The sequence below is a fragment of the Pan paniscus genome, chromosome 20, assembly GCF_029289425.2.
Source record: "Pan paniscus chromosome 20, NHGRI_mPanPan1-v2.0_pri, whole genome shotgun sequence".
Lineage (NCBI taxonomy): Eukaryota > Metazoa > Chordata > Mammalia > Primates > Hominidae > Pan > Pan paniscus.
In genome coordinates this window covers 12,052,929-12,162,400 of record NC_073269.2, presented here as the reverse complement: position 1 = coordinate 12,162,400, position 109,472 = coordinate 12,052,929, and the positions used below count along the sequence as shown (strand labels likewise).

The 109,472-nt window shown below is 51.4% G+C and overlaps 2 protein-coding genes across 9 annotated transcripts; one reads left to right on the top strand and one right to left on the bottom strand.

Annotated features, from left to right (window-relative positions):
• The first annotated feature begins 1,874 nt into the window (after positions 1 to 1,874).
• On the top strand, positions 1,875 to 20,402 carry PEX11G (peroxisomal biogenesis factor 11 gamma). 3 transcript variants are annotated; one of them, XM_034945065.3, is made up of 5 exons: positions 1,875 to 1,974; positions 4,916 to 5,104; positions 8,730 to 8,908; positions 12,568 to 12,630; positions 17,707 to 20,402. In XM_034945065.3, exons 1-5 carry the CDS (start codon positions 1,915 to 1,917, stop codon positions 17,834 to 17,836), a joined length of 621 nt encoding a protein of 206 aa, XP_034800956.3. In that variant the 5' UTR covers positions 1,875 to 1,914; the 3' UTR covers positions 17,837 to 20,402. The 3 variants fall into 3 exon arrangements, with proteins under 3 accessions (XP_034800956.3, XP_008960628.4, XP_003810070.4); XM_003810022.4 differs by lacking the exon at positions 17,707 to 20,402 and adding an exon at positions 13,507 to 14,068 and having other exon boundaries at positions 1,876 to 1,974; XM_008962380.4 differs by lacking the exons at positions 12,568 to 12,630; positions 17,707 to 20,402 and adding an exon at positions 13,507 to 14,068.
• ARHGEF18 (Rho/Rac guanine nucleotide exchange factor 18) lies at positions 18,435 to 105,033 on the bottom strand. 6 transcript variants are annotated; one of them, XM_034946298.3, is made up of 21 exons: positions 104,849 to 105,022; positions 59,143 to 59,281; positions 57,860 to 57,972; positions 57,573 to 57,713; positions 55,201 to 55,451; positions 52,494 to 52,619; positions 39,624 to 39,741; positions 37,158 to 37,406; positions 34,447 to 34,523; positions 32,165 to 32,343; positions 30,858 to 30,949; positions 28,516 to 28,698; positions 26,901 to 27,038; positions 26,166 to 26,296; positions 23,897 to 23,953; positions 23,753 to 23,800; positions 23,187 to 23,657; positions 21,790 to 22,096; positions 20,892 to 21,017; positions 20,606 to 20,795; positions 18,435 to 20,379 (listed from the first exon to the last, which is right to left on the bottom strand). In XM_034946298.3, exons 2-20 carry the CDS (start codon positions 59,208 to 59,210, stop codon positions 20,623 to 20,625), a joined length of 3,048 nt encoding a protein of 1,015 aa, XP_034802189.1. In that variant the 5' UTR covers positions 59,211 to 59,281; positions 104,849 to 105,022; the 3' UTR covers positions 18,435 to 20,379; positions 20,606 to 20,622. The 6 variants fall into 6 exon arrangements, with proteins under 6 accessions (XP_034802189.1, XP_063455880.1, XP_034802188.1 ...); XM_063599810.1 differs by having other exon boundaries at positions 59,143 to 59,436; positions 104,849 to 104,997; XM_034946297.3 differs by having other exon boundaries at positions 18,435 to 20,795; positions 104,849 to 105,033.
• Positions 105,034 to 109,472: the final 4,439 nt, after the last annotated feature.

Sequence of the window (109,472 nt, the reverse complement as noted above, 5' to 3'; positions counted from 1 at the left end):
AGGCACCTGTGGTCCCACCTACTCAGGATGCTGAGGTGGCAGGATCGCTTGATCCCAGGAGTCCAAGGCTGCAGTGAGTTAAGATCGTGCCGCTGCACTCTACCCCTTTTTTGTGGGTAGTTGGTCAAGCTACCATGGGGCAGAATGTAGCAAGCTCTGGGCATCATCCTGGGTCCTCAGGCCCAGAGAGCACACATGTGGCGGCTTCACATCTACAAATTTGGTTCCTCCCAGAGCGAGGCCCTGTCTCAAAAAAAAAAAAAAAAAAAAAAAAATAGAGGCCAGGCGCGGTGGCTCACCCCTGTAATCCTAGCACATTGGGAGGCAGAGACGAGCGGATCACGAGGTCAGGAGATCAAGACCATCCTGGCTAACACGGTGAAACCCCATCTCTACTAAAAATACAAAAAAAAAAAAAAAAAAAAAAAATTACCCAGGCGTGGTGGCGGGCGCTTGTAGTAGTCCCAGCTACTCGGGAGGCTGAGGCAGGAGAATGGCGTGAACCCGCGAGGCGGAGCTTGCAGTGAGCCGAGATCGTGCCACTGCACTCCAGCCTGGGCGACAGAGCGAGGCTCCGTCTAAAAAAAAAAAAATTAACAAGGGAAAAACAAATTTATTAACATGTGTACCTTATGTGTACATGGGAGATGCCAAGAGAAATGAGGTGGCTTATATAGCTTATATAACTCCTGCTTATATAGCACCTTCAACATACAGCGGCAAATTTTTGGAGAAGTGACAAGACGAAGGAAAAGGACATTGAGGCCGGGTGCGGTGGCTCACGCTTGTAATCCCAGCACTTTGGGAGGCCGAGGCGGGCGGATCACTTGAGGCCAGGAATTTGAGAACAGCCTGGCCAACGTGGTGAAACCCCGACTCTACCAAAAATACAAAAATTAGCCGGGCACAGTGGTGCACAGCTGTGATCCCAGCTACTTGGGAAGCTGAGGCACGAGAATCGCTTGAACCAGGGAAGCGGAGGACGCAGTGAGCAGAGATGGCGCTACTGCACCCTAGCTTTGGGGACAGAGCAAGACTCCGTCTCAAAAAAAAAAAAAAAGAAAAAAAAAAAAAGACGTCTCCAGACAAGAGTCTAAAGGTGTCCCTGATGATCAACCTTTGTCCTTCCTGGTAGAGAGGGGAGGAGGGCACCTTTGTACCTTTAGGTCCTGCTTTGAGGCAAATCAGGGAAGAACAGAGAGCTTTTCCGGTATCAGTTTCATTGATCTCAGCTCAAAATAATCCTACACCGAGGTCGCATATTTCAGAGGGGCATATGCTGGTCTCCTACGGGGGTCTCTCTTGGGGGTGATAAAAATACCCCGAAACTAGCAAGGGGTGATGGTTGTCCAACATGTGCATGTACTAATGTCACTGAATTGTGCATTTTTATTTTTTATTTATGTATTCTAGAACAATTCTTAACGTCCAAAGATAACGTCTTTCCTTAACGTCGAAAGATGCCTTGTTGTGATATTACAGCAGTCATTCCTGCTCACTACGGGCAAGCAGACAGTGCAGAAAAGGTGAAGCACAAAAACTAAAAAGGAAAATCTCTCCTTGAACCACTGCGAACAGGTTGGTGGTTTTGCTTGGAATATTTTTGGAGCGTGTGGGTAGTTGGTTAAACTTAGAAATATATTTTTTTGTGCGTGGGTAGTTGGCCAAACCGCTGTGGGGCAGAATGCAGCAAACTCCGAGGATCATCCAGGGTCTGCAGGCCTGGAGAGCACACACGTGTCGGCCCCACCTCTGCAAACTCTGTCCCTCCCCTACAGCGGACAAAAAGCCGGTCAGGGGACAAAGGCCTGCGGCCGCGCCTGCGCGCAAGCCTTTGGGGCGCTCCCGGTACCCCGGCCTGGCCCCGCCCCCTGGCGCGGCGCGCCGACGTCGCGGTGACGTCACGGAGTTGCCATGGCGTCGCTGAGCGGCCTGGCGTCGGCGCTGGAGTCGTACAGGGGCCGGGACCGCCTGGTGAGGCAGGGGCGGACCGGGGCCGGAGGTCCTAGAGTTTGGCCCAAGCTCAGAGACTGGGAAACGGGCCAGAGAGGGGAAGGGGGTCGCCCAGGATACTCCGTCGCCGAGGCCCCGTCCGAGCTAGGCTCAAATGCGGTGCCCTAGCAGTGGACATTTATGTATTTATTTATTTTGGCTGGAGTGCAGTGGTGCGATCTCTGCTCACTGCAGCCTCCGCTTCCTGGGTTCAAGCGATTCTCCTGCCTCAGCACCCCCGAGTAGCTGGGACTACAGGCGCCCGCCACCACTCCCTGCTATTTTTTTGTATTTTTAGTAGAGACGGAGTTTCATCGTGTTAGCCAGGATGGTCTCGATCTCCTGGCCTCAAGCGATCCACCTGCCTCGGCCTCCCAAAGTGCCGGGATTACAGGCGTGAGCCACGGCGTCTGGCCAGCGTTGGACATTTAGATCGTTTCTGCCAACCCAACCTTTCTGGACATTGACACACTGGCCAGATTCCCGTGTTTGGACGTTTTGGATCCGACCAGGCCACTGAAGTTGTCCTGAACAATCTCGTGTTGGGATTTGGGATGTTGCAGGGCTCCCCTGTGGCTGGACATTCACTTCCAACCAGATTCCCTATAGTTGGGCATTTAGGTTGTTTCAGCCAACCTAGACCAAAGAACACACCATGGCCTGGGCCCTGCCATGCCTAAGCAGCGATGGGTTCCAACAAAACCCCAGTTGGTCATTTAGATCGTCTCTGCCAACCCAGCCTGGCTGGACGTTTACGTACCAAACAGATTCCCATGTTTGGACATTTAGGATCTGACCAGGCCACTGTAGTTGGTCCCTGGGTTGTCCCAAACAATCTCATGTGGGGATTTAGGATATTGGAAGACTCTCCCCTATGGCTGGACAGTTTTTAGTTCCAATCAAGTCCCATATGGTTGAACATTTAGGTTATGCCATCCATGCCCCTGAGTCTGGACTCTTAGCTTGTCCCCACCAGTCTCTTATAGGTACACATTTAGGTTGTACCAGGCGGTGTACTGGTGGCTAGGCATTTAGATTCCATTCAAATATCTTATGATTGCGGGGGTGGGTTAACAAATCTCCCCCGAGTTGAACATTCAGATTGCAGTGTTTTGCCATTATAATGGGGCTGGAAAGGAATTACAAGTAAAAATAAATAAAACAACAGGAACAAGCAATTTCTGAAAAGCAGGTAAAATAAAGTTATAAGGGAGGCCAGGCGTGGTGGCTCACGCCTGTAATCCTAGCACTTTGGGAGGCTGAGCTGGGTGGATTGTCTGAGCTCAGGAGTTTGAGACCAGCCTGGGCAAAGTGATGAAACCTTGTCTCTACTAAAATACAAAAATTAGCCGGGTGTGGTGGTGCATGCCTGTAGTCCCAGCTACTTGGAAGGCTGAGGCGGGAGAATTGCTTGAACCTGGGAGGCAGAGGTTGCAGTGAGCTCACACCTTTGCACTCGAGCCTGGGGAGCAGAGCGAGACTCTTGTCTCCAAAAGAAAAATGATATAAGAGTAGTGAAGATGACCTATTTCACAAGGCTCCACATCACCTACTGAGTAGGTTCTTTCTCTCTAAAGTAATTCTACCAAATTATCCTGTTGTTCACTGGGTTGAGGCCTGATCACCTGCGCCCACCATTCAGCACATCCAAAGGCTTTGGTCCAGGCAGGTAGATGTAAATATACACTTTAGCCGTGGCTTCCTGCCACCTGGGAAAAGAAGGACCTGGGAGGTGGGAAGTAAGGAGCTTTGTTTTCTTTGTTCCTGTCACATCTGTCCCCTAGGGCTGTGCCCTTCAGTTACATCAATGATGTCATGTTTCTTCCTTTTTCTCACCTCCAAGTATGTTTTTAAACTTTCAGCTTTTTTTTTTCTTTTTTTCTTTTTTTTTTTTTTTTTTAGACAGGGTCTCGCCCTGTTGCCCAGGCTGGAGTGTAGTAGCACGATTACAGCTCACTACAGTCTGGAACTCCTGGGCTCAAGTGATCCTCCAGCATCAGCCTCCCAAGTAACCACCATGCCCTGTTAACTTAAAAAAATTTTTGGTAGCCAGGCGCGGTGGCTTACGCCTGTAATCCCAGCACTTTGGGAGGCTGAGGCGGGTGGATCATAAGGTCAGGAGATCGAGACCATCCTGGCTAAAATGGTGAAACCCCGTCTCTACTAAAAATACAAAAAATTAGGTGGGCGTGGTGGCGGGTGCCTGTAGTCCCAGCTACTCGGGAGGCTGAGGCAGAAGAATGGCGTGAACCCGGGAGGTGGAGCTTGCAGTGAGCCGAGATCGCGCCACTGCACTCCAGCCTGGGTGACAGAGTAAGACTCTGTCTCAAAAAAAAAAAAAAAAAAAATTTTGGTAGAGACAGGGTCTTGCTATGTTGCCCAGGCTGGTCTCAAACTCCTGGTGTGAAGGCCTCCTCTCACCTCGGTTTCTCAAAGTGCTGGGGTTACAGGTGTGAGCCACTGTGCCCCACCTAAACTTTCAGCTTTTACTGTCACTTTGTAGATTTAGAATCTTCCAAACTCTTGGGTCAGGCACGGTGGCTCATGCCTGTAATCCCAGCACTTTGGGAGGCTAAGGCAGGTGGATCACTGAGGTTATGAGTTTGAGACCAGCCTAGCCAACCTGGTGAAACCCTGTCTCTACAAAAAATATAAAAATTAGTGGGTGTGGTGGTGGGCGCCTGTAATCCCAGCTACTGGGGAGGCTGAGGCACAAGAATTGCTTGAACATGGGAGATGGAGGCTGCGGTGAGCCGAGATCGTGCCACTGCACTCCAGTCTGGATGCCAGAGTGAGCCTCTTTCAAAAAAAAAAAGAATCTTCCACACTCTCAATCCAGAGGGGCCCGGGGCCAGGTATGGGGGGATGCAGCTCAGTTCTGCAGAACAGGAGGGCCACACTGACTGCTTCTGGTTTCCCACAGATCCGAGTGCTGGGGTACTGCTGCCAGCTGGTTGGTGGAGTTCTGGTTGAACAGTGTCCCACCAGGTCCAAAGTGGGGACACGTCTGTTGGTGGTGTCTACCCAACTCAGCCACTGCAGGACCATCTTGCGACTCTTTGATGACCTGGCCATGTTTGTCTACACTAAGCAATATGGCCTGGGGGCACAGGTAACAGGGTTTTTGGGGCTCTAGGGAGTAGGGTGCAGACCTGAGTGGACATTTTAAAAAAAATTTTTTGGCCCCTCACGGTGGCTCATGCTTGTAATCCCAGCACTTTGTGAGGCCAAGGCGGGCGGATCATGAGGTCAGGAGTTCGAGACCAGCCAGGCCAACATGGTAAAACCCTGTCTCGGCTGGGTGCAGTGGCTCATGCCTGTAATCCCAGCACTTTGGGAGGCTGAGGCGAGCGGATCACGAGGTCAGGAGATCGAGACCATCCTGGCTAACACAGTGAAACCCCGTCTCTACTAAAAATGCAAAAAATTAGCCAGGTGTGGTTGCAGGCGCCTGCAGTCCCAGCTACTCAGGAGGCTGAGGCAGGAGAATGGCCTGAACCCGGGAGGTGGAGCTTGCAGTGAGCCGAGATCGCGCCACTGCACTCCAGCCTGGACGACAGAGCGAGACTCCGTCTAAAAAAAAAAACCCTGTCTCTACTGATAATACAAAAATTAGCCTGGCATGGTGGCGTGTGCCTGTAGTTCCAGCTACTTGGGAGGCTGAGGCAGGAGAATCACTTGAACCTGGGAGGCGGAGGTTGCCATGAGCCGAGAATTGTGCCACTGCACTGGCAGCCTGGGCAATGGAGCGAGACTCCATCTCAAATAAAACAAACAAAAAAAAATTTTTTTTATAGACAGGGTCTTGCTTTGTCATACAGGCTGGAGTGCAGTGGAGTGATCATAGCTCACTGCAGCCTTGAACTCCTGGGCTCAGGTGGTCCTCCCGCCTTAGCCTCCCTGAGTGCTGGGATGACAGGCGTGAGCCACCATGAGCGTTTTATAGTCTTGTCCCAAAGTGCTCCCAGCGTGGGTAGTTTATTACTTTTAAAAATTTCACTTTCTTCTTTGAGAGGATCAGATGTTCTCATTTTGATTTAAATTTTTAAAAATAGCAAACGTTCACACATTCCAAAGGAGGGTATAATTTTAAAAAACCTCCCTCCTTCCTGATCTTCCAGGCCTCCGATTTTTCCCCACAGAGGCAGCCACTGTGGTCAGCTTCTTTTTTTTTTTTTGAGACAAGGTCTCACTCTGTCACTCAGGCTGGAGTGCAGTGGCGTGATCTCGGCTCACTGCAACCTCTGCCTCCGGGATTCAAATGATTTTTCTGCCTCAGCCCCTCACGTAGCTAGGATTATAGGCACCCCCCACCACGCCTGGCTAATTTTTGTATTTTTAGTAGAGACGGGGTTTTGTCATGTTGGCCAGGCTAGTCTCGAACTCCTGACCTCAAGTGATCCACCTGCCTCGGCCTCCCAAACTGCTGGGGTTACAGGTGTGTGCCACCGTGCCCAGCCGTGTGGTCAGCTTCTTGTGTCTCCTTTGTGAGATTTCCTGTACTCACATAGGCAAATACATATGGTTTACATAAACAGTGCTTTTTTCACTTAACAGTACAGCTTCGGCATCATTTCTTTATCTTTCTTTTTTTTGGAGACAGGGTCTCACTCTGTCACTCAGCCTGGAGTACAGTGGCGTGATCATGGCTCACTGCAGCCTTGACTTCCCGGGCTCAGGTGATCCTCCTACCTCAGCCTCCGGAATATCTGGGACTACAGGTGCACCACCACACCTGGTTAATTTTTTGTATCTTTTGTAGAGACAGGGTTTTGCCATGTTGCCCAGGCTGGCCTTGAACTCCTGGGCTCAAGTGATCCACCTGCCCCGCCTCCCAAAGTGCTAGGATGACAGGCGTGAGCCACCGCGCCTGGCCACAGATCATTTCTTATCAGTCTAGAAAGAGCTGCATTCTCAGGACCACATAGTGCTCTGCTATGCAGCTTCAGATTTGTTTAATCGGCCTCTGGTTGACGCACAGGGCAATGATTTCTAAGGTTTTGCTATTGCGACAGTGCTGCAGAGAGTAGCCTTGTCCCTGCGGCGTCCCACAGGCGTGCCAGCCTATCTAGAGAGCCATCTTGCCCCCCACGGGATGATCTCAGAGGCTGCGTGGGCCAGCCTCTCAGCGTCATGCCCCTCCTTGGGCTGCCCTGTCTGTTCTCTCTGTCCTCCCAGGGATCACCTCTCTGAGCCACTTGCTACTCAGATGCTCCCCGTCCCGAAATCCCAACCCCACCGTGTTCAGCACCACGTGTCCTTGGCCTGATCATCCTATATCACGAGTGTTGCTGTGGGCCGCCTTCCTGTTTTGACACCTATAGCATCCTCCTCCTCCTTGTCTGATTAGGACAACGCTCTGGTGCATCCCTGAGACCCCTCCTTCCTCTATGCCCTCTGTGGAAGAGCCCTCAGGCAAGGGGTGGAGGCCCTTGCACCTCGAGTGTCCCTTGGCCAGAACAAGAGCCCCGTTTGTTGGGTTCCTGGTTTGTATGTCTGCGTTCCTCCCTGCCCTGGTGAGCCTCTGCCCCTCCCCAGAGTCTAGCCTGGACCCTGCCGCTTCTCAGGAAATCCGGGCGGAATGAGCACATTGGGGCGGGGTCCGCCATCCTCAGGGAGGTGGGCAATGTGCCAGGACGCGCCAGGCAGATGAGGGAAGCTGGAGTGAGGTTCAGAGCCCGGAGGGAGGTGGGATCATGACTGGCCAGAAAGAAGGAGAGCAGCGTCTGGAATCAGCGGTGGGGGCGGGGAGCAGCTTCCTGGGAAGTCAGAGAGGAGGGGGAGGGTGTGGCAGGTAACAAGGAGGATAAAGGTAGAGGGGGCGGGGCTCCGATGGGGCGGGGTACCGATGGGCGGGGTCCCAAGGGGGTGGGGTCCCAAGGGGGCGGGTCCCCCGGTTGGCTGCGGGGCTCCAGTCCCAGAAACCAGGCTTCAGCGCTGGTTTCTACAGCCTCAACTGGTCCTGCCTCGCTGGCTCTAGGCGGTGTGATTAAGAACTTGGGGCAGAGGGTATGGGCACTGTGCAGGACCGAGAGCCCGCGTGTGCATTGCAATTCGAGGGCCTGGAGGCCCATCCCTGCCGGAACTGGGGGCCAGCGGCTTTCCCTGAGAGCCTCAGCGTGGCCGTCTGTAACTTGCTCGGGGTTGAGGGAGGCCATGAGCCTTGCCGCACTGTGCCTGGCGCGTGGTCAGCAGTGGGCGTGCGGTGGCCCAAGGGTTGGCACACCATCTCAGCCTGGTCATGGTTCCCTGCGGGCCACCTCATGCTCCCTGCATAGAGTCTGGCAACAGAGGTCCTCGCCTGTGCAGGAACTGGAAGCCTTTGGGAAGGAAGGCTCTGACACAGGGCTCCCAACTTGGCCTGGGAATCCCCTGGGAATGTGAAAATTCCCTGTGAAAATTCCCGGTGCTGGGGCCTGCCCCAGGCTGAGTGAGGCAGAATCCTCACGGCTGGCATTGGGCATGGGGTTTTTGAAGCTCCGCAGAGGATTGCACTGCACAGCTGCGTTGAGAGCCTCCCTCCAAGGGGCACTGAGCACCGTGCTGCCGAGACACGGAAATCAGGCCTGTGCGGGGACCCCAGCCCCAGAGCCTTTTTCCCGCGGGGCCTGCCGGGCCTGGACACGGCCCAGGGACTGGGGTCAGGAAATAGCTCTCTGCCACCTGGCATGGCTACGGTGCTAAAATGGGCAGTGGGTAAGTCTGACCCTAGGCCCCCTCTGCTCCTGGTCCTGCAGGAGGAGGACGCCTTTGTCCGCTGGGTCTCCGTCCTAGGGAACCTGGCGGACCAGCTCTACTACCCCTGTGAGCACGTCGCCTGGGCGGCTGATGCCCGGGTCCTCCACGTGGACTCTTCTCGGTGGTGGACGCTGAGTACAACCCTGTGGGCCCTCTCTCTGCTCCTGGGGGTTGCCAGGTAAGTGGCATGGGCCAGAAGGGAGCACTCAAGGTCCCTGGGCGGGGCCTCCTTAGCAAAGTGGCAGCGGCCCCAGCAACAGCACAGGCTTCAGACTGAGGTGGGTCTTTGCCTCTTAGAGTTTTCCTTGGAGGTTTTGTTGTTTCTTCCTTTTGTGGGTGTATTTGTTTAGAATAACTGTCAGAACAAATTAGCACAACTCTGTAGTGCTGGGCAACAGAAACTTCTTATCTTAGGATTCTGAAGGCTGGAAGTCAGAACACTCCCTGGGCTAGCGTCAGCAGGTGCTGATGCCTTCTGGAGGTCCCAGGGGGAGGTCCGTTTCCTTGGATTTTCCAGCTTCTGGAGGCCACCCACATTCCTTGGCTCATGGCCCCTTCCTTCATCTTCCAAGCATGACCTCTGCTTTCAGCGTCACACCTCCTTCCCTGACCCTCATCCTCCTTCCTCCCTCCTATAAGGACCCCTGTGATGACATGGGGACCACCTGGATGATCCAGGGTAATACCCCATCTCAAGATCCTTAGCTTAGGTTGGGCGTGGTGGCTCATGCCTGTAATCCCAGCACTTTGGGAGGCCAAGGCGGGTGGATCACTTGAGCCCAGGAGTTCTAGACCAGCCTGGCCAACATGGTGAAACCCTGTCTCTACTAAAAATACAAAAAATTAGCTGGGCTTGGTGGTGCACACTTGTAATCCCAGCTACTTGGGAGGCTGAGGCAGGAGGATTGCTTGAATTTGGGGAGGTGGAGGTTGCAGTGAGCCGAGATCACACCCCTGCACTCCAGCCTGGCGACAGAGCAAGATTCCATGTCAAAAAAAGAAAAAATCCTTAGCTTAATCCCATCGGCAAAGTCTCCTTTGCCTTGGAGGTGAACATGTTGACAGGTTCAGGACATGGACATTTTAGGAGGGGTCATGACTCTGCTGACCACACTCAGAAAGAAGAAGTAACCCCAGGGCCTGTGAGAAGCAGCCAGAGGAGTGGCCTTTACCCGGGTCCCTGAGTCTTGCTGGCGTTGCTGTCAGCCGACACCCCAGAGAAAACAGTCAGCAGTTTCCTGACTAGCTCTGTGCATCCAAAAAACCATACAGTTTCTAGAACTTTCCAGTAATGGTTTCCTCCCAAACATTTTCCTTTTTGCAAATGTGCTGAGTCAGAATCCCCTGTCCCTGAAAACACCAGCAGGAGCTGGGCCCCCTGGTCTCCATGTTTCAGTGGCTGTGAAGGGCTCTTAGATCGCTGGGGTGAGGTGCGGCTGCCCCCAGCCTCGGGGCAGGCTGTGTCCTTTTTCTGGGGGAAGCTTTGCTTGTCCCTGGTCGAGGCTCTGACTCTCAGTAGTTCTTGTTTTCCCCCCGACACAGATGTCCTAATTACATGCTTACCGTAGACAATCTGGAAAATAGATAAACCTCAGAGTAGAAGATTCGAATTACCCACAATCCAACCCAGAGACTCCCACTGTTCAAGCTTTGGTGGTTCTTTTCCAGCCTTTGACCTAATACCCTGCCTGTGCATTTTGGCTGTCTCAAAAGGGTCATGTTTCATGGCCATGGCCCCTGGAGGCAGCGGTGTCTGTGGTGCTGGCCTTCCCTGTGTGCTGGGAGACCCGGGGGAGGGTGCCTGGGCCCAGCCTGGATGTTCCTGGGGCTCCGGTCAGAGGGGGGCCTTGGCTCACAGCCTCTCTTCCTCCACCTTCCTCTGGGTGCCTCGTGACCTCTGGTTTGTATTTTAGGGGCAGCCTTGGTTCCTTTCTTTTTTGCTTAAATAAACTTTTTTTTTTTTTGAGACAGGCTGAAAAGCAGTGGCTCAATCTTGACCCACTGCAACCTCCGCCCCTTGGGCTCAAACAATGCTCCCACCTCAGCCTTCTGAGTGGCTGGGACCACAGGCTGTGCCACCATATCTGGCTAACTTTTGTAATTTTTTTTCTGTAGAGACACGGTTTTGCCATGTTGCCCAGACTGGTCTCCAACTCCTGGGCTCAGGTGATCCACTTGCCTTGGCCTCCCTAAGTGCTGGGATTATAGGCGTGAGCCACCACGCCTGGCCCAGACTTTATTTTTTTAGAGCAGTTTTAGGCTCATGGCAAAATTGAGCATAACGTTCAGAGAGCTCCCATATACCCCCACACACAGCCTCCCCGACTACTGGCAGCATCCGCATGGTGCATTTGTTACAACTGATGCCCCTCCATGGATCCGTCATCACCCCAAGTGAGTAGCTCACGTTAGGGTTCACGCTAGGTTTTGGGTATCCTATGGGTTTGGACACTGACACGTGTCCCCCCTTGCAGAATCAAATGGAATTGTTTCACGGCCATCAAAGTCCTGTGTGCCCCGCCTGCTGCGGCATTCTTGTTTCGGGCATGTGGTTTTTCATCATTTCTCTGGGTTTGCGGTGAGCAGGGGGAGTGGGTGGAGAGCATTCCATGTGTGCTCATCACGACCAGACATCTGCCCTAAGGCCCAGGGCTGCCAGAGCATCAGCCAGGAGGTTGCTAAATGGAGATGCCTGGGTCCGGCGCCCAGGGCTTCTGATTCTTTTCTTGAGACACAGTCTTCCTCTGTCGCCCAGGCTGGAGTGCAGTGGTGCGATCTTGGCTTACTGCAACCTCCACCTCCCGGGGGTCAAGTGATTCTCCTGCCTCAGCCTCCCGAGTAGCTGGGATTACAGGCGCCCGCCACCACCCCCAGCTAATTTTTGTATTTTTAGTAGAGACAGGGGTTCACCATGTTGGCCAGGCTAGTCTTGAACTCCTGACCTCAGGTGATCCACCTGCCTTGGCCTCCCAAAGTGCCGGGATTACAGGTGTGAGCCACCGCGCTTGGCCCAGAGCTTCTGATTCTGTGGGTCTGGGGAGCCCAGGAATCAGTGTTTTGCCCTAGCCCCCCAGGAGGCTCCCACCTGCTGTGCCACTGGCGCTATCCTGCATCCTGCACCCTGGGTACCCAGTGGCCAGAGGAGTTGTGACCAGGCCCTGCCCATTCTTTCACAGTCACAACCCGGCACACCCCACGGCCGAGGCTGGAGAGTGCAGGTGCCTGGTGGACCGGCCCGGGTGGGTGCCATGCACGGCTGCAGAGCCTGCTGGGAGCACAGAGGCTGCCCACTGAGTAGCGCCTTCCTCAGCCTGCAGATGCCAGCCCTGGGGGCCCAAGGGATCATCCAGACAGGTCCAGCCAATGGCCGGGGTGTGTGTGCAGGGGGTGCTGGCATGGCACTGATTTGGACCTTTCCACACAGAGCAGGCAAGGCAGCCGAGGCCCGGAGGGGAAACGGCGTCCCCACGCCTGTCCAACAGCGGGCCTCTTGGCATCCTTTTCTGTGTAGGACTCCCTGCCAGGCTGTGAACACCTCACAGGGCTTGATGTTCCTTTGAGCACTTTCCAGTGGTTTGCAGAGGCTGGGCCAGGCCCTGGATGGCCACGTCAGAAGTGCAGGACGATGTCCCGGGTGGGATGGGGCCATGTTAGAGATGAGTCCCCGGGAGCTTGAGGCACAGCCAGGAGGGTGTGGGACTGTGGGGGCAGGGAGAGGGCAGGCCGTTTATCCAAGATGCAGCACCTGTCCCAGACTGTATGTCCGGGGCCAGCGTTGTGGAGCTAACCCTCCTGCTCCCCCCCCGGGGCATCCTCCCTCGGGCTCTGGTGCCGCAGGTCCCTGTGGATGCTGCTGAAACTGAGACAGAGGCTGCGGAGCCCCACGGCGCCCTTCACCAGGTAGGAGCCCGTGATCACCCAGCAGGGAGGCCCACTCCCTCCAGCAGGCATGGGATCCCGGCTCGCAGCCACCCCTGTGCAGGCCCGTGCTGGGGTCTGTTGTGCTCAGGTCATGGGGGTGTCATCACAGCCTCTGGTGGGTGGCGGTACCTTTTACAGATGGAGAAACTGAGGCTTGCTTGAGTGGGGACTCCAGGGCTGAGCCTTCATGACTGCGCCCCCAGCAGGAGAGAATGATCAATTTCCCGAAGGCCATGGCCATTGTTACTGTTGCTTTTTCTTTTTGTTTTTTGAGACAGGGTCTTGCTCTGTTGCCCAGGCTGGAGCGCAGTGGTGCCATCTTGGCTCACTGCAGCCTCCGCCTCCTGGGCTCAACTGATCCTCCTGTTTCAGCTTCCCGAGTAGCTGGGACTACAGGCACGGGCCAGCACGCCTGGCTAATTTTGTTATTTATTTTTTGGTGGAGATGGGGTCTCACCATATTGGCCAGGCTTATCGTCACTGTGTCATCCTGATAAAGAAAGGCCGGGCAGGCACAGGCCACGCTCCTGGGGTTCCCCCTTCCCTCCACACCTCCCAAAGTGCATTTGTGCTTTCTGTTTTTCACAAGGAATCCCCATCTCCGGGTGTTCAGGACGAGGAGTGAGGTGTGGATTTGAGGACTTGGACCCGGGTCCCTGCCCTGTTCGTGCTTGGGTCGGGGGGGTGATGGGGACTCAGTCTCTGTGGATGGTCAGGGAGGCCACCTCAGTCCTGCCAGCTCCTCCCACTCACAGGCAGGGGCTCAGGGCTGCCAGGCCACACAGGGCATTCAGGGGCTTGGGAACGGCAGGCAGGTGTGAGCGTGAGTGTAAGTGGCCCCTCTCTGCCCCACAGCCCGCTGCCCCGGGGCAAGCGGAGGGCCATGGAGGCGCAGATGCAGTGGGAGGCGCTGTCACTTCTCAGCAACCTGGCCGACCTGGCCAACGCCGTGCACTGGCTGCCCCGGGGCGTGCTGTGGGCCGGCCGCTTCCCGCCATGGCTAGTGGGCCTCATGGGCACCATCTCCTCGATCCTCAGCATGTACCAGGCGGCCCGGGCCAGCAGCCAGGCCGAGGCCACTACCCCCTGACACTGCCGGAAGAGCACAGGGACACAGCCAGAGCCCACGGAGGGCCCTTCCCGCAAAGCAGAAGCCGCCAGGGCAGGGGCCGGGGCTCTCATGGAGCTTCCTGTGGTGAAACCCATGGGCAGGGTGGGTGGAGGGACTGATGCGAGGTCCCCCAGGCCTCAGCCTGGAGCTCCTGAGCCATGACAGTTTTCAGGGGCCGTGGAGGGCTTCAGCAGCACCTCCTGCCTGCCAGCTGGCGTCTTGTATCCAAATCAAGATGAGGAAGAGGGAGCCTGTCGTGCCTTGAGAAAGCTGGAACGGGAATCAATTAAACATTGTGGTGCTGGCGCCTGGCTCAGGGGTGAAGGTTATTACACTGGTGGCTCCTGGCCCCTTACCCTCCGCAGGATGGACCCAAACTTGGAAACCACACTACCCCAGCCCACCTTCAGGAATGCCCTCAGCCCGGTGGGTCCTCTCCATCTTTGAGCAAGCGTTGCCCACGGACCCCAAGTGGCCTCCAGCCATTGAGGGCTGTTCTCTACTCCCCAGAGTCCTGGGCACACAGGCCAGAGGCGCCACCTCTCGTCAGGCCACCCGAGGGCGTGGCCTCATGCCACTGTGCTGCCGACGCAGGGCCACTGTGAGCATTTTAAGGGCTCCAGGCTGAGACTGGGCAACACACACTGGCATCACTGAAGATACTTGGGGCTCCCACCTCAGCCAGTGTGTGGTGGGATGGGATGAAGGTACGTCTTAGTCTGCTGGCTGAGAACGACCCTTCAGAGTCCGTGCACATGTGGCCTCTGGCAGACATTGTTGCACAGCCTGGCCCAGGAACACACAACAGCCAGTGTGTGTGCGCCCTTGGGCCTCATGTGATATCAGTTGCACTGCCTTGATTTTTATCTTTTTGACCCAGGATCTCTGTCACCCAGGCTGGAGTGCAGTGGTGCGATCATAGCCTCACTGCAGCCTCGAACTCCTGGGCTCAAGGGATCCTCCTACCTCAGCCTCCCGAATAGCAGGAACTACAGGCGTTTATCACCAAATCCAGCTAATTTTTAAACTTCTTGTAGAGACAGGGTCTCACCACATTGCCCAGGCTGGTCTTGAACTCCTGGCTTCAAGTGAGCTGCCTGCCTCGGCCTCCCAGAGTACATTTGTGGTTTGTTTTGTTTTTTACAAGGAAGATACCAGGTGGCTCTGAGCAGCTGGGAGGCCGGGGACTGCTCAGGATCACACGGGTGCGGGAGAACCCATCTGTGGGGGCTCCTTCTGCCCAGGACTCACGAGTGGGCCAGGCTTGGTGGGTTTTCCCCTTCTTTCCCTTGTCGGGGGTGCAGGCCTGTCCTGGCCCTCAGCAGAGGCCTCCTTCCCAGCCCCTAGCAGCACCTGCATGATTAGGGCATCTCATTGTCTACCTGGAGACCCAACTACTTACCAGCTCATACCTGTGGGGCCCTTGGAGCAGCGCCTCTGTGTGGGGAAGCCACATGACCACCTGGTCACAGGTGCCAGGAGGAAAAGCAAGCCACCTTCAGGGATACAGCCTGGGCTGGGAAGGCCTTGGACACTGACCATGTGGAGCCCAGGCACAGAGCAGACAGGTTGGATGCTTCCAGAAAGGGAGGCCGCTCTCCCACGCTCTCAGCTGGTCCAGTGGTTGTGTGTGTGTGTGTGTGTGTGTGTTTAAACAGTTTTATGGAAATATAATTCACATATAAAATTTATCCACAGAAGGGGGACAGTTCAGTGGCTTTTAGTACATTCACAGTCGTGCAAGCAGAGCCACAATCAACCTTAGAACACTCCATCACCCCAGAGAGAAACCTCACACCCCTCAGCTGTTTCCCACCCGCAGCCCCCAGGCTTGGTGACCACTACTCTGTCCCTGCGTTGCCCATTCTGGTCCAGTGGTTCTCAACCTTTTAGGGGCTGGGAACAGACCCCTTTGTGAACCTTAAAGACTACGGGCCCTCTTTTTTGAGACAGAGTCACTCTGTCGCCTAGGCTGGAGTGCAGTGGCGCGATCTCGGCTCACTGCAACCTCCACCTCCTGGGTTCAAGCAATTCTCTGCCTCAGCCTCCCGAGTAGCTGGGACTACAGGCACGCCCAAGCATGCCTGGCTAATTTTGTATTTTTAGTAGAAACGGGGTTTCACCATGTTGCCCAGGCTGGTCTTGAACTCCTGTGCTCAAGTGATTCACCCACTTCGGCCTCCCAAAGTGCTGGGATTACAGGCGTGGGCCACCGTGCCCAGCCACTACAGGCCCTCTTTGCAGAACATCTCATTTTAGGGTGCCTCCAAGCCCCCCAGGGCCCATAAGGAGTGCTGAGGAAGGCTGGGGGCATCCCAGTGGAGGGGTCAGCTAGGCAGAGGTCAGAGGACGGCTGGGGTTGGGGTGGAGCAAATCAGAGGGTAGGGGGAGAGACACACACACACACACACACACACACACACGCAGATGTGTATGTTGTGTGCATTTGACCACAATGAAGAAAAAATAAAAAATAGACCAGGCACGGTGGCTCACGCCTGTAATCCCAGCACTTTGGGAGGCCGAGACAGGCAGATCACCTGAGGTCAGGAGTTCAAGACCAGCCTGGTCAACATGGTGAAACTCCATCTCTACAAAAATGCAGAAATTAGCCGGGCATGATGGTGGGCGCCTGTAATCCCAGCTACTCGAGAGGCTGAGGCAGGACAATCACTTGAACCCGGGAGGCGGCGGTTGCAGTGAGTCAAGATAGCGTGCCACTGCACTCCAGCCTGGGTGACAGAGCAAGACTCCATGTCAAAAAAATGAATAAAAATGTAATAAATTAATTACATCCTTTTTTTCTTTTTTTTTTGACGAAGTCTCACTGTTGTCCCCCAGGCTGGAGTGCAATGGTGCAATCTCGGCTCACTGCAACCTCCGCCTCCAGGTTCAACCGATTCTCTTGCCTCAGCCCCCAGAGTAGCTGGAATTACAGGTGTTTGCCACCACGCCCGGCTGATTTTTGTGTTTTTAGTAGAGATGGGGCTTCAACATGTTGGCTAGGCTGGTCTCAAACTCCTGACCTCAGGTGATCTGCCTGCCTCGGCCTTCCAAAGTGCTGGGATTACAGGCGTGAGCCACCGCGCCCAGCCCTTTTTCTTTTTCTTTTTTTTTAAATTTCATTTCTTTTTTCTATCCCCCAAATTTCCTTTTTTTTTTTTTAAGCTCTTAGAGACAGGGTCTCACCATGTTGCCCAGGCTGGAGTGCAGTGGCACAATCACAGCTCACTGCAACTTTGAACCCCTAGGCTCAAGCAATCCTCCTGCCTTGGCCTCCTGTGTAGCTGGGATTACAGGTGCACGCCACCATACCTGGCTTTTTTTTTTTTTTTTTTTTTTTGAGACAGAGTCTCGCTCTGTTGTCTAGGCTGAGTGCAGTGGCGCAATCTCGGCTCACTGCAAGCTCCGCCTCCTGGGTTCACGCCATTCTCCTGCTTCAGCCTCCTGAGTAGCTGGGACTACAGGCGCCCGCCACCACGCCCAGCTGATTTTTGTATTTTTAGTTGAGACGGGGTTTCACCTTGTTAGCCAGGATGGTCTCGATCTCCTGACCTCGTGATCTGCCCACCTTGGCTTCCCAAAGTGCTGGGATTACAGGCGTGAGCCACCGCGCCCGGCCAACCTGGCTAATTTTTAAATTTTTTTTGTGAAGGGGTTTCACTATGTTGCCCAGGCTGGCCTTGAACTCCTGGGCTCAAGCGATCCTCCTGCCTCAGCCCCCACCTCCCCAAAATGCTGGGATTACAGGGATGAGCCACTGTGCCCGGCCCTCCTTTTACTTTTTTAATATGGCTACTAAAAATGAAAAAGTCCACACGTGGCCTGCATCATCTTCCTGGTGGACAGTGCTGCCTGAGAGTTCCCTTTTTGCGCTTCCTAGTGACCTAGTGATCGACTTTACACCTAGTCCCCTCGTGATGGGAAACCCTCTGTTGAAACAGCAGGGTCCTCGCCTCACTGGACTGGGACTCAGACCAGGTGGAAATGATGATTTCACACTCACGGCCAAGCTGCCTCTCACCCCAGATGGACGAAGTGAAAGTTCCAGCCTTTGCGGTTATTGTGGATTAAAAGCAAAAAGATTTTTCTGGAGGCGCCACCAAAGCCTGAAGTGTACCCGGTGGGCAGGACCCTCCACAGGCACCTCCACGCCCCACTCCTGCCCTGTGCCCGTAATCCCAGCACTTTGGGAGGCTGAGGCGGGCAGATCACTTGAGGTCAGGAGTTCGAGACCAGCCTCGCCAACATGGTGAAACCCTGTGTCTACTAAAAAAATAGAAAAATTAGCCGGGCGTGGTGGTGGGCACCTGTAATCCCAGCTACTCAGGAGGCTGAGGCAGGAGAAGTGCTTGAACCCGGGAGGCAGAGGTTGCAGTGAGCTGAGATCCTGCCACTGGTCTCCGGCCTGGGCAACAGAGCAAGACTCTGTCTCAAAAAAACAAACCAAAATAAAACAGAAACAAAAACAAAAACAAAACCCCCAACAACTCCTGGGGACTGGACCTGAAGGGGTCTTCAGAGCGTTAAGCAGGACACGGAGGGCAGGGGGGCGAGCTGAGGGGCAGGAGCCATGGGGAGCCCCCACCAGAACCTGCTACTCCTGCAGCAACGTTTGGGCAGAAGAAAATCCTCAAACAAAACCTCCAAGAACGTGCACGCCAGTCACCGCTCATCTTGGACACGTTTATTGCTAGAATCAGGTCTTAAGTTCTAAAGCGGGTCAGAAATATCCCGCAGTGAGGAAATGTTGTAATCATTGTAAAAATAATTAGCAGGTGACTAAGATCATGACCACAACTGACAAAGACGTGTGCAGATCCCATGAAAATATGAACATTTGCTCGACTGTCAACTTTACAAATAAAATCGGGCTCCACCCCAGGAGTGGCCGAGGGGCACTGGCGAGGGAAGGGCTGTTGGCGCTGCCGCCCGATGCCTGGCACGACTGAGACCCCTCTGCCACATGGCGGGGACGCGGGGTTCCCACCGCGTGGCCGAGCAGAAATTCCTTGAACTTCTCCCCCATCCAAGGAATTGTGGCATCTCGGGGGCTGGACCGGCACATGCCGGCTCAGGAGGGTGCCAGGGTCTGGGAATGTTCTCGTCACAACAGAACAGGAATGTACAGTCAGCTTCTGTAAAGTGCTCCCATACTCAGTACAAAAATACAAAACACTGATGATAAACATGGCACACATGGGATCTGACGGGGGGCGGACAGCGTTGCTGATGGCCAGGGACCGGGCTGGGCAGAGTTGAGGTCGTCGGAGGGGCCAGGAGCCTGGGGACACCTGGCCACTCACCGTGTTCTCAGAACCTTGTCACCAATGGGCTGTATGGCTGGGGGCTCTGGTTCCCGGTTGGCACCAGCTCCTGCCCCGCCCCCTCCTGAGCCCACAGCACCCAGTGGGCGCCTCTGCCCAGGGGAGCACTTCCTGATGGAGTTTCCCCTCCCCTGTGCCCGTCTGTCCCCAAGTGGCAGGAATGTCCCTGTTCACTGTATGCAGCGTCACAGGAGTGCCTCTGCCAGCACAGTGGGAGAAGGGCTGAATCCCCCCAGGATCTGCAGTTCCCAGGACCCTGGGTTCGGGAGAAGGACTTGGCCCTGGCAGGGGCTCACATGTACCCCACGGGGAACAAGGACGATCAGCCAGGACCCAGTCCTGCCACCAATGCTTGGGGTGCAGAACAAGGCTTGACATGGGCCCTTTCTCCACCGGAGCCGGATCATGGATGGATCTCACCACCCTGGGATGTCCCAGCACCTTTGACGCTGCCCAACACCTCCTTCCTCCACCCCTCCAGGGGACGGACCGTGAGCTGCAACAACTCACTACAAGCGAGGGGCCCGCACAGCGGCCACTTGTCCACTTGCTGCAACGTCTCTAAGGTGCTTCCTCTGCATGCCCTGGGACATGGCGCTCTCGACAGTCTGTGATGTGCCAGCCCCCACCTGGAAGGTGGGACGCCAGCCCTGGGAGCTCATTTCCCGGGGGCTGAGGACCCTGTGCCCAGGGTGTGTACCCGCCCTGGCTGAAGCTAGAGGCCCGCTCCCCCAGACAGGCTGAGCGTGTGAACAGCAACGGTTGCCCTTGGGAAGCAGAGTTTGGGAAACAGCTGGTTTCAAAACCAATGCCAAGTAAAAAGGGGCAAAGGTCAGCCCCTTTCACGATGGGCTTCCAAACCCACAGAACCTGACTGGAGGGCCACTGATGTTCCCTCAGTGGGCCCTGCCCCGTGGCCCTCTCTGCCCATGCCCCCGTGCCTGGCTCATTCCCTGGCCCTGAGGTTCACGGTGAACCTGCGTGGGGCTCTGTTTGGGAAGTGGATTTTGCCTGATTCTGGGGACAGATGCTGCCGACGCCACCTGGCCCCTCCTGGTGCCCTAACCCTTGGCTCCACTGTCGCGCGGCGGCGGTGGAGTGTGGCCCCGGCCGGCAGCTCCTTCTCAAAGCAAGGTCTGTCCTGTCCTCAGCTCCGTGCAGAGCCGGCACCATTCCTCACTGCCTCGGAAAAACAGCTCGGAGTTGATCTCCCTGCCACCCGGATGGGGTGCTATGATTTCAGACAGCTCCCTGGTTTAGTTCTGGCTCAACTTTCCATTAAAAACTTTCCTTTTTGAGAAAAAAAAAAAAAAGAGAGATTCAGAAAGTGACCCCGGCACCACCGCTAACTCTACAGAAACAGCTGCGAGGCCCAGAGCACCGACAGGCCGGCCCCTGCCAGGCGGTCATCGGTGGTTTGCTAGGGAAGAGGAGGGGACAGCTGGGTGGGCATGGTGACCCCATGGGGGTCCCCAGAGAGCAGGAAGGGTGAGCAGGGCAGGGAGGGGCCTTGCACCTTGAGTCGCGGCCCTTTCAGAAGAAGATGATGTCGTCTTTGCTGGCGTCCTCCTTGGCGCTGAGTGGCGTGGCCGGCAGTGGCGAGGGGGCTGGCGGCCCGGGCAGAAGGGCTGTGCCCCCGGCCTTGAGAGAGAAGCCCTCGGAGGGGCTGTCAGCTGGCGGTGGGCTCGGGGCGGGGAAGCCAGGGTCTGGAACAGAGAGAGGGTTCAGACTGAGCAGTCGCCGGGTGGTGCCGCAGCCCCGCTGCCCTGGGACTGAGCTCGTGTCAGGGGGTGGGGGCTCACCTGGTGGGGGCGCAGGGCTGTGTCTGCCGGGCAGGATAGGGCTCAGTGAGCGGCGGTTCCGTGAGGTGCTCTCATCTTTCCCCATGAGCTTGTTGAGCAGCAGCTGCTGCTTCAGGTCGAAGGACGCTGGAAGAGAGAAGGTATTTGGGCCAGCTCCAGGCTGGCCAGCTGTCCCCACCCGCCAGGGCAGCCTCCGAGAGCAGAGGGGCCTGGCCACCCCCACCTGACACTTCCCACGGGCGGCCTGGATCCCGTGACCTGAGCTGCTCAGATGCTGAGCCCCAGAATCAGGGAGAACGGCCCCAACCTCGCTGCGGAAGGACCTGCAGAGTCACCCGGCATCTGGAGAGGAGGCTGAGCCTCCTGTGGAAATAGCACAGGCCCTAGTGACCACAGGACACACCCTTCATCTTCAGAGAACATCCCAGAACATCCCTGGTTGTCCCCCAGGGAGGTGTCCCCCAGAGGAGCTCCTGGGCATCCTCCGTGGAAACACCGGGGCTGCTCTGGGCTCCGTGTCCCGCTCTGTGGAACGGCTCTGTGGAACCGGGACAATGAGCAGAGGCGCCTGCACCTGTCCCTGTCCCGGCTGTGCTGATCCCACGTGGCCAGGGATCTCTGCCTTCTTGCCCGTGTCCCTTTCTAAGGCTCCTGGTCCCCATCCCACTGTTTTGAGGGTTGAGGTGGGGAAGACGCAGGGTGGATCATCTCAGTTTTGGGCCTGGAGACCAAACACGGCCCTGTGTGGGGTGGCCTCAGCCACGATGCCAGCTGTGCCTTCTGGTTTTCCTCTCCAGAGGATGGCACAGGTGTCCCGAATTTCCTGGCTCCCAGCGAGCCGCTAGAGCCTGACCAGTTGCACCTTCCAGGCCCAGGCGAAGGGGCGGGGCCGGCTCACCTGAGCTCTCCCAGCGCTGAGAGCCCCTGCTCTTGCCGCCCTTGTCCTTGCCACCCTTGGTGGAGGCCGCCAGCTTGGTGGGGATCTGCTGCTGCACGGCCGCCTGCCTCTGGAACTGGTTGGTGGCGCTGAGCAGCTGGATGGGCACATCGCTCTTGGCCAGCCGGCTCTCGGTGGGGGCGCTGTCCCGGCGAGCCACCTCGGGGCGCTCTGCGTACTCTGGCCCCACGCCGGACGGCAGCATGCTCACCCGAGGGCCCTCCAGCCCTTCCCCGTTGAAGCTGGGAGGGTGGCTTGGGGGCTGGGCCTGAGGGGACAACAGCAGATACATCCAATGTGAGGTTCCTGCTGTGCGGCCTCTGGAGAGCCCCCGAGGGTCCTGCACAGGAGACCCTTGACCTCTCCTGTTCTGGACAGAGCCAGGTGCAGCCTGAAGGAGCTGCTGGTCATTGCCCATCCCCAACCCCTGCTAAATGTGCAGACTTGTGGTGACACTCAGTGGCACCCATACTGTCACACACTCATATACAAACATCTCACACATCTGTGTCCACATCTGTTCACAGAACCCATGGTTTATAGATTTGTTTTCAGAGACACGGTCTTGCTCTGTCACCCAGGCTAGAGTGCAGTGGCACAATCATAGCTCTTGAGCCTCTTGGGCTCAAATGATCCCCCTGCCTCAGCCTCCCAAGTAGTTGGGATTACAGGTATGTGCCACCACGCCCTGCTAATTTTTGTATTTTTTTTTTAGAGACGAGGTCTCACTACGTGGCCCAGGCTGGTCTCAAATACCTAGCCTCAAGCAATCCTCTGGCCTCAGCCTCCCGAGTAGCTAGGGTGCACACCATGGCACCCAGCTTCATTTTTTTTTTTTGAGACGGGGTCTCACTCTGTTGCCCAGGCTGGAGTGCAGTGGCGTGATCACGGCTCATGGCAGCCTCATTCTCCCGGGCTCAAGTGATCCTCCCACCTCAGCATTCCAAGTAGCGGGGACCACAGGTGCATGCCACCATGCCTAGCTCATTTTTGTATTTTTTTTGTAGAGATGGAGTTTCGCCATGTTACCCAGGCTGGCCTGGAACTCCTGCGCTCAAGCAATCCGCCTGCCTCCACCGTCCAAAGTGCTGGGATTACAGGAGTGCATTTTTTTTTAAAGAAGTTTCTAACATTTATGGCATGTTTTGAGCAACAGCGTCCTGTTAAGCATTTAGCCAGCTCTGAGAAAGGTTCTGCACTGCGGCATGAGCTGTTAATGCAAGGGTATCTTGTGCCGTTTGCTCTTACACTTCTGCACGCATGCACCCGCGAACCCTGTGTCACCTGCATGCACTCGTGCAAATGCACGTGCAAACCGGTCACCCCCAACCTGCGCACACTGGCTGCTGCGCGCTCACCTCGGCCAGTGTGTCGGGTGGCAGCGCGCCTGGCGCGGTGTTCTGCTTCTTGAGGCGGCGCAGCAGCTCCAGGCGCTCCCGCTCACGCTCCACGGCACGCTGGGCCTCGCGCAGCCGCTCCAGGTCGTGCTGGTAGGCCTGGCGCTGGCGCTCCAGCTCGGCCCGCTCCTGCTCCAGCCGCTCGCGTAGCTGCCGCGCCTCGCCCTCGCGCTCCTGCAGCCGCGCGCCCGCAAGCTCCAGCTCTTGGTGCTGCCACTGGCGCTCGCGCTCCCAGCGCTGCTGCTCCTGCCGCAGCTGGCTCTGCAGCTTCTCCAGGGCCGCGCGCTCCTCCCGCTGCTTCTCGAAGTTGCGTTGCCGCTCCTGCTCCAGCAGCAGGTTCCCACGCGTCGACTGCAGCCGGAACTGCTTCTCCCGCTCCTGGATGGCAGCCCGCTGCGTCTCCACATAGCTGTCCTGGTGGGCGATTACCGCCTGCGGAGGGCCAGGGCCAGGCGAGTGAGAGCCGCACCTGCGCCCCAGCCAACCGGGAAAGGGCACGCGTGGCCGGCCCCACCCCGCCCCTGTACCTGAAGGTTCAGGAGCAGCTGGGACAGTGTCTGGATCCGCTGGACAAGCTGCGGAGAGGAGAGGGAGATTGATGCTAGTTATCGGGCTGAGGCCACACGCGCGTGCACAAGACCCTGGGGAGATGGAGACCCGTGGGCGCCTACCTCCGACTCCAGGACGGTGGACAGACGGGGATCGGATTCCGTGCCTGGCGCCTCCACCTGGGAAGAGGACACCGTCAAACCAGAGAGAGCGGCTCAAGACCCATCCGACTAGACTCAAGCCTGCTTCTTCTTCTTCATCTTCTTTTTTTTTTTTTTAACTTTTTTTTTTGAAACGGAATTCTGCTCTTGTTGCCCAAGCTGGAGTGCAGTGGCGCGATCTCGGCTCACTGCACCCTCCACCTCCCGGGTTCAAGCAATTCTTCTGCCTCAACCTCCCGAGTAATTGGGATTATAGGCTCGAGCCTCCACGCCTGGCTAATTTTGTGTATTTTTAGTAGAAACGGAGTTTCACCATGTTGGCCAGGCTGGTCTCAAACTCCTGACCTCAGGTGATCCGCCCGCCTCGGCCTCCCAAAGTGCTGGGATTACAGGCATGAGCCACCATGCCTGGCTTCTTTTTTTTTTTGAGACAGGGCCTTGCTCTAGAGTGTAGTGGCCTGATCCTCCCACCTCGGCCTCCTGAGTAGCTGGGACTACAGGTGTGCACCACCAGGATCAGCTATTTTTAATTTTTTTTTTTTTTGAGATGGAGTTTTGCTCATTGCCCAGGCTGGAGTGCAATGGCACGATCTCAGCTCACTGAAACCACCACCTTCCTGGTTCAAGTGATTCTCCTGCCTCAGCCTCCCAAATAGCTGGGATTACTCGAATGTGCCACCACGCCCGGCTAATTTTGTATATTTGGTAGAGGCGGGGTTTCACCATGTTGGTCAGGCTGGTCTCGAATTCCTGACCTCAGGTGATCCACCTGCCTTGGCTTCCCAAAGTGCTGGGATTACAGGCGTGAGCCACCACACCCAGCAGCTATTTTTAACTTTTTTGAAACAAAGTCTTGCTTGGTCGCCCAGGCTAGAGTGCAGTGGTGCAATCTCGGCTCACTGCAACCTCCACCTCCTAGGTTCAAGCGATTCTCCCACCTTAGCCTCCTGAGTAGCTGGGATTACAGGTATCCACCACCACGTCCAGCTAATTTTTATATTTTTAGTAGAGACAGGGTTTCACCATGTTAGCCAGGCTGGTCTCAAACCCTGGACTCAAGTGATCACCCGAGTCGGCCTCCTGAAGTGCTGGGATTACAGGCATGAGCCACCGCACCCAGCCAAAGGATCAGCTATTTTAAAAATATTTTGTCGACATGTGGTCTTGCTATGTTGCCCAGGCTGGTCTCAAACTCATGGCCTCAAGTGATCCTCCCAAGGCCAGGCATGGCGGCCTTGCCTGTAATCCCAACACTTTGGGAGGCCAAGGCAGGAGGATTGCTTGAGCCCAGGAGTTGGAAACCAGCCTGGGCAACATAGTGAGACCCTGTATCTACCAAACATTTAAAAAATTAGTCAGGTGTGGGGGCGTGCACCTGTAGTCTCAGCTACTTGGGAGGCTGAGGTGGGAGGATTGCTTGAGCCTAGGAGTTAGAGGCTGTGTGAGCTGTGATCACGCCACTGCCCTCAAGCCTGGGTGACAGAGTGAGACCTTGTCTCCAAAAAAAAAAAAAAAAAAAAAAAAAAAGTGATCCTCCCACCCCGGTCTCCCAAAACACTGGGATTATGGGTGTGAGGCACTGCACCCGGCCCCTGCTTATTATTGAAAATACATCCCTTAGTGTGGATAACAGGAAGGACCCAGGACCGGGTCATGACTGGGAACACAGGCCCTGCTGGTCATCTGACTTGTACAAATCTGGGTGTTTGGAAAATGAGGGGCTGGGGCCTCCTGGGAGGTAGAGTGGGCTTGGCTATGAGGCCTGCGTGCCAGCAAGTCCACGCCTCAGAGCTGATCAGAGGCAGCTGGCCTTGGCCTCTGACCCCCTAACCTGGGCAGGGCCGAGTAGGCACCTGGCCTTCTGATTCAAAGGCAAAGGAACAGCCGGGGAGATCTGGCATCTGGTAGGCACCACCACACCTGCCCCGGCTGAAAGCTGGTGGTCCCTGTAGGGGGTTCCTCGCCTGTTGATGAAGCCATGGTGAGTGCCCTGAGCCTGTCCCCTCCCCAGCCTTCCTCTTGGGGACCTCTTTGCTTTTCCCGGGAGGCTGCAGGAAGAAATCACCTGCCAGTGTGTTAATCTGGGCTGAGATACTGTTATTCACCACAAAACAAACAATGCTTGTCGATGCTAATAAGACTAAAACTGGACAACCCCAGCAGAAGCTGCTCACACACATGAATCCTTATGACGACTCAGACTGTACCAAGCAAATGGATATCCACGTACCACCTGCAGCGATTCCTCAGAGCTCCCAGGAATGTCACTGTCACTGAGCTTCAAGTCCGGGCTGTTTGGGGGGCCTCGCCAGTCTCGGGGCCTGGGGTCAGTGCTGCTGACTTTCTTCTTGAAACTGCCATCTGAGAACCCCAAGCCAGGGGCGTGAGGATGCTGCCATCCCGTGGGGAGGGGGAAGCTTCCCAGTCCACCCCCAGCCCCTGCCCAGGTAGGAAACCCAGGCTGGGCCCGAATGGTGGCGTCTGCAGCACAGATGCCTGCTGGAGAGGGGCAGGCTGGTCTGGGTGCTGCTGTCACAACACAACCAATGATGTCTGGAGGGTTTCAGAAGGTTCCAGACAATCGGCTGGGCGCGGTGGCTCACACCTGCAATCCCAGCACTTTGGGAGGCTGAGGTGGGCGGATCACCTGAAGTCAGGAGTTTGAGACCAGCCTGGCCAACATGGTGAAAACCCATTTCTACTAAAAATACAAAAAGTAGCCAGGCGTGGTGGCGTGTGCTTATAGTCCCAGCTACTTGGTAGGCTGAGGCAGGAGAATCACTTGAACCCAGGAGGCAGAGGTTGCAGAGAGCCGAGATTGCGCCACTGCACTCCAGCCTGGGTGACAGAGCAAGACTCTGTCTCAACAACAACAAAAAAGAAAGTTCTAGGAAACCCCATACAAGTTAATGTGCATCCTGAGGGGCGGCCCTGGAGGCAGGAGGGGAGACGGCCCCGCTCTTACTCTTGGTGGGGCTGTTTGTGCAGTCGTAGCCCGCGAAGGTCTCAGCCCTCCTGGGCGGGCCTGTGGAGCTGCCTCCGTCTTCCACCTGGCCATTGGCGCTGCCCAGCCGCCTGCAGATCAGGCTCTGGATGCCCTCGACTGTGGAAGGAAGGGGACAGGAGGCACGGGTCGCCCTGTGGAAGTGTGCTGGGGGAATATGGAACGCTGGGGCAGCGAGACCGGGGTGGACGGAGGGACTCACTGGGGTGGTGATCGCCTGCCCCCCTCTGTCTGCCATGGGATTTCAGCCCCACTGTCCCTGTGCACACCCTTACTTCAGGTACGGCCACCAGGACAGGCCAATCTGCGTCTGAGTGAGAGGACAGGGCTGTGGGGCAGCCATGGGGAGGGCGGGTACAGGCTCCTGCAGCTCCTTCCACCAGGCCGCCCTGGGCCAGGGGCTGGCGAATGCTGGATGTGGCCCTGCCCAGGGCCAGCAGGAAACACTTGGTGTGTTATATGACAATGACCATACACTGATTGTGTGACAATGGCCATATGGGAGAGTGACTTTGTGGGGAAGGGCTGTCTACAGAAAGCCCTCTAGGACCAACAGGCTGTGGCCAGGCACAGAGGTGGGGAGAAGAACATTCCAGGCCAAGGTGCAGGATATGAGAATGTCCCCAGGGGGCCAAGAAGAATGGCCGCTGGAGCCGGGTGGAAGGATGTCAGTGGGCCTGGAGGGAGAAAGACTGACCCCCGTCTCTGCCTTCTTATTCTGCGGAAAGGCTCTGGAAGGCAGGGGCTGAGTCGGCTTCCCTCACTGTTGAAAGAGCAGATTGAGGCAGGGCGCGGTGGCTCACGCCTATAATCCCAGCACCTTGGGAGGCAGAGGAGGGTGGATCATCTGAGGTCAGGAGTTCGAGACCAGCCTGGCCAACATGGTGAAACCCCATCTCTACTAAAAATACAAAAATTAGCCGGGCGTGGTGGTGGGTGCCTGTAATCCCAGCTACCCAGGAGGCTGAGGCAGAATTACTTAAACCCAGGAGGTGGAGGTTGCAGTGAGCCGCGATCACGCCACTGCACTCCAGCCTGGGTGACAAAGCGAGACTCCATCTCAAAAAAAAAAAAGAAAAAGAAAAAAAGAAAGAGCAGACTGGGCGCTGACTGACTGCCCAAGCGGCCAGCCCAGGGGCCTGGCGGCTGTGTTAGAGCTGTGCGTGGGGACCCACTGAAGGAGTGTGCGTGTGTTTTTCTGGGGATATCACCAGGACCCACCTCCCAGGAAGAAGAGGAACCTCTGGTGGGTAGGGAACCAGTCTCAGTCAACTTCAGATCCTCCCCACGGCCCGGCTTAGAGCCTCTGCATGCAGGGAGCATCGGAGCGGTTGTTGAAGGGGGAGAAAGTGCTTTATGTCTGCAAGGAGGGGCTTGGCCCAGATTATGTCTAAGGTCCTTCTGGCTCTCACAGGCACCGGGGGGCGGTCAGTGCTGCTCCTGGGCCCCCCCAGATAGAAGCCTGTCCTGGACAGGGTGCCGCGTCGGCCACAATGAGCCGTGAGCCTGGCCTGGGGTTCCCTGAGGAGCCCACCCAGGCAAGACTGCACCCTTGAGGTGTGGGCAGCCAACTTACTCTCGCTCATGGCCGACTTGAGAATTAGCTCCCCCTGCAGGGTCTCGGATGGGTCCCCTCCACGGAATAGGCCTCGGGGCTGGGGCAGGTCTTCGAGGCCGCCCATCTCGGCCATCTCCAGGTAGATCTGCTGTTTCTCTAGGAGGCTCTGTGCGATCAGCTGGTCTTTCATGCTCAACCGCTCTGCAGAGTGGTGGTGGAGGTGGCAGTCAGCCGGGTCGGCCTTCCCTGGAATTGTCTGAGCCCCGGGGACTGGCCTAAGGATGAGGACCCCCGCTGGCCCTGCCCTGAGGTAGGCTGCCCCCTTGTGTCCTGCATTCCTGGGAGGTAGGGGAGGGCATGGCCTTGTCCTCTGATTATTTTCCCCCTTGTTATAAAAATCAGGTTAGCTGTGGTGGCTCAGGCCTGCGATCCCAGTACTTAGGGAGGCCAAGGTAGGAGGCCTCTTGCAGCCTGGAGTTCGAGACCAGCCTGGACAACATAATGAGACTCTGTCTCTACAAATAAAAAATTAGCTGGTTGTGGTGGGGCATGCCTGGGAAATGAGGCAGGAGGATCGCTTGAGCCCAGGAGTTCAAGGCTGCAGTGAGCTATGACTGCACTACTGTACTCCAGCCTGGCCAAGAAAGCAAGATCCTGTCTCTAAAAGAAATAAAATAAAATCAAACACAGTAGGGTGTGAGTGAGGACTGTATCAGGCCCGTTTATTAGTCTGGGACCAACTTAGAGCCTTAGAAAACTGAATTTTCCGTCCTCCCTTTCTTTCTTTCCTTCCTTCTTCTTTTGAGAAGGAGTCTTGCTCTGTCGCCCAGGCTGGACTGCAGTGGCACAATCTCGGCTCACTGCAACCTCCACCTCCCGGGTTCAAGCGATTCTCCTGCCTCAGCCTCCCAAGTAGCTGGGACTATAGGCACGCACCACCATGCCTGGCTAATTTTTTGTATTTTTAGTAGAAACGGGGTTTTGCCATCTTGGCCAGGCTGGTCTCAAACTCCTGATCTCAAATGATCCACCTGCTTTGGCCTCCCAAAGTGCTGGGATTACAGGCGTGAGCCACCGCACCCAGCCTAATTTTTAAATTTTTTGTAGAGACAGGGTTTCGCCATGTTGTCCAGGCTGGTCTCAAACTGCTGGCTTCCAGTGATCCATCTGCCTCAGCCTCCCAAAGTGCAGGGATTACAGGCATGAGCCACCATACCAGGCCACTTATTGTTTTAGTATTATCCAATTTAGAAATGAATAATACAGGGCCGGGAGCGGTGGCTCACGCCTGTAATCCCAGCACTTTGGGAGGCCGAGGCAGGCAGATCACGAGGTCAAGAGATTGAGACCATCCTGGCCAACATGGTGAAACCCCATCTCTACTAAAAACACAAAAATTAGTGGGGCGTGGTGGCGGGTGCCTATAGTCCCAGCTACTTGGGAGGCTGAGGGAGGAGAATCTCTTGGACCTGATAGGCAGAGCTTGTAGTAAGCTGAGATCACGCCACTGCACTCCAGCCTGGTGACAGAGCGAGGCTCCGTTTAAAAAAAAAAAAAGATAAAATAAAAAAAAAATACAGACAGTGAAAGGGAAAAAGGGAGCTTGCTGCAGGCTACAGGGTACCAGGAATTGTTCTTGACAAAGTGCTCACTGAACGCGGATGAACCTTAACATCACACCCCAAGAGAAGCCAGACCCAAAAGGCCGCGCAGTGTGTGACTGCATTTATGTGGAATGTCCAGGACAGGCCAATCCACAGGGACAGGAAGTAGATTCCTATTGCCAGGGTTGGGGCGTGGGGTGGGGAGTGACTGTTAAGGGGGACGGGGCTTCTTTCTGGGGTGGTGGGATGTTCTAAAGTTAACATGATTCTGGCTGCATAATTGGAAATGCACTGAAATGCCACTGAACCCCACGCTTGGGAGGGTGAGTGGTGTGGTGTGTGAATTACATCTCAATAGTGTAATTAAACAGGGAGGAGGAAGCTCTGGAAGGAGGCTGTGGGGACCCTGTGCTATTCCTTCGTATGGGACTGGGATGCCCTGTTGAGCTCCTGGCTGCACGAGGATGGGGTGGTGGTGGCGTGTGTGGCTGTGCGGTCGGCTCTGGAAGGGGCTCAGGTCCCCTGGGCTCTCCTCCCTCCCTCTCCCACATACCCCCAAAGGGCTAAGTGACCTCTGGAGATCGCTATGTCATGGCACAGCCCCGTTCTAATGCTTCACAGAGCTGCAGGACATGGCACAGCTCACGGGAAAACACCGGGTCACCTGGGGGGCAGTTCACCCTCTGTGGCCAGTCCTGATGGAGGGCCCAGGGCTCACCACACAAGGGGTGTGCCCACACGCTGTCTCCCCCTCACCTTGAAAGCCCCGGAGTCTCGTGGCGCGGGCCTCGACCACCTTCCTTTCCTCTTCGGGCAGGCTGAAGGGCCCCTCCTCCTCGTCAGGGCAGCTGCAGGGAGAGGAGTCGGGTGGGTAACTGTGCTTCCCAGGCAGGCTGGCCTCCGGCACAGACGCTGGTTCTACAGAACCAGCCGCCACGACCGTCTCTGACTTTGGGAGTGATTTAGCTTGTTCGTGGTGCAGGAGGACGAGGAGGGGAAGAGAGAGAGCCACTGACATTCATCCCGCCCCAAAGCACCAGGGCATAACCAGGAAGAGGCTTTACATGGCCTGTGACTTAGAGGAGGAGTCCAGGGGACAGCGGGCTTGCAGAGGACCTGCCAGGTGCAGGTGGGTGGCTGCAAGCCCCGTAGAGCTACAGCTACTGTGGATGGGGGAGTCCGAACCAGACTAAGGCACCAGGAAGCCTCTGGGAATCAAGAGAGGGAGTGGACAGGCATGGTGGCTCACGCCTGTAATCCCAACACTTTGGGAGGCCAAGACAGGAGGATGGCTTGAGGCCAGGAGTTCAAGACCAGCCTGGGCAACACAGTGAGGCCCCATCTCTACAAAAATAAAAAATCTAGCTGGGTGTGGTGGTGTGTGCCTGTAGTTCCAGCTACTTGGGAGGCCGAGGGGGTAGGATGGCTTGAGCCCAGGAGTTTGGGTTGCAGTAAGCTATGATTGTGTCAGCGCACTCCAGCCTGGGTGATAGAGCAAGAGCCCGACTCTAAAAAACAAAACAAAACAAAACAAAACAAAATAGGCTGGGCACAGTGGCTCACGCCTGTAATCCCAGCTACTCGGGGAGGCTGAGGCAGGAGAATTGCTTGAACCTGGGAGGCGGAGGCTGCAGTGAGCCGAGATTGCATCACTGCACTCCAGCCTGGGCGACAGAGCAAGACTCTGTCTCAAAAAAATAAAAAATAAAGAGAGGGAGGGGAAGCCAGCTGGTTCTGGGCCCTGAGGGGTGCTCGGCCCAAGGAGGAAGGACAAGATGCCATGCCCTGCTCCAACAAATCTGGCCCTAGAATGCAGAGAGCCCACCATGGCAGGTGCAGTGGCCCACGCATGCAGAAAGGCCCAGGTTACAGCTGCCTTTCTGGGCCCGTTGGCCTCAACGTCCAACAGGTTGAGTCATCAGAAGGAGCTGGAATGGCGTCATGGGTCCCAAGCTGGGATGAGGGAGTTCAAGGTCACAGCTGATGGCCAACCGTCGAAGCCAAGGGTGGACCAATCGGCGGAAGGAACACAGCAGGTGGGGAGACACCCAGGCCCTCCTCACCTCTCCACAGCCCTTTGGATGTGGGCCATCCAGGCGTTCCTGTCCTCTTTGGAGCTCGTGTAGATTTCATACATCTCCGGCCCTTGCAAGGAGGCGCTGATCAGAAACATCGCTTTCTCCTCGTTGGCCACTTCCCTCACGATGAGCTTTTGTAACGAGATGACGGGTGGCTTTGAGTCCTGCATGGGTAGAGGGCATTGGGGAGGTCACCCTTTACCCCACCGCACCCAAACAGCAGGGAGGTCAAGGGCCTGGTGAGGGGAACTAAGAGTGGGGGTCACGCTCCTCATTTCTTTTCAAACAATTCAAAGCGGAAATATTTTGCCATCTGGGGGAAAAAAGATACTATTGCAACGAAATCCTAGAAACCTTTTTTTTTTTTTTTTTTTTTTTTTAAACTATCTTGGAGGCCAGGTCTTGCTCTGTCACCCAGGCTGTAGTGCAGTGGTGCAATCATTGTTCCCTGCAGCCTTGACCTCCCAGGCTCAAGTGATCCTCCCACCTCAGCCTCCTGAGTAGCTGGGATTATAGGCACGTGCCGCCAGGCCCAGCGAATTTTTGTATTTTTTGTAGAGATGGGATCTCACTATGTTGCCCAGGCTGGTATTGAACTCCTAGGCTCAAGTGATCCTCCTATCTCGGCCTCCCAAAGTGCTGAGATGACAGGAGTGAGCCATCTTGCCCCTTAGTATCCCAATAATGTGTCAATTTCATCAGCTTAAAAAAATTTTTTTAAATAGTCGGCAATGCACATACACACGAGAAAGCTCAAAAGATACAACAGTATGTAGTATATAACAACAGATAAACCCATCTCTGTCTTGTGCCTCAGGCCACCCAGAGCCACCGGTATTTCTAGTCTGTCACGCATCCTTCAAGAGACAATGCTTCCACAGACCAGCAAAATGCACATTTTAACTGGCTAGAGTGGGCTACACTGTGTTCCCCACAAATTCATATGAAGTCCTGACCCCTAGCACCTCAGAATGTGGCTGTCTTTGGAGATGGGGCCTTTAAAGAGGTGATTAAGGTGCGGGTGTGGCGGCTCACTCCTGTAATCCCAGCACTTTGGGAGGCTGAGGCAGGCAGATCACTTAAGGTCAGGAGTTCAAGACCAGCCTGGCCAACATGGTGAAACCCCGTCTCTACTAAAAATACAAAAAGTAGCCGGGTGTGGCGGCAGGTGCCTGTAATCCCAGCTACTCAGGAGGCTGAGGCAGGAGAATCACTTGAACTCGGGAGGTGGAGGTTGCAGTGAGTCGAGATTGTGTCATTGCACACTCCAGCCTGGGCGACAGAGTGAGACTCTGTCTCAAAAAAAAAAAAAAAAAAGAGAGATGATTATGGCAAAATGAGATCATATGGGCAGGCCCAAATCCAATCTGACTGGCATCCTTCTAACAAGAGGAGATTAGCACAGAGGCACACACAGAGGGATAGCCACTCGAGGACACAGAGAACAGATGAGCAGATGGCTGTCTACAAGCCAAGGGGCCTCAGAAGAAACCAACCCTGCTGATACCTTCATCTTGGACTTTCAGCCTGCAGAAACGTGAGACAATAAATTTATGTGGTCTAAACCACCCAGTCCATGGTACTTTGTTTACAGCAGCCTCAGCAAACAAATACACTGGTTAAGAACACACCAGCAGCTGGGCACGGTGGCGCACGACTGTAATCCCATCACTTTGGGAGGCCAAGGCGGGAGGATCACTTGAGGTTAGGAGATGGAGACCAGCCTGGCCAACATGGTGAAACCCCGTCTCTACTAAAAATACAAAAAATTAGCCAGGCGTGGTGTCGGGCGCCTGTAATCCCAGCTATGTGGGCCTGGAAAACTCACAGGTGCCCCTTCCATGGGCAGTTTCAGCCAACCTCCCAACAAGGTCACAGCAAGCAGGGCCCTTCGTCTGTTTTTTGTTTGTTTGTTTTGTTTTTTTGTTTTGAGATAGAGTCTCGCTCTGTTGCCCAGGCTGGAGAGCAGTGGCGCAGTCTTGCTGGAGAGCAGTGGCACAATCTCAGCTCACTGCAACCTTCACCTCCTGGGTTCAGGTGATTATCCTGCCTCAGCCTCCTGAGTAGCTGGGACTACAGACATGGGCCACCATGCCCGGCTAATTTTTGTATTTTTAGTAGAGGTGAGGTTTCACCATGTTGGCCAGGCTGGACTTCAACTCTTGAGCTCAAGTGATCTGCCCACCTCGGCCTCCCAAAGTGCTGGGATTATAGACGTGAGCCACAGCACCCAGCCGACCCTTCGTCTGAAGAGACAGAATACATACCACAGAAGCAAAGACGTATTTCTGATCTTTTTCTTGTAGCAGCAAAAGTACGTCGGTCAGCAGGATGGCCAGGACATCTGGGAAAACAGCATGGAAGGAGGCATCTTAAAAGTCCCATAGCCAGGAGGTCTTGCCGGCCACCCCCACGGATGCCACTTCCCAGGAAGGTGTAAGCAGCGTGATGCTTCTGCCTGGGCCTAGAAGTTTCCTTTCTGCCTTGCCTGCACCCCCCATCACCTTTCCAGGTCTCAACCTTCAGCACCAACGAGCAGCCGGAGCCTCCTCTAAGTCCCTTCCGTGTCCAGAGCTCAAACCAGGGCTCCCGCCCGTGTCAGGCCACTGTGCCCGGCAGTTCTCTTTGCTGTAACAACACCTGCTGGGTCTGACCTTTGAGAATCTGATACGGTTTGGCTGCGTCCCCACCCACATCTCATCTTGAATTCCCACGTGCTGTAAGAGGGACCTGGTGGGAGGTAATTGAATCATGGGGGCAGATCTTTTCCATGCCGTTCTCGTGATAGTGAATGAGTCTCACAAGATCTGACAGTTTTATAAGGGGGAGTTTCCCTGCACAAGCTCCCTCTCTCTTTGCCTGCTGCCATCCATGTAAGACTTGACTTGCTCCTCCTGCCTTCTGCCATGATTGTGAGGCCTTCCCCCACAGGTGGAACTGTTTAAGTCCATTAAACGTCTTTCTTTAGTAAGTTGCCCAGTCTCAGGTATATCTTTATCAGCAGCATGAACATGGACTAATACAGCATCTCTCCCTCTGATGTCTCAGATGTGAACGGAGCTCTCTGTTCTCCCTGCTCCTGGGTCACCAGGACCTGAGCCACTGCAGCGATGCAGGCCAGGGGTGGTCTCAGTCCCCTCGTGCCCCTCAGTCCCCCTCAGTGCCTTGTCCCTGTATGAACCTCTCGTGCTGTAAGGCTTCCTGCACATAGATGCAAATCCTGAGCTGCGTTTCAAGGGCAACGCCACTTTTGGGGAGCTGCTTCCAACACCCCTGTCTAAGTCAGATACGCTTTTGCTAATTCTCTCACACTGCAGCCTGCTGGCTTCCTTAAAGCATCTGCTGGACTTCTAACTAGTTTTTCCGTTTTTTGGCTTGTTTCTGTCTTTCAGCCCCAGTGACTGATGCCTTAAAAGGCTAGGCACCAGGTCTTGCCCGGTGGGGTGTATTCCTACCATCCAACTCGGCGCCTGGCAGGCAGAAGGCGCTAAACCTGTCTGCGAAATACACGCCTACTCAAATGATGAGTGGGCAAGTGCTGTCATTTGGCCACCTCAATGACTCCCTCGAGATCCTTAAAGATGCTGATGTGAATAGATAGCTTGGGATGTTTCTAGAGGCTCCAAAAATGAACAGGAAACCCAGGGATGAATCCTGAGCACTCTCTGGTCTGAACTGCAACATGGGTCTTGAAAGTAGGGCTCGGAGCACACCCTGGGCAGCGAGTGGGATGCTTGGGGACACTGATCAGCAGTCCTGGGGGTATTCTCTATCCACATGGGGGCCTCTCAGTGGCTGGGCCCATGGCAGGCAGGCTGGCCCATGACTGCCCAGATGGGCAGCTGAGCGTGTTTGGAATTCTGGGCCCAAACCTGGGGTGTCTCGATGTGCCACCAATGCCCTGGGTTTCCATTGGGAAGTCAACAACTCAGCATGCCCTCCTGGTGTGTACTGCACCCTTCCAAAGACCAGAGGAGGAGGACGGTGATACAACCATCTCTTTTATGCTACACCCCAGCTGCCTTGCTCATCCTGACTCAGCTCATAACCTCCCTTCAGCCATGAAGTAGCCAGACTTCAGTGGCTCTGTGTCAGTTGACACCCACCAAACCAAACCAAGATGGTGTCCACTGATCCAAGAGGGCACCCACTGATCTGAGAGGATGCCACCACTCCCAAGACCATGCCACCAGTCCGAGATGGCACCCACCAGTCAAAATGGTGGCCACTGATCCAAGAGGGAGCCCACTGATCAAGATGATGCCACCATTCCAAGATGGTGCTCACTGATCCAAGATGGTACTCACTGATCCAGGATGATGTCACTATTTCCAAGACTATGCCACTGATCCAAGAGGCACCCAGTGATCTAAGATGGTGCCATCATTCCTAAGACTGTGCCACCAATCCAAGATGGCACCCACCAACCCAAATTGTGCCCACTGATTCAAGAGGGAACCCACCAAGATGGTGCCACTGATCCAAGATGGCAACCACCACTCCAAGAGGGTGCCCACAACTCCCAAGATGGTGCCACTGATCCAAGATGGCACCCACCAATCCAATACAGTGCCACCACTCCAAGATGGTGCTGCTAATCCAATATGGCACCCACCAATCCAAGATGATGCCCACTGATCCAAGATGGCACCCATCACTCTAAGAGGGCACCCACAACTCCCAAGATGGTGCTACCAACCCAAGATAGCACCCACCAATCCAATATAATGCCACCAATCCAACATGGCACCCACCAATAAAAAATGGGAACCAACACTCCAAAATGGTACCCACTGATACAGGATAATGCCACCAATCAAGAGAGTACCCACCAATCCAAGATGGTGACCACCTCTCCAAGATGGTACCCACTGATACAAGATGGTGCCACTAATCTAAGACAGTGCCCACCACTCCAAGACAGTGCCCACTGATCCAAGATGGCACCCACTAGAGGTGGGCAGGGGCAGGCCTTTACCTTTCAAGCGCCCTGATGTGGTCTTCCAGCATAGCATGCCCTCCAGGTGGAGCTGCCGCTGAAGCATGTCTTCCTTGCGGAAGGTGAGCCCGTTCTTGAGTTTGCTGGAAGACTTCAGGTCCATCTTCCCTGCGATCTCCCTGAGGCGCTGGCCCTTCTCACACTCACTGACCTTGGTGTCCACTTGTGAGATGATATCTTTGATGAGGTTCAAGGCCTGGGTCAGGTCTTCATAGTCCTCAGTGCCAGCTGCCAGACATAGCAGAGTTAGCGTCTTTCTTTTCCACTTTAACACAACAGAAGTGGACACACTCACTATGTATGGACATGTGGGATCTATGAGGTGTGTGGACACACTATGTATGGGCGTGTGGGATCTATGAGGTGTGTTCTCCAAGGCCACCACTCAGAAGATCCTCAAGATCACTTTCCAAATGTAATCTCCTGAGATGCAAATAGTTCTCCAAAATAAATGCAACACGTCAGAGTTTAGGTTTTTTTGGGGGGGGGTAGGGTGGACGGAGTCTGGCTCTGTCACCCAGGCTAGAGTACAATGGCGCAATCTCAGCTCACTGCAACCTGTCTCCCAGGTTCAAGCGATTCTCCTGCCTCAGTCTCCCAAGTAGCTGGGATTACAGGCACCCGCCACCATGCCCAGCTTTTTTTTTTTGGTATTTTTAGTAGAGACGGGGTTTCACTATGTTGGCCAGGCTGGTCTCAAACTCCTGACTTCAAGTGATCCGCCTGCCTCAGCCTCCCAAAGTGCTGGGATTACAGGCATAAGCCACTGTGCCTGGCCCAGAGCTGAATTTTTACCTAGGTAGAGCGTCTATCGAATGCAGAAGCTAAGGTGCAATTCAAGTGGCAAAACTGCCATGACTAGCTCTGCCGTCTACTGCTTGGTAAACAAACTCTCCTCTGTCCCAATCCCTTCATAAAAGACTCCCAGCTGGGCATGGTGGCTCACGCCTGTAATCCCAGCACTCTGGGAGGCTGAGGCGGGCAGATCACCTGAGGTCGGGAGTTCAAGACCAGCCTGACCAACATGAAGAAACCTCGTCTCTACTAAAAATATAAAAATTAGCCAGGCGTGGTGGCACATGCCTGTAATCCCAGCTACTCGGGAGGCTGAGGCAGGAGAATCACTTGAACCCAGGAGGCAGAGGTTGCAGTGAGCCAAGATCATGCCACTGTACTCTAGCCTGGGCAATAAGAGTGAAACTCCATCTTACAATAAATAAATAAATAAATAAATAAATAAATAAATAAATAAATTAGATTCCCTCCACCTCCTGTTGTGACTGGGATCTGGCTCTTCCCACTCCAAGGATGTGGCTTTTATAGTGGGGAAATTTGTTCATCCTCTCACGGCCTGAATTCAGTGGTGAAGCGAGAGCTGTGGTCAGCACGGCCCTGGCTGCCAGAACCCCTGGCTGGACTGCCCGCCCTTCTCTGCCTCCCTGGCTCCAGACACATCCCTTGCTCAGCCCTGGTCATGTGACACAGAGGCCATCTCTGGGTCTGTTTGAACCACCAGGGCACCGTCTCCATCCATTCATCCTTTCCACAGACACTGACACTGAGGGCCTGCAGTGGCCCAGCCTGTGCTAGGGGCTGGGGGAAACAGTCGGCAAATGAGACCTGGCTCCTGCTTTCATGGTGCTGACCACCCCAACTTTCTTGTATCAAAAGCCCCAGGCCAGGCTGGGTGTGGCATGGTGGCTCACGCCTGTAATCCCAGCACTTTGGGAGGCCAACATGGGTGGATCATTTGAGGCCAGGAGTTTAAGACCAGCCTGATCAACATGGTGAATCCCCATCTCTACTACAAATATCAAAGTTAGCTAGGTGTGGTGGTGGGCGCCTGTAGTCCTAGCTACTCGGGAGTCTGAGGCAGGAGAATTGCTTGAACCTGGAAAGTGGAGGTTGCAGTGAGCCGAGATCATGCCACTGTACTCCAGCCTGAGGGACACAGCGAGACTGTCTCAAAACAAAACAAAACAAAAAAACCCAGGCCACATGTGATGGCTCATGCCTGTAATCCCAGCACTTTGGAGAGACCGTGGTGGGAGGATCACTTGAATCCAGGAGTTCCAGACCAGCCTGGGTAACACAGCGAGACCCCATCTCTAAAAAAAAAATTTTTTTTAATTAACTGTGTGTAGTGGCGTATGCCTGTAGTCCCAGGTGCTTGGGAGGCTGAGGTAGAAGGACCACTTGAGCCCCGGAGTTGGAGGCTGTGCAATGAGCTATGATTTCACCACTACACTCCAGCCTGGGCAACAGAATGAGACTCTGTCTTTTAAAAAAAAACAAAAAAAAAAAAAAGGAAGGAACCCCAGCAACCAGCAAAGTGGATTTCAAAGGGAATTTATCCAGTTTGCTGCTCAAATAGGGAGTGGGTACACGGAGAGAGCCCTGTGCTGCAGCAGCACGGGCGGGCAGGGCAGTGGGGAGAAGGCCTACCTTCCGTGTTCTGGATGATGCGCTCCACCAGCACTGGGTATTTGGTTATGCGTTGTGTAACCAGGAGAATGCACTCCTGCACGCCAAGCCGCCGCACGATGGAGAAGTTGCCAATTTTCTAGGAAACAGAAAGCAAGATCCTGTATTAACATCTCAGAAACGGACAGCAAGATCCTGTATTACCATCTCGGAAACGGACAGCAAGATCCCGCATTAACATCTCGGAAACGGACAGCAAGATCCCATATTAACATCTCGGAAATGGACAGCAAGATCCTGCATTAACATCTCGGAAACGGACAGCATGATCCCACATTAACATCTCGGAAAGGGACAGCAAGACCCCGCATTAACATCTCGGAAACGGACAACAAGACCCCGTATTAACATCTCGGAAACGGAAAGCAAGATCCCGCATTAACACCTCGGAAACGGACAACAAGATCCCGTATTAACATCTCGGAAACGGAAAGCAAGATCCACATTAATATCTTGGAAATGGACAGCAAGATCCACATTAACATTGCGGAAACGGAAAGCAAGATCCCGTATTAACATATCGGAAATGGACAGCAAGATCCCGCATTAACATCTCGGAAATGGAAAGCAAGATCCCGCATTAACATCTCGGAAAGGGAAAGTAAGATCCCGTATTAACATCTCGGAAGCGGACAGCAAGATCCCGTATTAACATCTCGGAAACGGAAAGCAAGATCCACAGTAAGATCTCGGAAACGGAAAGCAAGATCCCGCATTAACATCTCGGAAACGGAATGCAAGATCCACATTAAATTCTCGGAAACGGACAGCAAAATCCCACATTAACATCTCGGAAATGGAAAGCAAGATCCCGCATTAACATCTCGGAAACGGAAAGCAAGATTCACATTAACATCTCGGAAATAGACAGCAAAATCACACATTAACATCTCAGAAATGGACAGCGAGATCCCGCATTAACATCTCGGAAACGGAAAGCAAGATCCCGCATTAACATCTCGGAAACGGGAAGCAAGATCCCGCATTAACATCTCGGAAACGGAAAGCAAGATCCCATATTAACATCTCGGAAATGGACAGCAAGATCCCGTATTAACATCTCGGAAACGGAAAGCAAGATCCACATTAACCTCTCGGAAACGGAAAGCAAGATCCCACATTAACATCTCGGAAACGGAATGCAAGATCCACATTAACATCTCGGAAATGGACAGCAAAATCCCACATTAACAACTCGGAAACGGACAGCAAGATCCCGTATTAATATCTCGGAAACGGAAAGCTAGATCCACATTAACATCTCGGAAACGGAAAACAAGATCCCGCATTGACATCTCGGAAACGGAATGCAAGATCCACATTAACATCTCGGAAATGGACAGCAAGATCCCACATTAACATCTCGGAAATGGGCAGTAAGATCCCGTATTAACATCTCGGAAATGGAAAGCAAGATCCCACATTAACATCTCGGAAATGGAAAGCAAGATCCCGCATTAACATCTCGGAAACGGAAAGCAAGATCCACAGTAACATCTCGGAAACGGAAAGCAGGATCCCGCATTAACATCTCGGAAACCGAATGCAAGATCCACATTAACATCTCGGAAACGGACAGCAAAATCCCACATTAACATCTCGCAAACGGAAAGCAAGATCCCGCATTAACATCTCGGAAACAGAAAGCAAGATTCACATTAACATCTCGGAAATAGACAGCAAAATCCCACATTAACATCTCAGAAATGGACAGCAAGATCCCGCATTAACATCTGGGAAACGGAAAGCAAGATCCCGCATTAACATCTCGGAAACGGAAAGCAAGATCCCATATTAACATCTCGGAAATGGACAGCAAGATCCCGTATTAACATCTCGGAAATGGAAAGCAAGATCCACATTAACATCTCGGAAACGGAAAGCAAGATCTCGGATTAACATCTCGGAAACGGAATGCAAGATCCACATTAACATTTTGGAAATGGACAGCAAGATCCCACATTAACATCTCGGAAACGGACAGCAAGATCCCGTATTAACAACTCGGAAACGGAAAGCAAGATCCACGTTAACATCTCGGAAATGGACAGCAAGATCCCGGATTAACATTTCGGAAACGGACAGCAAGATCCCGTATTAACATATCGGAAATGGACAACAAGATCCCGCATTAACATCTCAGAAACGGAAAGGAAGATCCCACATTAACATCTCGGAAACGGAAAGCAAGATCCTGTATTAACATCTCGGAAATGGACAGCAAGATCCCGTATTAACATCTCCGAAACAGAAAGCAAGATCCACATTAACATCTCGGAAACGGAAAGCAAGATCCCGCATTAACATCTCGGAAACGGACAGCAAGATCCCGTATTAACATCTCGGAAACGGACAGCAAGATCCCGCATTAACATCTCGGAAACGGACAGCAAGATCATGCATTAACATCTCGGAAACGGACAGCAAGATCACGCATTAACATCTCGGAAACGGACAGCAAGATCCCGTGTTAACATCTCGGAAACGGAAAGCAAGATCCCCGTTAACATCTCGGAAATGGACAGCAAGATCCCGCATTAACATCTCGGAAACGGACAGCAAGATCCTGTATTAACATATCGGAAATGGACAGCAAGATCCCGCATTAACATCTCAGAAACGGAAAGGATGATCCCACATTAACATCTTGGAAACAGAAAGCGAGATGCTGTATTGACATCTCGGAAATGGACAGCAAGATCCCGTATTAACTTCTCGGAAACAGAAAGCAAGATCCACATTAACATCTCGGAAACGGAAAACAAGATCCCGCATTAACATCTAGGAAATGGAAAGCAAGATCCACATTAACATCTTGGAAACGGACAGCAAGATCCCACATTAACATCTCAGAAATGGACAGCAAGATCCCACATTAACATCTCGGAAACGGACAGCAAGATCCCGTATTAACATCTCGGAAACAGAAAGCAAGATCCACAATTAACATCTTGGAAATGGACAGCAAGATCCCACATTAACATCTCGGAAACGGACAGCAAGATCCCGTATTAACATATCGGAAATGGACAGCAAGATCCCACATTAACATCGCGGAAACGGAGAGCAAGATCCCGTATTAACATCTCGGAAACGGAGAGCAAGATCCACATTAACATCTTGGAAATGGACAGCAAGATCCCACATTAACATCGCGGAAACGGAAAGCAAGATCCCGCATTAACATCTCGGAAAGGGAAAGCAAGATCCCGCATTAACATCTCGGAAACGGAAAGCAAGATCCCGCATTAACATCACGGAAACGGAAAGCAAGATCCCGTATTAACATCTCGGAAACGGACAGCAAGATCCCGTATTAACATATCGCAAATGGACAGCAAGATCCCGCATTAACATCTCGGAAACGGAAAGCAAGATCCCGCATTAACATCTCGGAAAGGGAAAGCAAGATCCCGCATTAACATCTCGGAAACGGAAAGCAAGATCCCGCATTAACATCACGGAAACGGAAAGCAAGATCCCGTATTAACATCTCGGAAACGGACAGCAAGATCCCGTATTAACATCTCGGAAACGGACAGCAAGATCCCGAATTAACATCTCGGAAATGGACAGCAAGATCCACATTGACATCTCGGAAATGGACAGCAAGATCCACATTAACATCTCGGAAATGGACAGCAAGATCCCACGTTAACATTGCGGAAACGGAAAGCAAGATCCCGTATTAACATATCGGAAATGGACAGCAAGATCCCGCATTAACATCTCGGAAATGGAAAGCAAGATCCTGCGTTAACATCTCGAAAACGGAAAGCAAGATCCCGTATTAACATATCGGAAATGGACAGCAAGATCCCGTATTAACATCTCGGAAACGGAAAGGAAGATCACACATTAACATCTCGGAAACGGAAAGCAAGATCCCGCATAAACATCTCGGGAACGGACAGCAAGATCCCGCATTAACATCTCGGAAATGGAAAGCAAGATCCACGTTAACATCTCGGAAATGGACAGCAAGATCCCGTATTAACATATTGGAAATGGACAGCAAGATCCCGCATTAACATCTCAGAAACGGACAGGAAGATCCCACATTAACATCTCGGAAATGGACAGTAAGATCCCGTATTAACATATTGGAAATGGACAGCAAGATACCGCATTAACATCTGAGACACGGAAAGGAAGATCCCACATTAACATCTCAGAAACGGAAAGCAAGATGCTGTATTAACATCTCGGAAATGGACAGCAAGATCCCGTATTAACATTGCGGAAACAGAAAGCAAGATCCACATTAACATCTCGGAAACGGAAAGCAAGATACCGCATTAACATCTAGGAAATGGAAAGCAAGATCCACATTAACATCGTGGAAACGGACAGCAAGATCCCACATTAACATCTCGGAAATGGACAGCAAGATCCCACATTAACATCTCGGAAACGGACAGCAAGATCCCGTATTAACATCTGGGAAACGGCAAGCAAGATCCACATTAACATTTCGGAAACGGAAAGCAAGATCCCGCATTAACATCTCGGAAACAGAAAGCAAGATCCACAATTAACATCTTGGAAATGGACAGCAAGATCCCACATTAACATCTCAGAAACGGACAGCAAGATCCCACGTTAACATCTCGGAAATGGAAAGCAAGATCCCGCGTTAACATCTCGGAAACGGAAACCAAGATCCCATATTAACATATTGGAAATGGACAGCAAGATCCCACATTAACATCCCGGAAACAGAGAGCAAGATCCTGTATTAACATCTCGGAAATGGAGAGCAAGATCCATATTAACATCTTGGAAACGGACAGCAAGATCCCACATTAACATCGTGGAAACAGAAAGCAAGATCCCATATTAACATATCGGAAATGGACAGCAAGAGGCCGCATTAACATCTTGGAAACGGAAAGCAAGATCCCGTATTAACGTCTCGGAAATGGACAGCAAGATCCCGCATTAACATCTCGGAAACGGACAGCAAGATCCTGCATTAACACCTCAGAAACGGAAAGCAAGATCCCGCATTAACATCTCGGAAACGGAAAGCAAGATCCCGTATTAACATCTCGGAAATGGACAGCAAGATCCCATAATAACATCTCGGAAATGGAAAGCAAGATCCACATTAACAGCTCGGAAATGGACAGCAAGATCCCACATTAACATTGTGGAAACGGAAAGCAAGATCTCGTATTAACATATCAGAAAGGGATAGCAAGATCCCGCATTAACATCTCGGAAATGGAAAGCAAGATCCACATTAACATCTCGGAAATGGAAAGCAAGATCCCGCATTAACATCTCGGAAACGGAATGCAAGATCCACATTAACATCTCGGAAATGGAAAGCAAGATCCACATTAACATCTCGGAAACGGAAAGCAAGATCCTGCATTAACATCTCGGAAGTGGAAAGCAAGATCCCGTATTAACATCTCGGAAATGGAAAGCAAGATAGCGCATTAACATCTCGGAGACGGAAAGCAAGATCCTGTATTAACATCTCGGAAGCGGAAAGCAAGATCCCGTATTAACATCTCGGAAACGGAAAGCAAGATCCACATTAACATCTCGGAAACGGAAAGCAAGATCCACATTAACATCTTGGAAACGGAAAGCAAGATCCACATTAACATCTCAGAAACGGACAGCAAGATCCCGTATTAACATCTCGGAAACGGACAGCAAGATCCCACATTAACATCTCGGAAACGGACAGCAAGATCCCGCATTAACATCTTGGAAACGGACAGCAAGATCCCGTATTAACATCTGGGAAACGGAAAGCAAGATCCACATTAACATCTCGGAAATGGACAGCAAGATCCCACATTAACATCTCGGAAACAGACAGCAAGACCCCGTATTAACGTATTGGAAATGGACAGCAAGATCCTGCATTAACATCTCAGAAACGGAAAGGAAGATCCCACATTAACATCTCGGAAATGGAAAGCAAGATCCTGTATTAACATCTCGGAAATGGACAGCAAGATCCCGTATTAACATCTCGGAAACAGAAAGCAAGATCCACATTAACATCTCGGAAACGGAAAGCAAGATCCCGCATTAACATCTAGGAAATGGAAAGCAAGATCCACATTAACATCGTGGAAACGGACAGCAAGATCCCACATTAACATCTCGGAAATGGACAGCAAGATCCCACATTAACATCTCGGAAACGGACAGCAAGATCCCGTATTAACATCTCGGAAACGGAAAGCAAGATCCACATTAACATCTCGGAAACGGAAAGCAAGATCCCGCATTAACATCTCGGAAACAGAAAGCAAGATCCACAATTAACATCTTGGAAATGGACAGCAAGATCCCACATTAACATCTCGGAAACGGACAGCAAGATCCCGCGTTAACACCTCGGAAACGGAAAGCAAGATCCCGCGTTAACATCTCGGAAACGCAAAGCAAGATCCCGTGTTAACATATCGGAAATGGACAGCAAGATCCCACATTAACATCGCGGAAACGGAGAGCAAGATCCTGTATTAACATCTCGGAAACGCAGAGCAAGATCCACATTAACATCTTGGAAACGGACAGCAAGATCCCACATTAACATCGCGGAAACAGAAAGCAAGATCCCGTATTAACATATCGGAAACGGACAGCAAGATCCCGCATTAACATCTCGGAAACGGAAAGCAAGATCCCGCATTAACATCTCGGAAACGGAAAGCAAGATCCCGCGTTAACATCTCGGAAACGGAAAGCAAGATCCCACATTAACATCTTGGAAACGGAAAGGAAGATCCCGCGTTAACATCTCGGAAACGGACAGCAAGATCCCGTATTAACATCTCGGAAACGGAAAGCAAGATCCACATTCACATCTCGGAAACGGAAAGCAAGATCCCGCATTAACATCTCGGAAACGGAATGCAAGATCCACATTAACATCTCGGAAACGGACAGCAAAATCCCACATTAATATCTCGGAAATGGACAGCAAGATCCCGCATTAACATCTCGGAAAAGGAAAGCAAGATCACGCATTAACATCTCGGAAACGGAAAGCAAGATCCCATATTAACATCTCGGAAATGGACAGCAAGACCCCGTATTAACATCTCGGAAACGGAAAGCAAGATCCACATTAACATCTCGGAAACGGAAAGCAAGATCCCGCATTAACATCTCGGAAACAGAATGCAAGATCCACATTAACATCTCGGAAACGGAAAGCAAGATCCACATTAACATCTCGGAAACGGAAAGCAAGATCCCGCATTAACATCTCGGAAATGGAAAGCAAGATCCACATTAACATCTTGGAAACGGACAGCAAGATCCCACATTAACATCTTGGAAACGGACAGCAAGATCCCGTATTAACATCTCGGAAACAGAAAGCAAGATCCACATTAACATCTCGGAAACAGAAAGCAAGATCCCGCATTAACATCTCGGAAACGGAAAGCAAGATCCACAATTAACATCTTGGAAATGGACAGCAAGATCCCACATTAACATCTCAGAAACGGACAGCAAGATCTCGCGGGAACATCTCGGAAACGGAAAGCAAGATCCCGGATTCACATCTTGGAAACGGAAAGCAAGATCCCGTATTAACATATCGGAAATGGACAGCAAGATCCCACATTAACATCGCGGAAACGGAGAGCAATATCCCGTATTAACGTCTCGGAAACGGAGAGCAAGATCCACATTAACATCTTGGAAACGGACAGCAAGATCCCACATTAACATCGTGGAAATGGACAGGAAGATCCACATTAACATCTCGGAAATGGACAGCAAGATCCCACATTAACATTGCGGAAATGGAAAGCAAGATCCCGTATTAATATATCGGAAGTGGACAGCAAGATCCCACATTAACCTCGCGGAAACGGAAAGCAAGATCCCGTATTAACATTTCGGAAACGGAGAGCAAGATCCACACTAACATCTCGGAAATGGACAGCAAGATCCCGCATTAACATCTCGGAAACAGACAGCAAGATCCCGCATTAACATCTCGGAAACGGAAAGCAAGATCCCGCATTAACATCTCGGAAACGGAAAGCAAGATCCCGCATTAACATCTCGGAAACGGAAAGCAAGATCCCGTATTAACATCTCGGAAATGGACAGCAAGATCCCGTATTAACATCTCGAAAACGGAAAGCAAGATCCACATTAACATCTCGGAAACGGAAAGCAAGATCCCGCATTAACATCTCGGAAACGGAATGCAAGATCCACATTAACATCTCGGAAATGGACAGCAAAATCCCACATTAACATCTCGGAAATGGACAGCAAGATCCCACATTAACATCTCGGAAACGGAAAGCAAGACCCCATATTAACATCTCGGAAATGGACAGCAAGATCCCGTATTAACATCTCGGAAACGGAAAGCAAGATCCACATTAACATCTCGGAAACGGAAAGCAAGATCCCGCATTAACATCTCGGAAACGGAATGGAAGATCCACATTAACATCTCGGAAATGGACAGCAAAATCCCACATTAACATCTCAGAAACAGACAGCAAGATCCCATATTAACATCTCTGAAACGGAAAGCAAGATCCACATTAACATCTCGGAAACGGAAAGCAAGATCCCGCATTGACATCTCAGAAACAGAATGCAAGATCCACATTAACATCTCGGAAATGGACAGCAAAATCCCACATTAACATCTCGGAAACGGACAGCAAGATCCCTTATTAACATCTTGGAAACGGAAAGCAAGATCCACATTAACATCTCTGAAACGGAAAGCAAGATCCACATTAACATCTCGGAAACGGAAAGCAAGATCCCGCATTGACATCTCAGAAACAGAATGCAAGATCCACATTAACATCTCGGAAATGGACAGCAAAATCCCACATTAACATCTCGGAAACGGACAGCAAGATCCCTTATTAACATCTTGGAAACGGAAAGCAAGATCCACATTAACATCTCGAAAACGGAAAGCAAGATCCCGCATTAACATCTTGGAAACGGAAAGCAAGATCCACATTAACATCTCGGAAATGGACAGCAAGATCCCGCATTAACATCTCGGAAATGGACAGCAAGATCCTGTATTAACATATCGGAAATGGACAGCAAGATCCCGCATTAACATCTCGGAAACGGAAAGCAAGATCCCACATTAATATCTCGGAAACGGAAAGCAAGATCGTGTATTAAAGTCTCGGAAATGGACAGCAAGATCCCGTATTAACATCTCGGAAACAGAAAGCAAGATCCACATTAACATCTCGGAAACGGAAAGCAAGATCCCACATTAACATCTCGGAAACGGACAGCAAGATCCCGTATTAACATCTCAGAAACGGACAGCAAGATCCTGCATTCACATCTCGGAAATGGACAGCAAGATCCCGTATTAACATCTTGGAAATGGAAACGGAAAGCAAGATCCCATATTAATGTCTCCGAAACAGAAAGCAAGATCCACATTCACACCTCGGAAATGGAAACAGAAAGCAAGATCCTGTATTAACATCTCGGAAATGGACAGCAGGATCCCGTATTAACATCTCCGAAATGGAAACGGAAAGCAAGATCCCGCATTAACATCTTGGAAACGGACAGCAAGATCCCGTATTAACATCTCAGAAACGGACAGCAAGATCCCGCATTAACATCTTGGAAATGGACAGCAAGATCCTGTATTAACATCTTGGAAATGGAAACGGAAAGCAAGATCCCGTATTAACATCTCGGAAATGGACAGCAAGAGCCTGTATTAACATCTCAGAAACAGAAAGCGAGATCCCGCATTAACAGCTCGGAAATGGACAGCAAGATCGCGTATTAACATCTCGGAAACGGACAGCAAGATCCCGCATTAACATCTCAGAAATGGACAGCAAGATCCTGCATTAACATCTCGGTTTCTGCCCAATTTGTCAACAATCGGCTGCCAAGGCTGGGGGCTCCTTCCTTTCTCAGCTCACCAGGACCTTTCCTTTGCCACTTTGGAGGAGACAGACACCAGATACCTGAAAGCAGGGATCACCTGCTGTATATACAAAGGCCACCAAAGGACAGATGTGGTGGTTCATGCCTGTAATCTCAGCACTTTGGGAGGCCAAGGTGGGAGAAATGCTTGAGACCAGGAGTTTGAGACCAGCCTGGGCAACACAGCAAGACCCCATCTCTACAAAAAATTAAAATATTAGCTGGGCATGGTAGCACACTCCTGTAGTCCCAGCTATTCAGGAAGCAGAGACAGGAGGTTTTGCTTGAGCCCAGGAGTTTGAGGCTGCAGTGAGCCATGATTCTTCCATTGCACTCCAGCCTGGGCCACAGAGCAAGACCCTGACTCTAAAAAAATAAAAGAAATGAGAACCAGCCAGGGGGTTATTATGGAAATCATCTGTCAAGCTGTCCACACACACAATGTACACATGAACACACACCCCCTAACCCATGACTGCTGGAACCCTCCAGAACTAGAGTGGGCCTGTGCCTTTTGAATGGGTCCCTGGGTGTGATCTCAGCTCACTGCAACCTCCGCCTCCCAAGTTTAAGCGATTCTCCTGTCTCAGCCTCCGAGTAGCTGGGATTACAGGTGTGCGCCACCACACCTGGCTAATTTTTGTAGTTTTAGTAGAGATGAGGTTTTGCCATATTCCCCAGACTGGTCTCAAACTCCTGGGCTCAAGTGATCCGCCTGCCTTGGCCTCCCCAAAAGTGCTGGGATTCCAAGCGTGAGCCACCACGCCCAGCCTGGGTGCTTTCTGATGCTCACCTCTGGCTAAGAACCAAAAGGGGTCACCTGACACTCTCTCGGGAGCATAGCATATTTTCTGCTTGTTTGCTCCCGCTGCTCTTTTATGCATTTGAGGGATGCCAGCACTTGCAGAGAGCCACTGAAGAGGCCCGGAGCCGCTGTGGGATCTGCAAGAGTCCGTGGACGGAGGTTTCATTGGAATCCCCCTCCTGGCTTTGAGGAACTGCGGCTCCAAAACGATCCTCTCCCTTTCCTACCTACCTATAATGCAATGAAGTTTAAACGCATGTCACTCCTAACTTTGGACCACTGGGTGTAGAGTGCCACTGCAGAACCAAATCCTGGCCAGGCCACAGGTGATGCAGCTCTTGTGGAATCAGCAGTGTTAGGGCCTCTAAAGAGGTGAATGTTGATAGAACCAACTAGCCATCATCCAAGTGTGGTTTCTAGGACGTGGGAGGTGGGGTCTCCCTTGACTTGGCTGACTCCGGCTGGGCTTCGAGCACCTACCCACGCTCACACAAAGGAGGCAGGAAGATCATTCTACATGCTCCGGGGGCGAACATGGACCAGCAAGGGGACAAAAGTTTGGAGTAACCCTCCTTTTTTTTTTTTTTGTATTTTTTTGAGACGGAGTTTCGCTCTTGTTGCCCAGGCTGGAGTGCAGTGGTGCGATCTCAGCTCACTGCACACTCCGCCTCCCGGGTTCACACCATTCTTCTGCCTCAGCCTCCCGAGTAGCTGGGACTACAGGCGCCCACCACCACGCCCGGCTAATTTTTTGTACTTTTAGTAGAGACCGGGTTTCACCATGTTAGCCAGGATGGTCTCGATCTCCTGACCTCGTGATCCACCCGCCTTGACCTCCCAAAATGCTGGGGTTACAGGCATGAGCCACTGTGCCCGGCCTACGCCTGGCCAATTTTTTGTATTTTTAGTAAAGACGGGGTTTCGCCATGTTGGGCAGGCTGGTACTGAACTCCTGACCTCAGGTGATCTGCCCGCCTTGGCCTCCCAAAGTTACAGGGATTACAGGTGTGAGCCACCGTGCCCATCTGGAGTAACCCTCCTTGAGACAGACGGCATCCCCAAGGCAAGACAGGCCGGCTCTGGAGGCCCAGTTCCTGGGGCAGGGCAGCCCCTTCAAACGACCCTTTGTGTCATCCAAACAGTGATGACACAAAGTGGTGGTCAGCAGGTCCCATGCTGAGCTGCAGGGGTCTCTCAGGGGCCACCGTGGCCTGGTAAGGAACAAAGTCTAGATATGCTTTCTTTGATTGATTTTGTTAATATGTGTGTGTGTATATATATGTATCTTATATAATAGAGATGGGATCTTGCTATGTTGCCCAGGCTGCTCTTAAACTCCTGAGCTCAACTGATTTTCCCTCCTTAGCGGCTGGAGTAGCTGGGATTACAGGTGTGCACCACCATGCCTGGCTAATTTTTAAATTTTTCATAGAGACAGGATCTTGCTATGTTGCCCAGGCTGGTCTCGAACTCCTGGCCTCAAGTGATCCTCCTGCCTTGGCCTCTCGAAGTGCTGGAGTTACAGCGTGAGGCATTGCATCTGGCCCGCTTTATTTTACATCTCAGGATTCTATGTAAGATTTCACTGACGTGTTCTGAATGGGGTTGTAGTTAAAACCCAAACCAAACCTTGAAAATCACTGCTACATAACAGATGCCTTTTAATTCCCAAGTCTCGAGACTCTACAATTCTGTGGAAAAACCCCACAGTGAAGAATATAAGTTTTTTTTTGTTTTTTGTTATTTTGTTTTTGTTTTTTAAGAGACAGAGTCTTGCTCTGTTGCCAGGCTGGAGTGCAGTGGCAGTGGCATGATCTCGGCTCACTGCAACCTTTGCTTCCTGGGTTCAAGCAATTCCTCTGCCTCAGCCTCCCAAGTAGCTGGGATTACAGGTGCGTGCCACCATGCCCGGCTAATTTTTTGTATTTTAATAGAGACGGGGTTTCACCATGTTGGCCAGGACGGTCTCGATCTCCTGACCTCGTGATCTGCCCGCCTCAGACTCCCAAAGTGCTGGGATTACAGGCGTGAGCCACTGCGCCCGGCCAGAATATAAGTTTTTGATTAAAAAAAAAAATTGTTTTTACCTTGATCAAGTTTTGAAATTTCTTGTTTTGCTGAAGCAGCAACTTGTAATGACTAACAGCTTCATTGTGGCCACTACAAAACACACCGTACTTTTCTTTCATTCTCTCCCCATTTTCACCTGAAAACTGATAAACAAAAGGATGGAAATGTTAATTAAACACGAAAACTGCCAAAGTGTATTTTCATCTAATTCGTCTGAGTCTGCTAAAATAAATATTAGATTTATTTGCAATTCCATTTTCTTTCTTTCTTCTTCTTTTTTTTTTTTTTGAGACAGCATCTTGCTCTGTGGCTCAGGCTAAAGTGCAATGGTGCGATCTTGGCTCACTGCAACCTCTGTCTCCCGGGATCAAGCGATGCTCCTGCTGTAGTCTCCCAAGTAGCTGGGATTACAGGTGCCGCCACCACGCCTGGCTAATTTTTTTTAGACAGAGTCTCACTCTGTTGCCCAGGCTGGAGTGCAGTGGCGTGATCTTGGCTCACTGCAACCTCCACCTCCCGGGGTCAAGCGATTCTCCTGCCTCAGCCTCCTGAGTAGCTGAGATTACAGGTGCATGCCACCATGCCCTGCTAATTTTTGTATTTTTAGTAGAGACCAGGTTTCACCATGTTGGTCAGGCTGGTCTCGAACTCTTGACCTCTTGATCCACCCACCTCATCTTCCCAAAGTGCTGGGATTATAGGCATGAGCCACCGCGCCTGGCCAGCCAAAGTATATTTTCATCTAATTTGTCTGACTCTGCTAAAATAAATATTAGATTTATTTGCAATTCCATTTTCTTTTATTTTTTTTAGAGACAGCATCTTGCTCTGTGGCTCAGGCTGGAGGGCAGTGGTGTGATCTTGGCTCACTGCAACCTCTGCCTTCCGGGTCTGAGTGATTCTCCTGCCACAGCCTCCTGAGTAGCTGGGATTACAGGTGCCGCCACCACACCTGGCTAACCTGACCATGTTGGTCAGGCTGCCCTTGAACTCATAACCTCAAGTGATCCACCCCCACTCAGCCTCCCAAAGTGTTGGGGTCACAGGTGTGAGCCACAGTGCCTGGCTGCAGTTCCATTTTCTAATATGTCCTCAAACAGAGAAATGCTTCAGTTTGGGGTGTCTAATCGCAAGGTGTCATAAAGGTGAAATAAAAAAACCTTCTGCTTCGGGGCTTTGCTGCATCACAGATGCTGTAAAACTTCCTGAGAGCCGAGAAAAAAAGTAAATTTCAGCCAAAGGACGTTAGAAACAAAAAGCAGGCCAGGCGCAGTGGCTCACATACGTAATCCCAGCAGTTTGGGAGACTGAGGCAGGCGGATCACCTGAGGTCAAGAGTTCAAGACCAGCCTGGCCAACATGGTGAAACCCTGTCTCTACTAAAAATACAAAAAAAATTAGCCGGGTGTGGTGGCGGGCGCCTGTAATCCCAGCTACTCGGGAGGCTGAGGCATGAGAATTGCTTGAACCTGGGAGGTGCAGGTTTCAGTGAGCCTACATTGCACCACTGCACTCCAGCCTGGGCAACAGAGTGAGACTTTGTCTCAAAAAAAGAAACATAAAAAGCAAAAGGAGTGTTCTTCTAATTAGTTGGCCCAGGATGCTTCGAGCAAATAGTTTGAGGTCACATGAGGGGCACAGCTCCCCTGGGTAAATCTTGGCCTAGGGTGATCATTTGGGGTTAACACCACTACCACGGTTGGTGCTGGTTCACAGGTATGCTTTCCCCCACCCCCGAGATGGGGTCTTGCTCTGCTGCCCAGGCTGGAGGGCAGTGGCATGATCATAGCTCATTGCAGCCTTGACCTCCCAAGCTCAAGTGATCCTCCCACCTCAGCCTCCGGAGTAGCTGGGACTACAGCTATGCACCACCACAGCTGGCTAATTTATTTTCATGTTTTGTAGATACGGGGTCTTGCTATGTTGCCCAGGCTGGTCTGGAACTCCTGGACTCAAGCAATTCACCTGCTTGGCCTCCCAAAGTGCTGGGATTACAGGTGTGGGCCACTGCACTCAGTCAACAGGTAAGCTGTGAACGGTTGAAAGCATAAGTGACTTGAACCAAAAAACAAAAACCAACCAACCAAACAAGAGCACAGAAGAATGTAACATTGAACAGTGTTCAGCCAGGGACACTGGCTAATTTAGGTCTCTGTGTTTCTAGAATATGAACTGCAGGCATCGCTGTAAGGGGCCCAGAACTGTGTGTCCTCAGGGGCCACTCTCGTTTTATTACTGAAAGGAAAAGGCTGGCACAATGGCTCATGCCTGTGATCCCTGCACTTTGGGATGCCGAGGCAGGGGGATTGCTTAAGCCAGGAATTTGAGACTAGCCTGGGCAACAAAGCAAGACCCCATCTCCTCAAAAAATAAAAAGTTACCCAGGCATGGTGTTCCCTGGAGTCCCAGCTACGTGGAAGGCTGAGGCAGGAGGATCACTTGAGCTCAGGAGTTCAAGACCAGCCTGGGCCATAGAGTGAGACCTCATCTCAAAATAAAATTTAGCCGGGTATGGTGGCGCATAGCTGTAGTCCCAGCTACTTGGGAGGCTGAGGTGGGAGGATCACCTGAGCCTGAGAGGTTGAGGCTGCATTGAGCTGTGACTGCACCACTGCACTCCAGCCTGGGCGACACAGCAAGACTCTATCTCAGAAAAAAAGAAGAAAGGAACAGAGACAAGGCAGAGGCTTTGAAGACTGTTGAGATGAACACGGCTGCACCCACCTGCTGAACCAGGAGGTCGCCGATTTTCTGGATGACATAATTCCGGTCACTGCCCTCCTCCAGGGACTCCTGGCGGCGCTCCTTGAGCCGAGCGAGGAAGTGGCTGTGCGTCTCCAGCAGGTCGTCAGCACATGGGAAGAGGCGGCCAATGGCCTTGCTGCTGAACTGCAGCTCCTCCTGCAGGGCCCTGGAGTACACCTTCAGCATGATCTTGAGCGTCCGCACGTGGTGCACCTCCGTCTGCATCAGCTCTGCAGGGACACAGACGGCAGGACTTAGCCATGCTGGCTCCACGGCCCCGCTGGGCAGTCGTGGGTGCTGCCTGCCCTTCACGTGCTGAACTGGCTTCTGAGAGTTCTCTGCCTAAGACCTTGTGCCTTTGGGATCTTTCTTACTTCCAGGGTGTCCAGGGTTTAGAATGCTGCGGGGGGTCCCAGCCTGAAGGAGCAGGGGAAGGAGAGAACCCTGGGCCTCCCCATCACGGGAGGGTTTTGCGCCCAGTGTCAACCCAACGGACGACATTTTAAGTCCGTGTTTTTTTTTTTTTTCTTTGAGATGGAGTCTTGCTCTGTTGCCCAGGCTGCAGTGCAGTGGCAAAATCTCAGCTCACTGCAACCTCCGCCTCCCGGGTTCAAGCGATTCTCCTGCCTCAGCCTCCCGAGTAGCTGGGATTACAGGTGCACACCACCACGCCTGGCTATCAAGTCTGTTTTAGGAAGAAGAGTGTTCTGAGGAACACTCCTGTGGCTGTTAAAACTCATCCATCACATCTGTGTGTGTCCCTGACCAGACCTAGACTGCAATGAACAAGATGTTTGCGTCCCCCAAAATTCGTATGTCGAAATTCGAACCCCAAAGGTGATAGTATCAGGAGGTACAGCCCTTGGAAGGTGATCAGGTCCTAAGGGGAGAGACCTCATGGTGGGACTAGTGCCCTTAGGAAAAGGACCTGAGGGCCAAGGGTGGTGGCTCACGTCTGTAATCCCAGCACTCTAGGAGGCTGAGGTGAGCAGATCACGTGAGGTCAGGAGTTCGAGACTAGCCTAGCCAACACAGCGAAACCCTGTCTCTACCAAAAAATAAAAAAATGAGCCGGGCATGGCCGGGCATGGTGGCTGACGCCTGTAATCCTAGCATTTTGGGAGGCCAAGGTGGGCGGATCATGAGGTCAGGAGTCCGAGACTAGCCTGACCAACATGGTGAAACACCGCCTCTACTAAAAATACAAAAATTAGCTGGGCGTGGCAGTGGGCGCCTGTAATCCCAGCTATTTGGAAGGCTGAGGCAGGAGAATTGCTTGAACCCGGGAGGTGGAGGTGAGCCGAGATGGAACCACTGCACTCCAGCCTGGGCGACAGAGCGAGACTCCATCTCAAAAAAAAAAAAAAAAAAAAAAATTAGCTGGGCATGGTGGCAGGCACTGTCATCTCAGCTACTCGGGAGGCTGAGGCAGGACAATTGCTTGAACCTGGGAGGTGGAGGTTGCAGGGAGCTGAGACTGCATCACTGCATCCAGCCTGGGTGACAGAGTAAGACCCTGTCTCAAAAAAAGAAAAAACAGGACCTGAGAAAGACCATGAAGACCTTGTGAGGACACAGCCAGATGCCACCAGCAGGAAGCCAGGAAATGGGGCCTCCATGGACACTAAGTCTGCCGCCGCCTTGATCTTAGACGTCCCAGCCTCTAGAACTGTAAGCAATAAACTTCTGTGGCTTCTAAGCCACCTTGTGTATGGTGTTCTATGAGAGCTGCCTATATAGGCTAAGACAGCCACCAACAAGGGAAGAAGAAGCCAGACCTGGGCATTCAGCCAGACATGTCCACAGGGACGTATTATAACAAAATCCTCTCCGACAGTCTCTTTCCTGGCATAGGAGGCAGGGCTGCACCAAGGGAGGAGAGAGAAAGACAGAGAAAGACAGAGAGGCCAGGCACCGTGGCTCACGCCTATAATCCCAATACTTTGGGAGGCCCAGGCGGGCGGGTCACTTGAGCTCAGGAGATTGAGACCAGCCTGGGCAACATGGTGAGACCCCCAACTCTACAGAAAATAAAAAAATTCGCCAGGTATAGTGGCCCATGCCTGTGGTCCCAGCTACTAGGGAGGCTGAGGTGGGAGGATTGCTTGAGCCCAGGTCGAGGCTGCAGTGAGCTCTGATTGTCCCACTGTACTCCAGCCTGGGCAATAGAGAGAGACTGTGTCTCAAAAAAGAAAAAAAAGAAAGAAAGAAAGAAAGAGAACAGAAGAGAGAAGGAAAGAGAGAAAGAAAGAAAGAAAAAGATAAGGAAGGAAGGAAGGGAGGGAGGAAGGGAGGGAGCAGAGAAGAGAGTGGAGGGCCGGTGTGATGGCACAGGGCTGTGGACTCCTCACCATAAAGGACATCTTGTCTTTTCACCACCTCCCTCTTTTGCTTCTTGGCGTAGGCTGCATCCACGGCGAGGCTCCAGGACTCAGCTTCAAACTCGTGGCCGTCTGACTCAATCTCACTCCTCAGCGAGGCGGTGTAGGGATCTGAGGGAAGAGCGAGGTGTGGCTGCTGGGGGCCCAGAGCCACGCCACCCCAATTCCCTCCCGTAGACATGCTGACACGAGCCCCAGCTCTTCCCAGGAGAGACAGGAACTGTGTGGCAGCCGCGAGAGAGCGGAGATGACCATACCTTCTACAAAAATGGACTCGGTGTTTGGAGATGTAAGGGACAGAGAGTCATCAGCTGTCTGCTTAAATTTTAAAAATGCAGAATCGGCTTCATCCATCTCTCCTGTGATTGGTCTGAGTGCAAACAATAAAAACAACTGTTTTAGAAAAGTGAATTAAACACACACGACCTCATGCAACAAAGGCACATCGGTGACTCCATCCGATTTGATACTCTCTGAGAACTCTCCACATTTTCACAGAAGCCTCAACTTTGTCTACAGATCATTTTTAAAAATTGGGAGATTTGCCAGGTGCAGTGTCTCACATCTGTAATCTCAGATTTTGGGAGGCCAAAGCCAGGAGGATCACCTGAGGTCAGGAGTTCGAGACCAGCTCGCCCAACATGGCAAAATCCCGTCTCTGCTAAAAATACAAAAATTAGCCGGGTGTGGTGGCAGGTGCCTGTAATCCCAGCTACTTGGGAGGCTGAGGCAGGGGAATCACTTGAATCTGGGAGGTGGAGGTTGCAGTGAGCTGAGATTGTGCCACTGAACTCCAGCCTGGGCGATAGAGACTCTGTCTAAAGAAAAAAAAAAAAAAGTAGTGGGGGGCAGGGGGTGGGGAAGATTATCTGTCAATGTCACATCAGGATTTCTTCCATGGTAACTTCCTTTAATGTTTAGTTACGTTCTAACGGGGTGTGGATTGCAGCTTCCTTGACAGACCACTGGAGCCCACTTGGGGCCCCTGGGATCCTGTCTACCAGGAGTTAAGTGGAAATGGTTTCATGGTCAAGGTGGGAGGGCAGTCCTTACTCAGAGGAAAATGATAATTTACTCCCTTTCCCACGAACTCATGGAATAGTCACCACAAACATATCAGCTTCTAGCATCACTTTCTACCCGGACACCGCTGCAGGCATTATCAAGGGAACCACTTTGAAGTCCTATAAAACGAGGTAAGGCACAGATAATGGGACGCCGCCTCCACACACCCAGCAGGACTTTGAGCATCGCCTTGAGTAAGTCAGGAGCCCGGCCTAAGGAGCGAGTCCAAGGATCCCTCGAGGGCACTAAGCAAACTGGCTCCACCAGGGGCCGAATACACCCCGGGACACATCGTTTTTGCAAAAAAGGCGTGGATCCTGGAAGCAAGCGTTAATGGGAATTTCTCTGCTTAGCACGGGGGCTGCCGTGTGGATTCACACAGATCTAAGTCGGGGTCTCCCTCCGAAGAGGCTGTCAACAGCTCCCCGGGGAATGCCACCACCCACCCGAGGGCACAGAGGGGACCCTGGCTTACCCGAGTTGCGTCCCAGGGCCAGCCGGGCTCGGTGTTGGCTGGGGACCCCCTTTCTGAGAGACCGTCATACCGACATTCCTGGACAGGGCCGGGCTGCCATCGGACAGGAGGGTGCCCCGGGGGTGCTCCTTGAGCGAGGCTGTGACAGAGGCAAGGACAGAGTTGGTGCTGAGAAAGTGGGTCGGGTAGCGGAGGTCCCCGGCGCGGAAGCCCCGCTCCGACTGCGGCCGCAGCACAGACAGGATCTTGGAGGTCAGCAGCTCGTTATCCAAGAAGACGTTCTCGCTCCATTTCCTGGGGAAAGAGCCGTAAAAAGACAGCTCGGGGCGGCCGGGGAGCGCGCTGTGCCTGTCCCCGCTTTTGGAGTGCGCATTCCCCATGTTCGCGCCCGGGGCTCCGGGACCCGGCGCGGCGCCAGGCTGGGCTGCGCAGTTTTTATGCCTCGGTGGGATCCTTCTAGAAAACAGAGCTGCGTCTTCCCTTGCTGTATTGGCTGAAGCAGCGGGTCTGGAGGGCAGGATATTGGTCCCCACTGTGACCATTTACTGTGGAAATTGCAGTATTTGCTGCTTTGATAGAATAAAACAGAAAAAAAACAACCACCCCTCCAGGCTCTCCCTTGGTCTTTGCAGGGTGTAAAAAGCAAGTGAGCTGTTTGAGTTTGCTGTAAATAGTCTAAGATCATGAAACGGTGAGCCTGGCGTGCTTCATGCCAAAACCTCGCACATGATGATAATTAATCTAGATCAGATGTTAGGGTGACTCTAAGACCCAGAGATGGCAGGGCATGGTGTTTAGCCGCCCCTGGTCATCAGCACTCGAACAGAACTCTACCATCGAAGTGGACGCGAGGCTCCGATTCTGTTCCATACGGTGATTATAAACCAACCCAACATCAACAGGGGCTGCAAACCGCTGTCTACACCCATCTGTTCATTAATTTAAGGGTTCAGATCATAGGATACATGTGCCCACTGACAAGCTCACCTACTCATGGAAAGATGCAACTTTTTAAGTTAATTATTATTATTTTTAGAGACAGTCTCACTCTAGCTCAGGCTGGAGTGCAGTGGCCGACCATAGCTCACTGCAGCCTTAAACTCCTAGGTTCAAGCAATCCTTCTGCCTCAGTCTCCTGAGTAGCTGGGACTACAGGTGTGCTGTGTAATTTAAAAATATTTTCTTGTAGAGGTTGGGTGGGGGGGGTCTCACTATGTTGCTCAGGCTGGTCTTGAACTCCTGACTTCAAGCGGTCCTCCTGCTTTGGGCCTCCCAAGATGCAACACTTAATAAAGCTCAACTATGGCCGGGTGCGGTGGCTCACGCCTGTAATCTCAGCACTTTGGGAGGCCGAGGTGGGTTGATCACAAGGTCAGGAGTTCAAGACCAGCCTGGCCAGGAAACCCCCGTCTCTACTTAAAAAATATAAAAAATACAAAATACAAAAATTAGAAGGGCGTGGTGGTGGATGCCTGTAATCTCAGCTACTCGGGAGGCTGAGGCACGGAATCGCTTGAACCCGGGAGTCGGAGGTTGCAGTGAGCGGAGATTGCGCCACTGCACTCCAGCCTGGGCGACAGAGTGAGACTCCGCCTAAAAAATAAACAAATAATAAATAAAGCTCAACTATCATTCATTAGGTTCAGTTTTTCCCTCCTATTTGACAAGCATAGTTGAGATGGGCTACTTGGCTAGTTTACTCTTACATTTTATAAAATTGTATCTTAAAGCTTTGCCCAGGTAAGGACAAAGAGCAGCATTAAAAAGAAATCTGGCGGCCGGACACGGTGGCTCATGCCTGTAATCCCAGCACTTTGGGAGGCCAAGGTGGGTGGGTCACCTGAGATGGGGAGTTCAAGACCAGCCTAGCCAACATGGAGAAACCCCATCTCTACTAAAAATACAAAATTAGCCGGGCATGGTGGCACATGCCTGTAAAACCAGCTACTAGGGAGGCTGAGGCAGGAGAATCGCTTGAACCCGGGAGGTGGAGGTTGCGGTGAGCCGAGACCACGCCATTGCACTCCAGCCTGGGCAACAAGAGTGAAACTCTGTCTCAAAAATAAAAAAAAAAAAGAAATCTGGGCCAGACATGGTGGCTCACGCCTGTAATCCTAGCACTTTGGGAGGTAGAGGTGGAAGGATCGCTTGAGGCCAGGAGTTCAAAACCAGCCTGGGAAACATAGCAAGACCCCGTCTCTACACAAAATAAAAAAATAGCTGAGCACAAGTGGCGCACGCCTGTAGTCTCAGCTACTCGGGAGGCTGAGGCAGTAGGACTGCTTGAGCCCAGGAGTTCAAGGCTGCAGTGAGCTATGATTGTGCCACTGCACTCCAGCCTGGGTGACAGAGCGGGACCTTCTCGAAAAGAAGAGGGGAGGAGAAGGGAGGAGAGGGGAAGGGAGGGGAGGGGAGGGGAGAAGAGAAGAGAGAAGAGAGGAGAGAAGAGGAGAGGGGAAGGGAAGGGAAGGGAGGGGAGGGGAGGGGAGAGGAGAGGAGAGGAGCTTAGAGAAGAGAAATAGAAATCTGATTTGTCAGATCAGGTGCAGTGGCTCATGCCTGTAATCCCAGCACTTTGGAAGGCCGACGCAGTTGGATCACCTGAGGTCAGGATTTTGAGACCAGCCTGGCCAACATGATGAAACCCCATCTCTACTAAAAATACAAAATTAGCTGGGCATGGTGGCGGGCACCTGTAATCCCAGCTACTCGGGAGGCTGAGGCAGGAGAATCGCTTGAACCCGGGAGGCAGAGGTTGCCGTGAGCTGACATCATGCCACCGCACTCCAGCCTGAACAACAAAGTGAGACTCCATCTCACAAAAAAAAAGAAAAAAAAAAGAAATCTGATCTGTCCTGTGGCCTCCTGGCTCCTAGGTCCCGACACACCATTGGCTTGTCTATGTTACAGGAAGAGAGCAGCTAGAAGTCTCTTTCTTGGGAACACGGAGTTATAAACCATGGGGTGGGCAGAGCTTACCCTAGGGAAAACGTACTCGCAGCAGCTCTCCTGGGAGAGGATTCAGCATTCTCTGAGCAACTTTTTTTTTTTTTTTTTTTTTTTGAGACGGATTTCCACTTTCGTTGCCCAGGCTGGAGTGCAATGGCGTGATCTCAGCTCACCGCAACCTCTGCCTCCCAGGTTCAAGCGATTCTCCTGCCTCAGCCTCCTGAGTAGCTGGGATTACAGGCATGTGCCACCATGCCCGGCTAATTTTGTATTTTTAGTAGAGACGGAGTTTCTCCATGTTGGTCAGGCTGGTCTCGAACTCCCAACTTCAGGTGATCCACCCGCCTCGGCCTCCCAAAGTGCTGGGATTACAGGCTTGAGCCACCGTAGCCGGCCTCTGAGCAACTTTTAATTTAGCTGTAAATTGAAGGTGATTGTTAACGAGCAGGTGGGTGTGTGTTAGAGATTTTCTGGCAGAGGAGTCAAGAATTCTTGCCAATTAAGACATCAGCCACTAAGCTGTGTAACAGCACACTGCACATATACTCAGTAGCTGTTCATTCTTTCCACAGCCCAGCACAGCAAAGATGACATTTGTTCAGTGGCCAGAAACATTCTGACATCATAATACATGACTAACAATTACTATTGTTATAGGAGACAAAGCAATTGAAGATGTCACTCACAAAGCAACACCTATGTAAAAAAACAGGAATCCTAAACCAAAGGCGACACGGTCCAGGACAGGCATTTCTTGCCATTTCTGTACAACACTCAACTCCACCCAGGCGATTATGACCTAAACGTACAAATATGGCGCAAATCCCGAGATGTATCCTTTGCCCAGCAGCATCCTGGCAGGGCTGACAGATGGTTGCTTGTGGACTGAGGTCTTGACTGAAATCAGATTAATTCTGCTCTAATACAATAGTCCATAGAAGAAAAAGTCACTAAAAATAGCATCTGGCTGGGTGTTGTGGCTCACACCTGTAATCCCAGCACTTTGGGAGGCCGAGCGGGGTGGATCATTTGAGGTCAGGAGTTCAAGACCAGCCTGGCCAACATGGGGAAAACCTGTCTCTACTAAAAATACAAAAATTAGCTTGGCAGTGGTGGTGCACACCTGTAATCACAGCTACTCAGAAGCCTGAGGCAGGAGAATTGCTGGAGCCTGGGAGGCAGAGGTTGTGGTAAGCCGGGATCATGCCACTGCACTCCAGCCTGGGCAGCAGAGTGAGATCCTGTCTTGAAAAAAACTAAAACCAAAAAACCAAACAAAAAAAAAAACAGCATGTAAGCAATGCCAATTCCCAAAATCAAGTTGATGGCAAAAAAAAAAAAAAAAAAAAAAAAGAAATGCTGATTCCAAAGAATTTTAATAAACTATTGGTAATGCTAAATCTATGGGAATATATGTAAACCCTCCTTTGATGATTTAGAAGACACTGAAGTTTTCACATGTTGGGGTCATGACCAGGGACAGCAGGTTAGAGACCAGCCTGGGCAACACAGTGAGATCTCGTCTCTTAAAAAACAACAACAAAAAATTAGGCAGGCATGTTGGTGTGTGCCAGTAGTCCCAGCTACCTGGGAGGCTGAGGTGGGAAAATTGCTTGAGCCCTGGGGTTCAGGGCTGTGGTGAGCTATGACTGCCCCACTGCACTCCAGCCTGGGTGACAGAGCAAGACTCTGAAAAAGAATGAAATGAAATAGAATAAGAGATGGACAGTCATAAATTGAGTCTTCCTGGAACACATGCGGCCACTGAAATAGCTGATGGGTCAAGACATGAGTCAGTGGCCCTGCCACAGACCCGCTGTATTGATTATGTCCTTTTATTCCGTATTTGTGATGCTCTGACATCTTGGGGCTTTGCTGACCATGGATGCACAGCCCCTCCCAGGCCAGTTTCTGGAGACAGTAAAGGGTCTGCACCCAGTGCAGAGCTCAGACCCCCAGTTGCCTCCTTTATGGGGCTCTCACACTCCTGGCCACGGTCCCGCTGCCCTCATCACCTCGGGGCCCCGTCCTGAACCTGCTCACCCTGCCTGGCCCATTTGTTCCCCGGGAAACCACAATGAAGACTCCTGTCCATATTTTCCCCTCTGTCCCTCAACTGACCCTGGTGCTTCCCCGTGTGGCCCCTGTGTGGTGTGCCCTGCCTCCTGCTTCCAGAGGACTGTGAATATAAACTTCTTCCTTCCTGACGGTCATTTCTGGGTCTGTGAGTCTCACCATACTGGGTTAAGACAAATCCTGGGTACCCTAAAACACCAGCTGCCCAGAGGCCAGAAGTCTGCTTGCCAGGGATGGGAGAGCCTCAGATCTTCTGACGCCTTTTTTTTTTTGAGATGGAGTCTCGCTCTGTCACTCAGGCTGGAAAACAGTGAGGGTGATCTCGGCTCACTGCAACCTCCACCTCCCAGGTTCAAGTCATTCTCCTGCCTCAGCCTCCCGAGTAGCTGGGATTACAGGTGCCTGACACCACGCCCAGCTAATTTTTGTATTTTTAGTAGAGACGGGGTTTTGCCACATTGGCTAAGCTGGTCTCAAACTCTTGACCGCAGGTGATCCGCCCGCCTTGGCCTCCCAAAGTGCTGGGATTACAGGCGTGAGCCACTGCGCCTGGCCTATGGTGTTTCTTTTTGGGGTTCTAAGATCCATTGCGGTGACTCTGAATATACTAAAAGCCCCTGGGTTGTACTCTTAAATGGGTGCATTGTATGGTCTGTGAATTACGTCTCAATAAACCTGCTCAACCAACAAACTCACACCTGTGATGGACAGGCTTCTTTCTGTGGGAGGAGAGCAAGACATCTGATTTGCAGTTCAACATATGGTGGGAATTAGTCGCTCTGCTCTTGGCTCCGAGAGAGACAGGGATACATATTTATCTCCTGCTATGGTTTTTCCTACAGCAGACGGCCATGGTGCTTGGGGTTCAGCTTGTGCTGTCCAGCACTTTCTGTGCAGCTGCAAAAGCTACTCAGAGTCTAATTAGCGCCTCCTGCCCACTGCTGAGAGGTGCAATCGATTAGCGAGCACCTGGCCCGCTGTGGCCACTGTATGCCGCAGAGCTCTTTCTGCAAGGGGACCTGGAGGATGGATGGAAAGAGGTGAACGGTGAAAATCAAAACAGTTCTGACCTGAGGGGGAAAAAATATACCCTATTCTCAGCAACAAACACAGACAGTGGCCTATCCTCAGGGTGATTTTTAAAAGTTGGTTTTGTCTTGGTTTCATGAATTCAAGAGTAGTCCCTGGCCAGGCACAGTGGCTCATGCCTGTAATCCCAGCACTTCGGGAGGCTGAGGTGGGAGGATCGCTTGAGGCTAGGTGTTCGAGACCAGCCTGGGCAACATAGACCCTGTCTCTATAAATTTTTTGTTTTTTTAAAAAAACACTAAAACAAGAGCAATCTCTGAGCAAGTTAGATGACAAAGCTTTCGTAACAGGTGTCAGGATCCCACCTGCATTACTTTACTGGGACAAAAGACTCCATACTTTTTTTTTTCTTTTTTTTTTTTTAATGAGACAGATCTCACTCTTGTTGCCCAGGTTGGAGTGCAGTGGCGTGATGTCAGTTCACTGCAACCTCCGCCTCCCAGGTTCAAGTGATTCTCCTGCCTCAGCCCCCCAAGTAGCTGGAATTACAGGTGCCTGCCACCATGCCTGGCTATTTTTGTATTTTTAGTAGAGATAGGGTTTCTCCACGTTGGCCAAGCTGGTCTCAAACTCCTGGCCTCAAGTGATTCGCCTGCCTCGGCCTTCCAAAGTGTTGGGATTACAGGCCTGAGCCACCGCACCCAGCCTAAGACCCCAGACTTTTTCCAGTGCCGCTGTGCTTCCTTTGTGACTCAGTCTCTCATAAATCCTGTAAGCCACAGGCTTTGTCCTCTGACAGCCAAGCACACTCCTTATTAGGTCTTACAGGAACAGGACTCACCAAAAATTACATGAAAATGGCTGAGTAGTTACTAGCCTGTTCAAAGTGATGTTCAAGAAAACCTGATACACTTTTTTTTTTTTTTGGGAGACGGAGTCTTGCTCTGTCACCCAGGCTGGAATGCAGTGGCATGATCTCGGCTCACTGCAACCTCCGCCTCCCTGCAGTGGTGCAATCTTGGCTCACTGCAACCCCGCCTCCTGGGTTCAAGTGATTCTCCTGCCTCAGCCTCCTGAGTAGCTGGGACTACAGGTGTGTCCAACCACACCCAGCTAATTTTTGTATTTTTGGTAGAGACGGGGTTTCACTATGTTGGCCAGGCTGGTCTCAAACTCCTGACCTCAGGTGATCCACCCGCCTTGGCCTCCCAAAGTGCTGGGATTACAGGTGTCAGCCACCGCACCCGGCCTGCCTTCTTTTTTTTTTTTAAAGAGAGACAGTCTCGCTCCATCATCTAGGCTAGAGTGCAGTGGCATGATCACAGCTCACTGAAGCCTCCAATTCCTGGGCTCAAGGGATCCTCCAGCCTCAGCCTCCTGAGTAGATAGGATTACAGGTGTGTGATACCATGCCCAGCTAATTTAAAATTTTTCTGTAGCAACGGGGGTCTCATTATGTTGCCCAGGCTGGTCTTGAATACCTAGCCTCAAGTGATCCTCCCGCTTCGGCTTCCCAAAGTGCTGGGATTATAGGCATGGGCCAGTGTACCCGGACCTGATATGACATATTAAGTGACTGTCTTAATTGGTTTCAAACTGTCTTTTATAAATAATCTAGAGGCACACTGACTTCCAGAAATGCCAATTTGTAAGCAAGAATTGCCTATCTTAAATTGCAGATTCCTATATAGCCTCTCACTTGTAAAGGGACCCCAAACATCTTTTGAAGGCAGCTGGGCCCTAGTCCGTAAGTCTCCAGTTTTCTGCAAAGGACTATTCAAGAAACAAACGGGGCTGGGAGTGGTGGCTCAAGTCTGTAATCTGAGTACTTTGGGAGGCTGAGGCAGGAGGATCCCTTGAGCCCAGCAGGTCGAGACTGCAGTGAGCTATGATGGCACCACTGTATTCCAGCCTGGGCGACGTAGTGAGACCCTGTCTCTGAAAAAAACAAAAACAAAAAGAAAGAAACAAGTGAACCAGACAAGCACCTCGGTTTCAAGGCCTGGTCTCAGAAATAATGACTCCTTTTCTCACATTTAGGGAGGTTTTCTGTCCCCACCCATCCTTCTGTTCTTTGTTTCAGCCAAGACTTTTCTTTTAGGCTGAGAGTGCAACCTGGCTCTAGAGAGTTCTAGCAAGCACTGGCTTACTGGTGAGTGTTCGAGAGACAATTAAAGAAAATCTGATGCCAGATGAAGTTTTCAGTTCACAGTTCCTGCCTTTTCGGCCACCTGGGAATAGACTAAATCGATGAGAAGATGACTTCATTGATTTCTCTTTCTTGCCTCATTTTGATGTTACACAAGCAAGACAGTATTAAAAAGAATAAAAAGGTAGGAGGAAGAAAAAAACCCCTTCATCGAACACCTCAGGGGACAAAGAAAAATTAAAAAAGACATCTTGCAGCTTAGAAGGTAAGTATGACTCAGAATATTCTTCCCAAACCTGGTACTATCCAAAAACAAAAAACAAAACAAAAAGCCTCCTACCCCAAACTACACATCAAACCCCCAAAATACCATTAAAAAAATGTGGTAATTCGTAGCAACAGGTACTATTTATTGAGTGCTTCTTGCATTCCAGGCTGTGTCCTGAGGACTTAGTATTTCTTTTTTTTGAGCTGGAGTTTCGCTCTTGTTGCCCAGGCTGGAGCACAATGGCGCGATCTCGGCTCACCGCAACCTCCGCCTCCTGGGTTCAAGCGATTCTTCTGCCTCAGCCTCCCGAGTAGCTGGGATTACAGGCATGCGCCGCCACGCCCGCTAATTTTGTATTTTTAGTAGAGACGGGGTTTCGCCATGTTGGTCAGGCTGGTCTCAAACTCCCGACCTCAGGTGATCCACCCGCCTTGGACTCCCAAAGTGCTGGGATTAAAGGCGTGAGCCACTGAGCCCAGCCTTTTTTTTTTTTTTTGAGATGGAGTCTCACTCTGTCGTCCAGGCTGGAGTGCAGTGGCACGATCTTGACTCACTGCAACCTCCGCCTCCCAAGCGATTCCCCTGCCTCAACCTCCTGAGTAGCTGGGATTATGGCCGCCCACATCCGTGCCCAGCTAACTTTTATATTTTTAGTAGAGACGGGGTTTTACCATGTTGGCCAGGCTGGTTTCGAATGCCTGACCTCAAGTGATCCGCCCACCTCGGCCTCTCAAAGTGCCAGGATTACAGGGGTGAGCCACCATGCCCGGCCTCACTTAATATTTCTTCAGTCCTGCAGTCCTCACAATGACTCAAAAGTAGGTACTACTGTTATTTTATCTTTTTATGTTTTGAAACAGGGTCTCACTCTGTCGCCCTGGCTATAGTACACAGGCACGATCACGGCTCACTGCAGCCTCAACCTCCTTGTCTCGAGTGATCCTCCCACCTCAGCCTCCTGAGTAGCTGGGACCATAGGTGTGTGCTATCACACCTGGCTAATTTAGAGATGGGATCTGGCTATGTTGCAAAGGCTGGTCTCGAACTCCTGGACTCAAGTGATGCTTTTGCCTTGGCCTCCCAAAGTGCTGGAGTTCATTTTTGTTATGAAGTATAACATTTAGGTTGAGGATGGTTGGTATATTTATTTATTGTCTATGGATGTGGGCATTATTGTTCTATTTTATTTATTTGTTTATTTGAAGAGAGGGTCTCACTCTGTCACCCAGGCTGGAGTACAGTGGCACAGACTTAGCTTACTGCAGTTACGAATTCCTGGGCTCAAGCAGTCCTCTGGCCTCAGCTTCCCAAGTGGCTGGGACTATAGGCGCATACCACCATGCCCAGCTAATTTTTTAGATATTTTTATAGAGATAGGGTCTCCCTATGTTACCAAGGCTGATCTCGAACTCCAGGCTTTCACTGTCCTCCCACCTCAGCCTCCCAAAGTGCTGCGATTACAGGCAACACCATGCCTGGCCTGTGTTAATTTTGGGAGCTGTGTATTTGGGTACAGTGGCTCATGCCTGTAATTCCAGCACTTTGCAGGGCTGAGGCGGGAGGATCACTTAAGGTCAAGAGTTTGAGGCCAGCCTGGCCAACATGGTGAGACTTCATCTGTCAAAAAAAAAAAAAAATTAGCCAGGCATGGTAGTGTATGCCTGTAGTCCTGAGTACTCAGGAGGCTGAGGCAGAAGGATCGCTTGAGCCTGGGACCTTGAGGCTGCAGTGAGCCATGATCATGCCACTGCACTCCGGCCTGGGTGACAGAGCCAGCCTTCATTTCTTTTAAAGAAAAATAAAAAATGACAGGGAAGTATCTCAAAAGTTAAATCCACCAAGTGCAATGTGGGAGCCTGAGCTGGATTCTGGAGCAGAAAAATAGGTGAAATTTGGATAAAGCCTGGGAGTTTAGTCATCAGTTATTAATGTGCGGGGAAACTGGGTGTGGGTACCATGAATATTCTCTTTTCTATCTATGCAATTTTTCTGTAAACTGAAAATTATTCCCAAGCAATAGTTTCCTTAAAAAAAAAAAAAAAAGTATATTGAGGCACAAGTCGATTAAAAAAAAAAAGTACTTCCAGGATGCACCGAGGCTTGTTAAACACAGCAGAGATTTTGCTAAGGCATATGCACGGGAGCGCTCTGATTTAAGAAAGAACCAGAACTCACTGGCCAGGAGACAGCAGCCTCTCCGTGGCATGCATGCCACTGCCCTCTGGGCCCCTCCTGTGGGATCTTCTAGAGCCTCCTCTTATGGGTGTGGGCCCTCTCTCTGTGCCAGGGACATGAGCCCCAGCTTGGGGGGCGTCTGTGGGATGATGACTTCTCTTGCACCCTGAAATCCAATCGGCCACAGTTCTGCCTTCTGCCTGTTTATTTTTATTTATTTATTTATTTTTGAGACGGAGTCTCACTCTGTTGCCCAGGCTGGAGTGCAGTGGTGTGATCTCAGCTCACTGCAACCTCCGCCTCCCGGGTTCAAGCAATTCTCCCGCCTAAGCCTCCCGAGTAGCTGGGATTACAGGCGCCTGCCACCACACCTAGGTAATTTTGGTATTTTTAGTAGAGATGAGGTTTCACCACGTTGGCCAAGCTCATCTCAAAAGCCTGACCTCAAGTGATCTGCCCGCCTTGGCCTCCCAAAGTGCTGGGATTACAGGCATGAGCCGCCACACCTGGCCTTCTGTTTAACGGGCTTTGGGGCTGCCCACTGGTCACTTAGCCCAGGCTGAGATCGCCGTGGGTGGCTGCCCATCCAGACTCACCCATTCTCATCCCACCCCATCTACAGGGTCCAGACCCTCTCTGGCCTCACCTCTTGCCACATTTTGTACCCTACACCCCAACTACGCTGACATGCCATACCAGGGAGCCTCAGAGCCCCCGGCCCCTCGACTCAAGGCGTCTCCCTTATCTGGCCAGCTGTGGGGCCGGGTCAGAGTCCTTCTGTATGGCGCGCCCCTGCCCTCGGGCCCGTGGCCTAGGCCTGCGGGCTTCCTTTACAGCTCACCACACTCCTGACTTTATTGCACAGCCTCACTGCACCTTGACCTCCCTGGGAGCAAGGGTCAGGTGCTGTTCATCTCCAGGCACTGGTGTCACATCAGATCTACGTGCTCAGCCCATTGCGGCACGAGCACACAGCCATGCAGGCTACCACGGCCCTGTGGCGAAGGATGCAGTCGGGCAGGGTGGGGGGCACAGTTAGGAGAGAGATCAGGGAGGGCACCCAAAGGTGCGACCTGCAGGGGCCCAGGGTAATCTCCTTCTCGGCCATTTCACTTTCGTTTTTTCGACACAGTTTCACTCTGTTGCCCAGGCTGGAGTGCAGTGGCGTGGTCATAGCTCGCTGCAGCCTCCAACTCCTGGGCTCAAGTGATCCTCCTGCCTCAGCCTCCTGAACCATTAAAGACAACAGCCACCTTCAGGGCCATTATCTTTGGTGGGATTTTAAGTTCCACTTAAAAAAAAAAAAATCTCTTTGGAAGGCCAAGGTGGGAAGATCACTGGAGGCCAGGAGTTCGAGGCTACAGTGAGCTATGATCGCACCACTGCACTCCAGCTTGAGAGAGAAGTGAGAGTCCATTTCAGAAGAAAGAAAATCTCCATGCAACAGGCCGTGGGCTCACCAGGTTCTGCTGGAAGGTGAAGGAAGGCCACAGCCAGGAAGCAAGTGGGCGCCCGGCGCGACAGATGGGAACACAAACTACCTCGCAAAGCCAAGGGTTACTCACCCAAGAAAACTGAGTTAAAAACTGCCTGAAAAAATGCATTTTAAGCACTGCTATTTCTTAAGTGGAATTGTATGACTCTTCGACTTAGCTACCACCCACCCCCATTCAGTTTCACATAAACATGAAAATCCTTACACATTCTCAACATGACCGCAGGAATTAACTGTTGAACTACTTTCTGGTTTTATCATCTTATTCTTCTTACTGTTTATTTAAGTTCTGTACATGTTTGCCCAGAGATTTGACTCTGTTACACACTCTTATTCTATTCCTTTAAAAGAGAGGTGATTTTCATTTTTTTCTCTCCCTCTTTTTCTTTTTTCTTTTTTGAGACCGAGTCTCACTCTGTCATCCAGGCTGGGGTGCAGTGGCACGATCTTGGCTCACTGCAGACTGCCTCCCAGATTCGAGCAATTCTTGTGCTTCAGCCTCCCAAGTAGCTGGGATTACAGGCGTGTGCCAACACACCTGGCTAATTTTTGTATTTTTAGTAGAGACAGGGTTTCACCATGTTTCAGGCTGGTGTTGAACTCCTGAGCTCAAGCAATTTGCCTGCCTGCCTCAGCCTCCCAAAGTGCTGGGGTTACAGGTGTGAGCCACCGCACCTGGCCTTCTTTTTTTTTTTTTAAGAGACAGGGTCTCCCTCTGTCATCCAGGTTGGAGTGCAGTGGCGTGATCAGAGCTCACTGCAGCCTTGACTTCCTGGGCTCCAGTGATCCTCCCACCTCAACCTCCCAAGTAGCTGGAACTACAGGCAGACACTCCCACACTCGGCTGATTTTTGTATTTTCTGTAGAGACAGGGTCTTGCTATGTTGCCCAGGCAGATCTTGAACTCCCTCCTGCGCTCAGGCAATCCTCCTACCTCGGCCTCCCAAAGTGCTGGGATTACAGGCGAGAGCCACCATGCCTGGCCAAGACAGCCCTTTTTTTTCTGGACAATGCCTGGACACATGAAGCCCACAGACATCCCCCCTCCAGGGTACTGGGTAGACACACTTGCCGTTGGGCCCACCTTGCATAAGTGAGGCAGCTGGGGCAACATTTGACCTCAGTGAGACTCATTTCTTCACTGGGGGCTCTCCAGGAGCCTGCGGTGAATTGGGCCCTAAAACATCCTGTGTGCGCCTTTCCTGGCAGGTTCTGCGACAGCAAAAAGGCCAGATGGAACCACATTCTTGCCTGCAGTGGGGGTTCTGGGTTTTCCCCACCTCGAGCTTACGAGAGGGAAAAAGGAGGCCGGGATCACCTCTAACCCCAAAGTGCCTGACCTCGGCTCCTCCACCCCAAGAATTCAAACTTAACTTTCTCTGAGACTCAGAAGGCTCTGTAGAACCTTTCAACACGGCGAGGTGACCTATGATTTTAGAATATTTGACAGCATAACTAAGAACTCAAGAGTCCACAGTGAGAAACCGCATTCTCCATGGAAACCAATCGACGCCGCTTTTCCTCCTGGGACCAGTCTCGTCCTAAAAGTAAGGGATGCTTCACAGTACAAAACACACTTGCTGCTAGCTGGAAATATCCACATCCTAAGGCCTTTATCCTGGTGGAAGCGTTCCATTCTGAGTAAACGTTCTCTCAGCCACGGCAGCGGCATTTCTGTGACATAGGAAAATACTACGTGATTTTGCATAAGGGGAAAACTGAGGTGGAGGTGGGAAAGGCAGGCAGAGAGCTAGATTCTGGTGCCCAAATCACTAGACGTCGATTAGGTGTCTGGTGTACTACCTAAGAGTAAATTCTCATCATTCTTTGGTGCTTTTTTTCTTTCTTTTTTTTTTTTTTTGAGACAGAGTCTCACTTTGTCGCCCAGGCTGGAGTGTGGTGGTGCAATCTCAGCTCACTGCAACCGCTGCCTCCCAGGTTCAAGCAATTATCCTGCCTCAGCCTCCTGAGTAGCCGGGACAACAGGCACGTTCCACCACGCCCGGCTAATTTTTGTATTTTTAGTAGAGACAGGTTTCATCATGTTGGCCAGGCTGGTCTCAAACTCCTGACCTCAGGTGATCCACCCGCCTCAGCCTCCCAAAGTGTTGGGATTACAGGCATGAGCCACCGCGCCCAGGTTATTCTTTGCTGCTTTTTTTCTTTTTTGAGACAGGGTCTTGCTCTGTTGACCAGGCTGGAGTGCAGTGGTACAGTCATGGCTCTCCGCAGTCTCCAACTGCTAGGCTCTAGCCATCCTCCTGCCTCAGCCTCCCAAGTAGCTGGGACTATAGGCATGTGCCACCAAGCCCGGCTAATTTCCTATTTTCTTATTTTATTTTATTTTTGAGACAGGGTCTCGCTCTGTGGCCCAGGCTGGAGTGTAGTGGTGCAGTCATGGCTCACTGCAGTCTCCAACTGCTAGGCTCTAGCCATCCTCCTGCCTCAGCCTCCTAAGTAGCTGGGACTATAGGCATGTGCCACCAAGCCCGGCTAATTTCCTATTTTCTTATTTTATTTTATTTTTGAGATAGGGTCTCGCTCTGTGGCCCAGGCTGGAGTGCAGTGGTGCATTCATGGGTCACTGTAGCCTCGAACTCCTGAGTTCAAACAATCCTCCTGCCTCAGCCTCCTGAGTAGCTGGGACTACGGGCACACACCAACATGCCTGGCTAATATTTATGTTTTTTGTAGAGACAGGGTGTTGCTATGTTGCCCAGGCTGGTCTTGAACTCCTAACCTCAAGCGATTCTCCTGCCTTGGTCTCCCAAAGTGCTGAGATTACAGGCATGAGCCACTGTGCCCGGCCTCTCATAATTCTTAATAAGCCTTTTTTTTTTTTTTTGACGGAGTCTCACTCTGTCACCCAGGCTGGAGTGCAGTGGCGCTATCTCGGCTCACTGCAACGTCCGCCTCCCAGGTTCAAGCAATTCTCCTGCCTCAGTCTCCTGAGTAGCTGGGATTACAGGCACCCGCCACCATGCCTGGCTAATTTTTGTATTTTTAGTAGAGACGGGGTGTCACCATGTTGGCCAGGCTGGTCTTGAACTCCTGACCTCGTGATCCGCCCGCCTCACCCTCTCGAATTGCTGGGATTACAGGCACCCGCCACCATGCCTGGCTAATTTTTGTATTTTTAGTAGAGACGGGGTGTCACCATGTTGGCCAGGCTGGTCTTGAACTCCTGACCTCGTGATCCGCCCGCCTCACCCTCTCGAATTGCTGGGATTACAGGCGTGAACCACTGTGCCCGGCCCATTCTTAATAAGCTTTAACTTCAAAAGTTTGTTTTTTTTGTGGGGAAGTAGGGAGAGACCCCCACCTTTTTTCCATTGATGTAGAACGCATTTCTCTAAATGTGTAAGACCAAGCCAGAGCCCTACTCTTGTTTAATGAAGATAAGAACTAAGGTAAACTGCTATAGGTGAGTCACCTTAGGGGCATTAGAAAAAAAAAGGGCAGAACAAAGTGGAACATTCTTGGGCATAAAACCAGTTGGCTGCATGTCATGGTCTTAAAAAAGTACAAATGTGGTACAAACTCTTCATCTGCAAAGATTCCTGGCTGATAAGAAATGGCTCTCGGGAAATACTGATAAGGGCTCATGAAGAAATATCACCTATAGCACTGTTACCTGAATTTGAGCCTTTTTTTTTTTTTTTCCCCCGAGACGTAGTCTCACTCTGTCACCAGGCTGGAGTGCAGTGGCGTGATCTCGGCTCACTGCAACCTCTGCCTCCCGGGTTCCAGTTATTCTCCTGCCTCAGCCACCCAAGTAGCTGGGATTACAGGCACCTGCCACCATGCCTGGCAAATTTTTGTATTTTTAGTAGAGATGAGGTTTCACCATGTTGGCCAGGATGGTCCCGATCTCCTGACCTCATGATCCGCCCGCCTCGGCCTCCCAAAGTGCTGGGATTATAGGCGTGAGCCACCGCGCCCAGTCTAAATTTGAGCCTTCTTAATGAATAGTACAAGAGTGAACTAAAATTTAAAATTAAATTAAAATCGACCAGCACTCTTACCATCACTTACAAATGTCTCTGTGCCCCCATCTTTATTGACACGGGTGTACATGTTCAGTTATAGTTGCAGGGAACACACAAGTATTTCACGTTGCTATAGACTTCGTAAGTATCGCTTTAATCATTTCCCTGCTGTTAGACATTCGAGGCATTCCAATTTCATACAAGAGCCTCCATGAGACGAGATTTTGGACGCAAAGGTTACAAATCCTTTCTGATTTTTAGACTTGCATTACCAAATTGCTTTTCCCAAGGACTTTGCTAATAAGTGTAACCTTGCAAGAAAAACTAGCTCAAGAAAGAAACTCCGGCCTGGGGTGGTGGCTCATGCTTGTAATCCCAGCACTTTGGGAGGCTGAGACAGGCGGATCACCTGAGGTCGGGAGTTCGAGACCAGCCTGACCAACATGGAGAAACCCTTTCTCTACTAAATATACAAAATTAGCCGGGCGTGGTGGTGGGCGCTTGTAATCCCAGCTACTCGGGAGGCTGAGGCAGGAGAATCGCTTGAACCCGGGAGGTGGAGGTTGCGGTCAGCCGAGATCACGCCATTGCACTCCAGCCTGGGCAAAAATAGCAAAACTCCATCTCAGAAATAAATAAGTAAGTAAATAACATAAAAACCTCAAAGTGGAGGGCCACCATTTTTGATGCCACCCCAAATCAATAGTGTGTCAGTTTTCACATGGCTTGCTTCTATGAGATCCACTTCTGGGTTCACTTCTACTAGAGCCACTAGAACACACAGCTCGCTTCTATCAATACTAGATCCACTTCCTCTGTTTCCTTTCCCAAGTGTAGGGGTGCGGGCTGTAGAATTAGGGGTATCTTGATACATGACATTTCTCTTCCAAAACACAGGCTTTGGCATCAGGTGGAACACGGGTTTGAATCTTATTCTGCCACGTGCTTTTTTTTTTTTTTTGAGATAGAGTCTCTCGCTCTGTCACCCAGGCTAGAGTGCAGTGGCGCGATCTCGGCTCATTGCAACCTCTGCCTCCCGGGTTGGTTCAAGTGATTCTCGTGCCTCAGCCTCCCGAGTAGCTGGGATTACGGCCATGCATTACCATGCCCGGCTAATTTTTTCTACTTGTAGTAGAGAAGGAGTTTCACTATGTTGGCCAGGCTGGTCTCAAACTCCTGGCCTCAAGTGATCCGCTCGCCTCGGCCTCCCAAAGTGCTGCCATGTGCTTTCACTACCTTTTTGATCATGGGCAATTAATGACCGGGCTCCCCTGAGATTGTTTAGTCATCTGTGCAGAAGTAATAAATGACATCCACCTCACAGGACTGTTGGGACAATTCAAGGGGGAAATAAACCTCAAGAATCTGAGAACAGAGCAAGGGGCCAACTGTTAGTTCCCTCACGCCCAACCCGAATACTCAAACAGCTAACTGAAGATAGATGGGACAATATTCTCCTGAACGCAGACCGGCCCGTGCAAATGGGCTCAGTAATAATCCATGAAACCCCAGCACAATGGAACGAGGAGGAACTGGGGCTTAGCTCCTCCCGGCTATTAATCCCTGAGCTGTCCAGACAGTCACTGATGACCCATGAGCCATGTTTCCAAAAAAAAATTATTTAGACATCTGTTTAGAAAAGTTAAAACAGCCTGGTGGGGTGGCTTATGACTGTAATCCCAGCACTTTGGGAGGCCAAGATGGGCGGATTACTTGAGATCAGGAGTTTGAGATCAGCCTGGCCAACATGGTGAAACCCCATCTCTGCTACAAATACAAAAACTAGCTGGGTGTGGTGGTGTGTGCCTGTAATCCCAGCTTCTTGGGAGGCTGAGGCAGGAGAATTGCTTGAACCTGGGAGGTGGAGACTGCAGTGAGCCGAGATCCTGCCACTGCACTCCAGTCTGGGTGACAGAGTGAGACTCCATCTCAAAAAAAAAAAAAAAAGAAAAGTTAGAACACATTTTGTTGTGGGACTGATGATGCGGTGTTTGAGAGGAGATCTCCAGTCCAGAGGAGCCCAGGTGATCCAGGAGGTGGTGTGTTAGCAAAGGATGCTGGGATCACCAATAGTGGGAGCTGGGGTGGCCTGAGGAGGAAGGTGAGTCATTTTGCCTGGAGGCAGGAGATCATGGGATCCTTTGCACTGGATTTTGAGGGATGAATAGGAGGTCATTAGAAGAAAGAAGGATGAGGGAAAGTCATTCCAGGATAGGACAGTGGGCAAGGGCAGAGCCATTAACAGGGGGAATGATGGCATATTGTGGGGAAGGTGGTTACAGGACAGAAGGCTGCGCAGGGCAGGGGGGCATGGGCGGGAGCTGGGCAGACAGGCAGTGCTAGAAGAGTGTGGCCAGAGATGAAGATTAAAAGGCAGGCTGGGCAGGGCATGTGTGGCGTTTTACATGCTGCCCTACGACACTCTTCCAGAATAGGAGCCAGGGGAAGGTTTAAGGCAGGGAGAGGCATGATTAGACCTGCATTACAGAGGTAACCAGTGATAGGAGAGGCAAATGATTAGATGGGGACAGAGAGATGACAGAGGCAGGGAACCAGTTTGGCAGCCTGAGTGCGAGGTGACAAAGCCCTTAAGGAAGGCAGAGGGTGAAAAGTTGGGACAGGAGGTCAGAGGCAGAACCAGCAGGGCTTGGTGCCCGGGTAAACACGGGCACGGATGGAGGAGGCCAGGATGACGAAGATGTCTGGTTTGGGCCACTGAGGTGGGACCTGGAAGAAGGAAGGGAGAAGGGGACAGAGGCGGGAAAAAGAACAGCTCTCCCAGCAGACATGGTCAGTCTGAAATGCCACCCAGGACCCTCTGCTCAGAAGTCCTGAAGGCTGTTGAGACGTGCGTGGAGTCAGGGCCATCATCAAGGCTGGGGACACCTATTTCTTTATTTTTGAGGCGGAGTGTCACTCTGTTGCCCAGTCTGGAGTGCAGTGGCACCATCTCAGCTCACTGCAGCCTCTGCCTCCTGGGTTCAAGTGATCCTCCTGTCCCAGCCTCCCAAGTAGCTGGGATTGCAGGCGTGCACCACCATGCCTGGCTAATTTTTGTATTTTTAGTAGAGACGGGTTTTCACCATGTTTGGCCAGCCTGGTCTTGAACTCCTGACCTCAGGTAATTTGCCTGCCTCAGCCTCCCAAAGTGCTGGGATTACAGGTGTGAGCCACTGCAACCGGCCAAAGCTGGGGATATCTATTTGGGAGCAGTCCATGTGCAGAAACAGAAAAGAAGAGGGGGGTACAGTTGTCCGGCATATGGGAAAAGTCGGCCCTCTGAATCTGTGGGTTTTCATCCTGAGAACACTGTATTTTTGGTCTGCTTTGGTTGCAGAAGCAGAACCTGTGGCTGCAGAGGGCCGACTGTATTGACTGAAAAAAGTCTGTGTGTAACTGGACTCACGCAGCTGAAACCCGTGCTGTTCAAGGGCCGACTGTAGTCAAAGACATAATCCTGAGGAACGGCATTTGGAGGCTGAAGTGGGCAGATCGCTTGAGCCCAGGAGTTTGAGACCAGCCTGGACAACACAGTGGGACCACATCCCTACAAAAAATACAAAAATTAGCTGAGTGTGGTGTCACACGCCTGTAGACCCAGCTACTCAGGAGGCTGAGGTGGAAGGACCACTTGAGCCCGGAAGGTGGAGGCGGCAGTGAGCTATCACTGCACCACTGCCCTCCAGCCTGGGCGACAGAGCAAGACTGTTTCAAAACAAAAACAAAAAAACAAAAAACAGTTTTGAACAGAGCTGTCCGCCATCCATCCCAGGTGAACCAGAACAGCAGACAGTCTTAAGACTCTTAGGTTTGACAGGCTCACTCCATAACGTCTCCTCTCCACGACGGGTGTGACTCAGGGCAGGGCCACCTGCCCTCTGCAGCCATCTGCCTGCAAACTGTGCTTACCCAGAGCCATTACTGTTTGTTCCCAGGGCTGTGTGCGCCATCGCTGCCTGCCATCAAAGTTATGCACCTGAGCGACAAAGTGCCACCTAAACTCATAATTCATGAACCCATGGGTGCAAAAGAGTTGAGTGTTTCTACGAAACAGAGTCAAATGCTTTGGAAAAACTGAAAAGCAAGTCACTTAAAAACAAGCAAAACAGGCCGGGCGCGGGGGCTCACGCCTGGAATCCCAGCACTTTGGGAGGCCGAGGCGGGCGGATCACCTGAGGCTGGGAGTTCAAGACCAGCCTGGGCAACGTGATGAAACCACATCTCTACTAGAAATATAAAAATCAGCTGAATGTGATGGCACACGCCTGTAGTCCCAGCTACTTAGGAGGCTGAGGCACGGGAATTGCTTGAACTGGTAGGTGGAGGTTGCAGATTGTGCCACTGCACTCCAGCCGGGGCAACAGAGCAAGATCCTGTCTCAAAATAATAATAATTGCTCAGCTGGCCGTGGTGGCATACACCTGTAGCCCCAGTCCCACCTGTACTTAGGAGGCTGCAGCAGGAGGATCACTTGAGCCCAGGAGTTCAAGACCAGCCTGGACAATACAGCAAGACCCAATCTCTAAAATATATAGAGAGAGCTGGCCTTTTTTGATTAGTTGCCAATCTCTGAGAGCTCAGCTGGCCTGAGGCTGTCGTCAGGGCTTAGTGTGAGTGTGGGGGCTGAGTGTGGGTGCACCTGGGGTGCAAGGGCCAAGTGTGGGTGTGAAGGCCGAGTGTGGGCGCACCGGGGTATGAGGGCCGAGTGTGAGTACACCTGGGGTACAGAGGCCGAGTGTGGGTGTATCTAGGGTACAGAGCCCAAGTGTGGGTGCACCTGGGGTGCACCCTCCAGGCAGCTTCCTATGGTGGAGGGTGTGTATTCAAAACACAGATGCAGAAGAGGTAAGGGCCACCTGCATGGGCTTGGGGTTCAGAAGTCTGTCCTGGGGAAAAGTGCCCTGCCCGACACCTTCCCGAGTGACTGCAACACGCCCTACGCAACTCAGTGCTCGAGACGGCAGGTCTGGAGTGTGTGGGAGAATCCTCCATGAGGTTCAGGCTAGGGTGGCCCGATGGAGAAAAGGAAACCCTTCAAGAGAAAAGGGTTTTGAGGGAGGGTGGGTTTGAGGGCAAGACTAGGGTGATGCCTGTCCTGCAGCAGGCAAGGGTAGGGAGAGAGGGGTCCTTCTGAGACAGGCTGGAGGCCGGGAGTTCCCTTCACAGTGGGATGGGGTTGCCCAGGCTGTGGGGAAGGAGCTGCAGGTGCACCTGGGGTGTGGGGACTAAGTGTGGGTACATCTGGGTTGTAGGGGCTGAGTGTGGGTGCATCTGGGGTGCAGGGGGCAAGTGTGGGTGCATCTGGGGTGCAGGGGCCAAGTGTGGGCACATCCGGGTGCGGGGGCCGAGTGTGGGCGCACCCGGGGTGCGGAGGCCGAGTGTGGGCGCACCTGGGGTGTGGAGGCCGAGTGTGGGCGCACCTGGGGTGCGGAGGCCGAGTGTGGGTGCATCTGGGGTACAGAGGCCGAGTGTGGGAACATCTGGGGTACAGAGGCCGAGTGTGGGTACATCTGGGGTACAGAGGCCGAGTGTGGGTACATCTGGGGTACAGAGGCCGAGTGTGGGTACATCGGGTTACAGAGGCCGAGTGTGGGTACATCGGGGTACAGAGGCCGAGGGTGGGTACATCTGGGGTACAGCGGCCGAGTGTGGGTACATCGGGGGTACAGAGGCCGAGTGTGGGTACATCTGGGGTACAGAGGCCGAGTGTGGGTACATCTGGGGTACAGAGGCCGAGTGTGGGTACATCTGGGGTATGGGGGCTGAGTGCGGGTGCACCTGGGGTGAGGGGCTGCTGGGGGGTGCTGGAGAGCAGACACACCTGCAATGCAGAAATGAAGGGAGAGGCCCTTCCATTCCCTGGTGCTTACTGAACAGGCGCCAGGCAGACTAGCAGATGTCTGAAAGGAAAGACTCTCCAGGAAACAAGTATTTGTGGAAACTCAAAAGAGCCGTCAATGAGTGCCACCTTCACCTCCTCTCCTCCCTGTCTCCCCCTTGAATCCACACCGACGACTCCATCAGCCACATGTGCCGGGGCAGAGAGGGCAGGTGTGCTAGGAACAGACATCGCAGCCACGCTGCCCGGGCTCAAACCCCCACCTCCGAGATCCAGAGCCAGGGACCTAACTGCACCCTGCCTCCATTTCCCCCATCTGTAGGATGGGGATAATCGTAGTGTCTGCTGGCTGGGCACAGTGGCTCACACCTGTAATCCCAGCACTTTGGGAGGCTGAGGTGGCAAGAAGGTGACAGAGTGGCCACCTGTCAGTGACAGAGTGGGAGGAATGCTGAGCCCAGGAGTTTGAGACCAGTCTGGGTAACATAGCAAAACCCCATTTCTACAAAAAGTAAAAAATTAGTCAAGCATGGTGCACGCCTGTGCTCTCAGTTACTTGGGGGGCTGAGGCAGGAGGATCGCTTGCGCCCAGGAGTTCTAGGCTGCAGTGAGCTGTGATTGTGCGACTGCACTCCAGCTGGGGTGACAGTGAGATTCTGCCTTAAAACAAAACAAAACAAAAAAACCCCACAAACACAAAAAACCAGTAATGCCCTCTCTGGGGGTTGGCTGTGATAGAGAACATTCTGGAATGCTGTCTGACACAAAGCAAATACTTTCCTTGACTATTTGTACTACCATTCACTTCCTCCGTAGCTGCTGGAATGATTCAACTAACAACCAAGTCAGGCATGTCCCTCCTCTGCTCAAAGCCCTGCCATGGCTCCCACCTTCCCCAGGAACCCGTCTTCACTGTGACCTGCAAGAGCGGTCGGCAAACTATGGCCCCAGGGCCAAATCCAGCACCTCCTTTGGTAAAGCAAAAATATGCACCAGAGACCTTATGCTGCCCACAAAGCCCAAGGTATGTACCATCTAGTCTCTTACAGAGAGTCCAGGACCTCTGGCCCCTTACAGAGAGTCCAGGACCTCTGGCCCCACCCAGGCCATCTCCTCACCAGCTACCACCAGGCGTCACTCTCCCACTCTCCTGGGCCACCTGGCTCCACCCACCCCGGCCTCCTCCAAACATGTCACCATCCCACTGGGCCTGTGGCTGCTGCTCCTTCTGCCTGTCCCCATCTTCTTTTTCATTTTATTTTTATTGAGACCGAGTCTCGCTCTGTCATGCAGGCTGGAGTACAATGGTGCGATCTCAGCTCACTATAACTTCTGCCTCCTGGTTTCAGGTGATTGTCATGCCTCAGTCTCCCGAGTAGCTGGGATTACAGGCGCGCGCCACTTGTCTGGCTGATTTTTGTATTTTTAGTAGAGATGGGGTTTTGCCATGTTGGCCAGGCTGCTCTCCAACTCCTCACTTCAAGTGATCTGCCCGCCTTGGTCTCCCAAAGTGCTAGGATTACAGGTGTGAGCCACTGTGCTGGGCCAACTTTTATTTTTAAATGTATAATTTTGAAATAGAGACAGGGTCTTGCTATGCTGCCCAGGCTGGACTTGAACTCCTGGCCTCAAGCAGTCCTCCTCCCTCTGCCTCCCAAAGTGCTAGAATTACAGGTGGTAAGCCATTTTGTCTGACCTGCCCACCTTCTCAGTGAAGCCCCAGAGGCCACCTTGTTTAAAATATCATCCAGGCCAGGTGTAGTGATTCACACCTGTAATCCCAGCACTTTGGGTGGCTGAGGTGGGTGGATCACTTGAGGTCAGGAGTTCGAGACCAGCCTGACCAACATAGTGAAACCCTGTCTCTACCACAAATACAAAAATTACGCAGGTGTGGTGGTGCGTGCCTGTAATCCCAGCTACTTGGGAGGCTGAGGCAGGAGAATCGCTTGAACCTGGGAGGCAAAGGCTGCAGTGAGCCGAGATGGTGCCACTGCACTCCAGTCTGGGTGAGACTCCATCTCAAAAAACAACAACAACAACAACAAAAACAGCCGGGCATGGTGGCTCACGCCTGTAATCCCAACACTTTGGGAGTCTGAGGTGAGCGGATCATGAGGTCGGGAGATCGAGACCATCCTGGCTAACACGGTGAAACCCCGTCTTCACTTAAAAATACAAAAAATTAGCTGGGTGTGGTGGCGGGCACCTGTAGTCCCAGCTACTCGGGAGGCTGAGGCAGGAGAATGGCGTGAACCCGGGAGGCAGAGTTTGCAGTGAGCCAAGATCGTGCCACTGCACTCCAGGCTTGGCGGCAGAGCAAGACTCTGTCTCAAAAAAAAAAAAAAAACCCAAATAAAATATCATCCACCCCAAAACACACACACACACACACACACACACACACACACACACACGAATTTTCTCCGTGAGGCACATCACAGCCTCCTTGCACTCAGGGGCACTTGCTGGCACTGCAGCACTACGTTTGAAGGTCATTTTATTTTCTAAAAAAATTATTATTATATTGTTATTTTAGAGATGAGGTCTCTGTTGCCCGGGCTGCAGTGCAGTGGCGTGATCGTAGCTCACTGCAGCCTCAAACTCCTGGCCTCAAGGAATCAAGGGATCCTCCTGCCTCAGCCTCCCAAGTAGCTGAGACCACAGGTGTGTGACACCATGCCTGGTTAATTAAAAAAAAATTTTTTTTAGAGATAGGGTCTTGCTATGTTGCCCAGGCTGGCTAGTCTCAAACTCCTGGGCTCAACTAATCCTCCTGCCTAGGCCTCCCAGTGTGCTGAGATTATAGGCATGAGCCTCCTCGCCCAGCTAGGGGTCATTTTCAACATTAACATCACCAACAAGAAGCACACAAATGCGAAAACCGTGGTACTCCATAGACCTTCAACAGGGCATGTGTTTACAGCGTGAGAGGCTGAACGAGAAGGTGGAGTGTCGCCTCGCTCAGCCTCAGCTGGGAACCTGTGTGGGAACTCCAAGTTTTCTCCACTCTGCACCAATATGAATGGATTCATGTTGCGGTTACAGAGAAATTTTAGCAAGCGGGTGAAAATTAAACAAAGAATTACCATCTGATCCAGCAATTCTACTCCTGGGTATATCTTCAAAAGAGTAAACACTGACTCCGCAAATCCCAAGGCTCAACTGTAGTTTTGTTTATTTAGAGGGGAAACTCCAGGAGCTGCGGGTCTCTCTGGTCATGGCTGGCACGAGGCCTGTCATGTGGCGGGTGGGTGCTTAACAAATACGCGCTTCAGGGAGGGAGGGAGAGGACGTCTGGGAGGGACCTGGTCTGGACCGGTCAGAGAAAGGAAAGGGCAGGGTGGAGGGAATGTCTTATTCCAGGAGGTTCTGCCGTGGGCCTTGGGGGCCCTTGGAGAGTCACTTTGTCATTGAACCTGAAGCCACGGAAAGGTTTATGTGGAGGATTGGATGAGCTCTGCTTCTAGAAACGATGGCTGCAGCGTGGGGAGCAGGGCACACTGGAAGGGGTTGCTGGTGGACGCAGGGGGACCTGGACCTTGAGGGCAGGGTGGAGAGTGGCAGAGAGGGGCGGTGCAGGGGCCATGAAGTGGGGGGCAGAGTGGCGAGCTCGGCAGCAGGCAGCCGCTGGCACAGGGGTGTGGCACTCAGGAGGGCGCTGTAAGCAAGGGATGGAAATTTGGGCCTAAGGTGCTACCTGAAGCCCGGGAGAACCCAGGAGTGCCCAGGAGCAGGGTTAGGGAGGTGGTTTAACGGAGCTGCCTGGAGATTCAATGGGATAAGGGATGGAACTAAGGTCCTTGGGTCCAGCTTTGTTGAAAGCGGTCTTGGGAGCAGAATAGCTGAATGGCATGAGTGGTTTTTATTTTGGGGGAGGGGAGAACACAGTTGTATCACAATCACTGGCTCAAACTAGTATTATTTTATTTATTTATTTACTTATTTATTTTGAGATGGAATTTTACTCTGTGGCCCAGGCTGGAGTGCAGTGGCACGATCTCGGGTCACTGCAACCTCTGCTTTCCGGATTCAAATGATCCTCTTGCCTCAGCCACCCGAGTAGCTGGGATTACAGGCACCTGCCCCCACACCCGGCTAATTTTTGTATTTTTGTTGTTTTTGGTTTTTTCTTTTTTTTTGAGACAGAGTCTCGCAGTCGCCAGGCTGGAGTGCAATGGCGCGATCTCAGCTCACTGCAACCTCCACCTCCCAGGTTCAAGCGATTCTCCTGCCTTAGCCTCCAGAGTAGCTGGAATCACAGGCATGCACCACCATGCCCAGCTAATTTTTGTATTTTTAGTAGAGACGGGGTTTCACCATCTTGGCCAGGATGGTCTCGATCTCTTGACCTTGTGATCCGCCTGCCTCGGCTTCCCAAAGTGCTGGAATTATAGGCGTGAACCACCGTGCCCAGCTTAATTTTTGTATTTTTCGTAGAGATGGGGTTCACCATGTTGGCTAGGCTGGTCTCGAACTCCTAACCCAGGTGATCCGCCCGCCTTGGCCTCCCAAAGTGCTGGGATTACAGGCATCAGCCACTGCGCCTGGCCCTCAAACTAGTATTATTATGACTTTTTAAAAAAACGATCGACTGAAACCCCGAAGTTGTTTTCTCACAAGCTGCCATGAGGTTCTATTTCCCCATCCTGTACTTATATGGTTGCTTATCTAGACCAACGATTCTCTACCAGGGGTGATTCTTGCTCCCAGGGTCATCTGGCAGAGTCTGGAGACATTTTTGGTTGCTATGGGAGTGAGGGGGGAAGAGGGGTGCTCCTGGCATCTGGTGGGTGGAGGCCAGGGATGCTGCTCAGCACCCTGCAGTGCCCAGGTCGGTCCCATCCCAAAGAATGATCCGGCCCCAAATGCCTACAGTATCTAGGCTGGGAAACCCTGATTTAGACCCACGCGCAGGAATCTAAGCATCCCAGTACTCACTCTGTCACCTGGTGATTAAAGCCACCCCTATAGCTGTCTGTCATCTCCAGCTTTGATAAGTAAGCTTTCTACATCTTTATCTTCCCAAATTACAAGTTAAATGACTGACCGAGACACAGCAGAGGACAGAACCGTGGGTGGCTTCCCACTAAGTTAACATCAGCCCATTAATTAACAGCTTTGTGAACTTCCATCCACCGATGAGCATGGCTAAAAAATGGTCTTTTTTACCTCACGACCATCTTGTTTGTTTGTTTGTTTGTTTATTTTTTGGAGACAGAGTCTCGGCTGGAGTATAGTGGTATAATCATAGCTCACTGCAGCCCCAAACTCCTGGGGCTTAAGTAATCCTTCTCCCTATCTCCCAAGTAGCTGGAACTACAAGTGCACACCACCATGGCTAATTAAAAAAGATTTTTTTGCCGGGCACAGTGGCTCACGCCTGTAATCCCAGCACTTTGGGAGGCTGAGGCAGGTGGATCACGAGGTCAGGAGATCGAGACCATCCTGGTCAACACGGTGAAACCCCGTGTCTACTAAAGATGCAAAAAATTAGCCGGGCATGGTGGCGGGCGCCTGTAGTCCCAGCTACTTGGGAGGCTGAGGCAGGAGAATGGCGTGAACACAGGAGGTGGAGCTTGCGGTGAGCCGAGATCGTGCCACTGCACTCCAGCCTGGGCAACAGAGCAAGACTCTGTCTCAAAAAAAAAAGAAAAAAAAAAAAGCTTTTTGTTTTTTGTGGTTTTTTTTTGGTAGAGACAGGGTCTTGCCATGTTGCCCAGGCTGGTTTTGAACTCCTGGGCTCAATCGATCCTCCTGCCTTGGCCTCCCACTGTGTTGGGATTGCAGGCATGAGCCACCATACCCAGCCCATAACTATCTTAATATCTCTGCGTGCTTCTGATCCTGCCCCCCAAAATATGGTGTGGGACGTGGTTAGATGCTTTCTATTTCCATGTGTTTGATCCTGATTCGCTGGCTGAAATGCCAAAGGTCACGGGAATCTGTGACTTGCTTTCCAGTTCTTGCAAGATCCTATAGTGTCAGATGCAACTAGTAAGGGGACTCCTCCAACTCAACAATAAAAAACAAATACTCCCATTCACAAATGGGCAAAGGATGTAAACAGACACGTCTCCAAAGAAGAGATACAAACGACCAGTCAGCACATGAAAAGACGCTCAACATCAGTAGTCACCAGGGAAACGTAAAGCAAAACCGCCCACTTCACACCCACTAAGATGGTATAATTTATTTTATTTACTTTTTTTTTTTTTTTGAGACAGAGTCTTGCTCTGTCACCCAGGCTCCAGTGCAGTGGCTCAATCTCAGTTCACTGCAACCTCCGCCTCCTGGGTTCAAGTGACTCTCCTGCCTCAGACTCCTGAGTAGCTGGGATTACAGGCGCCTGCCACCACGCCCGGCTACTTTATGTATTTTTAGTAAAGACGGGGTTTTGCCATGTTGGCCAGGCTGGTCTGGAACTCCTGACCTCAGGTGATCCGCCCACCTTGGTCTCCCAAAGTGCTGGGATTACAGGCTGAGCCACCGTTCCTGGCCTAAAATGGTATAATTTTAAAAACCGAAAATTACGTGTCTCGGTGAGAAGGCGGAGAAACCAGGACCCTCATACACTGCTGGTAGGAAGGTAAAATGGGGCAGCTGCTATGGAAGACAGCTTGGTGGTTCCTAAAGAAGCCTGGCATAGGCCGGGCGCGGTGGCTCACGCCTCTAATCCCAGCACTTTGGGAGGCCGAGGAGGCCGGAATACGAAGTCAGGAGTTCGAGACCAGCCTGACCAACATTAAAAATACAAAAATTAGCCGGGTGTGGTGGTGGGCCCCTGTAATCCCAGCTACTTGGGAGGCTGAGGCAGGAGAATCGCTTGAACCCGGGAGGCAGAGGTTGCAGTGAGCCAAGATCACGCCATTGCACTGCAGCCTGCGTGACAGAGCGAGACTCCATCTCAAAAAAAAAAAAAAAAGAAAAGAAACCAAACAAAAAAACACAAAACATGGAAATAAGTGTGCATGTATAGATGAATGGATAAACAAAACGTGACATACACGCACACTGTAATATTATTCGGCCTTAAGAAGGACGTTCTGACACACAGATGGCCCTTGAGGACACTATGCTCAGTGAAATAAGCCGGTCACAAAAGAATACATCGTATGTGACTCCACTTCTAGGAGGTCCCTAGAGTTGTCAGATTCATAGAGACAGGAAGTAGAATGGTGGGTGCCAAGGGCTGGGGAGGGGGATGGAGAGTGAGTGTTTTATGAGGACAGAGTTGCAGCTTGGGAAGAGGAGAAAGTTCTAGAGATGGATGGTGGTGATGGTGGCATCAGCAATGTGAATGTGTTTAATGCCACCAACCTGTGCACTTAAAAAATGATTTTTTTAAAAAAAGATGCCACTTGGCTGGGCACGGTGGCTGACACCTGTCATCCCAGAACTTTGGGAGGCCAAGGTGGGCAGACCACTTGAGGTCAGGAGTTCAAGACCAGCCTGGCCAACATGGTGAAAGCCTGTGTCTACTAAAAATACAAAACTTAGCTGGACATGGTGGTGTGCACCTGTAATCCCATCTACTTGGGAGGCTGAGGCAGGAGAACTGCTTGAACCTGGGAGGTGGAGGTTGCAGTGAGCTGAGATCACACCACTGCCCTCCAGCCTGGGCAACAGGGCAAGACTCTGTCAAGAAAAGAAATAGAAAAGAAAAGGGAAGGGGAGGGGAGGGGAGGGAAAGGGGAAGGGGAAGGGGAAGAGGTAGGGGAAAGGAACAGGAAGAAAAGAAGGAAGGAAAGAGAGAAGCTTGGTGTGCAACTTCATTTTTAACATATCTGACAAAAGAAAGTACCTAAGGCCAGGTCTCAGGTGGAGAGGCCCTGCGCTGCCCAGGCTTGTTCTGAGATCCTCTGCTTCCTTTTGTGCAAATTTCACACTATTTTCTGGTATCAGGATGGAGGGACCTTCAATATCACCTATAGATACTGCAGATGCTGAAAAAGCATCTGCCTTGTGAGTATTTCTCTTGACACTGGGTACAGGCCAGATGCTGAAGTATAAAAGGTCCCAGCAAAACTATTCCACCCCCTGAGGCCTTCTCAGGAAGGGCAGTGGGTGGCATCTTTTAAACAATTATGTTAATTCTATTGACTGGGCAGAAATCAAAATGACAAGGGTGAAAAACCTTTTTTTTTTTTTTTTTTTTGAGATGGAGTCTCACGCTGCTGCCCAGGCTGGAGTGCAATAGCACAATCTCAGATCACTGCAACCTCTGCTTCTCAGGTTCAAGCGATTCTCGTGCCTCAGCCTCCCAAGTAACTGGGATTATAGGTGCACGCCACCACACCCAGCTAATTTTTGTATTTTTAGTAGAGATGAGGTTTTACCGTGTTGGCCAGGCTGGTCTCGAACTCCTGACCTCAGATGATCTGCCAGCCTCAGCCTCCCAAAGTGCTGGGATTACAGGCGTGAACCACCACGCCCAGCCCCTGAAAAACATTTTGATGAAAAGAAGACTGATTCTGAAAACATTAATTCAGGTCTAGTTACATAGCTGAAATCTTCCAGAAAGCTGGAAGATTTATATACATGTGTGTGTGTATGTATGTATGTATGTATATATATATACACACACACACACACACACACACATATATACATATATATGTGTATATATATATATATATATTTCAAGCCAACAATTTTAATGTGGGAAATAAACAGCAAATAAATGTCAGCAGAGGTGACTCTAAGAAGGACAGAGGAAACCAAACACCTGAGAGAGGCCGGGGGTTTCTCTTTCAGCAGATCAAAAGCAATCAGTCACAGGCGGAAGGCAGGGCAGAAAAACAGGTGTGCAGAATGCCAGAAAAAAACCTGTTTGCCTTCAATGGGCGGGGAAACTATTCAAGGGCACTGCATTTCTGGAAAAAGGGAACTGAAATGATGTCAGGGCTGGTGAACCTTAGAAAAACCCTTCACAGGCCGGGCATGATGGCTCACGCCTGTAATCCCAGCACTTTGGGAGGCCGAGGCGGGTGGATCACGAGGTCAGGAGTTCAAGACCAGCCTGGCCAACATGGCAAAACCCCATCTCTGCTAAAAAAAATACAAAAAAATTAGCCGGGTGTGGTGGCAGGCACCTGTAATCCCAGCTACTTGGGAGGCTGAGACAGGAGAATCACTTGAACTTGGAGGGCGGAGGTTGCAGTAAGTAAGCTGAGATCGCACCACTGCACTCCAGCCTAGGCGACAGAGTGAGACTCCATCTCAAAAGAAAAAAAAAAAAAAAGAAAGAAAAACCCCTCACAGGCCAGGCGCGATGGCTCACGCCTGTAATCCCAACACTCTGGGAGGCCGAGGTGGGCCTTGGCTCAAGTGTGAGTTCAGGTGTTTGAGACCAGCCTGGCCAACATGGTGAAACCCCGCATTTACTAAAAAATACAAAAATACAAAAATTAGCTGGAGGTGGTGGCAGGCGCCTGTAATCCCAGCTACTTGGGAGGCTGAGGCAGGAGAATAGCTTGAACTCAGGAGGTGGAGGTTACAGTGAGCCAAGATTGTACCACTGCACTACAGCTTGGGTGATAGAGTGGCCTCCATCTCAAAAAAAAAAAAAAAGACTCTTCATTAGTTTCCAATCTAATCCAAACTCTCGCAGAGGCCAACCTTTCCATAGCATGGACTGGGACTGCCATTAAGTCTTTTTTTTTTTTTTTTTTTTAAGAAACAGGGTCGGCCGGACGCGGTGGATCACGAGGTCAGGAGATCAAGACCATCCTGACTAACACGGTGAAACCCCGTCTCTACTAAAAATACAAAAAATTAGCCGGGCGAGGTGGTGGGCACCTGTAGTCCCAGCTACTTGGGAGGCTGAGGTAGGAGAATGGCATGAACCCAGGAGGCGGAGCTTGCAGTGAGCCGAGAACACGCCACTGCACTCCAGCCTGGGCGACAGAGCGAGACTCCAACTCAAAAAAAAAAAAAAAAGAAACAGGGTCTTGCTCTTGCCCAGGCTGGAATGCAGTGGTGCAATCACGGCTCACTGCAGTTTCGAACTCCTGGACTCAAGTGATCTTCCTGCCTCAGCCTCCCAAGTAGCTGGGACTATAGGTGCACACTACCTACCTGTAGTCACCACGCGTGGCTAAGTTTATATATTTCTTTTTGTAGAGATGGGGTCTCACTATGTTGCCCAAGCTGGTCTTGAACTCTTGGGTTCAAGTGATCCTCCCGCTTTAGCCTCCCAAAGTGTGAGATTACAGGCGTGAGCCACTGCACTCAGCCGGTCTTGTTGTTTTAATCTGGGGGGACTCAAACTCTATGTTGAACACCCCCAGGCTTGCAAATACCACAACAGATCATTACTCCCTTAGAAAACACACTGCAGGATAAAGAGGGGCCCCTCGGGGAGCTGCTGCTCATGGATGGGCCCAGATTGTGAAGAGGCCAACCTGGGACACAGCTGCTGAGCTCATGAGACAGGTGAGGGCCTCCTGTTCCCTAACCCGCATCCCTCGCCAAATTTACAGTCAGACCATGTGGCCCTAGAAACAGAACTGTAAAAATGATGAGTCTACTGTAGGGGCTGGTGAACCCCTACTGTCTGTGGGCTGGCCACCTGTTTTTGTAAATAAAGTTTTATCAGAACACGGCCACGCCCACTTGTTTCTCTGTTGTCTGTGGCTTCTTTTGAGTTGAGTGGCTGTGACAGAGGCTATGTGGCCTGCAAAGCCTGAAATATTTATTATCTGGCTCTTTCTCTTTTTTTTGAAACAGGGTCTCACTTTGTCATCCAGGCTGGAGGCAGTGGTGCGATTTCGGCTCACTGCAACTTCAACCTCCCGAGTTCAAGCAATTCTCCTGTCTCACCCCCCAAGTAGCTGGGATTATAGGCATAAGCCACAATGCCTGGATAATTTTTGTATTTTTAGTAGAGATGGGGTTTCACCATGTTACCCAGGCTGGTCTCCAACTCCTGGGATCAAGTGATCTGCCCACCTCTGCCTCCTGAAGTGCTGAGATTACAGGCGTGAGCCACTGCACCCAGCCTACTACCTCTTTTTTTTTTTTTTTTTTTTTTTTTGAGACGGAGTCTCGCTCTGTCGCCCAGGCTGGAGTGCAGTGGCGCGGTCTCTGCTCACTGCAAGCTCCGCCTCCTGGGTTCACGCCATTCTCCTGCCTCAGCCTCCCGAGTAGCTGGGACTACAGGCGTGGCCACCACGCCCGGCTAATTTTTTTGTATTTTCAGTAGAGACGGGGTTTCACCGTTTTAGTCAAGATGGTCTTAATCTCCTGACCTCGTGATCCGCCCGTCTCGGCCTCTACCTAGCTCTTAACAGAAAAAATTTGCTGGCCCCTGGCCTACTATATCTAATTGGTTTGTTCCGGAAGGGAGAGCCTATTTCCAAGAATTCAAATGCAACCGGCTGGGCTCATGCAGCCTGGGAACTCCCAATGCTCTATCCCTGATGTGCAGAAGGAACCGGAATAAAAGGAGTGGCAAAGTGGATTCGCTGTGCAAAGTCATTACTGAATTCCAGACGCTTGAAATTGCCCATGCTGGGAGCAAACAGGCCACAAACAAGTAGCAAAGAGGTTGGTTTCTTTTTTTTTTTTTTTGAGACTCAGTCTCACTCTGTCACCCAGGCTGGGGTACAGTGGCTCAATCTCAGCTCGCTTCAACCCCCACCTCTTGGGTTCCAGCGATTCTCCTGCCTCAGCCTCCTGAGTAGCTGGGATTACAGGCGCCTGCCACCACACCCGGCTAATTTTTGCATTTTTAGTAGAGACGGGGTTTTCACCATGTCGGCCAGGCTGGTCTCAAACTCCTGACCTCAGGTGATCCACCCACCTTGGCCTCCCAAAGTGCTGGGATTACCAGCGTGAGCCACCATGCCTGGCCAGTGGTTGGTTTCTGAGCATCTCAAGTTCCCTACCATCCTGAGTATGATGGCTATAACCTTTTTTTTTTTTTTTTTTGAGACGGAGTCTTGCCTTGTCGCCCAGGCTGGAGTGCAGTGGCACGATCTCTGCTCACTGCAAGCTCTGCTTCCCGGGTTCACGCCATTCTTCTGCCTCAGCCTCCCAAGTAGCTGGGACTACAGGCGCCCGCCACCATGCCCGGCTAATTTTTGTTTTTTTTTTGTTTTTTTTTAGTAGAGACGGGGTTTCACCGTGTTAGCCAGGATGGTCTCAATCTCCTGACCTCATGATCCGCCCGCCTCGGCCTCCCAAAGTGCTGGGATTACAGGCGTGAGCCACTGTGCCAGGTGGCTATAACTATTAATATAAGTCAGCAACCAGCTCCTACGCTAGGAAAATTCCAGAACCTTGCAAAGACCTTCATTAGCATTCCTTTTAGAACTGCAACAGTGTGAGCTTGAATATATTTTAACATATCCTGTGTCTCAAGGTCAGCTCGCAAGCTAGGTGCAGGGGAAGGCAGCTGGTACAGCTTTGTTTTTTGCCCTCTCTGAATCTATAACACTTTTGTGTTTGATGAAGGTGGTATCTGAATGCAGGGGAAGGAAAAGATTATATGGAGTATAGGCACACGGCCAGACATTTGACAGACTGTAATATCAGATTCCTACTCATACGTTTTGGCAAATTATATTCACAGAGAATTCAGATTTAGAAGCTTTTCAAAAAGAATCTGGAGGCCAGGTGTGGTGGCTCACGCTTGTAATCCCAGCACTTTGGGAGGCCGAGGTGGGTGGATCACCTGAGGTCAGGGGTTCGAGACCAGCCTGGCCAACATGGTGAAACCCTGTCTCTACTAAAAATACAAAAAATAGCCAAGCGTGGTGGCACGCACCTGTAATCCCAGCTACCTGGGAGGCTGAGGCAGGAGAATCGCTTGAACCCAAGCGGATGGTGGAGGTTGCAGTGAGCCGAGATAGCGCCAACGCACTCCAGCCTAGGTGACAGAGCGAAACTCCGTCTCAATAACAACAACAACAAAAAGAATCTGGTGTTCTCCTGAAGACCTCCTCTTTCCTCTCTGCAATTAACTGGTTCTAAAGAGTGAGACCTTCTACATTTACTTCAACTTCAAAATACTGGAAAATCTCTGTGTTGTAAAGAGCCTAAGAAATGAGTGCCAATAGCTTGTAAACTTGTTCTAGGCTGGGAATGGTGGCTCCCACCTGGAATCCCGGTGTTTTGGGAGGCTGAAGCAGGAGGATCCCTTGAGCCCAAGAGTTTAAGACCAGCCTGGGCAATATGGTGGAACCCCATCTCTACAAAACAGTATTACAAAAACCAACAATTAGCCAGGCGTGGTGGTGCATGCCTGTGGTCCCAGCTACTCAGGAGGCTGAGGCGGGAGGATTGCTTGAGCCTGGCAGGTAGAGGTTGCAGTGAGCTATGATCACACCACTGCACTCCAGCCTGGGCAACAGAGCAAGACCCTGTTTCAAAAACTAAAACAAAACAAATTTGTTGTTTACAAATCGCTAGAAATAGGAGGTTCCTGAAGTGGGCTGAACAGTGTCCCACCAAAATTCAAGTCCAGTGAGAACCCTGGAATATGGACTTCTTTGGAAAGAGAGCCTGGGGCAGAGGTCATTAGTTAAGGATCTCGCGATGAAATTTCGATTTAGGGTAGGCCCTAGAGCCTATGACTGGTGTCTGTGTAGAGAAAGGAGAGGGAGATTTAGAGACACAGATACAGAGGGGAAACACACACACAGGTGAAGGCCACATGACCACGGACGGTGTGGAATGACGTGGCTACAAGCCGAGGAATCCCTGGGGCCACCTTTTAGAAGCTGGAAGAGGTCGCTGGGCGCGGTGGCTCACGCCTGTAATCCCAGCACTTTGGGAGGCCGAGGCGGGCGGATTGCCTGACGTCAGGAGTTTGAGACCAGCCTGACTGACATGGTGAAACCTCGTCTCTACTAAAAGTACAAAAAATAAGCTGGGCATAGTGGCGGGCACCTATAATCCCAGTTACTGGGGAGGCTGAGGCAGGAGAATCTCTTAAACTCAGTAGACAGAGGTTGCAATGAGCCAAGATCATGCCATTACACTCCAGCTTGGGTGAGTGAGACTCCATCTCAAAAAAATAAAAATAAAAATAAAGCACCCGAGTCTGTCGCACACAATAAAGGTGAGTTCGGTTTGGTAACACTTTGCATCCTATTATTGTACGTGTGCCCATTGGATCACGGTATAGAATGTTCTGTTTCTGGTCAAAACAAAATGCACCCATCTGAAGGAGCTACAAGAGAGTCCCAGAGGCCCCTGTCTTCAGGCCCAACCATTGGGCGAACCTTCCAGACCAACAGAGAGCTATCCTCATGCTAAAATACTCCAGGACTGGGATGTTCAGGTCGGATTAGCTCCACGATCTATCTAAAAGGCCTTTTAATAGAGACATGGCAAAACCCCGTCTCTACTAAAAATACAAAAATTAGCCGGGTGTGGTGGTGGGCGCCTGTAATCCCCATTACTGGGGAGGCTGAGGCAGGAGAATCACTTGAACCTGGGAGACGGAGATTGCAGTGAGCCGAGATTGAGCCACTGCCCTCCACCCTGGGTGACAGAGCGAGACTCCATCTCAAAAAAAAAAAAAAAAAGAGAGAGATCCTCCTGCCTCAGCCTCGCAGAGTGGGTTTGCTTTGGGTTTCTACCTAACTGTGTTTCTTCTTTTTGTGACTTGACAACTGTTATCCAGATTAGTCGGTATTTACAGGACAACAGAGAACGTAGCCCAAGAAGCCCCTTGAGCATCTAACTGGCTCCCTGGAGCCAGGACAGGGAAGGGATCAACAATGAACACACGAGGTCAGGTCAACTCAGTGAAACAGCCCCAGGGCAGCCCGTACGTGCCTCTGGCAAGGTGCTCCTTACTATTCCTTCACATTTCTTCTTACAGATTACAAATAACTAGGCCAGGTGCAGTGGCTCACACCTATAATCCCAGCACTCTGTGAGGCTGAGGCAGGAGGATCTATTTTTTTTTTTGAGATGGAGTCTCGCTGTGTTGCCCAGGCTGACGTGCACTGGCTCAATCTCGGCTGACTGCAACCTCCGCCGCCTCCCGGGTTCAAGTGATTCTCCTGCCTCAGCCTCATCAGTAGCTGGGATTACAGGCACCAACCACCACGCCTGGCTAATTTTTGTATTTTTAGTAAAGATGAGGTTTTGCCATGTTGGCCAGGCAGGTCTTGAACTCCCAGCCTCAGGTGATCTGCCTGCCTTGGCCTCCCAAAGTGCTGGGATTACAGGTGGGAGTCATTGAGCCCAGCAGGAGGATCTCTTGAGCCCAGGAGTTCAAGACCAGCCTGGGCAACACGGCGAGGCTTCATCTCTACAAAAAATAAAAAATTAGCCGGGCACGGTGGCGCACACCTGTAGTGCCAGCTACTTAGGAGGACAAAGCGGGAGGATTGCTTGTGCCCAGGAGGTCAAGGCTTCAGTGAGCTGTGATTCCTCTATCCTGGGCAACAGAGCAAGACCGTCTCAAAAAAAAAAAAAAAAAAAAAAAAAAAGAAAGAAAAAGCTAAGTTTAGGCAACAACGTAAATGAACCTTGCAATCGTTACGCTAAGTAAAAGAAGTCACATTAATACATCAAGTATACTGTAAGATTCCACTGATATGAAAAGTCTAGAATAGACAGATCTAGAGACAGAAAGTAGGGTTGTGGCTGCTGGGGGCTGGGAGGATGGGGGAATGGGCAGTGAAAGCTATGGGTGTGAGCTTTTCTTGTGGGTGATGACAATGTTCTGAAATTATAGTAGTGACAGCTGCACCACTCTGTGAACATAGTAAAAATCACTGATTTGGCCGGGTGTGGTGGGCTCACGCCTGTAATCCCACCACTTTGGGAGGCCAAGGCGGGCGGATTGCTTGAGGTCAGGAGGCCTGCACCTGTAGCCCCAGCTACTTGGGAGGCTGAGGCAAGAGAATCACTTGAACCCAGGAGGCGGAGGTTACAGTGAGCCGAGATCGCGCTACTGTACTCTAGCCTGGGTGACAGAGTGAGACTCTTGTCTCAGAAAAGACAAAACAAACACATTGAATTGTACACTGTAAAAGGGTGAGTTCTGTGGTATGTGAATCACATTATCCCAATTTTAAATTTGCTATAATATAATATAAATTGTGATCATATAATTATCTTGGCCAGCAGCAGCTGGTCAAGAGGGCTTTCTGGGTCATGCCTGGGCTATACCTGCTCCGAGGCTCTCACCTTGTCACACTGGATGGCACAGACACACTTTGTAACCTTCTCCTACGTGGTCCTACATGGCAGGGACCAGCACATGGGCACACTGACATCTCCTGGGCATTAGGCAATCTATTAACCTAGCCCCACACCACTTACGGGGCAAGCTGGTCCCCTTTCCTTTAGGGTTCTCTTAGCTTTACCCCCCAGTCTTCCTGCCACTCAGTCTCAAACCATTCCTTAAAATTCTGTCCCATTGCCACTGTGCTTCCAGTTCTTATTCCATCTCTTCCTCTCTTTGTAACTGCTTTATTGAGATAGAATTATCATACCACACAACTCACCCTTTGACAGCATCCAATTCAATGGTTCTTAGTATGTTCACAGAGTTCTGCATCTGTCATCACAATCTATTTTATGTATTTATTTATTTTATTTTTTGAGACAGAGTCTCGCTTAGTTGCCCAGGCTGAAGTGCAGTAGCAGGATCTCAGCTCACTGCAACCTCCGTCTCTGGGGTTCAGGCAATTCTCATGCCTCAGCCTCCTGAGGAGCTGGGTCTACAGGCACGCGCCACCACACCTGGCTAATTTTTGTATTTTTAGTAGAGATTGGGCTTCACCATGTTGGCCAGGCTGGTCTCGAACTCCTGACGTTGTGATCTGCCCGTCTTGGCCTCCCAAAGTGCTGGGATTACAGGCATGAGCCACTGCGCCCAGCCTACAGTCAATTTTAGAATGCCTTCATCACCTCAAAAAGAAACCCCATTACCTTGGCCATCACTCCCCACTCCACTACCCCCAGCCTGTGGCAACCACTAATCCACTTTCTGTCCTTGTGGATTTGCCTGTTGTATACATTTCATATAAATGGAATCATACAGCAGGTGGCCTTTGGAGACTGGCTTCTTTCACTGAGCAAGTTTTTTCCAGGTTCATCTGTGTATCAGAACTTCTTTTTCATGGCCAAGTAATATTCCACAGTATGGCAGGACCACATTTTATGTATCCGTTCCTCAGCTGATGAACATTTAGGTTGTCTCTGCTTTCTGGCTACTTGGAATAATGCTACTATGAACATTCCTCTGCAAGTGTTTGTGTAGACCTATGTTTTCATTTGCCTTAGGAACCTACAGAGGAACAGAATTGCTGGGTTAACTCAAGGTTTAAGCTTTGGAGGAACTGCCTGTTTCCCAAGGCAGCTACACCAACCTATATTCCCACCAGCAGTGTATGAGGGTTCCAATTTTTCCATCTTCCCATCTCTCTTAGGGATGGGCACAATGGCTCATGCCTATAATCCCAGCACTTTGGGAAGCCAAGGCAGGCAGATTGCTTGAGTTCAGGAGTTCAAGACCAGCCTGGGCAACATGGTAAGACCCCTGTCTCTCCAAAAAATAAAAAAAAAAATTAGCCAGGCGTGATGGCGTGTGCCTGTGGTTCCAGCTATTTGGGAGGCTGAGGTGGGAGGATCACTTGAGCCCAGGAGGTTGAGGCTGCAGTGGGCTATGATTGTGACACTGCACTCCAGCCTGGGTGACCGGGCAAGACCCTGACTCAAAACCAAAACAAACAAAACCTCATTGGTTAGGAGCCCCCAAGTGGACATCACAAAGGGTCACACGGACCCACCACTGGCCACCACATCCTGGCATTGTCAGCGCTACAGAGCTGATCCCTTGCTGCCTCCAGCGCCCAAGGATGCTGAAATCCTTTGCTCTACATTCTATCTGGTCCGTCACTATCCATTTCACTCCTGTAAGGGAACTACTAAGTCCGGCAATCCCCATTGTGGATAACTTCCCAACTTACTATTGTTTCTAAATTCAATTTCGCTCTTCAAATGAAACGTCAGCAAATTAGAGGTATCCATACACAGAGTGTAACTGGGATGTCCCTGTACGCAAGATGATGCTAGATTCCTGCCAAGTAATCTGACATGGTCCTCCCCTCCTTCCATCCCACACTGCAATGAGAGAGCACCGCTCAGGACTCCCTCTTTTCATTTATAAATATTTATTTATTTAGAGATAGGGTCTTGCTCTGTTGCCAAGGCTGGAGTGCAGTGGTGTGATCACAGCTCTCTGCAGCCTTGACCTCCCAGGCTCAAGCAATCCTTCCATCTCAGCCTCCCAAGTAGCTGGGGCCAGAGGTGTGAGCCATCACACCTTGCCAATTTTTCAATTTTTTGTAGAGATAGGATTCTTGCTATGCTATCCAGGCTGGTCTTGAACTCCTGGCCTGAAGTAGTCCTCCTGCCTCAGCCTTCCAAAGTACTGGGATTACAGGTGTGAGCTGCTGTGCCCGGCCAATTTTTGTTTTCATTTTTGAGCTGAGACTTTCTCCAGACCAACTCCCTCTTTTCACTTTCTCTCCTCCTGAAACCCACCCATAAGAATGATGAACTGAGCCAGGTATGGTGGCCGATGCTTGTAGTCCCAGCTACTCAGGAGGCTAAGGCAGGAGGAACACTTTAACCCAGGAGTTTGCATTTAGCCTGGACAACACAGCAAGACCCTAACTGTTTTTTTAAAAAAATAATAAGATGTCCTGGAAGTAAATACTAATGACTGTTGCTTAACTCTGTGAGTATCCTAAAACACACCAAATGGTACACTTTTAAAAGGTGAATTTTATGCTGTGCTAATTATATTTCAATAAAGCTGCTGTATTAAAAAAGTGACGTGAATTAAAAATGTAACCATCCACCATCCACAATGTGCTAAACGTGTACTGTTAGTGAAAACTTTAGAATATATATTTTTTCAATATATGACCATAAATCAGTGTATGAAGCCGTGCATGGTGACTCACATCTATAATACCAACACTTTGGGAGACAAAGGTAGGAGGATCGCTTGAGCCCATGAGTTTGAGACCAGCCTGGGCAACCCTATCTCTAACACACACACAAAAATACAAAAATTAATTGGGCGCGGTGGTACGCACCTATTGTCCTAGCTCCTTGGGAGGCCGAAGTGGGAGGATTGCTTGAGCCTAGGAGGTCGAGGCTGTAGTGAGCTGTGATCGCACCACTGCTCTCCAGCCCAGGTGATAAGAGCGAAACTCTGTCTCAAAAAAAAAAAGAAAAAAAAAAAGGCCGGGCGTGGTGGCTCACGCCTGTAATCCCAGCACTTTGGGAGGCCGAAGTGGGCAGATCACGAGGTCAGGAAATCGAGACCATCCTGGCTAACACGGTGAAACCCAATCTCTACTAAAAATACAAAAAATTAGCCAGGCGTGGTGGCAGGCACCTGTAGTCCCAGCTGAGGTGCCTGCCTGAGGTGGTAGGCTGAGGCAGGAGAATGGCGTGAACCCGGAGGAGGAGCTTGCAGTGGGCCAAGATCATGCCACTGCACTCCAGCCTGGGGGACAGAGCAAAACTCTGTCTCAAAAAAAAAAAAAAAAAAAAGAAGGAAAAACAAAATTAGTGTATCTACTGCTTTGAACATATTGAACATAATCAGACTAGAACTCTATACTCAGTTGAAACTATGAATCTATCTCTGACAAAAGCAGAGAAGAAAGCAAACTTAATTTAGTTCACATACAACTTAATTTGCATCACAAAAATGAGAACAACTTACCCAGTTTCCCTCCCTCACCCAGTCAGCCACAATCCTCCCCGCAAAAAATTCCTCCAGGCAGCTGCTAGGCTTCCACTGGTGCTGTTTTGCACCTAGAGAGAGAGTTTTCAAAACACAGGAGTTCTTGACCATCTCAGGGGGAAAGTAAAGTTTACCTAACAAACAACAAAGAAACAGCGATTGGCTGGACTTCATATAAGGTCTCTGGGCTTTTAAATGATTTTCAGGAGGTGGCAGCAAAAATGTTTTGTAAGTCATAGAGTTTGAAGAGATGGAAACATGACCCAGGATGAGTGAGAATGAGGGAGATCTTGACACACGATCTGAGCTATGTTAAACATGTGCTAGGTAAACACCCAGGGAGGCACAGCCAGTCACCACGGCCCTGGCCCACAAAGGGCAATGGCCTTGAAGCCGTAATTGCTACTGTGTGACAAGAATGAAAATTATACTACAGCTATGCCAGAAACAATGTATGTGCTACTTCCCCTTTCAAAGTGGGGACATTCTCAACTCGATTTAAGCAAGAAAGAGAGAAAGAACCAAAGAATCTCTTTTCTTTCTTTTTTTTTTTTTCTTTTGAGACAGAGTCTAGCTCTGTTGCCCAGGCTGGAGTGCAATGGCATGATCTCGGCTCACTGCAACCTCTGCCTTCCGGGTTCAAGCGATTCTCCTGCCTCAGCCTCCCAAGTAGCTGGGATTACAGGCGCAGGCCACCATGCCCAGGTAATTTTTGTATTTCTTAGTAGAGATGGGGTTTCACCCTGTTGGCCAGGCTGGTCTCGAACTCCTGGCCTCTCTGCCCACCTCGACCTCCCAAGGTGTTGGGATTACAGGTGTGAGCCATGGTGCCCGGTCTCTTTTCTGCTTCTCTAAGGTATGCCATTTAAAAATGAAATATGACCGGGCGTGGTGGCTCATGCCTGTAATCTCAGCTCTCTTGGAGGCCAAGGAGGGGATATTACCTGAGGTCAGGAGTTCGACATCAGCCTGGCCAACATGGCGAAACCCCACCTCTACTAAAAATACAAAAAATTAGCTGGGCGTGGTGGCACACACCTGTAATCCCAGCTACTTGGGAGGCTGAGGCAAAATTGCTCAAACTTGGGAGGCGGAGGTTGTAGTGAGCCAAGATCACACCACTGCACTCCAGCCTGGGCGCCAGAGCGAGACCGTCTCAAAAAACAAAAGGAAAAAGAAAAAGGAAACACACTTTGAAGTATATATACACAGTGGCATGGTTAAATCTAGCTTAGTAACAAATGCAGCACTTCACATAGCTCTCATTTTTGTGGTGAAAGTGCTTAACATCCGCTCCTCTTGCATTTTTCAAGAATATGTCACGTTGCACATGATAAATACATACACTGTTATCTGTCAGTTAAAAAAACAAAAACAAAAACCACAGGCTGTGGCAGCTCACGCCTGTAATCCTAGCACTTTGGGAGGCTGAGGTGGGAGGATCGCCTGAGTCCAGGACTTCAAGACCAGCCTGGGCAACATAGCGAGACCCCACAAAAAAAATTTTTTTTTTTTTTTGAGATGGAGTCTCGTTCTATTGCCCAGGCTGGAGTGCAGTGGCACGATCTCGGCTCACTGCAACCTCTACCTCCCGGGTTCACGCCATTCTCCTGCCTCAGCCTCCTGACTAGCTGGGACTACAGGCACACGCCATCATGCCCAGCTAATTTTTTGTATTTTTAGTAGAGACGGGGTTTCACCGTGTTAGCCAGGATGGTCTCAATCTCCTGACCTCGTGATCTGCCCCCCCGGGCCTCCCAAAGTGCTGGGATTACAGGTGTGAGCCACCGCACCCGGCCCAAAAACTTTTTAAAAACTAGCCAGACATGGAAGCGCGTGTCTGGAGTCCCAGCTACTTGGGAGTTTGTGGCAGTAGGATTATTTGAGCCCAGGAGTTCGAGGCTGTAGTGAGCTATGATTGTGCTATTGCACTCCAGTCTGGGCAACAGAGTGAGACCCTGTCTCTAAAAAGAAAAAAAAAATTTAACTAAAATCACATACTAATTTCAGAAGAAAACAAAAACGAAATAAGCTATACAAAACCAAAACAAAGTAACGTTTACAAAAATGAAATGTATTATGCCTGCCAGCTGTTTGCTCTTTTTTGCTCTAGAACAAACACAACTTCATTTTTTTTTTTTTTTTTTTTCGCAAAAAGGCTTGCTGACCTACAGAAATAGGAAACTACTGATAAAGCGTAAACCCTGACTCGGTCCAAACAACATCCGAGATGCTCAAATTTTCCAAACTCTTTATAATTTGGAATGTTAACCTAAACATCCAAGCCTGGGAGCATTCGCATATGCAAAGGGTGTATAACACTGATGGAAAGTTTGCCATATGCCAGACACTTCTGTGATGCACCTTACACAGATTACTTCATAGAAACCCCAACCAACCCTTATTCCCATTTTAAAGATGGGAAGACGGAAACTTAGTGAAGTTACATGGCTAACAGGTGGTGGAACTGGGACCAGAACCCAGCTCGGATCTGACCTCAAGCCTGTGCTCCTGACACTTCTTTTTTTTTCTTTTTAGACAGTCTTGCTCTGTCGCCAGGCTGGAGTGCAGTGGCCCGATCGCGGCTCACTGCAACTTCTGCCTCCCGAGTTCAAGTGATTCCCCTGCCTCAGCCTCCAGAGTAGCTGGGACTACAGGCGTCCGCTACCATGCCCGGCTAATTTTTGTATTTTAGTAGAGATGGGGTTTCACCATGTTGGCCAGGATGGTCTCGATCTCCTGACCTCGTGATCCACCCACCTTGGCCTCCCAAAGTGCTGGGATTACAGGCTTGAGCCACCGCGCCCAGCCTCTCCTGACACTTCTTACAGCTGGAGGATTAATCATTCACTCAGACACCTGCAAAACTCATCCCTTGGCCACTGGGCTGTCTATACTCTCCTGAACTCTCTCTCTGGTCAATGGGAAGAGAATGGGGCCCTTCAAAGCTACTGGCTGGAGCTTCATCTCCGCGAAAACAAGGCAAAGGGGAAAAGGTGTGTTGGCCGCTTCACTTCCGTGGTAAAACTTTAAGAACGTTTTTTAATCCTGTGGTCCAGGCTTTAATCTCAACAGAGCAAGAGATAAGGGGCAGATAGCTACAGCAAAACACTCAAGTGCTAGTCGAATTAACGCAGGAACAGAAAACCAAATATCGCACTTTCCCACTTGTAAGTGGAGCTAAACCTTGGGTACTCATGGACACAAAGAAGACAACCGAAACTGAGCTCTACTAGAGCGGGGAGGGAAGGAGGAGGTCAAGGGTTGAAACTAACTATTGGGTGCTATGCTCAGTACCTGGGTGACGAGATCAGTCACACCCCAAACCTCAGCATCACGCAATATATCCAGGTAACAAACCTGTACATGTACCTCCTCAATCTCAAATAAAAGTTGAAATTTAAAAACGTAAAACAAAACGAAACATACAAGGACCAGGGGAAAGCTTCTCGTTCCCGTCCGCAATGAAAGCACCAACTGAGTTCTTATACAACAAACTAAAACCCATGGCACAGATAGTTCTCACGGTTTTGCACCCAAACGCTCCCTGCCAGGGAGGGCTGTCTGCTCCGGGGTGTGAGGGTTCTCCTGGGAGGCCTGAAATACGACGGTGCTGGGTATTGTGGTGGGTTCCATTCCATCCCTGGTCCTGCCCCGGACGCTCCTGAACGAGGAGCAGAGGCTGGGGCCCGAGTGACCCCTCCTCTCCTCTCCTGGAGGAGAGTAAGCCGCAGCACCCCAGGACTGGCTGGGGCTCGGACGGAGCCGGCGGGCATCGTCTGCACCTGTGCACCCTGCAATCGCCGCCTAGAGCCTCCATGCATTGAAGGAGCAGCCTGCACCCCAGCACCCGTTCGCCTGCCTGGAGAAGTCCCCCAGGAGCCGGCGGGAGGCCCGAGGCAGCCCCGGGGGTCCCGCGCCCCAGGCCACCCCCTGAAGAGAACGAGGGCCCCCTCCTGAGCCCCGTTTTCCTCGGGACCGCCCCGCCGCCGTCCTCACCTCGGCCCGATCGCCCGCAGGCCGCTCTCCGCCAGCTCCTCTGCCGCTCTCCGCCAGCTCCTCTGCCACTCTCGCAGCCGCCTCCGACGCCTCCGCCCGGCCTCCCCGGATCCACAGTAGCTAGCAGCTGGGAGCCGGAAGCGGGAAGCCGCGCGAGGAGAGCGGCGCATGCGCGATCCCGCCTCGGAGGCGGGGCAGAGGGCGTGACCCGGAAGGAGGCGTGCCCTCGAGGGCGGGGCGCTCCCGGGGACCTGGGGCTGCTGCCCCCCGAGCCGCGGGGAGGGGGCGTCGGCTCGGCCTTGAGAGGGGCGCGGGCACCGAAGTGGGAGGGTGCTCGCGGCGAGGGCGACTTTTGAGGGGCGGGTTAGCGGGGTTGGGGGGCTTTTTGAAGGAGAGCAATGCGAGCCTGGCTGTCAGTGGGGCCGGGGGCTCTGAGGGGACAGCTGGGTTGCGGGGATCCAGAGGGAGAGCAGCAGGGTTAGGTGGGCGTTTTGTGGGGTTAACGGAAGCCTGGGTGATTAGCGGGGCTGGGGAGGGAGTCCTGAGGAGGACAACGGTTTGGAGAATCTCAAGGGGGGTACAGCACAGTTAGGGGGACCCTGAGGGAGGACAGCGGGGTTGGGGGGACCCCGAGGGAGGACAGCGGGGTTGGGGAACCCCGAGGGAGGATAGCAGGGTTAAGGGGACCCCAAGGGAGGACAGTGGAGCTGGGGGTGTTTTGGAAGAATCAAGGGATGCCTGGAGGGGTTGTCAGTGGGCTCCTACGGGCTCGTTAGGATTGGAGGTACCTAAGGGGGGCACTCCCAGTGGTGGGGAGTCTTAGCGGGGAGAGTCCAAGAAATGGAGAGGGCAGGGTCTGTCACCTGAGAAAAAAGAAGCAGCATCAGGGAGTGGTGGGGGGATCACTTCAGCCCAGGAGTTCAGGACCACCAGTCTGGCCAACATAGCAAGACCCCATCTCTACGAAACATTTTTTAAAATGAGCAGGGCATGGAGGCGCCTGCCTGTGGTCCCAACTCCTCCAGAGGCTGAGGTGGGAGGATGACTTGAGCCTGGGAGGTCCAGGCTGCAGTGAGCTATGATCATGCCACTGCACTCCAGCCTGGGCAACAGAGCAAGACTCTGTCTCAAAATAACAACAACAAAAAAGAGGCAGCATAGACTTCAGAAAGGCGGGTCTGGGAAAAATGAATCATATACCTCTCCAGTGGTCTCAGACACCCCAACATACATACCCTCAGATCCCCTAAACACAGGCACCCAGGCAGGTGCCATCAGATACCCAAAACAGGCTTCCAGGTAACCCCCAAATATGTCAGACACTCCACATAGGTCCAGCAGATACCCCCAAACACATACTAGATAACCCCAATACAGATGCTGTCAGATACCCTCAAACAGGTGCTCAGAGTCTGAAACACATACCATACCCTCCCCCATCCACTTCCACACAGGTGCTATTTGGCAGATGTCGATAGGCCAGATGCTTCCCCCAGCACCAGCAACCTCTCAATTGCCATCAGACACCCCAGTCTTGAGGTTGCCTGTCTAATCCAAGTCCTGCCACAGGGGAGGCAGTTGAACAGTAACCAGGAGTCGAGCAGAACAGCTCTCACCAAGGTTGGCTGGTCAGCCAGGCCCAGAAGATCTCCCCATGGCCAGGCAAGACGGCTCATGCCTGTAATCCTAACACTTTGGGAGTCCGAGGAGGGAGGATCACTTGAGTCCAGGAGCTTTGAGATCAGCCTGGGAAACCTCGCATGACCCAGTCTCTATTTTAGAAAAAAAGATTTCCCCAAACCCAATCACTTCAAAACATGCACAATATGTTGTTGAGAGTCCCCAGTTCAGAAGCTGGAGGGTCGCGTCCCCAGATGGACTAGCCTTCAGTTCAAGTCCAACCTTCATGGTCCAGAGGAAGGGAGCATGTTCAGGGAATTGGATGTCCCAGAAATGCAAGACGTAATTCACCAGGCACCCTACTGCAGCTGAGGTCAGAAACTCTAACACGGGAGTTTATGAGGGGTCAATGGATGGGCAGCTGTTCCTTCTCTGAGTAGCTGTGGCTTATGGACTTAGGGGCATGAACCTTATTCTTTTTCCTTTTTTCTTTTTCTTTTTTTTTTTGAGACAGGATCTCACTCTGTCACTTAGGCTGGAAGTGCAGTGGCACAATCATAACTCATTGCAGCTTCCATCTCCTGGGCTCAAGTTGTCCTCCCACCTCAGCCTCCCAAGTAGCTGGGACCACAGGCACGCACCACCACGTCTGGCTAATTTTTTTGTAGAGACAGAGTTTCGCCATGTTGCCTAGGTTGGTCTCGAACTCCTGAGCTCAAGTGATCTGCCCGCCTGGGCCTCCTATGATGCCGGGATTGTAGGCGTGAGCCATCATGCCTGGCCTTTGAAGCTTCTTTCCTTCTTTCTCTTTTTCTTTCTTTTTTTTTTTCTTTCTTGAGACAGAGTCTCACTCTGTCACCCAGGCCGCAGTGTAGTGGCACCGTCTAGGCTCACTGCAGCCTCCACCTCCTGGGTTCAAGTGATCCTCCTGCCTCAGCCTCCCGAGTGCTGGAATTACAGGTATGCACCACCAAACCTGTTTAATTTTTGTGTTTTTTTTGTTTTTTTTCAGTAGAGTCAGGGTTTCACCATGTTGGCCAGACTGGTCTTGAACTCCTGACCTCAAGTGATCCTCCCACCCCGGCCTCCCAAAGTGCTGGGATTACAGGCGTGAGCCACTGGGTCTGGCCATCAGCCTTATTTCTATAGCTATCTTGGTTATAGGAAACTTCAGGTGGACACAGCCCTCCCCTAAACATAGAAACCAACTTTCTCAGAGACAACTAGGAAGGAGAAACATCTCCCATCTTTCTTTTATCCATCCAACCATTCTGCATTTAGGAGTCTTTTTTTTTTTTTTTTTTTTTGAGACGAAGTCTCACTCTGTTGCCCAGGCTGGAGTGCAGTGGTGCCATCTTGGCTCACTGCAAACTCCACCTCCCAGATTGAAGCAATTCTCCTACATCAGCCTCCCAAGTAGCTGGGATTGCAGGCACCCGCCACTACATCTGGCTAATTTTTGTATTTTTTGTAGAGATGGGGTTTTACCATGTTGGCCAGGCTGGTCTTGAACTCCTGACCTTAGGTGATCTGCCTGCCTCAGCCTCCCAAAGTGCTGGGATTACAGGCATGAGCCACCACACCTGGCCTCATTTATGAGTCTTTAGCATGGACCAGGGGCTCTAAGAGCTAAGGAGATGCAAGGAGCTTAGGCCCAGAGCAGGGTTTTCTCAGCTTGGCACTTTCGACAATTAGGGCTGGATAATTCTCGGTGGTGGTGGCAGGGGTGGTCTCCTATGCACTGGAGGGTGTTGAGCAGCATCCCTGGTCTCTATGTCCTAGATGCCAGTGGCTCCCCTGGTCCTGAAAAAAATGCCTCTAGATGTTTCCTTGGCTGAGAGCAACTGGCCTAAGAGACATTCAGACACTTATCCAGCCTAATTCCGACTTCCTGGAGGAAGTGGGCCTGGGCTTTGTCTTAAAAGGATGAGTAAGAGTTAGGTGGGAGAGGGAGTTCCAGGAACAGCGCTGGATGAGCAAGGCACAGCGTATGTATATGATGTGTATGAACAGCCATGAGACTTCAGGGTGGCTGGGCCGTGGAGTCCGGAGAACCTGAGTAGTGGGAGAGAAGCGTGGAGGGATAGGTGGGGTCGAATTATAAATAGCCTCAAAGGTCAAGGCCAGGAACAGGACTGTCTGGCGTGGTGTCTGTTCTCTGAAAAGCATCCCAACTTTATCGTGGAGACCCACCTTCTCTAATTACCTGGAGTGTGACTCATTCTCTGTTCTGTTTGTTTAACTTACTGTGAGGCTGTTTCCTCCGTGGGACAGACTGTCACGTCTGACTTTGAATACCTTTAAAAGCAGGTAGGCCTGTGGGGAGTTATACCTTGGGAGGACCTTTCTCAGCCTGCTGGGAATGAGACATGGGTGTTTTGGCCCCTGCATGCCTCCTGACACAGGTGGGGAGGGGTTTGTGGTCAGAGAACAGGGTTAGGGCCTGTGATTTATTTTTTTATTTTTATTTTATTTATTTATTTTTTTGAGACAGAGTCTCACTCTGTCAACGGGCTGGAGTGCAGTGGTGTGATCTCAGCTCACTGCAACCTCTGCTTCCCGGGTTCAAGTGATTCTCCTGCCTCAGTCTCCCGAGTAGCTGGGACTACAGGCAGGCACCACCACACCCAGCTAATTTTTGTATTTTTAGTAGAGACGGTGTTTCACCATGTTGGCCAGGATGGTCTCCATCTCTTGACCTCGTGATCTTCCCTCCTCGGCCTCCCAAAGTGCTAGGATTACAGGCGTAAGCCACCACACCTGGCTTGGTCTGTGATTTATTATTATTTTTATTTGTTTTTGCAGCTTTGCAGAGGCAAGCGTCTATGATTTAAATGCTAGCTTTGCCTCTTACTGGCTGAAAGACTTTAAATGACAATAACAAAAAATGAAGAGGATGGTGATGATGATACAAGATACCATTGCCCGTGTGTACCAGACATCATGCTAAGTGAGTGCTACCCACATCATTTTTCTTTCTTTTCTTTTCTTTTTTCTTTTTTTT

What these genes read in the sequence shown, in the direction of transcription:
- PEX11G (XM_003810022.4), top strand. Translation starts at nt 1,915, where the DNA reads ATGGCGTCGCTGAGCGGCCTGGCGTCGGCGCTGGAGTCGTACAGGGGC. An exon ending in ACAGGGGCCGGGACCGCCTG is followed by an intron (nt 1,975 to 4,915) that starts GTGAGGCAGGGG and finishes GGTTTCCCACAG; the next exon opens with ATCCGAGTGCTGGGGTACTG. An exon ending in CCCACGGCGCCCTTCACCAG is followed by an intron (nt 12,631 to 13,506) that starts GTAGGAGCCCGT and finishes TCTGCCCCACAG; the next exon opens with CCCGCTGCCCCGGGGCAAGC.
- ARHGEF18 (XM_034946294.3), bottom strand. Translation starts at nt 59,522, where the DNA reads ATGGGGAATGCGCACTCCAAAAGCGGGGACAGGCACAGCGCGCTCCCC. An exon ending in CCACCGTCCTGGAGTCGGAG is followed by an intron (nt 23,801 to 23,896) that starts GTAGGCGCCCAC and finishes TCCTCTCCGCAG; the next exon opens with CTTGTCCAGCGGATCCAGAC. An exon ending in TCAGCGCTGGGAGAGCTCAG is followed by an intron (nt 21,018 to 21,789) that starts GTGAGCCGGCCC and finishes TCTCTCTTCCAG; the next exon opens with CGTCCTTCGACCTGAAGCAG.